The sequence below is a fragment of the Centroberyx affinis genome, unplaced genomic scaffold (assembly GCF_046629955.1).
Source record: "Centroberyx affinis isolate AG114_WGS23_722 - 3 ecotype Tasmania unplaced genomic scaffold, CSIRO-AGI_Caff_v1 ptg001770l_1, whole genome shotgun sequence".
Taxonomy (NCBI): domain Eukaryota; kingdom Metazoa; phylum Chordata; class Actinopteri; order Beryciformes; family Berycidae; genus Centroberyx; species Centroberyx affinis.
Window position 1 is genome coordinate 809 of NW_027280165.1, and position 144,179 is coordinate 144,987.

Here is a 144,179-nt window from a genome sequence, read left to right on the forward strand (position 1 = left end):
CGCACACACACACACACACACACACACACACACACACACACACACACACACATACATGTATAAGGAGTCGCATATATAGTATGTATGCAAGCATGCACATACAGTCACAGTCACACGCACACACACACACACACACACACACAGTACATGTACAACGAGGCACACCTACTATGCATCCAGGGGTGCGTGTATGTGCACACACATACACACACGCGCGCACACACACACACACACACCATGAAAGAGAACGGTTCGACAGGTGTAAAACATGCCCCAGTCAGTTACCCTCATCAGCCAATCAGGACAGTGAGTCGGTCAAGATAAACCGTTCCTCGCCAATCAGATGTTGAGGAGGTCCAGAATACACTGTGTTGGTTCCCCCTCACTGCGAGCGAGTGTGTGTTTGAGTGTGTTATCTTCCCTGGACTAACAGAGGCCCTCATTCATACTCAGGTCTTTATAACTGGCCAAAGAAAGACTAATTTGGGTGGAGGTTTTTGGCGGAGGGGGCTGTATGGGGGAGCTGTATTGTTTGCCTAATCCGCAGTGACTGGGAAGTTGTACGCTGTGCAAATAGTGCATATTTGAGCAGCTCTGCTCCAAAGTAAAGCCCCTTCTGGCCCAAACGTTGAGATAAGGATTGGGCTTGGCTTTATTCAGAGAAGTCCTGTCTTAACGGTCATTTCTCTGCCTCTCTCCTGCCCTTTTCGTTTCCATCAGAGCTGCACAACACATCAGTATATGTCAAATCATTCTGAATACATCGATATTTAGGATAATTTGATTTGATTTGATTTGCTGTTGCAGAGACAAATGTGGAAATCTTTGTACACCAATAATCTTTCGATTTACCTTGTCATGGCCTGTATCATGGCCTGACATTTTTCTTTTATTGGATGGCAGACGGTAGAGAGTGACAAGAAAGAAAACAGGAAAACAGGCTGCAGCAGGACGAGACCTGGAATGAACCTCACACAGTTGACAAAATGTCTGGTACAGCATGCATCTCAGCCCACTGAGCCATCACCACATGTTGGAAAGAAAGTTTTCTGCTGAGATTACGCGATGGATCCAGTTCTCCTCTTCTCTCCCCCTGCTTCCATCCCTCCTGTCCCACTACCTGAGCTTCATCTCTGAGAGGAATTTTCAGATAAAACCTCAGAAAACCACGCCTCTGATTAATCTATCGGCCCCAAAATGTCCCGTGTGGTTAGATGTGGAGCGCTTTGATTTATAGCTAAAATGCACTCAAACATGAATATGAAGGTCCTCTGTGTATTGAGTAGTCAGTCAGCCATTCAGTCAGCAAGATAGCTGTCTATCCATCCATCCATCCATCTTGCCAGCCAACCAGCACATCAATGGGTCAGTCAATCAGTTGGTCATCCAGACAGTTAGCTAGACAACCTGCAAATCAGTCAGCAATGAACCAACCAGTCACTCAGTCAGTCAGTCGAACTGGCCGAGACCCAGATCCACCAGCTTTGCCCAGGGCAGAAAGGGGCTGGGTGAGACATGACTGTGGTGTGGTAATGATGCCTTTTTCCTTTTTACTCTGGTGTTTTATGATGATATGCCAGGAGAGGCATTGGTTTAATCTCTGACAGTAAAAAGAACACACGGGTAAGAGAGGGTTCTGCACTACGTGTGTGTGAGTGAGTGTGACAGTTGGTGTGTTTGTGCGTGTGACAGTTAGTTGGCAAAGTCAGGCCTCAGCGAAATGTTTCACCTTGTTTGACGTGGAGCAGCCAGGCTTGTAACATGGCCCCAGGCTGCATGCGGAGTGTTTTGACGATGCGTCAGTGTAAATCTAAATGTTCTGACGCACTGCCTTCTCAACAACTTAAACTTTCTTTTAACATGGCCCAAGGCTGACTTTACAATCTTGCCCACTATTTGACTTTCAGATCAATCAATCTATAACATTACCATAGCTTCAGTTTCCAAACATAGCAGGCATTCTGGCTCGGAGCACTTAAGTCAAACAGAGTGCACCAAAAGGGTTTGATAAGGAGAATAGCATGTTATCAAAAAGCCGCTGTTTGTTCTATAGGGTTTTAAAGCTTAATAAATTCAGACAGCTGCAGCAGTTAGTGCCATTGTGGTACCTTTTGAGTTGTTGTGATAGATGCTCTGTATCAGAACTTTAAAGGCATGCTTTAAGGCCTGTGTAGTCCAGGCCTTTCCTAATCTCCTAGTCATCTGCATAGAACTGCGTAAAACTGCCGCTCACAATGGCAGCGCAGATCAACACCAACAAGGCTAACTTGTCCAACAAAGTGCTGCTTTATTTCAGCCACCCTTTAAAACACACAAGCTATAATCTATGGGGGGTTGTTTGGATTTGAGGTCTGAATCTCTCAAAAGCGGTGCTCCCCTTTTTTCCCTTTTTGCTGTATTGAGGAATTCCCTTATCTTGCCCCACCAGTGGCGTAGCACAAAAAAGAGCAGGCCGCTCCATTGTCAGCCCCTTAGAGTTCCAGTCTTGTTTGATAGTGTTTTCTGCGGGTCACTTGACACCCCTCTCCCTCCTCCTCCAGCACCCCCTCCTACCCCCTCATTGTTTGCCTGTTCTATTATTCCCTAACCAGATTCAGGGTGTTTCGGGGTGTTTGGAAGGGGGATGGGGGGGATATTGGGAGGTGGATGTAGGGAGGATAGGGAAGTTTGTCATCGGTTTGAAGCAGTGAAAGGCCTCAGTCTGCTAGCAGCCAGCCAGGGTGAAACGAAAAGCCATGGAACCATATGGAGCCTCCAGACAATCAAATTACTTTTTTTTCTTCTCTCTTCTTCCTCCCCCTTTCTTCTTCCTTTCTTCTTCTTTGAGAAATTATCACAGACCTTTGCATTTGCCACCCCAAGGCAGGGAGGGCATAAGGGGAAGACGTGACCGAATTCCGCCGCTCCTAATTAGTTAATGAAATAATGAGATCATCCCTTGTCCATCTTTCACCCCCTAAAGAATTCAGGGGGAAACCGCTTGCTCTAAAGGTGAGGACCCTTGGGGGGCCAAATATCCCAGAATGCCACAGGAAGGCTTGCCCTTTATAGATAATGGATGCGCAGCACAAAACAATGAGACAGAATGTCCAGCCATGTTCCGTAAGAGAAAATTAAAATTACAAATAGACATATGAATGAATTCTATATTGCAGTCTCCTGCTTTCCACTTCTTCTGTCACTGATCAGTCTGTTTTTTGAATTAACTGAAGCATTTAGCTGCGCTGACACAGTCAGCTGAAAAATGAACTGGTTTTTACAGGATTACACTGTATGCCTATTTGCAATAAAGGCTGTAGATCGAATTATAGCTGCATGTGAAGGATGACTGTTTTTGCACCTGTGGCAAACTAAATGTTTTCACCATCTCCTCTAGGAGTTGCTTCCATTTGCCATGGTAACAAGCGTCCCTAGTCATTTAAATGGCAAGGTGAGTGGAGAATAGCCAGGGGGTGTTTCAGGGGAGAGCGGGACATGCACGTGTTTTGGGGTAGAGCTCACGCCAGAGTCAATGCCTGGGTGGCCAATTAGCAAAAAGGAAAGAAAAGACCCTGTGCCATCAACCAATGACGGCTGGGGGACCCGAGAAGGGGGAAGTTTTGTTTTTTTTGTCTGTTTTCCTCTCCCTTTTCTCCCTCCCTCTGTCCCTCTTTTACTCTCTAACTCTGTCTGTCAACTTGGTGTCCACAGCAAAACCCTGTCGGAATACCCAATGAGGATTACTAGACTGGAAGCAGTGGGATTTCTGGAGTTGTGTGTGTGCGTGTGTACGTGTGTGGCTGTGTGCATTTGCGTATGTATGTGTGGCTGTGTGCATTTGTGTATATACGTGTGTGTGTGTGTCTCACTTGTTTGTGGAACAAAAATGTCCTAGTGTGTCCCTAGACAGACATTTGGCTGTGTCCCATTGGCCATAGAGCATTACAAACCCTCTCTTTGCCTCTTCACACTGGCCCACAGTGCTCCACTCCCCCTGGCTAATGACCCAGTGAGACACATTCATTCCTTCAAATAGACCTCACAGATCTGGGCTCATCCCTTATATTTCCTCTACATAAAACATTTGCACACCAAAAGATGATTATCAGGAAATCAAGGAAGCAAGAAAATCACATCCTTGGATTCTTGCACACTTCCTTCGATATCTAAATGGCTCATCAGTAGTTTTACGAACTCAGCCAAGTTCTAGCTGCAGAAAAGATTATGCTTGATGGCTTAGTTGAGCAACAAAAAATACCTATCCTCCATTTTCTTTGAGCTATATCCTGGGCTGGATTTTACTAAAGCACCATAGTGACGAGATTATTATTATTATTTTTTTTTATCTAGAAAGCTAATGGATAGTGTAGAGAGTTGGTGCTGTGGTCATTGTGGAAAATCGGGTGTAGACCAGCAGATTCCAATTGCTATTCAGCTCTACATGCAACTGTCTCTGGCCTTATGCCAAATTCTCTGACCGCTGGTGTAAGTGAGAGTAACAAGGTAGCGGTCCATGCACTGTTAGCCCTGTTCCTCCCAGGCCTGCTCATTAATGATTAGGGAGTAGAGGGAGCGGAGGAGAGACCTGTAGCAGCCTGTCTTCCCCTCTCCTTTGCTCTAGCCCTCATCTTCTCACTCTGCCCCTCCAGGTATACAACTGAGCTGATCCTCCCTGACGCCAAGCCAAGCCCTGAGCATATAACTACCCATTCCAGCAATACGGCCTATTTATACACACCAGAGTTATAGGGAGTGGAACGCTTCCAAGCACTGCAAAAATGAGTTTTGATCACAGAGGATTTGTTTTAATGTGGGATGTGATCACATTTGGCTTTTGATTAATTTTTTTGGGCTTTGATTTAATTTTTTTTTTTTTGGAGGAACCAGGAGTCTCTATGCATATACACTCACCGAGCACTGTACACCTGCTTATTCATGCAATTATCCATTTGGCCAATCATGTGGCAGCAGTGCAATGCATAAGATCGTGCAGATACAGATCAGCAGCTTCAGTTAATGTTCACATCAAACATCAGAATGGGGAAAAAATGTGATCTCTGTGACTTTGACCGTGCCATGGTTGTTGGTGCCAGACGGGCTGGTTTGAGTATTTCTGAAACTGCTGATCTCCTGGGATTTTCACACACAACAGTCTCTAGAGTTTACACAGAATGGTGCGAAAAAAAACCCAAAACATCCAGTGAGTGGCAGTTCTGCGGACGGAAACGCCTTGTTGATGAGAGAGGTCAGAGGAGAATGGCCAGACTGGTTCTAGCTGACAGAAAGGCGACAGTAACTCAGATAACCTCTTTACAACTGTGGTGAGCAGAAAAGCATCTCAGAATGCAACATGTCGAACCTTGAGGCGGATGGCACTTTGGTAGCTGGTTGACACTGAGCTGAAAGCTGATACCTACCCAATACTTTCCTAATAAAGTGCTCGGTGAGTGTATACGGCCCTTGTATTAGACAGTACTGAGAATGCTCTTTTAGAGTATATTTATTTCCCATGCCCCATTTATTTACATATGTCCTATAGGAGAGTGTGGTTTAATTGTGCAGCAGAAGTGAGGCCGACATTAGCTGTCTTGCAATAGTCAAGTAATTCTTGGCTAATGAAACTGTTGCAAATGCATAAAAAAATATACTTTTTTAGTTGAGTCATAATGCTTGTGCTTGCATGTGTGTGTAGGTGTGTGCATGCATGCATGTCTATGTGTGTTTGTGTTTTTTGCGCGAGCAGTCAGTCTTAATGACTCCAGGCCTCACTGTTGAAACTGAGAATAACTAATGAGTGCGTGCTGGTGGGTGTGCGTGCGTTTGTGTGCAAGCATGTACACATTGGTCCGTGTCTGCGTGTGTGTATGAGGAGCGCAGGCCTGGAGTGGGGTGCTGCTACTGCATTTGGGTCTTTGTGGCTCTCTGTGAAGCGGGGTCGACCTTGTGGGGCTCTCCTCCGGGGCCCAGACAAAGCCAGCGCAGGATTATCCACCCCAGGACAAAGTGTGTGATTACCATGAGAAAACAGCCAGCTCCAGCCCCATCGCCAAGGACTGCCAGGCCTGCTGGAGAGGTGGGCCGCCACTCATTAGCTGCAGGGAGATGCTGAATGCAGGCACACACTCACCGTCTTACACACATACACATGGACACACAATGACACACACACACACGCACGCATGCTCATACTGATACACATGTGCACGCGCTCACAGACGCAATTTGCAGCTCATGCGCACACTCAACATAACAGTCAGGTTTACAAAGAGCACATAATTATACGTAGTATACATAGTATACATAATTTATTTTCACCATGTCTGGGTGCAATAAGAAGAGCAATATTATCCATGAATTGCACTCTATGTGTGTGTGTGTGTATCTGTGAGTGAATTTTTGTCTGAACTTTGCACCACGTAGGCAGTGTTTCTTTGTTAAAATTTGTTCTGCATGATGTGGATTTTTGTTTTGAACAGAAGTATGGTGTGAGGCTGCAGCATGTGTGTGTGTGTGCTCCACAATGCACAGACAGAGATTGGTGTCCTATCCTGCTGCGACGACCCTAAAGAGAGCTGCAGGTCTATTGTAGAGCTTGTGTCTTAAGCCCCTGATCAGTGGATTTCCCACCTCTTCACTGGAGAGTCTCTCTCTCTACCCGGCCCGGCTGGATTAAAGGCATGAGTTGATACTCGTCTATCTCCTCATCCGTCCTTCTGTCTCCTTGGAGGAGGATGAGAAGAAGATGTCTTTTGTTGGAGGGAGGCAACCCACTCGAGTTCAACTTGGAGAGGGTCTGAGATGCAGGATAGGCGGGGAGGAGGAGGAGGGAGGATGGGAGACATGAGTGCAGATGAAAAGGGAACTCTTTACAAGACGCCTACCAGGAGGTATCTCAATCCACAGGCACAGGAGGACAGGCGGACATGCACATGCGCGCACACACACACGCGCGCGCGCGGAGATTATGAGTGTATTGTTTTAATTGGGTAGCAGCTCCCGGTCAACAGGGAGGTCAAGAGTTCGATGCCCTGCTGCTTTGACCCCTCACAGTTACAGCAGCTTTTTGTGTGAAGCCGCTCCTTTATATGTCTTTGTCTTTTACAACTTTGTGCTATTTTACGACCTCTTTGTTTCCTCTTTCTGGGGAGGGATAGTAGTAGTGGAGGGCAGGAGTGATGGAGCTGGTGGGGAAACGTATTGCCGCAGACATATGTGTCGCTCAATCTGATTTCTCTCTCTTGCTTTGTTTCTTGTCATCATCTTTTTTCCTCTATTGTCTTATCCGCTCCAGTCTCCTCTTCTCCTTTCTTCCACTCTCGTCTATCCCTCTTCCCTATTTTCATCCATCTCTTCTCCTTTCCTGTTCTCCCTCCCCTCTCCAGGGTGGGAGACAGGTCACAGCTGTAGGGGGACGGCACGTCTGTCACGTGTTGCTTTGTCTCGGCCTTCACCAAAACATACCGCCGCAAGTTCCCCCAGCAACTGGCTTTTCCCTTTAACCGCCGTACTGTAGTTTGGAGGAAATGGCAGCATTCCTCCTCCGGCCGGCATTCTCAGGTGACTCCACAAAAGGTCACTTTGACTTTTAATTTCTCTCCTCCGGGCATGATGCATGATTTGCTCTCTTATATGGGACGGTTGATGTTTATATTTGACTTCTGGAAGAGCTAAAATAAATTCAGATCTGATTGGACACCCAGCTATTTATCTACCTAGCAATGGCTGCCAAAAGGCTATTCGCTGAAGCAGGAGTTAGTGAGTGTCACAAGAGAGAAATGAATCCTGGTGTGTAGCTCTATAAATATTTGACTCTCCTTTCCCTAGCCCTCACCCTGAGAAGAAGCTCTGCCTATTCCTGCTCTCCTTACCGGAGGGAACTGGGTGGCAAGCCATCTGATTAATTGACTTAAAGAGAACATAGATCATGTTTTTTGGGAGACCTAGAAAAAGTTTGGGCCTATCCTCTGTATCCTACAGAACATCTTACTCAGCAGTAAATTTGAGCTTGTTATCAGTGAAACATTACGCCGCTAAAGCTTGCCTCCTTTTCCCCACATTCCTTTGCAGTCTCCTGTTTGAAGTGAGCCATGTATGGCTATATAAACCCATTTTCTCTCAGTACCCAATTCCTCTGGCTCTGTCTTTGTCTCTCCTTTCTGCTAATGGCTACTAGTTGAGTTTAACCTAAAAAAGAGACGCTAATATTAGAAAATAGGTTGTAAGAGTCATTGAAAGTGCAGACAGACAGTAAAGAAATTTGTCAGTATTTTACTCAAATTAGCATTTAGGCTTCTGGAGCGCTTCCACTTATGTTTTTATGTGTGTGTGTGTGTGTGTGTGTGTGTGTGTGTGTGTGTGTGTGTGTGTGCGCGTGCACTATGAGATCATCTGTGAGTATCACAGATGGCCTGGGGTCCCTAGGCTGACATGACTTCTCATTTATAACCATCAGGGCTGGATGCTGCACCCTCTCTCTCTCTCTCTCTCTCTCTCTCTCTCTCTCTCTCTCTCTCACACACACACACACACCCACACACACACACACACACACACACACACACACACACCATGGGCTAGTGCACTCTACCTAGCAACGCTCAGTGCTGAATGGCATTGCACTGGTCCACGGTCCAGCTCTATAGTCAGCGGAATCAATAGCTCGGCTGATGCTTGAGGATCTGGCTTGTCTCCACAAGGGGGACTAGTGCTTTCACTTTGCTGATCTGTCATGACAATCATCACAGCATTATATCATATTCTATTCATCTAAGCATTTAGATTTAGCTTGCAATTAAAAGCCACATTATTAAAATTCTGAAACTGATTGTATTCTAGAATCTTCTCCTTTTTCTTTTCTTTTGGCAGTTACTCCAACTCCAATTTTCAGATTTTCTTTTGGAAACAAAAGATTATTCAACAGTTACTACCCATTTTTGAATTCTTCCACTAAGGGAACTCAACAAGCTGTCACGACCCCCCCCCCCATTCGTCCACACAACAACCACTGCTCATTGAAGAAAAAGGATCAGCTCCTTCTGGTGTGTTCCCTCGGCCCGTTTAGCATAGGTCCCCACCCCGGGGCCTTTGGGCACGGCTCCATGCCCTGACACCGGAGTCTGGGGGAATGCACACCCTGCTGAATGCTTTCTAATGGGTTAGAATGGTCTTTAATGGGCTTGAAGATGCAAGGCTCCGTATGGCGCTGTTCACCTGGGAAAATCACAATCTGTGCACCCAAGGACCGGACACAGGCCTACACATACACACACACACACACACACACACACACACACACACACACACACACTCTTGCGCTTGCACACATACCCACACACCCACACACACACACGCTTGCGCTTGCACACACACAGAAAGAAACACACATTCAACCAGGCTTTTTGCAGTCTCAGCACTATTGTTCCTTTTGGTGAATAGAGCCTGGAACGTGGTCAGTCACGGTTCCATTAGGGTGTGCTCTGTGTTTGAGGAGTGATGTGTGTGTATGTGTGTGTGTGTGTGTGTATGCGTGTGTGTGTGTGCGTCTGTGTTTGTGTGTATTATTATGCCTGGTTTTGTACTCTTTCTCTTCCGTCCTGCAGTTATTGTCTATTCCTCCCTCTCCATCTAACCTCTGCAAAGAATAAATATTGCATTCAATTAATTATTAATATTATCAATGATAGAATAGATGGAATATAGAAGAAGTGCTGGCCCCCACCTCTCTTCATGCTGGCTAATGGGTATGGTTCTGCTTGGTCCTGATTAACAATAGCAGTGGCACATATAACCCCGTTCCCTCTCTCCACCCCTCCGTCCCCCTCTCATCCCACCAGTCCCCTATCTGCCTCACCAGTCTCTTGGGTCTCATAAAATAGCACACTGTGTTTGGTCAATCCAACATGTGCTTTGTTTTCCTGCACCAGGGTTTTCTCCTCATTATTAATTCCCCTCCTCTTCTCACCTTTTCTGCATTACTTTCCAGTAATGCGGAAAAGTGTTCCAGGCTTGTTTTTGTTTTTACTTTTCTGTGTTTCACTCTGTTCCTCTTTGTTTATGCAAATGGAAAAAGTAGAGATGTGGTTTATGTATTTTATTTAATCCGTTCCTCCCCTCCATTGCATCTTACATCTCTCTTTTTTACTCTCTTCATCTCCCTGTCTCTGTTTCTGTTTCTGTTTCTGTCTCTGTCCCATCTATCTCTCTCTCTCTCGCTCTCTCTCTCTCTCTCTCTCTCTCTCTCATATCACCTCCATTTGTGCCCATGCAGCTGCTGGAGACTGTAACAGGCATGACCAGCAGTGAGAGGTGCTCTATCAGCGGAGGGTGTGAACGTGACCAAGCGGGGACTTCCCTCTCTTCCTCGGCGGTACAAAGGCACGACGGCCTGCGACAGAACATCAACATCGACAGAAAGGCACCCGCTTTTGTTTGCACTTAATGGATGCTGCCTATTCACTATATTCACTTGCCTCCTCGATCTTAGCTCATCTCTTTATTTTTTGTCTCAAAATCTCTCCTTTTCATTCACTACAAAGACATTGCTATAAAAGGTTTTTCCCCTTTCTTTTATTGTGTAGATGCTATCAGAAAAAAAATCCTTTCTGATTCAGCAGCATTACAGTTGAGTTCACATATCACCATCGGACACAAAAGTCAAAGGTGCCTTTGATGTCAACCTGAGTAAATCTCCTACTTTATCCATCTTTTCCCTTATAGTTCCCTGCCCTGCAGATGTGCATTCAGCCGCACCTCGCCTTCTTTTCTTCTACCAAAATTTCTCTCTCTTACTCCCCTCTCCTCACCTGAGCTATAGCCTACTGTTCCACTTTACTGAACACCACTGGTCAGGTCAGTAGAGCACGATGAGCCGTGGTTTGTGGGGCCCTGAGCCAGGGGTCGGGGGGCCCCTACTGCCCCCCAGAGGGAGTGCCCGTGGACGCAAGGGGAGGGCCAGGGCGGCCCCTTTTGACAGCCCAACACACTAGGTCTGCTGGTGACCAGGGGGCCGCAGAAGGGGCCAAACTATACCGCTTTAGATAGCACCACACCCCAGTTCCATCCCCCAAGCCCCTGGCCCGTTGTTCCCTTGGAGGAGAGGGTGTGTTTGCGGGAGAGACCAGGCGAGGAGAGGCAGGGCACGGGACAAAAGACGGTCCTCAGGCCAGCACTGTTCTGCATGGTAGCGGCCGTATTCTTCTCCCCTTTTTTTTTTTTTGGCTTTTCTTTTCTTTGGGCTGGCTGCCTTTGTGGAGGCTGTGATGGAGGCCGGGGGGCTGATATGATGGATGGAACTGGGGGGCTTGGACGGGCTGGGGGGTGGAGTGTAGGGAGGTGGGTTGATGGGGGGGGCAGGGAGGACGGGGATGGAGCAGGCCCAGTGTCGTGCTCCCTGTCTGAGAGGAACGTGCGAGGCATGGGGTGGCCCTGGGTGGTGGGCGGACTGGGACTGGGGTGGGGGGGATATGGTTTATGTATGGTTTATGTGTGTGTGTGTGTGTGTGGTGTGTGCGTTTGTGTTTCAGTTTGAGAGAGTGTGGATGAGGGGGGGTGGGGGTGGGGGGGGGGCAAGCGTTGGGGGCAAGCGTTGGGGGCAAAGGAGTGTGTGAGGCATGGTGGGATTGGAGGAGGTGAGGGTATATGCGTATGGATGAGGAAGTGTGTGTGTGTGAGGAGGGATGTTGCTGAGGGTGGGGAATTGGTGGAAAAGAATCGCCTTTGAGCATCGTGGGGGATCCAGCTCCCCTGATGAATCTGCAAGAAAAATCCACCTCAAGCAGATCTGCTCTCAGCCTAATGAATATTGGCCACTATTGCAAGAATATTGTGAAAATGTTGAGAAGTTGATCTAAGATCTAAAAAACCGGCCATATATATATTTTTCAACAGCTAGCAGTTCTACACATTAAACAACACACTTCAATGTCGATGACACAATGTTCACAATATGTCAATTAGTATTATGAAAACTTTGCACACATACATAAATCTGAAAGATGATAACATAGTGAAGCTAGATATTATTAATGGGGAGAGAGGTGAGGCTAGTCAGTTGTAGTGCTGAATCTGTGTATGTGTGTGTGTGTGCACGTGTATGTGCGCGGGTGTGCGTGTGTGTGTGTGTGTGTGTGTGTATGTGCGTGCATATACAGTATATGCATGTGTGTGAATCCTGGGTGCTACTGTATGTGGGGCTCAGTCCTCTGGGGGTGAAAAGACAGATGAGGGTACAGAGTTGGGATGAGGCCACAATATTTCATCATAGACAGTATAGAACCAGGGCTGGATAAATTGTTTAAAATAATCATCATATTGCTTTCCTACTGCCACCGACATATGATACCACACACGCACTACATGATGCTGTCATCCATCCTGCAGCTTGTCCCATCCTGCAGCTTGTCCCTGCCCCCTCTCTTTGTTTCTCATGTTATCTGCATCCTCCTGTTTATTTCATCAAGTCAGAAGGGATAGGAATACTGCTATTCCCAAGAGATCGACCTCCTCCGCTGCCCTGCTTACTGCACCTTGCACTGTGGAATGCCCTCTCTGCAAATCAATGACTAGCTTCTTCTCGGCTTCTTCCTCTCTCCCACCATCCACCTTGCAATGTGGAATGTCCTAATCCGCAGGGATACACTAACAAGTGGCCATCACCCCAGGACCACCTTTTTACAGTTTCTCCCATCAAAATCAAACCTGAGGAACACTCATTCAACTTCCCCGCACCATTGAAATTCATCAGTATTTCTCATCATTCAACAGTGAATTCCAACTGAAATGTGTTTCACCTTTGCAGTGATCAGTCGTTACTACTATTTCACCTTGTAAAGAAATCATTTGTTTTCAAAGCTTGTTTGAAATGCTTCAAATTGTTGGTGAGGTCACTGGATGGGGCCTCCAGACAAAGAGTGAAAGTAGCAACCTCATACCACCCCTACTGTAGTCTATCAGACCAGCTGGAGGGCATTGTTGATGCACACAGATCACCTGCTGCATGACAGAGCCCCCCTACATCACACTTTCACTTTCCTCTCACTGAGACTGATAGCAAAACCTCTTCCCGGTGCGTCAAGGACAGGAAAAAAGACAAGAAAGAAATCAGACCAAACGCCAATCTTCCGCCCATCAGATACCCATCAGGACCTGGCAACCTGCTGGCATCCCACTGGAGGACTGAGATCAGTATCTGGCAACCCACTGGTTGTCCAGTAGCAGGCAGGCTGGTGGCTGTCACCCAGTGCCCAGAGAGAGACATCCTCTTAGGGCTGGGACAAAGGTGGCTGGTCCTGGGGGATTACCCATTAGCATGCTAGTCTGTGTGTTTAACACTGGCCTGAATGGAAGGGACAAGAGCCAGCGCCCCAGTCTATTCTTAAGCAGGGAAGTGTTACTGTTTCAGCTGCTAATGCTGGTCTGACTTATGCACGCATACATGCATATACATGAGAGGAATCTTAGTTTCTATCGGTATGCTGGCTGCTATAATGACATGTTTGTTTTTTTGATGTGAATTTGATGTGTGATGTTTTTCATAGGTTGCATTTTTGTCCGATCAGTGAGATTCAACGTAGTGTAAGTGGCATTGCGAAATTTAAGCTCATGGCTCATGAGTTAAGCCCTTCCTTCAGTTCATCAAAGCAGTGCGGTGGGCTGGCCTTTTGAAATTAAGGATTGGTCCTTTATCGGTTAGCAGACTGTGACATCCGCTGACTTGGGTTTTCCAGAACAAACTTGCCCGGTGTTTTTAGTCAGGACACAGACAGAATCAGCTGCATTAGTTTCCTTAGAATCTGGCCCGAATCTCAAAGACAAGACAAATGCATGTATCAGAGCCTGTCCCATATTGGGATTAATGTAAAAAACTATGAACAGGAGCAAGACATGGATGTTGAAACCAGGTGGTAGTTGAAATACTGGCTTGTTTACCGATTCTCTGAAACTAGTCAATCTCTGAAAATGCCTGAATTGTTGACTGCGATTTAGCTATCTGGGTGTTCTATCTACTGGGGTGATCCATAGTCTTTCTGTTTCTGTGTGTGTGTGTGTGTGTGTATGTGTGTGTGTGTGTGTGTGTGTGAGCCTAATGATGGGTGAACACGCCTGCATGGAAATGTGTATTCTTTGTTTATTTATTTGTGAATGTGTCTGATTGTCTGGTTTTTGCTTATTCTCAATGATTGTGTTTGTGTGTGTGTGTGTGTGTGTGTGTGTGTGTGTGTGTGTGTGTCCAGGATTGTGTGAAAATTTTGGGATTGCGTGCTGCTGCTGCTGTGTGTGATTGTGTGCTCAGACTTGCTGGCCGGTGGCTGATAATAACACAAGAGGCTGTGTGTTTGTGGATGTCTTAGGCGAGGAGATTCCCACCGTGCTCAGCGCGTCTGGGCTCTGTGTGTTTTTGGGGTTGCACGCGTGACTCCGCCAGCTGTTCTATTCTCCTGTTGGCCCCCTCAATCCTGCCCACCCCTCGCCCCTCGCGGACCCCTCCTTCTCTCGGAGGCCTGCTCTTCATCTGATAAGGGCCGCGCTGGCCAAGCCCTCAGCAGAGCTCCTCAGAGCCCCTCAGAGCTGCTCCATGCTAACAATACGCCCTCCTTCCCCTCCACACTCACACCATTTACATGTGAAAACACTGGGTCTTATCTCCAGTTCACTGGAGCTATGGCACAACAGCCAAGTCTGAGTGCATGTGTGTGTGTGTGTGCGTGTGTGTGAGTGCGAGTGGCCTTGTGAGAGAGCTGCATGAGTGACAGCAGAGGATAACAAGTGAATAGTGAGAGTGAATACTTATGTGGCTATATATAATGAGATAATGTTTTATATCCCTACTTGAGCTTTATTTCTCTACATTTTTCAGCGCAGTGATATTACAAGAGGCTGCGTGAGCAAATTAGATATAACCTCAAGAGTCCCATTCTGCACTAGTTGAAGGTATTAAGTCCCCCACTGTCAGTGGGACATTAGCCAGCTTCATCACACTTGTACTGTATCCAATAGCTAAGGGCGGCGGTAATGCAAAACAAATGACCCCCAAGAGAGTAAAACCTAGTCTCTTTGCTCTATCCTCTGCCACCTTGGAAAATCGCCACCGTGTCTGTGTTAAACAATGATCCACATCCACATCCACATCAGCGTTAACATCACCACTATTTTCACTACTACCATGACAGCTAACTCAGCTACCGCTATTATTACTTCTCTATCTCTTTATCATCATCATTTGCATCATCATGATCACTATGCCTACCACTCTCATCATCATGGCTTTGTGAGCGTCCATTAAATTAAGAGTTATGGGCTTAGTTTCATCTCCTTTGGGGCATAACTGAAGGTCAACATCCTCTGATCCCGGGCCACACTAGGTTCCTACATTTGTATTGTATGTATATTACATATGTGGTGTGTCTGAGCAATACAACACCTCTGTCCCCTTCTCAGAAATTCTCTCTTCCCTCTCACCTCACCAGCTGTCCATCGTGCATTGACGTTCTGATCAAAAAGATTAAGAGCCTCAAACAGTGAGAGACGGGACAGACAGAAAACGGAGGAGTGCCCGGTGATGCAAAGCGTGCAGGCTTTTAATTAAAGCCTGTGTAGTTAAGGGGCCGGGGCTAAGCAAACAGGGGCCTCCAGCATCCAGAGTTTAAGAAGAGGGGAAGGAGAGGGAGCGGTGAAAGAAAAGCTGGTAACATGGAGTGAAGAGAGGCGAAGGGAGTGAAAATGAGAGATGTGCGAGGAGAGGAAGATAAAAGACGAGTGTATGAGTAGAATTGGGATAAAGGGGCATAGAAAGTGCGGGACAGGTAGAGTGATGGGGGAGGGCAAGAGAGGGGATGGGTGTGCGCTGTCAGAGATGCTATCAAGTGTTATCTGATGTATCATAATGTGATGGGGATATTGGGGTGGAAGGGCAAGATGAGATGCAGGGTTTTGGGGGGACATTACAATGAAAATGGGGGGTGGGGGGGCTACGGGTGAGATAACACACACATATATTCATTCATTCACAAAACCAGTTGTGATATGAGATGCAGATAGTTGCCATGAATACAAGTTGCAGATTCAAGCCTGAATATGTTAACAATTCTAAATTTGAATTCTGAATAGAGCAGGCTTGAAGATACCAAAGGGGAAAAGTGACTATTTTGAGTGACACAGCATGTCAGTGAACATCTAATATTAAAGCAATAATAGCGGGATAGAAATTAAGATCCTCATTTTTGTTAACTGACCATTCCTGCTCTGAGCCTAGACCATTATGGGGATAGGGTGACATCTACTGGTGGAAATGTAGAACTACTGGAAGGCTCTGTCCCGCTGGCAAAGGGGTGAGAAATAAAAACAAGGAATTTGGGTGCATTATACTAGTGGCTAGTATAAGTTAACACCAGGAGATGTATGATATTGACACCTACAGTAGAGACAGACAGCAAATATATTCTCAAATGAGGTAAAATCTTTAACAAATAGGCGTGAAAATCCATTCAATTTACTGATAAAATGTAGTATTTGTAGATCTTCAGGAAGACAAACGCACATATTTGAATCAGATTTTTATATTACTTTCAATGTACAGAATACAGAGGATAAAAATAGATCGAAGTGGGCAAGGTCACAAACAGGTAAAAACCAAAAGACTCATAAAACAGCTGGCCTTATCAGAACCGATCAGAAATAAGAAATAGTATTTTAAACAGACCTTTAAACTGTCATCACAAACAGAAACTAAACCAAAAAAATGAACAACAGAACAGACAAGACTGGTATAAATTTTGTCCTGAGAATCCTTTTCCAGTTATAGAGCAATTAACATGAATTCTCTGCTTTATTCGATAAACGTTTGCACATTATAACATAGGCACAAACTGTTGAGACGCATAATTGTCATTGCTTTGGAAGGTAAGAGTATATCCTTGGGAAAAGGTTCTTTAATAATGATTATCTTTGGCGTGATTTTTTTTTTCTTTTCTTGTGCCTGCATTCTTACTGCTGGCACTAGTACAAACAAAGAGGTAAGATGCAAAGCACTACATTTCACTGTTACACATTCTTTTCTCAGTTTCAACTCTAAATATTCATAGTTTATGCTACTTTTAAATAAATTTCTTGACTTTCCCTATCCCCTATGTACAATATCGAATGAACCACTTTGAAATGAATGAAATGGTAAGGACAGAAAAACAACAGTACATCTCTAAACACAGATCCTTCAGATAGGGTTTCCATCCGTCATTGAATAATACTACTGTGGATGTATTTCCTGAATGAAACACAGAGGACAAACGCTTTATGAGAACATCTGGGCGTAATTATGTACATTAAATATCTCAAGATGGACTTGAGCAATCTGATCTAAGACAGGATTTTATGTGGTTGTGTGACTCTTGATCCCAGATCAGTGCTTTTCTTAGAGGCTTTATATATATGGGCCCAGAAATATATCACAAAGGCACTAACAGAGACAGAATGGGGCCTCCACAGAAATTATTTGTAATCCTTTTTCTCTTTACATGAAAACATTGTTGGTCTTATGAAAGATAGGCAATATAAACAAAGATAAGTTTGCCAAAAGAGGTGGTTCTTTCCTCACAGGAATGACTTCTAAAACTCACTGGATAAATATATGATCTTTAACAACAACACCATTATGCTCAGCATCATTCTATGAAATCAGTGGTCCTCTTCACATATTATAGGGGGTTTAACTGGAACTTCTATGAGTTTCTCAACATCCACTGACAAGGGACAAGGTGTTACAAGTAATATTGTGAAAAACACACAAGAACCTCTGCTGATCTTCTGGAAAAACCTTATTAAATCTGTCTAAGCAACTCAGGGAGAACACTTCTCTAACATTGGTTCAGTTTTAAGTACTACAAAAGACATTATTTAATGTTAATTCTCATGACTAACCACATAATTAATCTTTTTTTTGCATGAACACTGAAAATACAAATTCTGATTGATGAGTATCACTGATTGAGCTGCTCTAGTATATCACTGGTGTTTTAATGACACTGCATGTGTTTCTGTATAACTCTCAGAAGCATTATGAGACATCTTACTGTACATGCTTGTTAGCAGACTATGGGATTGCGACAGTTTTAGTTCATTTTAAATTATTTTTAAAAGTGTAGTGTACCAACTTCCGTAAGAACAAGGCACCAGCATGTTATTGCTACAATCCTCTAAATAGGTCAAATGTAGCAGTAATTTATTTTGAACAGCAATGATTTTGCATTTAGCTATTTCATCATTTTCAGACAGAGAAAATCTGTTAGAGCTAAATCTGTTATGATCCTAATCATGGAACATAATGTTCTAGATAAGTGAAATTTGAAATATCGTAAGAGATATTAAGAAATGCTGTACGTCTATGACTCAGCTCTCCAAGTGCTTCCGAAGTACGTTACACAAAGGAGAATAATGACTGCATTATTGGGTTTTCACAACACGCACAATGATCATTTAGGGCGCTGCAAAGTTGTTGGTGACACACTGATATGTTCAGTAATGGCAGTTTTAACTCAACATTCCTACTTCTTTGGACACAGCTTCTGGTCACTGTCCAGACTTTTTTAATGACTGTACACAGTATTTGTGCAGATGAAATGAACTGATGATGAATGACTGTGTGATGTGAACGTGATGGGTTCAGGTGTAGTGCAGCTACAGCACCAGCAGAGGGCGCCAGCATACAAGGGCAGTTTAGCAGGATGAGTTTGTCTCAGTCCAGTGCTTCAGTGAGCCAATAGTGTAGGCAGCGAGTTTCTTAATCTCTGTTGATTCCCCGCAGCAGGTCAGCGCTCTGGGCCTTCTCCAGGGAGAGCAGCCTCTCTGTGGCCTCCAGCGGCCCTGCAGGCTGGTCCTTCAGTCCAGAAGTCTCTAGGTCCTATCTACAAACAAGTCTACAAGAGAGTGACTACAGCTGGTCTGACTCTTCTCTGGAGCTCGGACTAGACCGGGCGCCTGAGGCCACAGTTCTGGGTGTGGGAGGTGCAGAGGCGTGTGTCGTAGGGTGGCTGGAAGGGTTAGGGTCATGCTGGGCCTCGTACCGCGGCAGCTCTCCCTCTGATGGAAGCTCCCCGTCTGGGAGGTACGGAGGAGGAGGGAGATCGAACCAGGGAGGCCGACTAGGGGACAAAAGAAAGTATGTATAATGTGTAACAAAGTATGAGGAATATGCTGGTCAGGGTCACAGGCTATTTCATAAGGCCTGTAAAAGAGATATGCTTTTTTTTACCCCAGGACCCCCAATCTAACAATATTTCAGGCCTGGAACCCCCATCTGAGAAAATGGTACAATTTCAGAAGTGATTTAACACAGCATGCGCATATTATTGCCAAGCGCTAGGGTAATAACAGCAGAGAAGGTGAAGTCAGAATACCATTCTCTACAAACAATATCTCATCAGGTCGTTTTAGCAAATGTTCTTTATGCTTCTTTATTTTTCTTCTTAAAAGCAATTCATGATCAGAATTTGTAAAAGCAAGACTGTATGAACTGAGGTATGAGGCCAGTTGAGCTAACAAGTAAATGAAATTAAAATTTGATTACCTTGTACTATAATTAGACATTAAATTAGATGATACTTTTCTACATTTTGCTGGAGAGCCAGCTTTTGCAGTCACTGTTCTGCTGTAGGTTTTAGCTTTAGGTTTAGCTTATAAATCTTTATACAGCTGTTGCAATCATCATCCTTTCCTTTCTTTCTTACCTGACATCCAGAACGGCCTGTGAGTATGATGGAGGTGAGTCCATGGAGAGCCCAGAGGGATACAGGGCCCTGGACAGCAGCTGCAGCCCCGGGGGAGTGGAGCTGTACTGGGCCGCCGTGGTGGGCGAGCTGGGGGAGAGGCCCGGGCCTCCAGGATGCACGTGGCCCCGGTCCAAGATCACCAGGCGGGACAGCAGCAGAGGCTGGTGGTGGTGGTGGTGGTGATGGGAGCCCCCTCTCACGCCTCGGGGCAGCAGAACGCTCCGCTTCCTCTGGTGATGGAGCACCAGGGCCAACAATGCCACCACCAGGACGAAGATGACAGCGCTGCCGATGACGGCGTAGGTGATGCTGGGGTAGTACCGCAGACGGTAGTCCAGCGTCACAAAGTCCTGCCCAGGAGCTTCTGTGGGGAGAGAGGGAGCAAAAGAGCAAGTTGAGGAGGGATGAAGGGATGAAGGATGTGGGAGGTTGGGGAAAAGGGAGGATGAGTAGTCAGGATGGAGACACAGAGGGGAATGGAGAGGGATGGAGAGGAGGAGGGAGGGAGCAATTTGAGGATGGATGAGACAATAACAGGTTGGGGAAAATGGGAGGATGAGCGGTAGGGACGGAAAGACAGGAGAATGGAGGAGAGAGTCAAGGAGATGGGCATGAATATCAAGTACTAAATTATTTTCAGGTTCATTTTGAAATGTATTCTGTGTGATTCAATAGAGGCAGCCTCTCTTGGAGATGAGAGTGGTAGATAATAAGCATAACAGCAGTCAGACTTTACCCAAGAGCTCTCTGAGACGAGCAGAACAAAAAGGAGCATCATGTAATGTGTACAGGCCACTGCTGAGCCCCAGATGCACAGTCGCTTTCAAAAGTATCCTGCCACTGCCTAAGAAGCCCAGCTCTTTACTGGGAAGAAAGACAGAGAAATAGAGAGATCGAGACAAAGAAAGAGACACAAAGAGAGAGAGACTAAATAGTTCTTTGCGGGGGGGCAAAACAGCTTAGAGCGGTTTTAGATAAAAAAGGATAGTTGAGATGCTTGCTGTCCCGTTGAAGATGAGAGAAGGTAGAGAAACACTAGGGGCCATCTCACCATCTCAGATTACCACGTTTGAGGGGGGGGGTGCTCAGGAGTCCAGGAAAGCTAATGTTCAGAATGAGAGCTGCGGCAGACAGCGAGGAATGCAGAACAACCGACCCGGTGCTCGAAATGAGTAGAGGGAGTCCTGTAATGCCAGGGAGCGCCGCATCTTATTATTCCAGATGGGATGAGGGAATAGCACTTAAGCATTTCCGCTGACTGATATTACAGTACAGTGCGAGAATTTCAATCAGCCGCTTCGGGGTGAGGCTCACATAAATGGTGTTTCGGCTGCTTACCGGCAGACAGTACTGTTGCACTAAGGCAGAGAGGGGGAGAACGGAAGGAATCCCATTTACCACAGAGCTGTAGCATGGTTCCAGTGAGGAAGTAAGACCAGGAGCAATATAAAGTATTTTACTGTCGCAGCTTCAGTTCAAATTACACTAATGCCTGAGGGTGCTGTATACATCAAAACTGTGTGCGCCTCATAAAAAGTTCAAAACATTCATTTGGATACCTTAGTGTTCTATCAGGGTGTTAATGCTCAGCTCGGTGTGTACTATTGCATACGCTATAGGGCAGTATTAATACTTAATATACCCTTGAAGAGAATCTCTGTCCACTAACAATCACGCAAACAGTTAGGAATATTATCCACAAAGCTTGCCAGAAAATAGTCATCATGAGATATCTTGAGGTTAAATCAATAGCCCCAAAATGCTTCCATCTGCAAGGATGAGATCCCCTGAAACCACAAAGCGAGGCGAGCAAGGCGAGTCTTTTTTGGAGCTGTTAGAAGTATTCCAGGCTTACACAGACTTACAGGCTCTTGGGGGATATTCTGTTTAGCTCAGGGTGGAGATTTCCCCCACATGTACATGCTGCAGCTACAGGGCCCCGGAGAATCGTACGAAACGTGCACAGCTTCGTATGAAGTCAACCAGTGTGACCCTGTCACAGTGAGCTATAGGTCAGATCCCCATAAGCACACCTATTAAAAAGCCTGTGAAAGGAAACTCCATCTTTGAGCTTACAGCTAGATTAAGTATGAATATATGTGTACTGGAATGCAAGTCCTGCTCTCATGGAGATCACAGCGTGGAAGGCGCAAGGGGTTCATGAGACCCTCAAAGCATGTGCTCAGTATTTGTGAGTGTATTTGTGTTGCAGATTGTACACACACACACACACAAATGGTAGACTAATCAGCGAGGGGGGTGGGAGGTGGAGGGGGATTTTGAGGTTGTTTCTCTCTCTTCCAGACGTCATGCTGCATGTTTCCTCTGTCTACCTGACCTTGAAGGCCAGGGGGAGTCTTCAGCAGTGATTTTAGTGAGTGTATGTGTGTGTGTGTACACGTGCACACACATACTGTTGAATTCCCAACAACAACCACCCTGGCATACAGCCTGTTTACGTACCAGTGGGTAGTCAGGGGCCCCATGCCTTAATTAAATCTAATCTAATTCAGATGCTCCACCCGTCCGCTGCCCCAACCAGGCACCAGCCAATAAAACAAGCCCCCTCGACCCCTCCCTTGTGATTTAAAATTGGCCGGTCCTTCACGCTACCAATTAATTATGAACTGGCCTCTCAGTAGAGAAAGGCCAAAACAAAGAGGAATTATTTCCATAATTACCTCAGTAAAAAAAACACAAATAAAGAGATCCCACCGCTGCCACCCTATCCTGCCTGTCAGGTTTCAGTGCGCTCTTCTGGGAGTGGGGAGAAACACACACAAAAGGAACTCATAATGCCGTAACATTAACAATGGGAGGCTGTTCGGTACATTAGCGATAGAGGCCTGAAAGGCTGTTTCAAATCACACAGGAGATGAAAAGAGAGGGGGGGTGAAAAAAAAAAGAGAAAGAGACTGAAGCTGGCTCCTTTTCTGTCAGAGGAGAGGTCCTGCTTGTCTATGCCCCCTGCTGTGTGTGTGATTGAGCTCTGCTTACTGTGTCTTAGCTCATTTTGTGCTGTTAGCCGTAGCTCTCACACAAAGGAAGGTGTTATCATCCCGCACAAGGATAGGTCTTATTCTCCTATCTGAGGAGGGTCCCGCAATGCTGCCGCCGGGCAATATTCCATGGGTATTTTTGATGCCAAGGGGGATAGTCGTATTCACACGCCAATACCTGTATAAATGCACACCTGCACACGCATACACACACACACACCCATGTCCCACATTAATAACCTCTCTTTGCAGCTCTCCTGATGATGCCTCTACACTCCCAGTGCTCATAAACCTTCCCCATCTGGAGGTTTGGGGGGCCAAGGTGCAGCCTTTCAGCTAGGCCACTTTAATTACATCAGAGTGCCTTCTCCCCACATCTCCCCATCCCCTGCTCTCCCCTCCCCTGTCCTCTCCTCCCCTCTCGTCTCTCCCTTTGCCCCCCATTTTCTCTCTTCCTCTCTTGAATCCCCCCCCCCTTCCCCCTTCACCTCCACCCAGTGCTTTGCAGACCTCTCATCTCCCTTCGTTCTGCTCTCCTCTCCTCTCCTCTACTCCGTAATTTAATACCACGGAGTTGACATGTACCTACCCTTCATGATATACAACAACTGCACTCAACCTAGATTATTCACTCAATAGAACGCTTATCAACGGCACTGAGCGCCACAGCGTTTCTTCTCTCTCCTCCTCCTCCTCTCCCTCGCTCTCTCCCTCTTCCCCGCTTCCCTGCCGTATTCCCTCCTTCACAGCTTTTCCTCTCCCCAATTTTCTCTCTCACTCTCTCTTTTTCTGCATTTGATTATCTCTTGCCTGCATCCATCTCATTACCTCTGTGTGAAAGGAGAGAATTATAGGGACAGAGAGAGGTCAAAGACGGAGCAACAGCGGACGAGGGAGAGAGATCAACCTAAAGAGGAGAGCGGGAGAGAGCAATGGAGGCAGATGTGGACAAGTCAAAAGGGGAGGAGAGATAAGCAAATAGTGTCTTTTGAAGTATCGCACACGTTTTTAAGGGTGCGCCAGCTCAACGCATGTCTCCTCTCCTCCAGTCTCAGACGTCTCAGAAATCTGAACTTCACACATGCCGCTCTGACTAGCCTCACATCTACAACAAGACAGGGAATCGACCGGACCCCCTGCTGCACACCAGAGCTACTACACACACTCTTTCCCCGGTTCCCTCTCTGTGCCGCTCTCCTCCACAGCTCCCTTTGAGCCTTACTTTCTAAATCTGGCTAACAATCCCTTTCAAATGCTTTGACAGGTTTTTTTTTCTTTCACTTTTGAGTGAAATTACAGGAACTAAAACAAGCACTGGGAGTGTGGGGGAAGTCATATTAGGTAAAAACTGCATTGCCTGGTTTGAACCCAAAGGAGACAAGCAGCAAATCTTAAAGTAGGATCTTTTTAGATCTTATGATGGGTGTAATTATGATTAAATAAGCCACCTGATTAGAGTAAATTAAGTCAGAATTGATTAAATCATACAATCTCACTGATTAAAACATACACATCTGTAAGTAAGTATACAAAATACGTGCAACTGTGTTACTAACCTGTTTGTTGATGCAACTGTGTGTGTGTGTCTGCATGTGTGCATGTAGATACTGCAGTAGCAAACATCTAGCCCAGCAAGCTAGACCTTCCATCCAACAGTCAAACAGTCTGGCTAGGACCAGGCTAACAAGCGCTACCCAATAAAGAGAAAACCAACATTTACATTACAGCTCAGTCCTTGAGCCAGAAGTGGGGATAGACAGCTTTCTCTGCAAAAATCTTCCTAGTTGAAATTAAATGAATAAATGAAAGCAGAGCTCCAGTGAGAAATGCTGCAACATAAGAGGATGAGACAGAATGCACACACACACACACACACACACACACACACACACACACACACACACACACACGAAAACTGTATGCAGTTACTGAAGCAAACCGAGTGCCAATTTAACTGCACAATAGCCTATTGAGCATGCAGTGGTTAAACTAGCTCTGAACTGCTCCTTTGTCTGTCTTTAATCAAACTATGCAGCAGACAGATCAACAGCAGACATGCCGTTTGGTTGCTGGGATACATGTTTCTTTTTTTTTTTTTTTTGCTGGAGCACATTCCTTTTTCCTGATTGGCTACCTGCCACTGAATATGCTAACTAACAACTCATGTCAGAATACACTCCTGCCAAGATGAATGAGCAAAATAAAATGAAAAGAAATCGGGCTAATAAAAGACTCCACATATCTTAATTGCCACACTTAAAACGTTTCTGAACAAAGGGAATGGAGATATTTCCCCCCTCCGGCTCATTCCTGAGGGAAAAGATATGGGCCGCACAGATGTGCTGTACTTTCCCTATGCACTGAAGACTCATTCCGCATTCAAAAAGTGCCGTCTATAAAAAGGATGGAGAGGCAAAGAGGGAAAAAAGTAATCATCCTGTGGCTCCAGCATTCCAGGGGTTGCTGCTACGTGTCGAGTGCGGCTGTCTTTAGCTGATAGGGGGTGGTCAGGACAGTGCTTCCCCTCATTGCAGAGCCACTTTGTCTGACGATAATTACAGGTGTGGTGCCGCTGGCTCATCTGGCAGCTCTGTTGCCACGGTTACGACCACAACAATGGGAGTGATGAAATGTGGCGCAGAATCAGTGACAGGCCCGGCCTGGTCATGGCTCTGCACATTAACTCCAGCATGAGTGAAGGGGCCGCGGGGAGAGAGGAGAGGAGAGGAGAGAGGAGAGGAGAGGAGAGGAGAGGAGAGGAGAGGAGAGGAGAGGAGAAGAGAAGAGAAGAGAAGAGAAGAGAAGAGAAGAGAAGAGAAGAGAAGAGAAGAGAAGAGAAGGAGAGCAGTGGAAAATGAGACCACTAGGGGGCAGACAGTTCACATGTTTATTTAGTTTCTCTCTCTCTCTCTCTCTCTCTCTCACACACACACACACACACACACACACACACACACACACACACACACACACACACACACACACTTAACAGTAACTACAATTCTGCCCCAGCATGGAGGCACACCCCCTTACCCCACCCGTTAGTATTGGGCACTCCTCCAGAGCACCAAACAGGAAAGGATGTGCATGGGAGCCCTAACATGGGATGGGGGGATTTGGGGGGTGGGTGGTTGGGGGGTGTGGGGATTGGGGGGCACATGCCATCTGGCTGACAGGCTTCAAACATGCTCGCAAACAGATGCACACACGTTAACATAAACACATACAGGGTGCAAGTCGGCCAGGCAGGTATTCATGTGCACGCAGGCTGTCATGCATACCTACAGTTCATCCCAAATAAAGTTCAAACACATCCATGCACACACACACACACACACACACACACACACACACACACACACACACACACACACACACACACACACACACACACACACACACACACACACACACACACACACACACAAACTGTATATTCAGACACTCAGACTCATGCAGGCGCACACAGTAAAAAGAGCAATACAAACAAAATCTGAGAAATCCTTTCATCCTGGTCCAGAGTGAGTTAACTAAACCCATGCCACATGGTGGAGAAATCTATAAAAGATGGGGGAAAAACTACAAACGACGACTTGGGGGTTGGTTAGTGTGCTCATGCCTTTACTCTCTCCAGACTCCACTACCAGCAGAGTGGAGAGTGAAGAGTGAAAAACAAACTCTTAAAAATGACTGTGGTGGCTACAGCTGTAGTAAACTAAATAGGATGGTAAAACTAAAACTATCCCTCTACTTTTTGCTGTCTTACTGTCTATCTGGATGTGCTCTCCAGATCAATCACACCCTTCCGTTTACTCCTGGTAATTATATTTCTACTTGTTCTCTGCAATCTGTCCGCATTGTGATTGGGTCTAATTTTTTGGCCACACTATGCAAAGCAAGTGAGTAGGTGGGAAGGTGGGAAGTCTATATATTGTTCACAAAAGAACATGGCAGGTGTAAGGTCACCAGAGGTGAAGATACTGCACAGCCTGTACTTACTTCTCCTTTCTCTAGCAGGAGGGAACCGAAACAAAACGTTGTTTTTGCGGCAGTTGTGTTTTGCAACTGCTGTGAATGCTACTACAATTTCTTGTTGACTTAAGTGATGAGAGTCGTCCTTTTTTGGTGCATTATCCTGGCAGGCGCTGATGACGTTTCTATCCCATGAGTGGACACTTTGTCACTAATGCAAACAAATTGTACAGACTGCATTGACACCTGCTGACTTCCGAGATGCTGAGATCCGATCATAATGTGAGTCAGACCGACTCCGGAGGTGGTCCAGCAGATCAGATCACATTCTGATTGGAAAGCGTGCCGTGTGCCTTGCATTAACATGCATTATTCCTTATCAAGATAAGATATCCAGATACATATTGAATTTTAATTCCAGGTGTAATTGGGGTCTCTGTCTCTCCTCCATCCCACCTTCCCTCTCCTCTCTATTGTGATCCAGAGGCATGGTGCTTGCTTTTGTGCTGTGTCCCACAAATTAAACATGTCCACTCGGGCAAAAGAATATTTGAACAAAATCTGTACAAGTAGCAATGTCCTGCCACTGATAACAAGAATCACTGGTACCACTTTCTTTAGATAGTCCAATGATGACACTCAACGATCAGGTGACAAAAAGTAAATGTTCAACAAAGTGTCTATTTGGTGCATCTCCACAGACTATGTAGCTCTGACCCTAAAATGAATATTTTTATTGGGTTTTCAAAATATTTCTGTAAACAGATGGGAGAATACTTCTGTATTTAGCAAGTACGATAGACTACTTTTCATACAATTATGAGTATCACTTTAAACTCAGCAGAATTTTTAGGGACACATTAATAAAGCCACTTAATGGGAAGTTGCGTATCAACATTGGACTATCCAAAACAAAGTGTGACCGAATCACTTTTAATCCCAGTACATGTGAGAGATATTTCATTAGGTGCTTGCATGACACGATATATATTTGTGGCAAATGAAATATTGGATTGTCCTGACCTGCATCCACAGCATAAGGAGTTTGAGCACCTACCTTCAGGCAGACATTTTAGGGGGTCTGCATTTAAAAGTAAGAGAGCTATCAACAGACTTAACTCTTATATGAAGTAGCTGTATTACAGAATGTGGCTGGCTGGTTATATTTGACCTCTTTGCAGAATCTGCATATTTTAGATTTCTTATACATTTTAACCTCCAACTCTCATGTGATCTTATATCTTATATTTTAGTGTTTAGTCCTCTGTTAATGCGTTGATATTGTTGGTTTTATTTAACCCTGGCTGCCAACAAAATTTCCCCTGGTGTGATATAAAGGATTGATTGATTGAATGCCGCTCCACTAAGCCATGTGAGGAACCAAAGCATGTTAACTGCTCTCCGACAGGACTGTTCCAGATCCCTTCGGCATCCCATTATTAATATTCATGTCCCATGCTGTCACCCTGTTCCTGTTGCTGTGCCCTGTCATGTACTCTATGTCTGTTCTCGTTAGGATGCTCAGAGAAAGAAGGAATTAATGAGGGGTGTGGAGAGAGATAGAGAGAGAGAGAGAGAGAGAGAAATGTGTGTGTCTGTGTGTACAGTATGTGCCTGTCTCTCTTTTTTTGTTCATGTATTTCTGCCTCTGTGTGTGTGTGTGTGCGCGCGCCTGGAAGAGCACAATAAAATCTGCCTGTGTGTGTGTGTGTGTGTGTGTGTGTGTGTGTGTGTCTGTCTGTCTGCATTCCTGTCTGTCTGTGTGTGTGTGTGTGTGTGTGTGTGTGTGTGTGTGTGTGTGTGTGTGTGTGTGTGTGTGTGGCAGAGTGGCGCTTTGGGGCACAGAGGTTTTCATGCTCCATCGGGCCTCTATTTGCCTGTCCTGTAATAACTTGTCCGCTCCATTGCTTGCCACTATCAGACCCCCCATAACACTCAGTCACGGCTTACTGTGGGGCAGCCAGAAGGAGGGGGGAGGTGGGGGGGTTGGTGGAGAGGGGGGTGTTAATGGATGACTTCAGCATCCAGAGAACATCTATAGAGGAGAGTGGAAGGATAGATGGGAAGGACAGAATGGTGAAGGGCAGGTGAGGGGAAGGTGAGAGACTGATAAAGGAGCGGCTATGTGAAAAGGTTTAAATACTGTTAAATAACTGAGGGGGGAGAGGGGGGTTACTACTACTACAACTACTATGATTATATTATTATTATTAGTAGCAGCAGCAGTAGTAGTGTCAGTATTACACTTAAAACACACTTTTTCTTAACACAAAACTTCTACTACTTCTACTACTACTACTAATGATTACATTATTATTATTATTAGTAGTAGTAGGCTAGTAGTCGAAGCAGTATTACAATTGTAAAGCACTTTTTCTTGACAAGGCTACTAAGTGAAGTGAAATAAAATGAATAATGCAATGTATAAAAAATAAAAAATCAACAGCTAAATAAAGGGAAAACATCCACTAACTGCAGCTGAGGAGGGAATACAGGAATGAAGAAGAGAGAAGACAGACAGAAGAGCACCCGCCGTAGCACTGGAGGAGAAGATTCAGATGTAAACCTGTAGTATAAAGGAGCGAATAAAGGATTTCAGAGGCTGGTGAAAAGATGGGTTATGTATATCACTGTGTGTGTGTGTGTGTATCACAGAGAGGCAGACTCAGCAGGAGTAGTTGCAACAAAGGCATGTCGCTCATCTTTCTATTCACAGACTGTGTTGGGTACTTCAGCGGAGGTGCTCTACTGGGAGTTTGAAAGACACCAGTTTCTCTTTTCGAATCCCTTTCAATGGAGCGGCAGTCTGATGCCGTTGGGAAGGATAGACTTTTTTTTTTTTTTTTTTTTTTTCCCCGGAAGAATAGGGAGGGGTGAGAGGTTGTGGAGAGCCGTTGATCGGCTTTGACTACAAGCCCGTCCCACCAAACCTGAGGGGTACGGTCGCCATGGAAACTGTTCTTTGGGGCCGAAAGGTGAGTGAGGAGGGGGTGGGTGGGCTGAAATGGTAGTCGAGTGGACACAAACAGACCCACAAACACACCCGCACACAGACACACACACACACAGATAACCCCCCCAAGGCCTGGGTCTGAGGGAGATTGAGTGATAAGAGTGGGGAGATTAAGAGTCCTATTCAGGTCTGTGTGCATGTGCAGGGACGGGATCCGCAGGCTTAGGCCGGCCTCCCCAGGAGGGACGGGAGGCTATTATAAACCGTAGCCTGCAGCTGGACTGACAAAACAGCAGGCGGGACGACATAGGAGTCACAGAGGAGACACAGACAGGACTAGAGCAGCTCGTCTGACGCCCAGCGACAGGCAGCTGATATGAGGTGGCTGACTGTCAGGGGGAAATCACTTTTAGTGACTTATAAAACTTACATACAATACAGACATAGCAGTACATGGGGGAGTGAACATTGAAGAATTGCTGTGATTGACATTCACAGAGAATTAAGGACGCTCATTTAGCTTAAATGTGAAAATGCAATATGTGAATAACTTGTAAAATGAGTGCATTTTTTATTCTTTATTGAAATATATTCCTGTCTTGACAATGACTTATCGCAACATCATAAAGCCTGCCATAATCTGATCAAATCAATGAGAACAAGATTATGTAAGCTCAGTTGTGAATTTAAATAGCCTGCTTGCTCATTTATCAGCTGTGTGTGTATGAGGGAGCGGAGTAAGGAGGGAGGGAGCGAGCAAAAGATTAATTTTTGAAAAGGGCTGTGGATGTATTAGTATCCTTACCCATAAAACATCTCAAATTTAGGTCAAACACCAACAGCTTTAACACAGAATTCTTGTCATTATCACTGGCATCTAGTATGAGGTGGATAGAGTAAGAGTCAGCTACAAGGTCAGCAGAAAAGTTGCTTGGCATCAGAGACAACCTCCACCAACTAATGCTTTAAAAGTAGACTGTGTTTGATGTACAGGAAGAAAAGGCTGAGCTAATGAGTTAATAACGCTGCCATGTGCTTGTTTGGAGATAAACAACATCATTATTGTACAGGCACACCGAGTAAGGGAGAGAGACTCTTTAAGGCCAGGTCCCATTACTGAGAGACTGGTAGTAGTGGGGTGTTTAGAACAGGACTGGTCCTCTAATGAGTGGGTAGTGCAGAGCAGAGAGGACTGAACAGACAGTACTGCCAACATCCTTCTTCCTCTCTGCTCTCATCTCTCACCGTTCTTCTCATTCACTCTTAGAATTTTTTTGCCTGCTCTCCGCTAATTTAAGTCTCACATTGTCAGCCAAAAAAACCTTTGTTTCATAATTTAATTCATAGAATATCTCTTCAAGGTATTCAGAAGTCTATGTGTCATCGAGGCCTTTAATTCAAAGGATTCCCTTAAAGTACCTGAAAAGTGTTCTCACTGTCCCAAACCAACAAATTCAAAGTGCTCAACTTGCTCCTGGTTATGAAAAGCATCCCTAAAACCGGTAGGATTTAAAGGAATAGTTCACCCCAAAATTAAAATTTTATTGTCTGATCACCCTCGTGTCAGTTGAAACACCGGTGAAGTTTGTGTGTCCACATAACACACAGAGAGTTGGCTAGTGCAGCTCCATGCCAGCCATCTCCAAAACAACTGAAGTGGCTGGGAACTGGTTCTTAAGACTTCCAAAAAGGGCAAAAAACTATCATAAAATTACTCCAACCTGCTTATGCAGAATAATCCAAGTGTTTTGTGGCCAAACTATTGCACTGTGTCCAAAAGTTAAATATTTACCTTATTATCTCTTTATTTGCCTCACTGACAATGATCTCCAAGGTGCCAACAGTCACTCTGCAGTGGCAAGCAGGTACTGCCCTCAAATGCCGTCTTTATTAATAATTCGCTTGAATGAATGCTTTCCCCCTTTCCTAAGGGGTTGTATCACAACATTCACATATTGTAGTGATCTGATGAGTGCATTGTTACTGTTACTTGTTAGAAGTTGAGTGTGTGAAGTTGCCATTTGTGCATGTCAGTTGTATCAATCACGTTACAGGTAGTTGAGCCCATCAGTCATTCTCGGGCTGCCAGTCACAGGTCCACCCTGTTTGTCCCAAGGTGCCCCGGTGGTTGGCAGACCTATATTTGGGTTTAGCCCGTTAAATGGGTTTGCTGTGGTGCAGCCTCATACAGCACATCCATACAGCAGCTGTGTTTGGTGCTGTGAGAAAACTAATCCATTTGTGAGCATTATGTAATGTCTACACATGGCTTTTTAGCTTGTGTAGAACGTTACAATACTTTGAACTGGGAAGTTCAGAGAAGCTCAAAACCAATTATCTTCATATTGTTCAAGGTTAATGAATATAACCACATTTCAGGATGCCTCAAGAGCAGAGCACTTAATGTTGCCTTCCCAAATACCTTACCGTGTATAATGAGGTTAAATTAGAACTAACTAAACAGAAACAGCAGAAACACAGAATACTAACGACAAATTGTTCCTAAAAGAATTAAAGTGCGATATATTCACAGAACTATAAGTAAATGCTACAAAAGCACAATAATCAACATGTTAAACTGTGACAAAAACGTGCAAGCATGAACAACATGCACACACACTCACACTCACAAACATCTACACACAAGAACCCGTGTGTGGCAATACATTCCTCCTGGTAACCTTATCTACTGAGAAATGGTGGCGACAGGAGACTGTTTTTTCTGTGTGTGTTTGAAGTTCAGGTTGAAGGCATTTGATTTAGAGCTCAGAGCAGAGATCATCTTAACACAGCCAAGGTTAATTAAAGTGTGTAGACGCCTCTTTTTAAATTACACTATAGAAAAGAGACACTTAAGATTGCATAAACACATACAAACACACCACACTCTTGAGCACATACACACACACACAGACACACACAAGGCCCTCCTGCAGTAGTCTGTGTATATACTGTATGTGTGTGTGTGTGTGTGTGTGTGTGTGTGTGTGAGTATGCAGAAGGACCAGTGAATGCTGGACGAGGCCAAAGGCCAGCATGGAGAGCCTGGTCAAGGCTTATCTGCAGCAGCTTCCCCCCCCAGACCCACTTTATCCTGGCAGGCCATGCTACGATAAGTCTGAGCTCAGAGCGGACTGGGATGCCGGGAAGTCAGTCCAGGATCTGGCTTCAAATGAAGAGGGCTAAACCCTGCAAGCACATACACACACACTCTCCACACACACACACAGTCTCCACACACAGACACATGGACACACACAGATCCACATACTAACTAAGAAGGCGGCAGAGAGCACAGATGTATTTTGCACACACGTGAACACACACACAGACACACAGACACACACACACTATCAATGCACACATACAATGCCAGCCCTCCCTTGGCTTCAGTTCTGCCCTATTCTTCTCCTGGTTAAGAAACAGAACAAGACCCCTGATGCCCGTTCCACAGCCTAATCCCCTCTCCTTCAACAATAGGGCCGGTCAGGCCAGCGGAGGCGTATGGGGCCTTTGTGTCTTTTATCAAAGTCAAACAACACAGCAGCACAGCCCATTGCTGAAGGTCTATGGCTCCCGCTCATATATCTCTGTTCAGCTGCACTGGAATCAATGGGTTCTGTCAGTCGGCTGCGGTCAGCTGCGTAGCTTGTATGTTTGCGTTTGCTCCGATTGCGTTCAGGTTGAGGAGGCATGGGCAGATCGGGGATCGGAGCCTATGCAGAGGCGTGTACCTGGAGGTCATAGATAAGGCTGGGCATCATGGGAGATAAGTGTTCTGAGTCATGACCTCTTACATACGGGGGAGAGACTCTGTGAGAAGAGGAGGTGATGCGCAGCACGCCGTCTGAGAGCACAGTGTAGCTGATGAAATTGAGGAAGGGTTAAAAAAAAAAAAAAATTGCTTCCTTCACAGCGGGAAGCCTGGTTCGCCACACAAAAAAACTATGCTAAGTATGTCACTGTCTCTGTGTGTGTGCTTTTGCAAATTCCCTAGCTGCCGCATCTCACTCTTTCCCTTTGTCTCTCTCCCACTTTCTCTATCTCTGTGCACATCCATTTGCATCTGCTTGCACATCAAGCGAGGCACACAGCTGGAAATAGCTGAGTGACGTCGTCCCGAAGACCGACAAGCCTCAACGCTGATGTTGGATAAATCGCAAAAGACGTGGTGAAAAATTCTTTTGCCACGCTGCAGCTCTTCTCCTGGCTATTTACAACCCCAAAGCTTCATTTTAAATAAATAAAACAAACTCTTGCCACTGAAGGGAAAGGCTTAACATAACACAGCCTAATAAGATCAATGTTTCTAAAATCAATTATGTATGTATGCATGCACGAGATCCCCGTGGCTTAGTGGCTGAATCGAAGCGGGGGGATCAGTGTGTCAAGAGTTTTTCTTCCTCTAACCTCTCTAACCTTCTTGTTATGTCTTTGTCTTGCTTACTTGCTCAATATCCATTCTTCATCACTCTCATTCTTTCTCTTACTCCCCCCCCCACAGCTTCATTTTTTGTCCATCTCTATCGACAGCACTCTTTCTTTCCTTTGATCGCTAAAAGCTCATTGAATGTTTGTTTTGCTTTCTTCCCCCCTGATGTCTTTGTTTTTCTGCTCATATCAAACAGTGTAGTTTCTCTGCCTGTTTATTCATCTGTCTGTCGATCTTCCACGCTCCCAGCTGGAGCTTCTTTTAATTGGTTAGAGAGCCACATTAATGGGTCCCACCCAATCAATAACATAGACAGCCCAGTATATATCAGCACACACTGCTGCATCATTTCCAACTAAATTGATTTCCTTACATCTCTCTCTGCACACACACACACACACACACACACACACACACACACACACACACACACAGCTTCATTGTTTCTCTGTAATTGAAGCCTTTGCATATCTGCACATTTATTGACAATCCCATCCCTCTGCAGCAGGCTCAGGCATGCATGTCTTCTGTAACACGAAACTCAATCCCTCGTCCACACGAACCCAGACGAGACAGACCACACACCATCAGGCTGTGGCACTCCGTACTAGTGACTCATTTTTGCCCATCTAATTAATAATGCAGCTTCCTGCTAAGCATCACTCATAGCCTGGGGGAATTGTATGATACCACACCAGTGAGAGTGGTAGTTTGGCATACTGTGGAGGGTTTGTGTGTTTATGCACCAGTTTCGTGGTTGTAGTCACAGACACAAAAAGCAGGAAAAAGTGGAAAAACAGCAAAGTCTCATTAGAAATAAATGGGAGTTATATGATGCGGGGAAAAAGCCATAAATAAAAAAACTGGAAAAAAACAGAAGAAAGAAAATCACATCCCTGAGGTTTGATGATAATTCTATGAATATCAACATAGAGTAGGATGAACACAGACTTTCTATAAGTTTTCCCAGTGGACCCAGAGCTGCTGTGAGAAACTAGGCTAGCATCTGTAAAACATCGCTGGAAAGCCATCCTCAAGGAATAAACCTGGGTGGTCAAAGCATCCACAGCTAGTGTGCATAGTCTATGAGCCAATCACCGATAGCTCAGAGCAAACAAAGCAAAGTCATTATCTGACACACAAGGAAGCGACTCACAATTAGTCCTTTTTCACATATGAAAGAGTCTTGCATTTTGAGGGGAAGGGGAATGGTATTATTCCTTTTATCATCAGAGTGCGAGCTTCTTTCCCTTTTTCATCTAAGTGCAAGTTTCTTGTGGGCTATGAGTCTGGTTTTGGAACCCACGCATCTGGATGACGGTTATGTAAGAATTTCTCACAGAGGGCAGAAATTTCACTCTATTTTGTTATTCACTCACAGATGTAGCCACTTACAAGTTTTTTTTGGTATATGCACTGCATGCAACAGTGCAGAAATGCACAACTGCAGCCCTATTGCTCTACTGACACCAAGAAACAAACAGGCAAACAAAGAAAGGGAGGAAGGCACATAATAGGCAAGAGAGAAATTTTCATATTGAGCTTAAACTACTCCACCATTTCCATTTGCAAATGTATTTCTACTGCATATTCAGCACTACCTCTAACACCCACCATTGACACCAAGGAAAATTCTGGTACATTTACTGTACTGGTGAATAGTTTTCTGATTATGATTCTAATGTTGAATGCGTTGGGATCTCACTGTCAGCTCTGCTCCACTTTTTCATGTTCGAAAAGCAAGTGGAAAAAGTAGTAATTCTAACCAATAAAATCAACACAACTAAGATGAATTAATTGAAAATGTGTAAGAAGAACCAGGAGCCTAGTCTACCTGACTAAGCACTACAGATGTAGGAATTGTAATAGGCTTGCTTGATAGGAATAGCTTGAGCTATTTGCTAGTCTAGTTAGCTGACTATATTCAAACTGAATGAAGTTGTCACAATGTGTGCTGTGAATTTGTGCCAAGATTGGCATCATATGCCGGCCAGTACTAGTTTGGAAAACAAGAAGAGCATGAATATTTTACAAGATTGCCAGCCAGTCTAACTTGTACAGTTTCAGGTCCTGTCTGTGTGGCTAATGGCATAGTGTTTACTGCATCAATTTATTATCTGTTTGAATCTGTTGCAATTTCTCTTACAATGCAGCATGTCATTGTGGTCAACAATAAACAATGTGAAAGTCTTAATTTGTGTAACAGTTTCTCAACTTTATTTCCATATTATCCATTAAAATGTAAAATAATTATGACATATCTATGCAAATTGCATGATTCAGAAGTACAAGCGTACACTGGTTATATTCTAAATTTGTCTCCAACAGTGTGTGTTGAAGAGCACTACAAGTCAAACTTGTGCAGAATTGTAGGAAATGTGATTAAAAAATGTCAAACTTTTCTGGGGAGGACCTCCAGACCCTCCGGCCAATTTGTGCCCCCACCGCTTCCCAGATCAAAGTTACACCCTTGTATCTAAGTATAATATCTGTCTCTTACCCGAGATGAAATGCTTGCTGCAAAGGCGAGAAGTTTTACTGGGAAACCACTGATCTCTCCTGATAGCTGCTAACCAACGTCTCTTTTTAGTAGTTGGAAAGAAGGAAAACAATGAAATTTCTCCTCTCCATTCTGACACAGTTGTTACGACTGCCAGCATGTGACAGGCACGATAGTGAAGTGACCAACCAGAAAGACAACAAGCACTAAACAGTTCATTTTGAAGATTTGGAAAGCTACCTGAAATGTGCTAAATGGTACGGAGACAGTGCAATATACTGACCAGGAGAGGTAACTGCCACAGGAAAAAATAGAATGGAAGTGAATAAGCATCCAAAATGAATGTAAGTCGATGAACATTGTCTCCAAAAAAGGTCCTTCTTATGGACACACCAGCGTATAGAAGCTCTCCATAGGGGCTAAAGTAAGAAGGAGGACAGATGCACAATGAGGGACTTCTACTGTATATTTTTGTCAAAGTCAAAAATCAACTTTTCTTTTAAAAGTGACAGTAATTAGGCCTCTTCCTGGGTTTTAGAGCAGTTTTTGAGCACTAAATATTTTTCTCTGTCTCTCTCACAGCACAGCTCTGTATACCCATTTGTCCTGCAGGCACACTTGTCCTTGCTTTCTGCACATCCTCCCCACAAAACAAAGCCGCTTAAGAGAAGGACCAAAGGTGAAACACACCAAGACAATCTGTTTCTATTGTTCCCTGTTCCTCTCAATCCCTCTTGCTTCCTCTCTGTGCCCATCCTCATGTTCCTTCGATCTCCAGCATATTTTTAACCTGCCTCTGGCATGTGGGTGTCCATATTACTGTTCTGTACAATGAGAACAACATAAAGAGAGAAAGAATGGGTGAGGGAGAGACAGAGAGGGAGAGAGAAAGAATAAAGAGGGTGTTAGAGGGGAAGGATAAAAATGCATAAAAAAAAAACACCACCACAGTAGCTGAGCAGCATTATCATTTCAAGCGTTGCATTTAAGCCTCACCCCTCTGAACAAAGGGACCACAGCACTGCCAGAGGAGACAAGAGCAGAGAACAGAAGTGAGAGGAGGAGAGGCGACGATGAGAGGAGACAAGACAGTGGGGGGCATGAGGAGGTGAGATGGGAAGTGAGAAGTGATGAGAAGAGGGTGGAGATTGGAGCGAAAAAAGCCAAAATAGAGAGAAGTCGATGTGAGGTAGATGTTACATGAGCGGAGAGAAAGTCAGGAATAAAGAGCGGAATAGCGGGAAAGAAAGAAACAATAGAGAAAGACTGCAGAGTCCAGTAATTACCACAAATGACAGCAGCGCTGCATGCAGCGACTAATCCAGGCCCCCTATTCAATTTCCCGAGCCTCAAGAATGACCCCCTCCAAAATCTCATATCCTGTCCTTTTTCTCTCCTCCCTTCCTCTCTTCCTCCCCCCTCCCTTCTCCATTTTGTTTCAGCCTCTCACTTTCTCCCTCTTTTCATGTACGCTTCTTTCTTTGTTTCATTCCCACCTCACCACTCTGGCTCCACTTCAATCCACTCATCCTGCTCTTCCATTCCCCATTCCCCTCTCTCTCCTTTTTTTTTTTTTTTTTTACCTGTCTCTCTGAGGTCTCTGTCTGCTTATTTCCATCTCTCTAGACATCGTCCTCCCTGCTTACATTCACATCTTTTCCTCCACTCAGTTGCTCTCCTTACCCTCCTCAGTGATTTTCCTCTCTCTGCCATCACCCCATGACCCCTTCCCCACCTACCGTTCCCACCTCCCCGTCTCCCTCCTCTCCTCTCCTCTCTCCTTCCCCTCGATTCCCCCGTCTCTCTCTTTCTCTCTCTCTCTACACAATGAATCCGGAGGGTTTTATCTTTTTTCTCAATGGCTTTGCCACTCTGCCTAATCCCTCGTCTCCATCAGCTTCCCTTTCTCTCTCTATCGCTCTCTCCCTCACGCTTTCCCTCCCTCTTCCGCTCCATCGTTTTCATCACACTCGCATTTCGCTCTTTTTCATCCCATATTCTATCTCCTTTCCCCCCCGTCCTCTCACATTTCTATCTCTCACACTCTCTGACATGCAATCCCTCTTTTCTCTCTCCGGGGCACTCTTTTCCCTTCGTTCCACTTAAGCCTTCCTTCTTTTTGCATTTCCCTGATGGATACACACACACATACACATTCATGCCCCCGGTACACACACACTTACACCTCCATGACACCACTGGCACCACACATCCACACATCTGCAGTCCATCACAGATATATAATTGCCATGGCTCTTTGTCTGTCTAGCAACACCTTCAGCTACACCATATGATGGGTGAATGCACACATAGTATTGGCAGAAAACACATTGTGGAAAATAACCTGGCCCATTACAGTGTGGGCTGACAGACACCTAACATCAGTCATGGATGTCTACTGTTTACTCTGAATAGCTTCACACCACTTTAGCCCACTGGCACATTATGCATATGCCCGGGTAATACTGCCTCCTAGTAATGATTAGTGCTGGATTCTTTACCGTGGGATATACATAAATGCACATCATGAAGAAATCATGCATGTAATGATATAGCAGCGTTCAGCACTGGGCCGAAATGGCTCCCCTGTGGGAAGGTGTGTTAAGCGATCCCGAATAGATTAAAATACAGCCACCCCAAATAGGTCTAAGCAACCTGGCAGCCAATCACAGTGGGTTGAAGTGTTTCATCAGCCAATAGAAAAGGTGTTCAGATTAATGCTTGAGGTATGTCCTTTGGTAAAATGCAATTCAATACCTGATACCAGAGTTGGTTATTCACGCGCGATGCATCCACTTTAACACTGTTCCTCCAGCCCCATACATGTGCATGTAACACTGTGAGTCCAACTCTGGTATTACACACCATGATTTACTCCAGCATATTATAGTTGTAATGTTACTAAGTGGCTCTGCTACTTATGGATGGGTGCATTAAACATGCCTGAAGAAATGATAATATAGTAAAAAAGAAAAAAAAATGTGTGAAGAAATTAAATTGAGTTCTGGGCACATAACCATCTCTGAAAGTATCTCCATTTCTTCAACATTCATCAAAGCTGTCCAAGAGAATGAATTCATATCCAGCTCACCTCTTAACTCTGGTTTCATAATTTTCATCATTTTTAACTCACTGTAATTTAAAACTGCGAAAACAGCATTTTTACTTCTCTTGGGCCATGAGCAGCCAACAGAGATAAAAAAAAAAAAAATGTCTATAATGCAAACTTATGGGAACATTAAACAGAGAAACCAAAAACTAAGTAAAGTAATTACATTTGTCTTATATCAAGTTAACTTTATTGCACAGAAAACTTATTAAGCATTATTCATTAATAATCTCTCAGCTTTTGCAAAGAAGTATTCAAAGCATCTGCCACCACTTTACAGTGATTGACAACTGAAGCTGGGATGATTAGTGTGTAGTCAACACCCAGTACTGGTGCAGCCTCAACACCCACTTGTCTTCATTTATTCAACAAAGATATGACCCTATGAGCCTCGCTGCAGTTTGCACAATGCAGGCACATCATTCCAAAAGAGCCTAGTGTATTGTGAAGAGTGGAGGTAAATGAGTGGAATGATTTAGATGCAGAGTGGTTGTAGTGGAAAGAGTAGGACAGAGAGGGAGAAGGAGAGAGAGAGAGAGAGAGAGAGAGAGAGAGAGAGAGAGAGAGAGAGAGAGAGACACTCCTAAGCCCTATTCAAGCACACACTTTACATAGTGATCTCACCTCCTCTCCGCCGCCAACCAACGGATGAGTGTGTACCAGGGGGCCAGGAAGGGGCACGTCTTTCAAGCCAAGTGTCGGTGAAGCAGAGAAATGTTGTGGCCGAGGCCAGACCCAACACACTCTAATGCAAATCTAATGCTCGTAAAAGCACAAAATCAGTAAGCTAATAACCTTGTTTTTTTATCCTATTTAGGGTTATACATTTTATAGTGTCAATTAAATAATTTAATGGTTCAAAATCAGACAGTAGAACATAATTCAGTGTTTTTAGCTGGAGCACTGCCATCATGGACCAAGCCAACTCAACCATGACGGACGCTCGTGTTATATTAGCTCTTAATGGCAGACCTAGCTGCAGTTTCTTGGGACTCGCCGAGCCAAAAAGCTATCAAGTGGCAAGAACAAGCTTAAGAGGAATGGCTGCAAATAAATAGAAGTAGTGATGGAAACAGCTACAAATAAAAGAAGCTGCATCTATCCATCTATCTATGCATATATCAGTGGTGTCTACACACACACAAATGCACACCCGCCCTCTCTCCAAGTACAACTCTAACCAATGGGAACAGTGGAGCTTTTGTCCTGAGTGAAATTCCTGTTCAAGTCTGTGGGTGCAGGTCGTCACTTGACCACCATCACCATGGTGACTGAATGAGGATGGTTATAGGAGGGAAAGGTTGTTAATTTCCGGGAGCTTGGAGAGCGAAGGCTGACTGGTCCTGATTCAAGGACAGGGGTGATTCATGCAGACTCGGGCCCCGGCCGGGACCCCCCCTGTGGGCATAGGCAATGAGGCAGTGAGGACCGACATTCAGCCTTGGTGAGGAGTAGAGGGCGAGAGACGAGAGGACGACAAAAGAGGGATGAAACACATGGGAAGAAATAGATTCACTCCCAGATAAAACACAGACAACAAACACCCTACAGAAGTAGAATGCAAACATGCAAATTTGAATAATCTATTCACATCACATGATTACCATAAACAGCAAAGATGCATTCAAATGCTAAATGCTGTTTCTGGACTTGGAATAAAAAAAAAAAAGTACTTACTGTATAGGACAATACTTGAACCTATGATTTTACATCAAGGACACAGAAAGCTGTGCCGCCTCCACACTGCACTGCTGCCAACAGCGACAGTGTGCAGCATCTTGCCAACTGCTTGGCCCTCCTCTGCGGCAGACCGGCCCGCTGAAGGCCCTGCAACACCGGCTTGTGAGCATGCCTTGGGCTAACAAAAGCAAAAAACTGAAACTTTTCCTGAGTTCAAATCCATGGGCGGTGACATGTGCAACCTCCCCTATTTGCGCCTGTCAAGTGTGCGTTGGCTCTGATAAACTGGCGCTATTACATTCAACTCCCACATCTCAGTCTACTGCCATTATATTCCCCTCCACCATTTCACGCTCCCTCCCACACCTTTCTCTCTCTGCCAGCTCTCTGAGTGCTAATGATGAGGGGCATGAACAGACCAACACCTCAGCCTTGCACGCACCTCCACCACGAAAAATGCACATGGATTAACTTGTCATTTTAATCTATAGCACCTATATTATTCGGCCCCAAAGCCTGGCAGGAATCAATGGGGGAGGACGTGGCTGTTTGAAAAGCTATTAGCAAGCTAAAAGGATACCAATGGTGAATACAGGCTGAGGGACTTTTAATCACTCTGACATTCTTTGTTCCGTCTATATATCAGGCTGACACTATATACTAATGTCTAGTTTACTGGGGACGCTAATGGTGAGGTAGGAATTACTGCTAGATGTCAACGCACCGTCACTGTATATACAGACCTGGCTGAATTACTGCTGTTTATTAGCCCTTTAAATGGCAAGGCTGTGAAGACAGGTTGTTGAATACATAGTGCTTATGCAAAACAGCAGATGCTGTGCCAGTGGATCTATCCAGTAGTTCTTACACAGCCTTAGGAGGATGTAACAAATAGAAAGCTGCAGATTACTCTCTGTGGGAGGGGAGCATCCCTGGAGTTTAAAATGAGGGATTTGACTTCTCAGAGAGAAAATGCTCCACACACAAACCAGAGGGTTAAACCTGCTCATTGTAATGCGTCATGCTGAATGCATCATAGAAATGCACATTATCATGGAGGCAAGGTGGACAGAAAAAAAAAAAAAAGCTAATGTCTATTTTTGTGTTTTTAGTTGGAAAGGCATTGCTAGAATATGCCTAATTCCCTTGACAAGAACCTGAAAGCAAGTTATTCTTGTTAAGAGGCTTATCAAAATGAAAAGAAATTGGCAAGTTTCCATGATTACACATTGTAATGTTCTCCGAAAAAGTTTGGGTGCCACTTGCCTGGCAGATCTTGGCCCATGCTTAGCGGGCGACCTCATCTCTACCAATCAGAGCCGCGGCTCATGCCTGCTGCCAATGTGTTGACAGTATAGTCATGTAGCAGCCTAATGTAAATTGTCAGCCCGCTGCCCAACCTCTCGCTCTGTGGTTCTCTCTGCTCTAATTGGCTGACTGACAGTTCTCCAAGGACCTGTAGGCCAATGACTACACTGATGGGGTCACCGGCAGAGCCGTAATGTGACAAAAAATGTGTTGTGACAGTTCTGTTTCCTGGACCACACAGGATGTAGTCTGCATGAGTGGTGTTTACATGGCTGTGAGGCTGCCTGTCCCTATAGGAGGCCACACATCTCAAAATGTATATACAGTACATAGTGAGGCAGGGGGGTAAACAAAGCCTGACCCTTGGGTACCACTCCTTTCTTCTAAGACTGATATGATACCCTTGAACACAAAGTGTGGTTATAAATAATTTTGTTTACAATGCATTGTAATTTAAATCTCATGTAAATGACTTCATCCAGCAAACAGTGTAAATATATTCAAAGATGTGACCTGAATATCGAAATTTCCGGGCAGATTGGAGCTGCGGAATTTAAGCAACACTTTGCTTCAAAGTGAAAACACTACTGGAAGTTGTAATGTTTTCAAAGTGTTTGTGAAGTGCACGCTGCGCACGCCTCACTGTTTTAAAGATTTATTTACCTTTTATTTGTCCAATTATCTCACTGGGATTAAAATAAATGGAGGGAAAGGGAGACGTTGCCGGGAGAGCGTAAATCTTCCTCGTGATACAGCAAGCTGCATCATGAAATTAAATGCAGGTTGTCGAATGCAGGGCTTTATTGTGACAATTTCAGCTTTTTTTTTTTTTTTACAAGTTTTTGCTACAGGTACCTTGGGGAATTTTAAAGTATTTTTGTGTCTGTCTGTGTCCTCAGAGAGAACTCAAATGCAAATGTTTACAGATGCACATGCACATGCACACACACGCACACACACACATCATACACACCAGCACACGCATTTTCCAAATCAAAAGCCTTTGATGCTTGTGATCATACAAAGCATGCCTTATCTTTAAAAATACACAAAGCCAGTTGAGAGCTATCGAAGCCCTAAAACTATCCTCTGGCCCTCTGTTATACCTCCACATCACTTACGCTCACTCCCTCTCTCTCTCTCTCTTTCTCTCTCTCTCTTTCTCTCTCTCAGAACAACTTCAGTGGAGAAAAGGCCAAGAGGGAGCTTCTTTGAGATCGAAGAGATGTGAGAATTAATCGCAGTCTCTAGCGGACTCTCCCACAGTCACCGCGCCGTCTACACTCTTTTTTTCTCACAGTGTTAATTAATGGGTAATGAGAGACGTTGATGTGTACATTTAAAATCAATTACTTATCTTAAATGATTCTAAGGGGATTCTTAACCACTTTAAAAAAAAAAGTGTCCACTGCTGCGCTCATCACTTTAGCGCTGTGTCCTCAAACTACTCATGTCCACGACCTTGAGAAAGTTTCTTCCGGAGGTGGTGGAGTTATGTTTTGCAATTAAATATTCAGAACAATCACTGGTAGATGTAGTGTGTGTGTGTGCATCTGTGTGTGTGTGTGTATGTGTGCTTCCTTGGATATGCAGAGCAGCTCTCTTGTTCTCAGCGAGGGTTCCCCCAGCATCTGGCCAAGTCGTGTGCGCCCCGAGGCTGTGTTTCAACAACAATTCCTATGTAGAGGGGGCAAACAGGCACTGTGCGTCCCCCGCCATAAGCAGACTGGCAGACTGGGGAGAGGAAAGAGAGGCTGAGCTTTGCTAAACTAGCTTTCATGTCATTTCTGTTTCCAGAGTTACACTGCGCGGCCTCGGGGCCCGACTCGAGATGGATGCGGCTCTCATCGTCTCTGGCTTATCTCTACCCCTCACTCCGTTCAATCCAAATCCCCGCCTCTCTGCCAAATCACCTGTCTCTCTCTGCTTACTCCCGTCTTCTCGCCCATTGCTATTCATTGCTCCTCGCGACTCCCTTTCTAGTTCACTATATTATGCTTATATGTTGCACTTTCCCCTGCTTTATCTGTCTTATCCTTTCCAGGCCCCCTATCCCACTCCCTCTATCTCACTGTGCAATGATTGCACCAGTGCATTTATGGATGATTGTGCATTGTTACATTGCAGTGTTTGCCACTTTGCCACCTCTCTGCTCATCCAAAAATCCATTACCCATCAAATGAAACGATAAACCGTAAAAGCAGGTCTGTCTAGCTCTGGCTGTATCTAACCGCGCCAAATTGTTTAAAATCACACTGAGGGGAAATAAAACAATGGAAGGATATAAAGCCAAGAGCAGGGTACTGTAGATCTAATTGTCTGACACCTCTAGGGCAGGATAACCAAACACTATTCTACAAATGCTGTGATGATCTCTCCACTGATAGGCTGTGTGCTGATCTCTCACTGGGCTACTGAAATAGGAGGAAGCAAATCTGGAGAGAAATAATGGGTAAGGAGGAAGAGGAGCTGAGTAGAGGAAGAGAGGAACCAGAAGCAGGGAGAGGAGGAGAGAGTGAGGGAGGAGAGGCTGTGCTCAGGTGGCTTAGAGCGGATATTGTATGCCTTATCTGTCACCTGCAGGTCTGTGCTTATTATAGAGAGAGGCAAAGTCAGAGCGGAAATGTAAGGTGAGTGTGCGTGTATGTGTGTGTGTACGCGCGCGTGTGTGGGTGTGTGTTCGTATAGGAAAGAGACGCAGAGACTCAATCCCCAGCGATGCCTTCGCTCCCTCCGAAGCACAGGTGATAATAAAAAAAGAAAACCCTGAGCTTCTCTTCCTTGATCTGTTCTGAAGGCCACCACAACACTGAGCTCGCAACTTCTCAACACTTGTACTTTATACAGCACCGCATTGGGCTTTAGCTGCAAAATAAGCACTAATAGGCACTGTGATGGCATTTGTGCTCCATGCATACATGTAGCTAGAAATACCTCCAAACTACTGTGAAACCAGAGCTAGCATTTAGCCACTAGGGACACAACAACACATCCAAACAGACTCAGGTAAGATGTAGAATTATGTGTAAACATGTGGCCACAAGTTAGCCATACTAGGCTACATTGGCTAGACTGTATCTACTTGCCGTGTTAGCTCTTTGCTATATCAGCATCTTGTACTGTTGGCCCAGATTTACTAAAACCTTTAGGGGGTACAAAAACCTTTGCAATGTTCAAAGCCAGCACTGAGACTTGTGATAGTTGCAAGACAATTTGCTTGACCAATCAGGAGTTATGTTGAGGTTTTTGCAACCATGAAAGGCTTTAGTAAATCAGGGCCTTGGTGTATAATGGCCACCTGCTGTTCACTAATGCAGCCTGGTTGACTGCAGTTGGTCCACTAGTGGAGCCTTTGTTGAGAACTGTCTGTTAGTCTTGTACTTCAAAGTGGCTGGATATAATACTATAATGTTGCTAGCAACATCTATAAAAAACATTTTTCAAGGGGAAGAAAGGGCGGTTTATCTTTTCACTGAGGGACACATACAGTATATTTGAAATTAAACAGTGAATTTCTAACTGGTTCCAAGGTTCATGAAAGTCAGTCAACATAAAAATGAACATGCAAACTAAAAAGTAAGAAATGGTACAGCTTCTGTACACTCTCATGGTGTGGCAACAATGGTTCGTTCTGTCTAAACACGAGAAGAGGATGGTGTGAAAATTCACAGCTAAGGTGTGAAGACTCGTAGTCGAGCTTACATTGTCACCATAATAGAACGTTTATTTCCTGTTATTAATTAGATACTTCTCCATTGCTGCACAATGTGTTGATAGCATACAGGTATAGAGGAGCAGGGGCACAACAGCCTATTTATTAGGGTGCTTGTGGAATCCAATTCAGCGGCATAAACAAATCTTTTCAGACTTTATTTCAAGGATGATAGTAGGTGGTACAATGCAAAGTTTAAGCAAGATCATTGTGCACTTCTCCAACAATGTCCCATTTTTTTATATATTTTACATATAATATTTTCTTCATTTTAAATTCATCATATATCACAATATTATGCTACTCTCATGCCACTGTTTAATCTGTCGATGGCTTTTATCCTCTTACAGCATAGCCTGCAGAGTAACTTTCTTGAATGATGTCTTTAGAAATATCACTTGATGTGATGACATATTGAGTGACAGACACTTCCAACCCCTCTGTCATCATATTATCCATTTCAATAACAACGCAAAATATCTACGAGCTTCCATCATTTCTGAAATATGTCGACAGACTCAACAGTTATGGCCTGCTTCAACTCATCGAAACCCATCGCTCATCAACATGGTTACCAATGTCAGTTTCATCATGAGATGGTTTACGTTTGTGGTGTTTTTGGATAAACTCTGTGGCCATCAATCATCTTTCAAACCTGCTCTCTGTGAGACAGTAAAGACATAAAATGTTCGGAGACACAATCAGCATAATGGATGTCTCTACAGATGTTTCTGCTGACTGTGTTGCTATGTTCACACGTGTTAAAGCTTTTTTGTTTCTATGGCGTTTTGTTGACTGTCAACGTTTTTTCCCCAATTACTATCTTACTCCAAGGTAAGCATCTACATGACCATTTGAAAGGGACAGTTAATTATTATATCTCTTAACCAAGCCACTGTTACGTGGCTGAGCACCAAATATTTTGCCTTGAAAGCAAAACAGTGTCCAACTCAACAAGAACAGTTTAAGCTCTAGAAAATGAAATATGTTACATCCAGCACATATGTAACATATGTGCTGGACACAGTATGTTGGTACATCCTCTGCATATGAGTCAGTAGATATCTCTGTTCTCTGGACACGTTTTTTTCTGTACGTATAATACCTCCTTCCACAATATGCTCTGTTTATAATAGTGATAATGAAAACAGACGCAGATGCATAGATTGTCACTTTTTTTTCTGTACATATTGTACCTCCATCTGAGGTACAGTTTTTGAAGAGCAGTAGTAATTCACATGCCCAAATCTGCACATTCTGTATGCATGTTCTCTACATCTGTAAAGAGAATTTGGGAGCTGTATAGTTCTTACAATGCCAGTCTATACGCCTAGACACTTTCTATTTATATATATGGCCCTTTGTAGACTCATTCATGTTTTTGCACATCATGTATATATTCTGTAATCTTCATATATTGTCTTCTTCATATTGTCATATTACTCTCATTGTTATATATTGCATATATGGGTATATATGGGTATATTTGGATGGGTATTATTTCATACTCCAGATATTTCACCCTCTTTCTTTTTCTTTGAGGTCTGTTGCTACTACTGCTGCCATTTTGCATACCCTTTTAATGCTGTAATCCATACTTTTTTCACACTCTCATCCACACATTCCTACTTTACATGTTCTAGTGTGGAATTGTCAATTGAGTAAATTTACATTTGACCTACTCTTTTTCTTTGCTATATCCTTTTGCTATTTACTGCTACAGTCCAATTCAAACGGTCCAACATCCCCACAGGGATCATTAAAGTTTCATCTTACCATCGTATCCTATCGCCCGTTGGGTTTTTTTTTCTGTTCTGGGATACGGGCCCTGGTGAAATGAGTCACTTATTTCAGTGGGGAAAGGCTAGTCTGATGGCTCACAGGGATCAGCAATGTCCCTGATCTCATCCACTTCACTGTCCTTAGTGGCTAAATCATCCTCAGCTCATGCCCCTGCTCCTCGCCAGTCATCTGCCCCTGTGTCTAACGTCAACCTGCGTAGCTGAGAAGGACCCCACATAATATACAGTATTTTCATACAGGCTTGCTTGTAGCTATGATTGGTATGACAGATTGGTTTAAATTTTGTGGTAAATTTCAAAATATGATTCTTTTGGTATGTGATATTTGGTATTTTGCACCCCGATGTGTCACATACACTGCCTTCCCCAGCTTGGGTCACTGTGGAGGACTGAAGTGTCTCACTCCTGACTCACTGACCTGAAATGCCTCTTGACAACCACAGTGTTTTGGTGATAGCGCCGTAGGAAAAACCTGTCCTATGTGCAGTTGCCTGTTTTTCTACATCCATGACCATCTTATGTGTGTGTGACTTAGTGGCGTACCTGCTGTGGTCAGGCAGTGCTCCTCGTCACTGTTGTCCTGGCAGTTGTCCTGGCCGTTACACAGGAAGCTGCGGTCCACACAGCGGCCATTTCGACACTTGAAGCGAGCCTCTGAGCACACCAACGGATTACCTGCTGAGGTGCAGTCAGAGCAGAGGTCAGAGGTCACAGGTTAGAGGTAATGGGGTTTGCAGTGAGAGGTTTACAGGTCAATGTTACCTGGGAAACAAGAGCACCTGTGCGAGTGACTTTCCCCAAAGATCTGGACAAGACATTTTGCTTTAAGCGCAGACACCAACCTCAGTGCATAAGCGAATGTTTAGGAAGCGAATAAAACTAACATTCTATAGTGGCAGTTGTGGCACAATTTGTTAGAAGTTTGTTTTGTATAATTTTTTGGTCCCATCCCAACTGTAACACTTTGATACGATCCAATTTAAGAGAAAAACATGGGTATTACATTTTCAGAGGAATTTTCAAAGACGCAATGAAAAATTAAATACAGTACATCACTGTGCGAGTTAGCAGAGCATTTGATTTGGGGATTCTGATAAAAATCAAACTGAACCTCAACAGAGGGAAAAACATCAAAAAATCCTGCCGAACACTACCATTTCTCTTTTTAGCACACGTTTTGGTTCGCCTTTGTTCTAGCTTCTGCAAAATGAGGCAGAATTATCTTGTGAGAAGATCCAGACAATTACACAGCGGTGACGCAGTGTGTGCTGGGAGCACAGAGCAAAGCTCCATTTAAATGCCGAGATTAGATTTGTGAGCATGGGGCCCTGCAGGCTAGGAACACCGCCTCTGACGATGGAAAGTGATTGGCTTGTTGCAAGTTGCCCCACTGCAATACAAAGACCAGGACGGGGGCGGGGGCGGAGGTCATGTGAGGACAATCAAAATCCTTGATAATACACACACCTGGATCCCAGTGTCCCACGTATTCTTCTGTTCAGTAAAAAACAGGCTATAACTCTGTTGTGTAGACGTTTCAAGCAAAAAAAAGCATAGCTAGACCCCACCCGTCTGCTGTAGGACCATTTGCGGCAATACTGATCGTTACAATTAGGGGACAGTATCTCACGGAATACAGTATGACTTCTGGATGAGTCAGATAGTTATTATGGGATTTGGTTGCCGTGGGAGACTCACTGCAGTTCTCCTCGTCACTCCCGTCAGGACAGTCGCTGAAGCCATTACAGCGGAAGCGTCCGATGATGCAGTGGATGCCATTAGCGCAGGCGAAGAATGTGGGAGCACACTTCGACTTGACCTTAGCTGCAGAGACAAGAGAGAGAGAGATGGAGGGAGGGGAAAGCGGAGAAAAAGAGCACAACAATGGATTAGTCTATGGGCGATGGGGAGATGATGCAGCAATTTTCAGTGTGCTTTATGATAGAATGAGCCTTGGCTGTGACAGGGGAGGGAGGGATCTATCAGTGCGGCCAGCTAACTAAAGCTCTAAAAGTCTGAGTTCGCTAAAAGTTTCTTTTTCTATTGAAGGTAACTGTACAACAGACACAACCATAAGCCTTAATATTAGCCTCAGTGAATCATTCAACTATTAACACCTATGTTAATAACGGATGAAACTCCTCTGTACAAGGTTCAAACAGTCAAACAGCTCCTGCGCTAAAGTCCAGTGAATTCATCAGTTAATTTTGTTCTGTAACGATTATCTTCACTTTCTCCTAAGTATGACAAGCTAAGGACGAGAACCCAAATAGGAAGTGGGAAGAAAACAAGTTAATGACAAAGACAAAGAGAGCAAGCGGCGTGGAAGAGTGGTTGTATGGATCCTGCCATCGATCAGCCTAAGCAGGCCACAGGACTTATCTCCCGGGACAGGCCTGGGACTGACTGACGAGCCTGCACAACATCAATGCCCAGCGTCCTCCGTTTAGCACTAACCCCTAGTTTTAACTCAAACACATTGATCTTCCCCGGCTGAGGGAGAAAAACAAGATAGCAGGTAGATGCAAGCAAAGACATCCGAGAAGAAAGGCCCTCGTTTAGCTGGTTCCCTGCGAACTTGGAATGTCGAAGCCTGATTGCAACGAGGAAAGAAACACAAGAGAATTTGCAGTGGGGCCAATGCTATTTGCAGGTTGTGAAACATTGGTGTGAAATATGCTGTCGTCTCTCAGACCTCTCTGTTTCTCTACTTTAGCTTTGGTTCAACTGCTCATGGATTATTCGCTTGGGGTGCTTTGCATTATAATACAAAAGCTTAAACTTGTGTGGCATTGGCATTGTGCGAGAGCTGCCCCTCTGTCTAAATAGTGCTTATTGCAAGGAAAAGCTACCAATTACAGCTTAGGCATCGTTATGATACCAGTTAAATACACTAGGAGTTAACACCAGTGTGGGCATAGCATTGTAAACATTTTAAACCCAGTGTAACAACCAAAGGACGTAACAACCCACACACCCACACACAGGGAGGGGTTAGAGTGAGTGGGCACGCTAGACATCTCACAGCCAACCACCAAACAATCTTTCTGTGTTTTCCCCATACTGAATACAAAAGGGTGGAATTGGCCTGCCCATAGGTTGGCATTGTGCCGTCTCAAATGCCAGGGGCACGCATTTTTCCCCCTACAATATATTGTGGTGGGCTGATTTATGAGCTCTTTCAAGCTGCGGCGATTATGTGTAGCGAGGGGGGAGGGGAAGGCATAACAGCCGCCGAGGGTTTGAAGCGCCCGTCTCCAGGATGAAATGTAATCCGCTGAACGCAGGAGGAGCTGGACCAGCCAGTCTGTGTGCGTACAGCCCGGGAAGCCTTTGTTTACCTGGACAGCAGAAGCTCTAACCGCCCCAAAGCCCATTTTGCATCACATTCATTAGATTCCATGGAGAGAAAGAGACATAGCTTTGAGCTGTAGCAACACATCAAGGAAAAAGATACAAACGCACGCCGCTGCGGAGGACTAAATTGAAATTCGCCTAACCACAACAACAGCAAGGTTTTCCAAAGTTTTTTCCCTTATTTATTTTACATTTCTTGCCCACTCGCTTCTTTTCCCTTGCACTTGTTGGGGGAAATAATGAAAACATGTTCCGGTCTTTTGGACACATATTGGGTTTCTTCTAGTGAAATACAATAATGCAAGTTTCTCGCTCTCTGGTTGGATGTGGCTCTCGACTGAGCTTTTTATTTGCTTAGCAGGTTTGGCCAGAATGGGCCGTTAACTCTGATATCTCTCATTGCTTCCTCATCTGAATCCTCATTACAACCACTATACTGCTGACAGGACTCATCTGACCCCATGTTGGCGCTTCAGCAATAAGTTCAAAAGTCTCATGAATGGAGGGACGAACACTGGCTGCAAGGATGGCGCTAATGTGCTTAGCTGCGTTTGGGGTTGCGTCGCCCTTCACAGCCCGAGCTTAGCAGTGTTTTCAGAACATGAAAACCAATCAAAATTAATTAGGAGCGAGCCAGTTTAGGGTGGAAAAGATGGGGAGCGAGAGACTTTAAAAACATAAACTTAGACCCCAGTTATTAAATTTCCCTTGTTAATCCTTCCGTGAAGGTGTCCTCTTTTTCTCCCACCTCCGGCACTTTTCCCATCCAAATTTAAGTACTGTTGTTGGTCCAAGTAATGTTGATTCATTTCCACTCCTCTGCCTTACACTTCAACCCCCCCCCCCACCCCCACCCCCAAACTTCATCCTCCTGTCACGCTCTCTGTCTCTCCGTTTGAACCTCTTTAGTTCCACGCCAAATTTTCTTTCTCCTCTCTAAGCCTAAATAGAAGTTGTTTACAAAAAGCAGGCAGGGTGTTGAATGGCTTCCAAACTTAGTTCCAGTGTTCAGCTGAGCAGCGCAAATGAAAACGAATGAGGTAGCAGGCAAGCTGATTCCTTGAGGTAAGACTATCACCGGCAGAAAAACATGGCTGGATCACACTGAAACACACTGTGGGAAGACACACACATGCACACACACACACACACACACACACACACACACACACACACACACACACGCACACACACACTTATTCTATCTCTAATACAACTACAGGCACACAAACAGGAACCCAAGCACACACACTATAGTTTTCAACCCCCCCTAAAAACCATTCTTACTTGCAAATATGATATATATATATATATAATATATATAATAAATAAATAAATAAATATATAACAATAATAATAATAATAATAATATAATAACAATAATAATAATAATAAATGTAATATAATCATATAATATAATAATTTTTTTGGTTCAATTAAATCTCTTTTTTTTCCTTCTGATATTTCAAGCATTTAAAATCAAGGCCAAGGACTGTGGCACCTTGGAATTTCTCGGGTTTGGATTAAACCCTTTGATTGCATAACATGGAGTTGAAATAGCACACTATTGTTTGCCTCTTGTTCCCTGTCTTTAACTCCCCAGTGGCTTCACCGTTCGTGACAGGCTGAATCCAACAGCGCAACTCCTGTTGCAAATATAATGCCTTGCTTTTCCCCCCATATCCACCTCTATGCCCTTCTCCTCACTTCTCCCCTTTTCTCCCTCTACCCAATTCCCCAGAGGAGAGAATAACTTGTTCAGCACAGGTAGGCTGAGTCGTGACGGGCATGCATGAGCGAGACAGTGAGGAGAGACACATGCAGGAGAAGGACTAGAGAGAGGAAGAGAGTAACAAGAAAGAAAACAGGGGAGAGAGAAAGAGAGAGCGAGAGCAGGAGAGAGGAGAGCGCAGACAGTTGAGGACTTGAAAGGATTCTCTGACCTTGCTGAGCATTTCTGAAGGAAGGAAATCAATAGGTAATGGAGTCAGGGTGAAAGCAAGAAGGGCAGAGGTAGTCGTGGGCCAGTCTGGAAGAGGGCCGGGGGATCAAACTAATCAATCTGGACATTTCACCGTCCGAGCCCGGTCCGCTACCAGTACAATACAATAACCTTCTGCGTGCGGGAAGAGGCACGGCCACATTACAGAGCTGCCTTCATTTCTGTGGCCAAACATTAATGGACCACTGGCATTCTGCAAGGCCAGCAACCTTCACTCTAGAAAAGAGGGAGGAAGTGTGGTTCATAATGGGATCCACCAGGCAGGCACATGTGCAAAATATCAATTATGGAAACATCTTCTCCAACAATCTGGCTGCACCATGACTGCTTTTGTCGACAACTTCCGAGAGAGAGACAGAGAGAGAGAGAGAGAGAGAGAGAGAGGGAAGCGGGGACATATGCTGAAAAAGCAGCGAGCGATAGATCTTTCAGATAATAACCCTGCTGCAATATTCATCACAGAACGTAACGTGCCTCTTAAATTGCCTTGTTTGAACTGGCTGCACCCAACGCTGCGTTGTAAAATGACAAGATAGCATTTCGTATTCCTTTGTAGATTTCAGAGCAATCACTTTGCCTAATTTGCGACCATCGATGGGAAGAGCCGTGGCATTCAATCATAGAGAACAGAGAAAACTAGAAAGAGGGAGAGGAAAAGAGATTGAGAAAGATAGGGGAAGAGACAAAATCAGAGACACAGAGAGAGACTGTGTGTGTAAGACCCTGATCAATATTTCATCCCTGTTTCTTGGTATTAATTACACCAGCTCATTGATCAGTCAGCCATTAAGCATCTGGGATGTACCAGACTCTCAGTCCCATTAAACCTTCTTTCGGTTTTCCTCGGCTGGTCTTCTCCACTGCTAATGCTCCATGGTTTCTCCAATTCCTCTTCTCTTCTCTTCTCTCTCTCCTCTCCTCTCCTCTCCTCTCCTCAGCTGCCCTTCCGTAAATAGCTTTCCTCTGAGCTGGGCTGAAACAACAGACTTAAACCAAGACACGCTCCTTTCTAAGCCCCCGAAACTCCCACAATCCCACCTGTTTTTTCTTCCGTGACACAGCGTCCTCCTAAATGTAAACCCCCCACCTCCACCCCACCCCACCCCCACACACACACGCACCAACACACACACACACACACACACACACACACACACAAACAGACAGACACAAACACGCTCTCACAGCAAAGCACACCCACGCAGAGTAAAGTAGAGCAGAACAGAGCAGGGCAGGAGAGAACAGAAGAAGAAAAAAAAAAAAGAAAACATATCTGTCAGCAGTATATGCCTCTTTCTGTTTGTGTCAGTGCATTGGTCACTGTTCTTATCACATACACACACACTCCTAATCTCAGCCACCCCTCTCTGCCCCCATGGTGGGTGTGGTGAAGGAGCGTGGGTGTTTGAGTCTCGATATCTAAATCATAACCAATCTGTCCCAGGAGTTCGCTAGCAATTTCCACCCTGCTGTGTAGGAGAACTTTGTTGTTGATATGCAATTTGCAACTCTTTTGAACTCAGCACCTCATGGGTATATTGGGGAGGTCAGCACACAAAAAAAAAGCAGCATTGAACTTGCTCCAGGCTTTTGCTATGTTATGATTGCAGTAAGCAATAACAATAATATTACAGTAATCCAATCAACTGCATTTATTTCGTCCCTACATGTTGTGGGGAGCTAACAGAATCAATAAACAGTATATTAGGGTAATGAAAACTCCAATGAATATGTACCTCATTGTGATTATATAACAGGAGGCATCTAAACAAAGTGACACACAAATATCAGCCCCCCCGGGTGAGCCTGCAAGCCCCACCCCTCTGTCTGTCCTTCCTGTGTCCTTCTCTCCTTGAATATGGAGGGAGGGAGGGAGAGAGAGAGAGAGAGAGAGAGGGGGGGGGGGGGGGGGTGAGGGGGGGGGGGGGGGTCACAGGGGAGAACAGTGAAGGCTTGAGCAGATCATGGCCAAACACTAATTTTCAATTCTAGCTGCTGGTTGCGGCCTGTGTGCTGTGGGGCTCAGGTAGGGAGTGCAGAAACATCAAGATTAAAAGTGCAACGTGTGGCATTTTAACATCAATAAATCATGATCACATAACGTTTGAGGCATTAGTATGAATACCGTAATTAAATGAGACCTTCGGCGAGAAGATTGGCAGCCTGTAATGGACTCTACACTGCACTGCACTGTTACGCTGTGTGGCACCGGGTCACATTTCACACGAAACCTGCTGGATTCTTTTACAAAGGAACACTTTACACAAAGGAATATTGCTTGACCACACAAAACGGGAGCTGTTTTACTTTGCAAATAATATAGGACTTTATTCCAGTTCCACTATTGTAACTGGATTGTTTCAACTTCACGTTAGTTTACCTGGTCGGAATGTGTGATCAAGGGCTGTTATTTATGGGAAATGTGGTCTTAAGTTTGAGAAACACAAAATGCTACATGTCGTTCCTTAAATCAGTCAATCTGAGGGGGGGGGGGGGGGGGGGGAGAGAGAGAGAGAGAGGGAGGAGAAGAAGGAAGAGGACAGAGGATTACAATCTCAGTCCATATAGAAATCAAAGGGATATTAAAGACATCACTCAAGTCAATTAATGTTTTTATATTAGATATTGAGGAAGGAAGGGGGAGCAGCAACAATAGAGTTTTCTTCATAGACAATTAAAATGTTGAAAGTTGACAATGTGCTATATGTGAAATCGTCAAACATGCGTACAGCTTCATTTTGAGTGAGGCTGATCTGCTCTGATCTTCTCTGTTCTGTTAGAGCCACTGGCCCTGCTGTCGGACCTCATATTCTAAGATCGAGTAAAAGTTGAACTTACACACAAGTTTACAAGCCTAGGATTCTGAATACATGGATTTGTCTGTACGGAGAGGCCATGACCTTAGCCTCCAGGGCAGCTAGTTCAGTCCTTTCTTTGAAATGTTACTTCTCTTTCTTCTCTCTCTCTCTCTCTCTCTCACTCCCAACCACATTTCTGTCCCCCTTCTGTGATTCCCCTCCTTTTCTTTTCCACAACATGTCGGCTCACCCTCCCCCGGCCTTTCTGTGCATCTCTCCTCTCCTCATGCCCTGCTCAGACAAGGGCAAAGAGGCTAATCCTGGCTCTGAGGCCCAGTAAGCTCAGTCAGCTCTCCTCCTCCTCCTCTCCTCTGTCTGTATCCGTTTCTTCTAACACTCTCCCAGGCCGTCGTCATGGACACCAGGGAGCAGGGTGGTGACTTTTGACCTCTTCGTGTGAGGAATTAGTCAGCAGCCTGTCTCTGAATCATTCCTTGAAGACCCCTCGGGCATGAGAGCATAAAACACACACATACAAGCGCACACACAAACTTGCACAGAGCAGATACTGTATATAACTTACTACAGATATGTTTTCATCTGAGATCCACTTGAATTCATGCGGAGCAAAGCAGAGGTTACACTCCATAAAAAGTTGAACTCGATAAAAACAATCTGTAGGGGGTCCTGGCCTAATGCGGCAGGACAGTAATACAATAAGCTACATCTTAAATGCAATAAGACTCGGCCTGTAGATATTACCTCGCTCCTCTCTGCCCAGACTGCTATTTAAGAGCCAGCAAAAGTATTTACATGACTCAAGTTGACCCTTGTGCTAGAGGGGAGGCAGAAAACAAACAAACGGAGAGGAGCAGCGGGGCTCGGGAGGCAGGGAGAAGCCTGTCTTTTCTAGGTGAATAAACACTCCCTGACCGTTGGAGAGACATACCCTGGCCCATCGGGCGGAACGGCCTGGGACGCAGCTACAATAAATACATAAATAAATAAATAAAACACAGAGGGAAGCAAATGCAGACCAGGTTTGCGTGACTCTCCCTTCTGAACTTCTTCACCCGCTCTTGCCATTGGAGTGGAATATGGCTAGGTCAACGAGAGCAGGGAGAGGGGTTTGTTTCTGAGGCAGAAGAACCGTTAGTAAAAGAAAGAAAAGTCCACCAGTATCTCATTGTAGGTTCATGAGTGGGTGGGTTTGTGTGACCACATGTGTTTGTGTTTTGGTGTATGAGTCTGCCAGCAAAAGAACATGGATCTTTTTGGGTGTACAAATGAGTAGTTTTTAAGTCCAAATTGGCTTGTTCTCAGTCCATTTCCCCTTTGGCTACACGTTTCCAAAAACAAAATTCTCATTAATGAGACACTAGGGAGATGTCACTGAATATGACCTTTACCTCAGGCTCTGCATGAGTACTCCTTGGATCAGAGACACCCACATCAGCACAATCTGCTGGCTAAATAGCCTGGCCTTAAAGGAGGAGATGCACTCTCTAACTACAGCTGTCTTCTGGGGGAAATGTACACGGCAAAAATAGCCACTGGTCCTGGAGCAAAAGATGTGCCAGATAAACTGATGTGTTCACACATACATATACATTTACACACACACACATGCACGCACACACACACACACACACACACACACACACACTCTTCTTTATGCCTAACAGAGGCAGAGACAGAAACAGGGGCGTTGGCTAAAGTGTAAAAGCAATAACAATTTAGCCTCATCTCTAGCCACTTAAAAATGGACAAAATTATGGAAAAGTGGTCCAAAATGGTGGACCAGCGGTTCGTAATGGTCCACCCCAATGGACGGACAGAAAAATAGGTTGCTGGCAATCAACCTCTGGACAGATGCCACCGGCTCATATTACAGATGGGAGGAAATTTAATATCCTGTGGTGGTCAACACCGGTCTGCCTCCATGGTAATGATCGTGACTGCAAAAGATGGTGAGCATACAGCACCAGATACCATGTGTCAATCCCCACTTAGTTATATAAAGGTAAAGAAAGGCAATATTTCACGACTATGAAGTGATTAGACTGTGTGCTGAAGAGATTACATTCAAACGCTATTTATGTGGCTCAATGACACCGGGGGACTACATCTGAGTCAACACTTTCAGTCTGTCAATTTAGCAAATCTACCATCCTACTCAGCTAAAGAAACTGTATGACTACAAAGTGGAACAAGTTTTGAGTGGGGGGTTAATTATGATTCTACTTGCAGAGAATCCAGCGTTGCAGCCTTAAAGTTTGCAGACATCGTGTTCTCCTAAGATAATAGACATCCAGACAGAGCTGTTGCTCTAGCCACCGTAATGAGCCTCCCTCCCTGCTTTCCCTTGCCTTCCTTACACTCCCTCCGTCTGTCTGTCCGTCCCTGCAGAGGCCCTAATAGAGCAGGGAGTTTGTCTGGGGATTTTATGAAGCGGTCGCTGGAGATATCGAGTGACACCTAGCCATCTATTTGAGGATAATAAGGCCCACTTATGCCACAGCGGAGAATGTAGACGACAACAAACATAGATAGTCCTATGACAACCACAGAGGCGGGCTGAGTGTGATGCTTTATGATAACCTGCCTTTATCTTTAGCAGTATAGCATACTGTGTCAGCAACAGAGCAAAAAAAAAATCCACTTTATAGCTGAATCTAGTTGAGGTGTACCTGATTGAGCTTGCAAGAAATGGAAGCATCAGTTGCATGAAGGATAAATTAGGCATACCTTATGTGTATTTTCTGCTGCTTTCCAGTAATGCAAAATGCATCTGAATACGATTTTTTCCATGTCTGACAGGTGATCACAGTGTAGGGCTGTTGAAGTGATTAAGGGGCAGAGAACCTATCAAGAAAACATGCCTCCATCTAACTAGTTTACTAAGGGAATAGATTTTCTGTAGCTAAGGGGGATTTCAGTATTAAAAGTCCAAAGGCAGAGTGAAGAAAATAGGGTGGGGTAGTTTTTAAAAAAGTTGGAAAAAAACTAAATTGAAATGACCAAAGCGGTACAAACTAAGAAGTCTGACAACTGAAAAGTTTGGCTATAGGGCTGTGTATGTGTGTGTGTGTGTGTGTGTGTGTGTGTGCTTGTGCGAGTTCTGGTGTGGGACCATGGGACATGGTCTCCTGTTTGCAAACTTTGTCAAGAGTGTCTGCTGACTCCCTGAGCTGCCAACAAGAAAGAGCAGTGAGAAAACCGACTGCTGGGGCAGAAGGAGGAAGAGGAGTAGAAGGAGGAAGAGGAGGTGAAGTGACAAGCCATATGTGATTCATGCTGGAGGCATGCAAAAGTCTCCGGAACAGTGGGTGGGGCGGGGTGAGGGGGGTTGGGTAGTGGGGGCACGGAGAGAAGTGGCGAGTTTGAGGAAGGGGCAGAGAACTTGGCAGGGAACAAGGCAGAGAGCCTCTCCCAACACCAGCAGGAGGAGTGATATGTTTTTTAATTGAAAACAAGCCTCTGTAAAGCAAATACAAGCCAAAAGCCAAAATTCATCAGATAAGATAGAGGGAAGACACAGAGAGAGGTGAAAAGGGGAAAGAGAGAGAGAGAGAGAGAGAGAGAGAGAGAGAGAGAGAGAGAGAGAGAGAGAGAGAGAGAGAGAGAGAGAGAGAGAGAGAGAGAGAGAGAGAGAGAGAGAGAGAGAGAGATGAATATGCCAAAAGGGGGGCGGGGTTCCATTCAGTATGGCAAGGCCTCAAAGTCAATCTTCATCAGCATTCCCATCTTTATGTGGAGTTCAGACTGAGAGGGAGGGGGAGGGGAGGAGGAGCAGGAGACCAAAAAGATCAAAGCCAACTAACAGTGAGGATCAAAACTGAAATATTACTGTAGCCTTACAGTAGAATTATGCATGCGCTACTATTCCTGCACACAGAAGTAATCGGCCTTTGCTTTGATGGTATTAAGTTTTGCCCTGGTGCTAAACTGGGGCCGAGGGTCTGGCAGAGAGGAGGGGGGGTGCGGGCTGTGGGGGAGAGGGGAGCGAGGATTGGGAAGGGCGGCTCATTTCGGTTGGCAGAGATTTTAGTTTAAATAGCCCTCATGGCTCTATGGATAGGAAAGGGCGGAGAACTAGAACTTCACTGTTGGATAGGAAGAGAGGTTTCAGGAGTTGAGAAGACATGACGTGACTCTAAATAGGCTAGCTGGCTTAGTTGCCTAAAGGCAGAGCTAAGGGCTAGAAAAGGGTTTGATAATGGAGTCTAAACTGGACTTACGACAGCCTTTCTCGTCGCTCTTGTCAAAGCAGTCGGGCAATCCGTCACACTGCCACCCGCCTGGGACACACTTCCCATCTCCACACATGAAGTTTCCCGGGATGTTACACTCTGTGGTGAAGTTATTCCCCGGGAGCAGCTGGCTCTCTGATTGGTAAACAGATTGACAGATTGACAGAGGGAGAGAGAGAGAGGGGGAGAGAGAGACAGAGAGAGAGAGAGGGGGAGAGAGAGACAGAGAGAGAGAGAGAGAGGAGAAGAAGAAAGACAACACACAATTACAATCTCAGTCAATATATAAAAACCATACAGGCAGAGGGATATTGCATTCAAGCGATAGTCATCGCCACAGTCAAAATGGAAGGCCATTATTATCTCCACGTTCTAAAGATAGAAAATATTAAAGGTAGTGGCTATACTTAAAAAGCCATATCAATCTAGGGGCAAATAAACAGAGAACAACCTCATGAATACAAATGCAGAGGGGGTCACTCAGTGATAACAGTACTGTGGTGGGCAATATCAAAACAGGGCTGATAAGGATACAAACACCAAAGAACACACACATACACATACTTATGCCATGGACACATAGACGCACACATACACACACACAGGGCAGAAATAAACACCTTCAGTGGAATGCAAGCGCCCTGAACTAGTTCAGGGCATTTCTAGTTGATGCAGTGTAGCCGTGGCATAATGGGCTGGAATGTTAGACTTGGCCTTTTGGCTGAGGTTTGACACTATGCGGCGAGCAGCTTAGCTCATAAACAAAGCTATAGGGCTGTAATGAGGAGTCTTGGACGGACCGCAGAACGCTTTCATGCTGCTCTGCTGAGACTGGACTCAGCTGGTGGGGCAGTTCACTCCATTTGAGAGCAGCATTACGAGCTGCACCTGCTGCCAAGAGGTCTGGACCTTTATGCCCTAAGTGATGATGTGGACGGGTTTGAGTCCCACTATAGCCGTCCTCCACTTAAATCACTAGAATTGTGAAGGACAACAATGCGAGAGGGAGTAGTGGAACTTTTAAGGTGCTACATGTAGCATTTTTAACATCGATAAATCATTGTGAATTTAATTGTGATATCTTGGTAAAGTTACCGGAAATAAATAAGACCATGGCTGGAAAATTATTAGCCTCTGTCTCGACACCAGCAGTATTATTAATGGTAGTGTTTCTCAAAACAAAACAAAAAAAATTCCCATAAACGCTGTGTCTTGTCGCAAAGAGGTGGTTTGCTACCTGTCCCCTCCGGTGTAGCTCCGCATGTGTTTGTGGCCTTTCTGAAGAGGATAAATGTGATTTTTTTCCCGGGGCATTTCACTTGTTCCCCATCTACCATTATCAGAAACTGTGAAAGCTTTAGCTCTGTTTGTGCTGGAACAGCGGCTCTTTTTCTGTTCTGTGCCATAAAGCAATCTCCCTTAGTGCCGTATAGTAGTTCAGCAGATTTCCATCACCCTAATGCCTCAAACGTAATGTGGATTTATTGATGTTAATGTTATTTTCATTGGCAAATGGGATGTTGTGTGGAGATTAGAGGGCCCCATTGTATTGCTGTTTAAAGTGAACACACTGATCTTGTTGGTCCAACAGGAGACCCGATATTTCAAAACACATCAGATTAATTAACTCATTTGGTGGTGCAGAAGAAATGAGTTTGTTTCCTCTCTTGCATCATTACATAGAAGGTGCAATCAACACTCAATAAGGCAATTTTCATCATGAGGGCCGGCATTGTACTCAACGCACACAATCAGAAGGCTTTGACCTTTGAACATTTCTGAATTCATAAGCAGAGCTCATGGGTCCTGCCCATTTACTTGACATTCACTTAGATCTAGCCAATCCCCAGACTCCATCTCAGTAACTGACATACTTAAAAATCATCTGCTCTTACATCATCCTTCTCCTGCTGCCCTTTCACCGCGGCATGTTCTGGAAACCATCTAGATCCTCTTGTAAATGAGAAAGTACGGCCCTTCCGATCCTCTGCGGGGATGATGCAAACCCCTCTTTTGTCTCTTGCAATAAAGAATGCAGGGAGTGAGGGATAAAGAGAAAAGACCCTGGTAATTTAAGAGTACTGGGTAGCATTCCAATTATCATTTCTCCCATTGGTGGGAGGACTCGCCTAAAGCAACTGTGGGGATATGTTGATGAATACAGACATGCATATACTGCACACACTCACTATACTACAGAACACTCAATAGCCAACAGCCGAATCTATAGTCGCAGATGCACAGGCACTCAAATACACAGGCTCACAAAACACACATAAATGTGGACCGCTCACAAAGACAACAAAATGAAAAGAAAAGAAAAAATCTCCGGAAACATATCTATTCAGACTAAGTGTAGTGTAGGAGAGAGCCATGTAAAAAGACTTCAAAGAGCTGGGCTGAGCTTGAGAGGCACTAGGTTAATTGAGGAGTTGCTTTGAAAGCATGAGAAAGAGAGAGAGAGAGAGAGAGAAAGAGAGAGAGAGAGAGAGAGAGAGAGAGAGAGAGAGAGAGAGCGAGAGAGAGAGAAAGAGAAAGAGAGAGAGAAAAGGACTATATATGTGTCGTGTTTGTGTATGTGTGTTTGTGTTTGAGAGAAAGAGAGAGGGCGAGAGAGAAAGCGAGACAGAGAGAAGGTTGAAAGACAGCTTACATCTCATCCCATGGGCCTGTAACATTGCCAACAGCAAACCTCAGCAGCAGTTCTCACATTCAGGCTCTGTGTATATGTGTGGGTGTGAATCTGAGTCCCTTCTTTTTTTTGGCAAGCTCAACACACCTCGTTCCTGTGCCCTTGCCATCCCATCGATACAGTATTGAGAGAGAATGCTTACAGTGCTTTTACAACCAACAGGCCCACCTCATTACCACAGCTCTGTCACTGCGGCTACACAGCTCATTACAGACCCTTTTATTAGCATGTTAACAGAATAATATCTCACTGCAGTTCTCTCTGGTTACTCTGACGCTCCCAAGGTGACCTGAAGAAAACTCTAACAGACTTGGCAATGTATCTGTCCGTGCACACAGTGACTCACTCGCTCATCCCCTATGCTTTTACTATTATGTCGCGGATAGCTCAAGGCCTTATCCGTTTATGCGCAGCTGCACACTGCTGCGTACCCCTGTGGTGACACAGTGTGTTAGCCATCGTGGGTGTGTGTGTGTGTATGTGAATTGGTGAAGATAAGGCAGGGATGACGGTGGACGCCTGTGTATCTCGCCGGGGGGAGTGGAGGCCAATTACTCAGGGTAAATATTGACTACACTATCCTTGCCTCCGCACACCCATCCTCTGCCTCCCAGCCTCCACCATCCCTGTGTCCACTAAGGCCCTATTTAGAAAGTTAAATCATACAGCACAGAATCTATCGATTCAGGATACTTTTTGTAATTAGCACTTCCATTTTCTGTTTGTGCTACTTCTGACAACTTTTGCTGGTTCACCCTGGGTGAAATTCTCCCCTCTCCATCTTCCATCTGTGCTACTGATGCTGGTATATATTGAATTCACCTCGCTTAGTTAAATTATAATTTGAAATAAAAATGAACTCAGAGCATATACCTAAGTCTGATTTCCCAGCGGTTTTGAATAATATTGAAATTAAATTTGGCATTATTTTGCAATATTTTCTAAGGGCAAAGTCATCCCCAATTCAACCCTTCCTTCTCTCATTTTGAACCATGAGTAATATGCAATATGTTGGAATTGCAGGTGGGGTGGAGCTTGTCTTCACAGGTTCAGTGAAAGTATCACGCTATTTCTATGGAGCCTCAGCGCAAGTGTTGGACAGAACACATGGGTGCTACTGGACCCCTAACCTCTCCCATATTTACACCAATGCTAACCTAACATGTTAAACCAATGTTAAACCTCTAAATCAAAATCAGCCCATGTGCAAAACAACCATGAATTATCATGTTGGGGGTCATTAGTGGAATCATTCTATGAGGATTTTTTTTCTATGACATTTTTCTTTTCAAAAGGTGATCACTGTAATTTTTGCATGATATTCCACAGGAATTGGAATAATTCAAACTCTCCTAAAGGCTTGATAATAACTGAATATGTCTGACCACATGTTGACCCACTGGAAACAAACAAATCAATGCACAAATGGCAACCTCATGCATAATGATGCTATAAAATGTGAGTGGGCCTAAAGACATCAGTGCACCCTGAGCATGAATATGCAACGATAGGCAACCTATAGTTCAGCCACCCACATCTGTCTTCCAGTTCTTGTGAATATTTTCATACTAAATGTGAGCATGCTGCCCCTACAGTGGACAGCTCATTTGCTCGTCATATTACTCTCAGCAAAACCTATTGAAAAATCAATAAACCTCACAGCATGTAGATGTTAAATCCCCTGCCACACCCCTCTAGGTAAGCCTGGACCTCGGGTTGCATAATTGGAAGCACCGCAGCAACTGTTGCTACGATACTCAACAGGGAGACAGAAGAAAGCACGGCGGTGTAGTGGGAAGACGAGAACCAAAATGGTGCTATGGGTGGTCAAGGCGTATAGAGAGAACAAGAAAAGACCAAGCTACAGCTCTCTGAGGAAAAAGGGAAAGAGGAAAAAGGGAGAGGCAGATGAATGAAGTGGAAGAGATGGGAGAGAAGGCAGGGCCAGGATATGACTGAGGGGCTACATGGAGCAAGTATGGACAGAGAAGGTAGAGGGGCAATAAAAAAGAAATAGAGAGATATGGCAGTAACATCATTTTCTGCCCTTAGATTCCCAGTAACAGCAGCCCTAAGCAAGTTCTATTCCCTGCGCTCTGAGCATGAAAGGTCAGTGATATAAATCTATATCTGAGATGACTATTGGCTCTGCTGTTACTGCTTTGACCCCATCATCTTGAGGAGGCTTAGAAATCTGACCTGCATTGATTAGCCCTGGGTGAAAGGTTGAGCCATGGATTGAAATGGCAACAGAAAATTGATTGGGCTGTCTTCCAATGCTTTGTAACCTACGGGAGAAGTGAAAGTAGCGGTGAGACTATATGGGAGAAGCATCACAATAAAATGTGTAGAAGGGAGTGGTTGAGCTCTCCATCGAAGGGGAATGTTTTTGTACTGACAAATAATTTTCTGTTCTCATCAACAATCCCTCTTTGTCCTCAATAATACCCCACGCTGTGTAAATCTGTCTCCATTGATTTATGTGAAATTCTGTTTGAAAGCAAAGTTACATTTCAGCCTGCTAATTCCGACAGAAACACGGACGGCGAGGTCTGGTGGTGTTGGAGAAAATGGAAAATAAGGGAGGAGTGGATCAATATGGCCCAGCTCTGAATAAAACCCAGCCTTTTTCATGTCCAGGGATAGAAACTTATTTCCCAATTACACACCGCTCTTAATGGGCAGCCTGCATCAGGAGGTTCTGAGGCGCAGCGGGCGGCTGAGGTAATTTGGCCGTCTCTTTCATTGTGTGTGTGTGTGAGAGAGAGAGAGCTTCCCAGAGAGGGGAAAAGATTCTCATTCCTGTTCCTCAGACTCATTGAAGCGTCCAGTATAAATAAGCACAAGTGTAAAGGCCTTCATCAATTAAAGACACCCTACAAACAGACACACAGAAGCAGGGCAGCAGCAGCATAAAGCAAGCGAGTCCTTAATGGGGAGAAATACAGAGAGAGCAGTCATGCATGGAGACTGACAGCAAACCCCCCGAATGCTATAATACTGGATCTGATTCCCTATGTGGAAAAACTTTAGAAGTCTTAGCCCAGGGGCTGGACAGGGAATTCAAAGGTATTGCTCATTTATGACGTGCCTTTTGGCCTGTGCCCCTTTCAACCATTTTATTTTGTGTGTTGGGTTGTGTGTGCTTATGTGTGTCTATGTGTGTGTTTGTTCTTTAGGACTGAGGCATAAATAGACAACTTCATATTCGATGGATAGTGGAGGGGAAAATAAAGAGTGGAGAATGAGCAGATGAAAAAAGCATGAAACTAGGGGAAGTAAATCAATAACTTGTGATACTGTTTTAGTTTATGAAGGAAGTGGGTATGCTTTAACAACAAACGTCCTAAAGCTGAATTCCTCCAGCATAGATTTTACACTTCTCACATTGTCTTACACATTCTGGATAATCAATTAGTACAGAAAAACAATGGTAGGAAAAAAAGAGCATGCACATTTAGGACAATAGTCACCAGCGGGCAAAGTGATAGGTATGATATAAATGTCTGTGTGTTTGAGGGTTTCCTCTGTTGCAGGTGGCTTCTGGCCCCACCTCACAACAATACTTCCCTCCCCATTCGATATTTCTCAAGAATAATTAATTGTACAGTCATCTGGCCTCATCTACTCTGGGTCCACACATTAATAAACAGAACCAACGTGACATATTTAATACGTTGACTTTCTACATTTTACTGAGATACATAAAAAGCTCAAATAAATTTCTATCAATAGCCAGAGTATGACTGCTCACCGCATCGTTCTTATTAGTTCTTTATCACGTAGTTTTAGTTGAAATGATTGTGTAGTGGAATCAAGAATAAAGTCAATGATCATTTTTATACGCCCTGACTTTTAGATAATTGCTTGGATAAATAATAATTGCTTTTATCATGTATGCACAATATTTTTGGACTCACATTCGCTTGTTTAATGCCATGTTGCGGATGTTTACTTTGCCGTGTGACTGTGATATTTGATATGTAGGCCGTGTCTGTTACTGTAGCTTTTTAATGCGCAGCACACTCCAAAAATAACATTTCCCCACAAGGGAAAAATAGTCAGTAAAGTTCAGGAGGAACAGAAAGATCCGGCAAGCGATCACGGGAAGATGGCAGCGGACTGAAAGGAGGAGGACGCGTGTGAGGACGGAGGAGATGGAGAGGCAGGAGATGTTGATGTGAATCAGTCTTCCTCTGACAGCCTCGACTGCTCCCGGAGCGGAGGAGCGCGGATGTGAGAGGCCGGGGCAGGAAACATCCTCCCTGCTGCACATTCTCCTGACATCCACATCACAGCAGATTCCCCGCACTCAACTTACCCCCTCCTTAATAATCCCTGCACTCTTTTCTCCCTCTGCAAGTAACGTCTAATTGAAATTTTGGGATATCAGCTTTGACAACTTGGATGACTCTATAGTTCCTTGCTTTTTCAAAAAAACAAAAAAAGACAGAAACCTTCTTCATGCAATCACACCCCTAACACATCTGCTTGCGATCAATCTGTTACCTGCAATATACAAACTTCAACTATATCTCACTTCCCCATCTCAGCTGTTCTTTGCAAATCCCTCATTGCCCTTCTCTCCCCCAAGGTTTTATATTGCTTTTATAAGGATGGGCACAGCTCCAGCCCACAACTAGGCACTAACTCTCCTCAATGTGCTGTGTCAGTGCCAAATATAAAGACTTTTCTAGTATTGACTAACACCTTTTTTTGCACAGTCTCTACCATAGTTGTCTCAAGTCTTAAAAAATCCTTTTTAACGGCCATCATTCCCTACATGTTTTAAGTGAATTTAATGGATTAAATTAATTACAGATCATATGGATTCACATGGTCAGTGTATTTCAGTGGTCTTAAAGGACTACACTGACTTTTTTGGGAGTTTGGCCCATTGGCTACCTTATCCAATATATGACAAGAGGATTGGTACCAAAATCATCTCTGTGTCTCTGGTAGATCTGTCTGGTGCGCATGCTAATGGTTTAGCATACAGTATGTTAAGTAATCGGTGGTGATTAGCATTATCTTAAAAGTGAGACAATGAGAACTTCGTAGCAGCTCTAAGGCTGGATGGTTAGTTAATTTTAATGACACGTGTCTAAACCTGCCAGGCTAATTTAGGGGACTGGTGAAATAGACATAAAATTCGACAAAGATTGGACACTTTCAATGGATCTTGCTTGCTGCTAGACTTAGAGAATCACTTGTTTTGTTTACACAGGAAGAGAGCGAAGTTAGTCAGACAGGTAATATTTTTGCACTGTTGATTCGTAATGGACTTCACTAATGATGAAGACTGAGATTTTGTTTCAATCTACAGGGCATAGAATACAAAAACAGCACCGACTTTGGATTACTAAAAGGTTTGTCTTCATACTTTGGATAATGCTAATCGCTATATGATTACTGTATGCTAAAGCAAGGACAGAGCTATCTACCAGAGACAAAGAGATGTTTTCGGTACCAAACCAAAGGTTATATCCTTATATAGGCCAAACTCCCAAAAGCTTGGTGTAGTCCTTTAACACATTTTCTATGTTCTACTATCTTAAAGCATATCATGCTCAATCTCAGTCTAAACTATTGTCTCTCTGCTATATAATCAACCGAATACACTATGCCACCCTCGCGAGTCAGTAGACGGAGAAGAAGAATGAACTCAGGAAAAGAACAAAAAGCTACACAAAGATGTAGACTGGCCAGATCACACCTCAAGGCAGTAAGTTAGAGTAAACTAAAAGGAAGAAACAGAACACAAGACTCTTCTTCTGACGTGCAAAACAAACTCCCATGCAGCATCTTGCTATAGTTCATATTTTATTGTGATCAAAATTTCATCTTTAGCGGTGGCGAGGTAGGAGAGGAGAGCAGACATACTGTATACGCTCAGATGTTGCATATGAATGAGATCGAAAGGCTGGCATGATTTATTTTTGGATGAATAAAATCAGCCGTAACACAGATAAATGTGACTTACATGTCAACTGAAGAGATTCGGTTTGTGTGGTTTGGCAAAACATTAATGTATTACCCCAAAAGAAAAAAAAAATATTACTGTAGTTCTATTGCAATTACCCAAAAAAATAGCATTCATTGTTTAGGTGTTTGTACTTCTTTAATTCTTTCCTGAAAACTTTCCAGCGTGTCGCCAAAATTATTTGGCGACACACTGGAGCAGAAGGTAATCACTCTCAATCAACTCTCCAGGAGTGCCCCATTTATACAGATACTATTTTAACTTTTCTGCATCGGATTCATTGTCTTGGACACACATCAAACACTTTATTGTTTTGAATCAACGTGCCTGAATAAAATGAAGTTTTCAACCCCACTATAGCTTACAGCATTATCAGGGGCATTGAGGGATAACAATGTGATTTCAGAGAGCATTACTCAGAAAACAAACAGCTTCTCTCTGCTTCATACACCCTCCTAAGTAATCCTAACACACACACACACACACACACACACCCACACAGTTAAGCGGGCTGCACCACATGGGTTTTGCCTCACAAAAGCTTGTTTGCTGACAGTACAGCATGGGCGTCGTCTGGAGCTTGCAATGTTTTCCTTGCTTTCTGTCATTTGTGCATAGAAATGCATACAAATCATATACAATTAGAATATAAACTTTATACAGTGATAGTGCAGCCGTTACTTTCCACTTGCAGCTTTAGCTGGCATGGCTTTTTTTTCCAGAAGCTATGCAATCAATGCCCACTTCTTTCCATCCTTGGTGAGACAGTGACTTCTTGAACTCCCAGCATTAAGTGCTTTCCGACAGTGGCAAGGTTTAGAGGAAAAAGCCTTGAAAAAGATATAAATAAAGTATAAAGTGTCCGTTAACAGTGAGTTTATTTCTGGTTTCAGTATAAAATCGAAGCTTTTTCTGCCAGGATCTGGCCGCCCAGAGACTAGCAGGCAGTTAGAAGGGAGGGGCGCTGACAAACCCTCTTAAAAGCTTTAGCCTTGTTTAGGAGGCTGCATTATTGATAGTGCATCTGTGGCCCGACATAGCACAAGAGGGAGTGGGAGTGAGAGATAGAGAGAGAGAGAGAGAGAGAGAGAGAGAGAGAGAGAGAGAGAGAGAGAGAGAGAGAGAGAGAGAGAGAGAGAGAGAGAGAGAGAATACCAGCTTGTATTCTCTATCTGACCCTGATAGAAGAGACAAGGTAATGGCAGAAAGAGAATTCAGGACTCTACACAAAGACCACAACGCAGAAATACAAAGATACAAAGACAATACTGCAAAGTCATGTTAAAAATGGCAAAGATAATTTAAGCACAATTGAATTGTCTTACAGTACAGAGTAACTTGAACTCGAGCTTGAGATAATAACATTAAGAGCGGATGGAAGAATGATTTGCAATGTGTAATAACTCCATCTATCTTTTTAGGTTTAATGTTTATTGAGCTTCTGTTGAATTACACTAGATACCTCACTGATAACAGATAACAGTTGTGCTTAGACTGGTAGAGTTTTACACACACACACACACACACACACACAAACAAACAGGGATAGGTCGCAGCTTGAATATGAGTAAAGTGAGTCTGTGAGTGGAAGGTTTTTGGTTCAAGTACCCAAACTGGCTGTGAAAATGTGTGTGTGGGAAGTGGATGAGTGTGTTTCTCCCCGGCGAGTGGAGCTGTGGAGAGGAGGTGTGTAGTGGCCAACAGTACAATGTGTTTGTAAGTAACTCTCCCCGACTCCTGCAACTGATTCCCCTAAGCCATTTGTGTTCAACAAGACCGTGTTCTTAGGCATCTTGCCTGGATAAATAAGCATTAACACAGACACACAGATGCACATGTTGCACACAAACCCACACAGCTCTTTATCAACATAAGCGCAACACTGATTGTTTCATTAGCCCCTGCCTTACTATTATGCATTCGTTTAGCAGCTTCCCCTTTATTAAATAGGCCTTGCAAAGGCTGCCTTTGGATCTTGCCGAACAATGACTGGCCAAATTAGCCCGGCTTGGGTAAACAAGCCCCCATTAATCACACACTGCTCTTCCATTAATCTGGGATCATAGATCACACTGGGCCTATAATCCCACCGCATCAGTTTATTTTGGCTGTTTATGAGCACATCTGTGATTAAATTAAAGTGGAGATCAGAACATAAGATGCATAACATTTCAAACTCAATAATGTGGGCATACAATCTGGCACTGTAATATTAAGGCGGAAAAAGTACATCCCCACACGTCGGCGGTGACTAGTACTTTCAGAAAAGCTGTTTTGTTGCAGTTTTCTCTTAAACACTTGGCTTGGTTTTCGGTGAAGCAATTGTCCGTCTAATCCTCTGAGAGATGACAGTGGCATTTTCAACAGCATCCCAGCCTATTAACATCACCTTGGGATTACCTTCACAGAAAGGAGGAGTTGATAGAGGTGGTGGGGGGCGAGAGGTGCAGGATGAGGAGAACGACAACTAAAATGAGATTTACACGTTAGCACTGGGAGCAATAGACTCACAACTCAAATTCAGACCGAAAAGTACACATTCCTTGACACACAGAGATGCAAAAAATAGACTAACATACAGAAGCACGGTATGACCACAGACACAAACACACACGATGCCAGCCAGACAAATGACCTCTTTATGGGTTCGTATTCCTCATCAGTCCAAGAAGGAAGCCTCTGCTGTCAAACACATCTATCCCATTAATTCTGATTCCCCACCTTGGCCCGTCACCGACACAAAACTAAATGTCAACACTTCCCTGCATCTCCTTCATCACCGGGTCGTCTGCCCCAGAACGCACCGGTAAACAGCACGCAACCCTTCAACCACCGCACCGCCATGAGACCCCTTAGTGAGCGCCTTGGCATTTCGGAAGTGCCAGCCACAAAGTGAGAAATGATGAACGTGGCGCCGCAGTGGGAAGCTGCCAGTGACCTTATACGACACCTGTGTCCATGTATGAATAAGCAAAAATTATAGATTAATCCCTGCTGCAAATAAAGGAATGACATTCTCAAAAAACACAATGTCTTTAGTTGCACACAATGTGCTGAAGCTTTCTAATGCAGGTAAGCTTTCTGGCTGCTAAATGAGACGTTATAATGCCACGGACACATCCTACCACCATGTGGGTTGAAAGTAAATTTACCTTCATAAAAACAATGCTTAAGCGATGGAAACTGAACTATTACTTCTCCTTAGCACACGCAGGCTCATTATGCACCGTGGAGAAGATGTACTGTAGCAGAGTATGATGAGAGGAGTGAGGAGGAGGAGGAAGAGAAATTGCACTCTTTTACTTAAAAAGTGCCTGGGGAGAGAGAGAGAGAAAATGAGGGAAGTGGAGAGCAGACAACAAAAAAAAAAAGGCTCCAGCTCTCTTTGTCTGTCTTCTTGTCTGTGTATTAGTGGGTAATGAGCTCCTAATTGTGCAGCCGGGGCATGGAGTCATTGCAGGGGTTCAAAAGCAGCGGGAATGAACTATATCTGCCAAAAACACCAGGACAAAGACAGAGATAGAGAAAGAGAAAGAGAGAGCACAAGGTGAGCGGAAGAAGGACTAAAGCGAGGTGAGATAGAGACACTACACTGAGGAGAGAAGGGGTAAAGGGGGAATGGAGGGGGCATTACAATGGAAATGAGTATTTCGACAGCATGCAGATGAGGGAAAGAGTGCTGGTGCTCCTTGTCTGTTCTCTCTGTCTCTTTCCCTACGTCTCTCTCCTCTCTCTATCTCGCTGCATAATATAATATCTACTCAACCGAATGGTAATGAGTCAAAATGGTAATAAGTCAAATGGAGGACCTTAGTTTAAAAGGTAGACTATGTTTGAATTGTTCTTAACATAGCAGCTGATGTTGTAACTAAAGGTCATTCCAATAAGATTCCAGTCTATGTTCTGTCTGTAAAAGGCCAACTAAGACAAAGAAGCGACCTGACAGGCAGGGACATGAACCGTAATGAGAAAGGTCATGAGAATACTAGGTGACCAATTTTTTCTCACCAGTAATTACAGTCAGGGCATTGGGTTCGCAAAATGGGAATATCTCACTTTCTGCCTCTCTGTCTGTCTCTCCCTCTCACTTTCTGTTCAGCTCTCCCGTCAGACAGGTGTGGGTGTTAATTGGATGTGTGGGAGGTGTTACTGTAATTTGGTTGCACTTTGTGTGTGTTTGCTTGTGTGTATGTGCACTAGCCCTAGCATCTGTGCTCATATTTGTGTGCAGTGGAACACATCTCGACATGATCAGAGGGTTGACGGCTCCCCTTGTGTCTCCTCGTTGCCACTTAATTCCTCTCTGCTGGTGAGCCTGCTTCATCTGGCTTCACCTCCCCTCTGAGAGATCAGCTACATTACCCAGGCCCTTAATACTGTTACAGTCACACACACACGCACACTTACACACACACACGCGGGCAGAGACAGAGTCGGAGACCTTTATGTTGTCATGGTAATGGCTAAAAAGGAATCTCCCACTGCATTGAGACAAAGCATCATACTCTCACAGGGCTCGCGTTATGAAAGACCACTCAGCCCATCTGCTTCTCTCCTCATCCACTCACCGCATTACCAAAACATGTCAAGGCTCCTGCCTCTCCACCTCATACCATATTGAGCCCTTGTACATAATACAGAATACTGTGATAATACAGTGTGCGGCTCAGTGTGGTGATACAGCTTATGATTCTATGCAGACTCACGTCCGCAGCTGGGAGCCCTGCAACCCCCACGCCCCATAACCCCCTGCACCCCCCCCCCGCCCCCTCCACCAATCTCACCATTTATCCTTATATCCCTCCATTTTAGCCATTGTGTCTGACGGCCTGTCACATTTAGATGCGGGAAAAAGCAAGGACCAGCGCTTTAGCGGTGCGTTGGCCGGGTGAGTGAACATGCATCAGTCTGCGCCAGCGAGCAGCGCCATCCACCTCATTTCTCTTCACTAGCCCAACACCAGTTACCATCTGTGGTAATGGAACGGGGGGGTGGGAGGGGGGGGGGGGGGGGGTGTACTGGCTGAGGGTGGGGATGGGGGGTGCCCGGTCTGACAGAGACACACTACTCAAAGTGCTCGGCACAGCACCGGTAAAGACACCAGACCAAATGAAAACAAATGGGCCGTTGTGAAAACAGCTCTCACATTGGGCCCCAGGTTTTAGAACATTAGTTTTGCTTTGTTTTTCCTCTCACCGGGTTTATTTGTTTTCATGTGAGTTTGTAGCTGGTTAATTGGGTTTGGTTCAGGACGATCTCTCTGCCGCTGATCTGAGCTAACCTGCGAGTACCAAAGTCAGAAGGGATGGAGCAGTGCCACATGGCCTTGTGGGTTTTGTTTTGCGTGTGCGATGTGTGTGTAATATGTGTGAGTGTAAGTCTGTATGCGTGTAAATGAGTTTAGTTGAATTTTTTGTATGTGTATGCATGTGTCAATGTGCGTACGTATGTTTGTGTGTGCAAGTATGTGTGTCCTGATGTGGATATGTGTGTACATGTGTTTATGAGGGTGTGTATATGTGTGTGCACACATTTGTGTGCGTACATGTATTTATGAGTGCGTGTGTGTGAGTGCAATGAAGAATGTGTGACTGGCTGCAGAGGTCAGTCAAGGAGGAATCTATCATAATCCATCATAATCAGCTGCTGTGCCACTCCTTCAGGACAGATGAGCTCCTGACCCATGGCGGACACGGAGGAGATGAAAATCACATGAGGGTGAAATGTGATGTTTACCGGCTTGACTAGTTTCTGTAAGAGACTTTCAGACCTATCTGGGGCTGCCTAGACAATGCCACCGTGTCAAATGGCATCTGCAATGGTACGTGTTCATCCAGCAAGCACATGACCCGATCTTTAAAGTAAGTGTGCACGTGCACTCGTTTTCCAGCAAAAGTGTCTAAATGTCACTTCAGTTTGGGATATTTAGCTGGGTCAGTAAGATCGACCTCAGGTGCGATCCGAAGACGTGACACACTGTTGGACTTACGAACATGCCATTTTCTGCGAGTTATGACTGAGCAAATAAGCATATGTGTGTTACTTTTGCATTGCATTACTTCATTTACGTACTGAAGCCTGCCACTTCAATCTCTTTGACAATTTTATTTTAGAATGATCAAGTCTGATGGCTCATCATCAGCCACGAGAATTAAGCTAAATAGCATCACTTAATATTTAATTACTCCAAACAAGCAATTTTCTTTAAAATAGTTTGTTGTGATTTGGAAGATTATGACTATGGTAAGTGTATTCCTGGTAGGTATGAGAAGGCACAGTACTTGGCACAGTATTTGGCAGCGCTCAGCTTCATAAACAGCAAAGACAATCCATTAACCTCTTTACAAATAACCTGTGCTCTTCCATTTATTTGATTGGAACACTACATGGCACAGGTAGATTAATTCAACCATCTGGTCAATAAAGGCCAAAATCCTCTTTCTATGAATCCATAAAATATTCCTACCCACAGAAAATATAGCCTATGGGTAAAGCAATCCGAATAATACATACCACTCCTGATCACCGGTACAATGTGCTGTCAAGACAATAAAAGTCTTTGAATGTTACACAAGTCCCTGGAGTGCCCTAACCCTTGCAGTACATTAATACAAAGCTCCGACCACGTCTTCGGAAATCCCACCAATCCTTCATTAAGTATCTGGAGTCATTAGGCGGAGGACGGCCAGGCTGACACATCGTCCTGGGCATAAGAAATGAGTCAAATCTTGGGCCTGCAGCTTCTCATTAGAGCAGGCTGCACAGAGACGAACTCAATTACCATCTCTGACACACTAGGCCCCTACAAAACTAATAGTTCTGCCCCAGTAATGGCCAAAGCCAGGCCTGAACTTCCTGCCCTCTCTCCCTCTCCACAGCCAACCCACCTCCACTTCCACTTGCCCTCCCGTACCTCTGCTCTGCTCTCCCTGATTCTAAATACCAAAGGCTAAAAAGCGGCTCCTGCTCCTCAAGAAAATCATTTAACTAGTGAAAATAATTCATTTTGTGGCCTAGTGCTGGAGACTGATGCCAAGCCATGGTTGACAGGGAAGCAGCATTAAGGCAATTAACATGAGCTTTGCATTTGATTTGGGTTGGCGAGGCTGCCTCTGTAAACAGCAGGCAGGATCGGGTGATTAGTTCCTGTGAAGATGAGCGCCTCGCCTCCCCTGGTCCCTGTCCAAGAGAGGATTACCTTTTACACATATTACGCATACACACTGCACCTTACACAAACACACACACACAGACTCGCTCACACGGACGGTCTCCACTGGAGCAAAACGAGAACAAAAGAGGGGGACCAAAGAGATGGGGAGAAGGCAGAAAGTGTTACATGTTTGAGGCAAAGGGACACCTCAAGGGGTTTAGCCATATTTGTGACTCCACAGGGGTGCAGCGATGTCGCCTGCTCCACACATTTACTTCTAGCCTCTGGATCAATTCACCTCTCCTCCCTCAAACAGACAGGGAAATTATCCCTGGCTGCCTTGACACTTTTTCATCATCCATTACACACACACACACACAAAAAGACCAATTCTTTGAATTCAGCTCCATTTAATGAGCAGGTTTTCTGGTATGTAATAATGGAAAATTCAATATCAATATTATGGGGTCTTAAGTCAAAGCTTTGAAATTAATTGTGACAAATAGGCAATTATTTCTAGTCAGCCGAATTGAGATTGATCTTATTTGTTCATTTATGCACTTGCCTAGAGGAATAACATCAAGTGCATAATAGCTTTTGCGTCCCTAGATTGGAATTTCACCCGGGAGGTTGCTAAATCAAATGTGTGTCCGTTCGAGTGAGCACGTAATAATAGGTGAAGAGAATTCCACTGGCACCATCAGCTAAATGTCAATGTGATGTGAAAAGATGGGGCGATCACATCTCTCCCTGTCTCTTCTCCCCCATAGGGAAGGGTAGATACGAGAGCACCTGATGTTTCAGCTGGCATCTTCGCTCGCTTAGCCATGCCTGGCCAGTCACACTCACACAGAATTAGGCATTGAAATTAGGGACATAATGGCATGCAAACATCCCCATGGCATGAATAATGCAATATTCATATTCTAACCAGGAAAAGAAGCGGTCAGATCACTATCAATAAGACACTTCTGCTATATCGTAGGAAAGGGAGAGGAAACTCAGTGCAGTTTAACTGAAGCAAGTCTGCAAATCATTGAAATTTCACACTCTAGGGCACCTCAATTATAACCGAGTTTCAGTTCAGCAAATGGCTTGTTTCATGAGGTAACACTTCTCAGGTGAGAGTCTCGGACTTTACCCCTGACCTATTAAACAATCTTAAATCACTGTGGTGTGTTATAGACGGATGACGGAGTTCCACTAAAGGTCTCTATGACCCTGGAGCTCAATCTATTCCCACAGATAAATTGCATTAGCAAGAAGGCGGTGGCTCTAAAATGGGTTCCTGCACAATTCAGACAATCTGCATATTTATCAAACATGAGTCATGACACAGAATGCTCACATAAGCACACTTGGCAGTCAAAGAAATAAATAAATACGGCAAATGTTTGTGTGATTGCAATCAAGAATCTGTGTCTAGTCAAAATAACCACTTTACTTATGATTAGATGTTTGGAAAATTGAATATAATTAGAGCATCCAAAGCCGGTGGATGGAGCTGAGCTACTCATTGGAATGATGAAGCTGCCAGAGACGTATGAAAACGAACAATTATGTATGTAGCCAAAAGTATGTCCACAGCAAGTTTTGTCCAAGTTTAGTGCAGTAAAATCACCAGAGCAGACATTTAGCAGCCTTACCAACACAGTCAATAAGGCATGATATGGTAACAAGGCAAACCAGCTAAAAAGAGTAGTTCAATACACTGAATATACAAAATATTAGGATATCTCAGTCCCTTCTGCACAATCCACATCTAAAAAGAGTAAGTGTCCCTAATAATTTGTACATTCAATGTGTTTTGGGTAGCCTACTTGAATTGGATTATCTCCAGTGCTTGATTTTTCATGAAAGTCATTTTCAAGGCCACAGATATCTCAGTATCTGGAGGGAACAAAATGAAGCACACGTGAAGAAGTCCAAACATATGAAACCACACTCAGACCGCGTATATTTTTTGCCCAGGCCTGCAAACAAACAGAGTCTCCACTGCCCTGATGTTCCCTCTGTTTCTCTCTGGGTTTTTGTTGACCTTTAAGGTGGAGCGTTTGTTTGGATTGACAGAGGGATGCTGAAACTGCAGTCCAAAATAGCCCGTCAGTGTCCACACTGGCTGCCACTGTGGCTGTGTGACACGGCAAAGCAAATGACTCCTGATCACAGGGGACAGCAGGGGAGCCAGCTGTCTGGCAGCCAGGGCCCTGTACCCTCTCTGACGGCGGACAAAGCAGCACAGGGGAAACATACAGCAGGTCATTCTCCTCACACAGAGGGAAACGGACCAATTATGAAGATAGAAGTGGGAAAAACAAGGTGACAGGGTAGGGCAAAGCTGAGCAAATGGGCTATGTAGGGACTCGAGAAGTTTGTATGTCTGTATTTAAGTTGCACTGCCTCTCCAGTCATGACCTAGCTTAAAAGGGAGTGGGGTGTGTGGAGGTGCCCTGAATTTTCTGTTACTTTTACAAAGGGCTAAATGGGTTACAGGAGACCGCCTCATGCAGGGAAAGTTTGCAATGCTCCCCTTTCAGTCTAGCCAATTGCAAACTTCATCTGAAAAGATGGTGATAGGTAAATCTGCTGTCTTCACCATGTTGTTCTGCTGCTCCTACGGCTTGGTTCACAACTATGTGTGCAGTGTGTATGTGCGTGTGTGTGTGTGTGTGTGTGTGTGTTGCAAAAACCAAGAGTATACAGTATTCTTTAAACGTGTTGAAACAACAAAAAAACAAGATTCACTGCTTCGACCTCACTTTACAGCTAAGCCCCTCACCTCACATCTCAAGTTACCGTTTCGAGTCTGGCACAGTTGAGTTCATTGTAGTGTAGCTAACTAACTGTGCACAAGGTTAACTCCATTGGGAATAAAGATACAGTAGGCCTACACAGTGTACTGGTTAAAAGCACTGATAACAATCTGTATGCACTGGAAGGCAAGAGTGGCATACATAAACCTATATAAAACCTTCAATGCAAGTGCAAAATGCAGTGGTTAGCATTTTAAAAACAACTCTTCAATAAGCAAACGCATTCATCCAAGACTGGGGTTTGATCTTGGCAACCGAAGAAGTGGTCGATCGATATAAGGCAACAATCAGCGATTAACAATGCCTTGGCTTCACTGCATGGCAAATTATTTAAGATCAATCTGAAATCAATATGTAATGAGCTGTCTTCTAACTTTTTACAGTACATTTACTCCTCTCCGTTTCTGTATCTCCCTTTCGATCCACATATCCCTGGGTCCATGAAACATTCAGCAGCATGACTTATAGATCAGAGATGCTCAGAGAAGATGACAGAAAACCTATGTCCCAGGTAGAGAGAGAGAGAAATATAACAATGATTTAGACCCAGTGGACAGAGATCCTGCTGCAAAACAATACACAAATAGGCATTGTTGGCTTAATGCTGTGAAACGAATGTAATGCGTAGTCAGTCTTCACCAATGAAAGATGAGATGGAAACCACACAAAATGTGCTTAGTTAAAGCTGCACCGCGACCAAGGTCTGAAACGTGACTCCGGTCATGTGGCTTTGTTTAACAACTCTGGGAACTAGAGCCGCCTTGCTCACACACACTGGCCCTTCCTAATCCTTGGCCGTCTCACAATGTGAGTACAATTGGAAGCATATCAACCATATTAGCCAGGGCAAAAATACATCTCTTTCTCTCCAAAAGACACGCAAAGATAGGCACAGACACACAGTAGTTCACTGGGCCAACTGGCCTGTCCCTTGAAGGCTGCGGTACAGAAATACACAGCACAATATAAACAGGAGACAATGTGATTCTGCCTCCCGATTTCATGTGAGAAACGACCCCGGCAGTCTGTCTGTGGTTATGAATGAAAATATCCTACCACCTGTCCTGTGTGCGGCTGGGTAGCACACAGCAGGTAATGGAACGCATTAATCTTGATTGAGGAGATATTGGAGCATGGCTATGTCAGCTTGCTAACCAAGCCACTGTGGGGGCAACAGTATGTAGGCTATGGTATGGCTGCTTTACATACAAGACAATGCAGAGGTTGGTGAAATAAAGTAACTCAGATATTAGTAGCTTTCAGGGTTGTTTTTTTGCAGATTGTATGTTGTGTCGGACAAACAGAACCCTGACTCGCTTCACTAGGTGAGCATAGCTGCTGCATATAAAGCATCAGGGTTTCATCTGAAATTTATCAGTGTAGCAAGACATAGGCTTAGAGCTCTGTGACCTTGCTTGAACCATGAATGGTAGAAAATAGTAACGAGAGGCTATTAATGCAAGTGTTAAAAGTAAACATCAGTGTTTTGCTAACACTTATTCAGCAGCTGCCCCCCAGCTGCCAGTTCTAAACTTTTGCCATCTGATATCAATGTTCATAGCTAGGGAAGAAAATCAGAAATATTTGATATGTCTGCCAATAAAAAAATTTATTTGATTATAATGTTAAAGATAGACATCGCCCTACAGGTATCTGTAAAAGAGCTACATTACTGAGCTCTTTTACAGTGTATTTGACCACACACACTCTCAAGACCCAAATAGATTTTGAAATGTATTAGACCTCTATAAAGGTCTGGTGTACATGCACTTAAAGTATTTACACATATATTGTGCCTAAACATCAAGTTTTGATCTAATATTGGTGCATGGAATATATGGAATATTCACCAATACCAATATACCTGTACAAGGACAATATTGGCCGGTGATATTGATGCACTGACATAACTGTCAGGCCCTTGTATCAATAAAATCTATGGAGACCATTTGGAAAAAAACAGATTTACTACTGAAAACTTTTCCTGTTTCACTATGCATTCAATATCTCACTAGCCGTGTGTGTTTATAAGGTCTGGACTCTAGATCATATGGCATCATGGTGACCTTGGTCAGACTATAATACAAGCCTGAAAGCACCATTTGTTTATTCAAAGCTGTACCCACGCTGACAGCTTGTAAGCAACAAGATACAAAAGAAGCCGCAGTAATGTTATCGGAGAAATCTAGTGGCATCAATCATGTGTACACCCTGGCTCCATTATAGGAGGTCCTGTAGTGGAAACCAAACCAAACCAGGGTGGGCTGCTGAGGCCTTGGGTTTGACAGCCATCACCAAACCTCTGTTTTACCTCCCACAGGCACAAAACATAATGATATTCACACTTGTACTTTGCAGTTTCAGTTTGAGAACTAGGCCCAAGTGGAAGGAATTCCACAATGTCTGCCAACTAGATACCAAGTTCTCAATGTGAAATTTGACATAAATTTCAGATGTCTTGCATTTGGTTAGACAGAGTAAAATGCGTTTTGAGGCGCGTGTTGAGTGTTGAGCTAGCTTAGCTCTGTGTTAGCTATGTGATGCACCTGCAACCCCTTATTTTCCACATTAAGATGCACATGAATACATGTGACTCAAGGCTCTGACTCAAAGTGTGAAATGAAAACTGATATCTCTAAATGCTTTGATTGTTCCAGATAAAGACAGTGTTGTAACATTGTAGTTTCAAGGCTTTTTTCTGATGGAATCATAGCAAGCATTTCTAGCTTGATTACATAACATGTAGCCTAATATACAGTAGCCTATATGCGCATGCACAGGAGGCATTTGTTAAAGGTAATTACTATCACCAGGGATGTAGTGGAGGGTCAACCCAGCTAAACTCACCTTTTTATTTGCAGAAGAGAGTTTACTCATGTTTCATAGGCTGACAATGGTTGAGATAAATTCCTAGTATACTGCATGGTAATATCAAACTAACGTAAGTTATAGGACGAGGTCTTTTAAGGGGAAAACCCATAAATCAGTGCTTTTCTGAATTGATTTTTGTTGATATTGATAATATTCTATTCCATCACCACATGGCCATCTTGGCAGGAAAATAACAGGTGATTGTAATAAATTAACAGGTGATTACAATCAAATGACAGCCACAGCCAATGAGCTGTGTGGTAGCCTAATTAAAGCACCACATTGGTAGAAAATGCATGTGACATCATGGGAATACTATTAATTGGTGGTTTGTTTTTTTTCCACTTATGATTGTCATCAGCTGGAGGTCAAGGTTTACATCACTGATTATCACACACCTGTTTCACATTAATGCAAATTTCACTGTAAGCCACCACTAAAATGACGGGTAAAAGAGGCAGTAGGCTATATCAGCCCGCTGTAATAACAAGTGGATAGGTGTCACAGATTGGAATAGCGGCTCAATACTACAGTGAAGGCTAATGGCTATGGTAGCCTATGTGCCAACAGGCTGTCCTGAGTGAGTGTACACCGGGGCAGAGCTCCTCCAGCATGTGGCCCCTGCACCGGGCCCCAGCTGCCATGGCGGGGCATTGGGACAGATTGACTTGTCAACGCTGTCCTGTCAACAACCCTCTGGTCATAACCTATCCTGGCGGGGACTAACCGCCGTCTCAGTAAAACACCGTCTCGTAGTGCACGCCTGCGATGTGGAGGGTGTTATCTGTGTTATTGCCCAAAAAATGTACCAGCTGAAAATGTATTCTCGCTCAGAAGTGAAGGCTATACCCGGTGCAATGCATTCGACATGCACGAAAAACTCCGACAAAACCGGAGGCCGGCTGCCGCTGCTTTGAATTTGCAGACAAAAAAAAAACCCATTCCCGATTCGATGAAAATGGACGTCGGTCGGATAACTTTTCTTTTTTGTTTCACACACATTGCCCGAGTAAAGTTGGGAGAGCATGCACGTCGACAACAACATTTGAACAGCTAGGGCACAGAAACAGCGAACACTTCAAAAGATTTTACATTGTTTCCCCCCCTAAAGCGTGTCCGCGCCGTGGCAACAGCATTAGTTTCCGTGGTTTTTTTTTTTTTTTAAACTTACCGACCGTGCTTGAGCCTGACCCCGAACCAAGCAATAGGTACCAGATCCACATCATACGGTCTCTTTTTTCCCCACGGCCTGCCCTTTATGTCCTGCCCCGCCACGGGGCCAAAAACTGGGGGCAGAGAAGAAAAACTTATCCGATACACTCCTACTTATCCTACTTTTCACGTTAGTAAAGACAGTCTTTTTTTTTTTTTTTTTTCTTCCGGCGAAATTAGGAAGGCATTTGGTTTGGGAGAGGTGGGTTCTCGTTGGGACAGCAGTATGGAGTCCGGTCAAGGGGAGGGGGAAGGACAGGCTGGAGCTGGAAGGGGCTTTGGGGTGGTGGCAGCCAGGCAGGCAGGGGAGTCGGTCGGACGTGGGATCGGGTGTTGGTGCTGAGAGAGGCGGAGTCGGGGATTGAGCTGCCGGAGAGAGTAGGCTAGAGGTCGGCCAGGACAGCGGTTCTCAAACTGCGGTCCAGGGACCTCCAGGGGGTCCCCTACCCACCCCAAGCAGAATGAGCGTAAGTTTAATTTCACCGTTACTTCAGTCACTAGAAGTTATAGTACCAGGAGGGTGGAGAGTGGCCATAGGTTTCACTCTCTCCGCTGTGATCGGTTCTATCTGCCTTCAGGATAGTTCTGAGATATTGAGCTTCAAAGTTTTCAGCATCCATTGAGTTAAATGGAGATGGGTCCTTTTGTTTTAGAAATTATAGACTCAAAAATCATTATTTTCAAAAAATAACACCACACATATGTCAGCAAGCACTCATAGAATAGGTTCATGAGGCTAACTCAGTTTAGACAAAAAGGTCAGATAGAACCTTATAATACCAAGGTCCCTATTTGGAGGAAAAAAAAAGCTTATTGATCTGGGGGGTCCTTGATATAAAAAAGGTTTGAGAACCCCTGCAGGCCATGTTCAGATTCATTTCCCTAGACTAGAGCCACCATACCAAAGTTTGCATGTCTTGTTTATTGCAAAACAGGGAACTGAAACAATCCTAAGCTGAAGAGGAAATAGTGGAATGTGAAAGATAGGTCTAATGAGGCAACAGAAAAAGAACTACAGTAATCCTATTATATTTTATAAGGATACTATACAATAGGCTACATAAAAACTGTAAGTCCTTGTATGACTATTGTAAGGATATTATAGTGATACCATAAGAGATAATAGCCTATTATAAAACCCAGTTATATGAGTACAGTAAGGTCACTATAAATTAAATATTGAACAACACAGACACACTATAAGTCTGTATAGGAATATGATAGGAATTAATAAAGATGCTTCATTGGGGAAAAGATTTTGAAACCCTCTGTAAAAAGAGATATAAAGGCAACAGATGGCACATGGGAAAACGTTTTGGCGCAATCTTTTAACAGATGGTTTGCCTTGATCAAAGTTAAAACAGGTAAATACTTTTAGAAAATCAAAACATGAAATAATTTTATTGTGTGTTGACAGAGAGAGAGGGACACTCCTTCATTCCCATTGTATCTGTTGTTTCTTAGTAACTCTCCTAGACTAGTGAGGAATTGAACATACAACAACCCAGATACACACACACACACACACACACAAAAGAGAGAAAGGAAAAGTGTGTTGGAAAAATGTTGATCTTTTAACTTGATGCTTTGGCAATATTGTTCTTTTCTCTCATGCCAATAAAGCACTTCAAATTGAATTGAATTGGGGGAGAGAGAGACGGAGGCAGAGAGAGAGAGAGAGAGAGAGAGAGGAGAAGCAAGGATTGCAGGGTTCACCTATCAGACTTCACCTCTTTATCGTAGAACCACAGCTGTGTGCAGACAGACAACCTCGCTTCAAACAAACCCCTCTTTCTGATAGCATGCTAACCTGGAGCCATATGATCAGGATGACTCCCAATATCAAACTCCTCCAGCTCACTCTAAATCCGTCCACACTGTGCCTTATCGAGCCGAAGCCTGATGCAGACTTTACCTCAGAGGGAGGGGTCTTAGCGTGTCAGCTGGATCTGTTCAAACTTCGTCTATGATCCCAGTGTGATAGCTTCTGTATGGGGATGTTGTCCTCATATTCCCACACTACTGCCTAGGCCCTAAGGTATTTCATTCTGTTATGCTGGGTTTTGCCACTCCAGATGACAACATACCATAGAAAAGTCAATATTAGTCAATATAAACACTCTAGAAAAGTCCACAGATTGTAAATATGGACAGTGTAACAACCTCCACAGTTAACAAAAGGAGACACTAGTCTCCCCAACAGACATCCTCAGTACAACCAACAACATTAATAAAACTAAATGCCCGTTGAGGAGGAAGCAGATTTGTCAGTCAACGCTAAATGGATTTTATTCTGCTTCCCTAGAGTTATCATTAATGTTAATGCTGAGCTGCCTCACAAATTATGTAGCCTGATCCATGAACCAGAACAGTATAATCTGTTTTTGGGGGCTCTGCACTGGGGACCGTGAGCAAAAAGTAGAAATGGGCTACATTACTGATTGACACACAGTGTTTCAGTAATGCCCATCAATTAGTTTAGGCTATCTATAAACAGCCCAGACATAATTAGCCGCCGGCCAACAAATGGACTCATTAGGGGACATTAAACTCTAATATGAAGGTTGTTATTGACTTAATCGCAGGAGAAACCCAATTAGTGGACAAATTTGGAAAATTACGCTGAGGTAGAGAGACGATCTGATTGGTGAAGAGGAGGGAGCGTCGCAACCTGGGATGACTTTGCCTGTGGGTGAGTGGTGGCATTGATAGAGAGAAAGAGGGAGAGAGACAGAAAGGCAGAGACAGAGAGAGATGTAGCAAGAGGCAAGGGAATGTATAACGGGAGCGAGAAAGAGAGAGTTTGCATGCGCGTGTATGTGTGTGTGCGCGCATGCGTGCGTGGGTGTGGAGAGACAAAACAAGACTTACAGAGCGGTATAGGGAGGGGAATAAGTGAGGAAGCCAGAGGCGAGAAGAGTAAGAGGCAGTGGATGAGGAAAGAGGAAGAGAAAGTGAGAGATGAAGAAGGAGAAAAAGAAGGTGTGAGAACAAAGAGGCGAGATATTGTAATGGAAAGATCTAGGAAATGAGAGGAGAGAAAGCCTCTGAACAAAAAACTTTCTCAAGCTTTAAGTTATTACATTAAGGTATTACCAAGTATTACATATTGCAAGCTTTAAGGTATTACCTAATGTCTATATCACCTTGCCAACTGGAGTGGTTGTGTCTGACGCCACTGAGAGCTTTGTTAATATATTACTGTATCCATCAAGTGTGTACTACAGGGGGGAGAAAGCAATAATAAGTCATGCGGCCTTCAGGATGACATGTCCTTGTCATGTTGGACTGCAGTCTGGTAGCTGTGAAATGCCAAGGCCCCTAAAGCACTGGCACAGACAGTTCCACTCTCTAGTGTTAGTCTCTCGGCACTCATCGTACATTTAATAACCAACGTACTGATGTGAAGGACATCTTTGTTTGTGTGTGTTATGTGAGTGTGTGTGTGTGGGAGAGACAGAGAGCAATATATATATAGAGAGAGAGGAGATGGGACACATCAAGGCACAACCCCTTTAACGATTTCAGCAAGTGTGCCTGCTGGTGCCATTATAAAGTTGACTTTAGTGGGAAAATATCGAGAGCAACGCCCGCCCCTCTCCGACCAACAGCGCACACACGCGTAGGCTTACGTGACCAATTATGCAGACACACACACACACACACACACACACACAGGCTATACATAAAGAAATATGCCCACACTCATGCTAGCCCCAAGTCTCCTTCATGCTCCTCCAAATGCATTAATTGATTAATCAATCAATTATGTGATCAATGCGTCATTCCTCTCTCTGACATTAGTTAGCAAAGCTGACGTCTTGCCAGCCGGGACTGCAGAGATACCAGATAGGCATCAACAATTAAATCCCAGGGAGATGGAAAGGGTAGCTTGAGTGTGTGTGTGCATCTGTCAATCTGTGAGTCCCAGGCTGAGAATCAAATGAGGAGCAGTTATTGATTTGGGATTCCAGGAGCAGGTGCCAATAACAGAGTGAGAAATGCCTGAAGCATTAACAATTACATTCTTAATCAATCTAGACAAAATGATGTACAGATTGGAATGGGTTACATGGCCAATAGAAAGTAGAGGGATTGATATGACAACATTAGCATTAGTATAACACTTATTTCTAGTGGAAAATATATAGAAAATAAATAGTTGTAAACACTGACTATCAAAGATTGAGATAAATCCCTAACCCATATCAGTAAACGTGAATGCTGGTGGCTTGCACTGCTGACTCTGTTAATGCCTAGTGCTCATTAAGGCCCACTCAGCAAAATTCAGAATCCATACTGGACTCCCAACACCCAAATTAATTACAACATAATGAGAGTAATAACAAGGTATCAATTAAATGTAATGATTCCCATACACACTACCTACGCGTAACAATGCTGAAGTAAAATACACTAGGAAAATAGGGATTACATGGTCATTTAGCTGGAAACCAACCAGCAGTTGGTTCTGATAGACAAAGATCAAAACGGGCTCACACATAATACACACATAACTGGGATTACTCTATGTGGTTACACTGCTCTCAAGGCCGCAATAGCGCCATATCACACCTGGTCTCCAAATAGGCAGTGGAGTTTAAAAACAATAGCCACAAACGAGGTCAAGTCCAGCTGAGCAATGGACAACTGTTTCACACTTATTCAAAATGATTAGACATCCAGTTAACTGTGAGCAATCGCCAAGCCTTCATTCCTCAGATTTTATCCTCCGCTCTAGCCATAAACTAACTTGTTGTCACACCAAATAATGAAACCACCGTCAAATGAGTAAATGATTGCTGATTACATTCTGTTGCATAAACATAAAAATGAAAAGAGCATCTTGACCTGAACTTGACACCTGCCCCAGTACCAGAGCTGCTTCCTCATCCTAGGAGACAATCATGCCCATGCATCCACTCAGCAGAAACCAACCTGCCCTTGACACATCCTCTCGTTTTTATTGCTGGAGTCCTGCCTCTTTCCCCTCCTTCTATCCACCCCTTCCATTCCATCCCTCCACCTCACCACCCCTCCCTCCTTTGCCCCTTCATCCACCTTGCAGAGGTGTTGCTGGTGTCATCACTCATCAAGGTTGTTCACATTTGAGCCATTAACTCTGGTTATCAAAGGCAAGATTTAAATTAGTTGGGGATTACACAGAAAGTAAAGAACCGAATCCATTCAATTTGGCTCCACATTATGCACAAGTCGAGGCTTACGTGACCAATTTCATAGACAAATTCTGAAAAAGATACTGTAGGCTGTGAGTGAGAGAAGGAAAACAGAAGGACTGATGAGAGCATCAAGGCCAGAAAGTCACGTGATGGAGCAAGGCCAGGATGAGAAGAGGCACCAGCACTGCCAGCTTGGCCTGTTTTATGGCAATCATCTTGGCTTGGCCCGTGCTCACACCCGCAGGCTGCTTTAGTTTAGCGGACCACCGACTGTCGCAGGTGTTTTTTATGGGCCAAAGTAGGCCACTCAATCCCTGCCTCCCTGCCATGCCCTGGCCCTGTTCTGCATTTTTCATAGGCCCGCTCACAGCTCCAGGCTAAATTTGTCTAAGATAAAAAGACCCAGATCTGTGGGAGGGTAACATTGAGAATAACCTTGAGAATATTACAGCAGCACTGGAAGTCTAAGAGATGCTGGAATGAACCAATATGCAGAGTGCCAAGCGAGTGACGTGTTTGAGCTATTGAAGTGTGAATTAGAATAGAAGGAGGAGCGGAGGAGCAGTTGAGAATTAAAGTTTGAGCAAACAAGGGAGAAAGAATTGGTTTATGCTTAAGATTCAACAGTCAAGTGGATCAAGTGTGTGAAAAGGTTGTTTGGAGGAAAGGGAGCATGAAATAAATAAACTAAGCAGAAAGCTGGGGGTCAAGAGATTTGGATTGAAAGCAATTGTGTTAGTCTGGCTGCTGCTAGAGGGCATTAAGCCATAGTAAGAGAGTCGGAAGTCGGGTTTGAAGGGGTTAAGAGTCAGCACAGTGAGGGGTTAACAGTCAGGCGGTAGCAGCAAGGTCTCCCAGGCCCTGGGATAATAAGCGCCATCGCCACAGGGTTGGAACTCACGCCTGGCTGTCCTGGACTCTGATTGGAGCAGAGAGGAGAGGGGAGGGAAAGGAAAACAAGGGGGGAGAGCGAGACGGAGAGGGAGGCAAGGGGGCTTGTTGGGAACTAGGCCTTTGATCACCAAGTGAAAAATTACCAGCTCAATACCCACTGCTGCTGGGCCCCAGTCCCTGCAAAGCACCATGGGAAACGGTTCAGGGTGGCTTGGGGTACAATGTTCATATTCTAATTTGAACCCCTTGCTCTTGCCATCTCTGATTTACTCATTGGCACGCACACAGACACAAATACACACACACACACATATGCAGACACACATACACAAACACAAACAAATAAATTGCTTTGTTCTGCTGCCTTGCCTTGGGCAACCTCTCATTAGAGTCAACAGTGAGGCACTATGTGGCTGTGACACACAGTAACATGGGGTGATGCCAGTCTACATTCACACACACATGTGCGCACACACACACACACACGTACTTCTATATTATGCCAGTCAACACTGACAAACTGTGACTGAATAAGAAGGAGGTCTTCAGAAGCATCCAAACAATAGCTGTGAAAAAGTGGAACATAGTTGAAATATAGGACATTGTTTGAAGTGTAAGGATAACATGTTTTGGAGTCTCACCATGTCTGTGACTGACCGACATGCAGAGAGCTATTCAAAGTCTAAACAATAACAAAATGTTCTGAAGCAACGTGATCCACCTATAAACGAGCCTCCTGATGGAAAAAAGGACACATTGTGACCGTAAACAAAGCACCAAAATATTCCACGATGACATGAGAATTTATGCGCAGTAATAGAATGTTGTATGCAGTATTTAGTCGCATATCACGCTTCCCTCCTGAGCCTGCCTGCAGCATGCCCCGCCAGGCTGATGCAGAGGAGTGTTGGGGTGGGGTTTTCCCGCCTGCTGGCAGGGGGAGCAAATGTGAGCGTGAAATGAGCATAGCTTTGATCGTCTCTAATCCTCAAAGGAGAGGGCCACCTCAGCATGCTGGGAGGGGAAGGCCAAATGGGGGATTTAGGGAGGAGGGAGAGTGTTGGCGTGTGTGTGTGTGTGTGTGTGTGTATGAGCGTGCACGTGGACGTGAGTGCACGGGGGTGTGGGAGAGGGTGGGGGTGCTGATACAAAAGCTTACAAATGCTCAAGCACTACACACATGCGTAAATGGTTGTTTATCTGCTTGTAGAAGGTGGAGAATGATCCGTCCTCCATAATATTTCATGGGGCGAAAAAACTGCCTTCTACTGCCAAAGTAGCCTTTAGGACCCAGCACTTCCTATAAATGTCAATTGGGAGCTGAGAGGGTTGGCCTCTCTCTTTGTTTCCCTGTGGATAATTTAATTGAGAAAGTCTCATTAAATACCATTGCTGGTGGCGGCCGGGCACGGACACATGCTGAGCCTGACCTTTCATCATAAGAACAATTAACACGACTGGGCGCTCGTTTAATCAGACGGGCATTTTATTATCATTATCTTTATGGCGACTCATATATCATGGTTAAAGTCAAACCCCATTCACCTCACCGTGATTGCCAGTGCAATGAGGTGGGCAAAGGGGTAAATGAGCATTCTGATTGGCCGAGGTAGTGAGAGGCTTCAAACATAATCTCCGAGCCACCACGGAAGAAAGAAAACTAGATGCTAAATATGGACGAGAGAAGCGTGTGTTACTACATCCACTCATTATTCCACTCACTCATAGACAAAGCTTTCATGGGGAAAGGATTCTGAATACAGCGGGACCATGATTCAAGTGCGGCGTGAATAAACAGATTCTGGTTCTCAGAAATGGGCTGTTTCTCGCTCTCCGCTGAGTTCTCTGTGAGCAGGCCAAATGAGCGTGTTTGCATGCATATCGTTGCCATCTTCTTGTCTGCTGTTTGCCCCCGTTAACGGAGACAGAGTGGCCGCTTTTGAAGTGATTAGATACATTGTTAGAGTTTGACCTTTACAGGTGGTGTCTGCTGTTAGAAAGTTCTTGAGGGATATAGGGATATGTGGCTCTGTGTATGTGTGTGTGTGTGTGTGTGTGAGAGAGAGAGAGAGAGACAGACTTGTTTGTGCAACTATGTATATGAATGCATATGAGTACTTGCGTAGGTGTGTGTGTTTGGTATTCTGCCCACAGGTAGAGATCCCAAGGCCAGGCTGAAGCAGTGTGAGTTGCCTTGGGACAGCTCCAGCTCTCACTTCGCAGTCTTCCCGTATACTGTGAGACCCTGCAGGCCACTCAGACGGGCCGGCTAAAATTGGAACACATTCATCTCAATCCCCAGACTGCCAACGCTAATGGGTGTTAGCCTGTTTTGGAGAGACAATGAAACCGGAGAAAGACAGGATTCCAGGTTCCTGCGGCGTATATGTGGACTTGTGTAAAAAAAGTACAACCCCCTGTTTCATTGTAGCCCTGACATGTCAGTTTACTGCAAGCATTTTGCACACTGGAGAGACCAGCCATCACCATAAAGCTAGATCAGAGTCTATGTCTGTCATATCTACACATTTTATGCCCTTCATGCAGAGGTTGGGGGACTTGAGTCACATGACTTGGACTTGTACTTTGATGACTTGAAAAGGTTTATTGAGTCTTGACAAATAATCTTGTTTATGTGTAAATGACTTAGATTGAAAGTGATGAGATTTGTTCCAGCAGACGACTGAATTTAAATTCTGCTTTCTGAATTTTTATGAAATGATTGAATTTATTGAAGTTGAATCTGATTATAGAAATCAAACTCATGATTCTCTTACCAAGTTTTGATCCTATTAAAATTATACTGCATTGAAAATTCCTAGATATTTAGTTTTCTTTAAGATATTAAGTTGATACTGGACTCTTGTGAGACTTGTGCCTCAAGACTTGAGACTGACTTGGGACTCGAGCAAAGTTCATGATATGGCTCTGGTTCCATTTACTCCACTGCAGATAGAAGATGCATCAATATTGCTAAAGACAGACTGAAAACAGACTCCTGAACTATGGAAAAAATGTTGGAAAATCCGATTCCGCGTCTTCTGGGGTGTGCTAACACCTGTGTTCAAATGATTTTAGACACTATTTATTATGTTTCTCTCTCCCTCTGACACAGTTTGCAGAAAAAATATTTTGAGACCACACCTGTATTCTCTCCCAAATCACAAACATAACAGCCTGAAATATCTACTCTGCCAATTTGCTGCTCCAGTTTAGGAGAAATCTATCAAACAAGGCCTGGCTCCCTAGATAAAAAAAAAAAAAAATCACCATCTCTCCTCCATTTCTTTTTATTTCTGCTCTTGTAACTGACACATTTTACATTTATTGCTGATAAACAGACGTCTATTGGCAAACTGTCTGCCTATGTGAGCTATAGTGTTTCCTTCCAGACATGCTGTATTAGTTTGTAGCATTCCAGTCTATTAGCACTGTTACCATGAGCAACGCACAGCGAGTGTTGGGGTGTTGGTGATGCTGCAGGGGAGGGTGGTTCAGAATAGGGGTCATTAGCACATTTCCCATAGCTGCAGGTGTCAGGGCCCGATGTGTAGGAGCACATCTACACAGCACCAAAGAGGTGACAGACACATCAGCTGGTCTAGGAGAAAAGGAGAAATGTCCTCTTTCAACAGCGAAAGAAGGAAAATGAAAGGTGTCAGAACATGTGGCTGCGAGAGAAAAGAGGCTGAACACTCGCAAACATTAAATTCTTCTTAAATTCAGTCCTACACACGGCTCCTGGTTGAGAGGGTTTTCGTTATCCCCATAATCTCCTTTCAAAGCCTTTGAGAGGGGAAAAACTTTGCTGAGTGCAGATTCCGAAAAGATTATTAAGAGGACATCACAAGAGTACATGTTTAGTAAATGTCTTATCATTGTCGAATCCAATTAGATTCCGATTTTTAAGCCGCTCGTCATCTTGATTAAGCAGTCGCCATGGGGAGACTGCCAGGGAAACGTTTTGTGTAGGCAGGAGGCACACGGATAGACAATAATACAACATGACAGACAGGAACAAAAGGGGTAATATCAAGATGACTGTCAAAACAGCTCATACTTACATGAACATTCCTATATTAGCATTGTCTATCATTTTTTTCTACTTCCTCTTGCTCCTAAACCTTAAATCAATGTTGAATCAATAACCTCTCAAAACACAAAATTGGGTAATTTCAAATGAGTTCTATTGATTTCAATATACAGGAGTGGGCCTTTGTGTTAGAAGGGTCATTCTGACTTATGGTCTTTAACATAATGGTCTTCAGTCAGAGCTCATACCTCTGAATCTCTTGCATCTTAAAGTTTTTTTTAGCAAAGAATGAGGACACTGGAGTGAAAAACATTTTTTGTGACCTCTATGGAGGGGTAATAATATACAAGATGGTGTATAGGTAGCAAGAGTGGCATTCAAACCACTGTGATTCATTTTTAATCAATCAACCCACTGACTTGAGGTGCCTATTTTTTTCTTATTTCCAGTCCTCATTCAGTGTGGTGTTTCTACCCAGCCACTGCTGTCTCGGTCTCCTAAGAATGCAGATCCATCCTCTGTGTGGATACTTCAAATTTACTCTACACATTGATACCAAGCTGCAAAGTGAGATGGAACTACTGTTCTCTTATTGTGCAACAACAGGATGTAAAACCGCCACTCTTGCACATGGTTCTAGAAATTATGCAAATTGATGGTAACTGACCACCAGTATAAGAAGTATGAGAAGACATTAGGCTAATAATGTTCCCATGCCTCCCATTTGCCAACTACTGTAGAACTTGGCATAGAGCATCTATATTGTATGTGTGCCTCCTATGAAGAGGGAACAGTACAAGTTTGATCTTAAAATGTATCCCTGATAAAAGCGTTAATGCTGTCCCTGTCATCAAACAAGGAAGCATCTATCTAATCTCGTAGCCTTGGGGCAGACCTGGAGGCCAGACGGCCGCAGCCTTCCTCTCCCCAGGCCTGGCCAGAGCAATTACTACTGCTGCCTCGCACACAGACCTGTGTCACCACCACAATTAACAAGCTCCGGAGGCGCCCGGGCAACCAGAAAGGGACAGACCGTGTACACAGCATGAGTGATGAGAGGAAAGAGGGAGGAAGGGAGGGAGAGATGGAGGGAAAACAAGCACAGAAGGGTGGAACAAGCCAGGTTGCCAGGTTTTAGTGAACACTCAGCGTAGGCGGGTGGCAAAAATTGTGACAGTTTTCAGTGAAAAGAAAAATAAGAGGAGCACATTTGAGGCTTTTAATGCAGGCGTACGTTTCTTGGTCGACACAAACATGACTTCATGTTTGTGTCGACCAAGACATTTAATATCCCTCTTTGATATTACAATGTGGACATTATTGTTTTGCAAGATATACATGTACCTTTGGGCAGAGAATGTGGAGAGCCCGCCTACAAATACCATCTTTTCGCCTCTCACTTTCCTATATTCTACATCCTTCCTTGTTGTGAAGATGATTCATCACGGCTGTGACAGAGAGAGAGAGTATAATGTGATACAGCTCCCAGATGGAACACCAGTAGGTGTTATCTGTACGCAGAATGTTCATTTTATTCAGAGACACGTTCCACTATCAACTGGAGGAAACCAACCATCCCAATTCATTTCCACTGCATCCACCCCATCATCATCCCCATCTCCATTACTTTGCACGTGACCGGTTTCATGTAGCGTCATTGTGAGCTCCATCCTGAGCTCTAATTCCCATCTCAAGCCCCAGTATGAGCCATGGACCCATACTTTGCCCTTCTTATCACGACACCCCCCACCAGTCCTCTTCACTTCCCACTCTACAGTTCCGTCACCTATCCAGATAGGACGTTCAGACGGGAAAAGATTGCAGGGAGGGCAGAGCCGGAGGCCCTGTAGTGTCTGGACTGACTCGGGGACTTAAGAGTGATAGAGGCTGTCTGAGAGAGAGATGGATTCTCTGGCCGTCTCATGTCCACCCGGTCATTGTTCATGAGGTGGAGCTGCCAGACAGCTGTCTGTACCTGTCACCCCTGACAGATGCCTGCTGTCAGTCAGTCTGGGACGGCCCACAGCCTGCACCACCTTCGTGCTGGCTGGATCACATATGAGCCAAAAATCGACGACTGTTCATCAACTCTGAAGTTGCAGAGCTCAAGCGGGGAGGAGATTGATTCATCCTCTTTTAGCATTTCCTTTTATAGAGTTGCCTTAACCCTGTCTTGTATTAAACATAAAAGAAGCTGGAAGTGTTACAGCAGGTTATTAAAAAAAAAACATCAACAAAAAACAAACATTTCTACATAAAGGATTGTCACCTTTTATTTGATGTGTGGGTCCTATGTCATCCTCACTGGTAGGAAATAAAGCTCAGGCTTTTTGACATCTCATTCCATTACCGAGTTATTTGGTAACCAATATTTGCTGCTTTATCATCATAGATGAGCACTTACACACAATCATCTATGGTTTCAGTAAGTGATTGAACCCAAAGCAAATTCCAGAAAATGTGAAATCTAGGGTAGCATCCTTTGACTGATGCCAATTTCCTTGTGCGTGTGTATGTGTGGGTGTGTGAAGAGGCCAAGGGGAAAGATGAATAGGAAAGTGCATTTACTGTGAGACAAGCAATACATTCTGTTGAACGGTACAGGAGCATGCAATCTGGGCAAGGGTGGAGGTGGGGTCTCTTCAAATAAACTGCCATCTTTCACAGGCTAATGCACACACGCACACACAGACACACATACTGAAAAGCACGCACATAGACACGCAGATTCAGCACACACACACACACACACACACATCTAAAAGCAATGTGTGGTCTATTCTCACAGAGAAATTCCCATTTCTCCTCCCTCTCTTGCATGCTAATAAACAGAATCATTAAGGCATGTCGTAGTGAGAAGGGGGGCGGTGGAGCTGCTCCATTACTGTGAAACCACAGACTCCAACTGTCTTTTAAATGATGGCAGAGAAAAATAGGCTCTATTAAATACGGCAATCAAAGCCGCATCACCACTAGCAACCATGTCACGTAACCAATTCAATCTCACAACCCATGAAGCAATTAATTCCTGTCAATACAAATACACAAATTGTCTCTTTTGCCCATCAGGAAGGGGAGGTCTTACGGCGGTTTATTTGCGTGTGTGTGTGTGTGTGTGTCTTTGTGCGTGTGTGTGAACATGCTCAGCGAAGTGAGCGGAACCTGGGAGAGCAGGTGTAATTGGTTGTGGAAAAAAGGGAACCTTGTGGTCTCCCTGGCTAAATGAGATCAGACAATCTTCTCCTCTCCATTTCCTCCCCAGACAACAAGCACATTGTACCCCCTCAGGTTTGTTATTATTTCTTTGATCATGTTGGACTCAACGATAGAGGCAACGCAGATGACAGGATAATGATTATTTGCTGAAAGCACCCTCCCTTTGATAGCATGTGAGACCCCATCTTGCTCTGCCTTCGCACAGTTGGCTTAAATCAATTTAGCCACAGACACACACACATGAAAAAAAAGACACACACAGTCTAAAAGGGTTTGAGTGCTCTGGTCCTTGGACAATGTGCAGTGGCTCAACGAGTGCCGGGGATCAATGCCTCATACAGTAAGTCATTAAGCCCCATTATTTCTACAAAGGGGAAAATGCAAACCCACATGTGTTACCACCCTGATAGCCATGACCACCGGCTAAATGAGTTTCTCTAAGTCAATATCTCAATGCGAAGGGATAAGGACTGCTGAGGAAGCATCCGTGGCTCGATGGAGCGTCTCAGCTCAGGTTGAAAGCAGGTGTGAAGCCAACGTGTGCTGCATGATGCGATTCTTAGAAGGCAAGAGGAGGAAAGGGAAATAACCCAAATGAGTGGGGGTGAGACTTGGTGTTTTCGCAGCCATGAGTTGATGAAAGTGGGTTCTGGCTTGTTGTGGGTCTGTAGGCAAGAAGCAGTCGGTATTTAAATGCATCTATCGTGAAGTACGCAGAGCTTTCTCCCATTCCCAGTGCTATCTGGATGGGAATGTGCTATGAATTTTGAAAACTGGAAATCCTTTATCCCCTCTCTTCTCCACTTCATCTCTCTTCCTCCGGTCTCTCTCCTTTGTCACGTGTGAGCGGCGTTTTCCGATAACGCTGTCCAGGATGATTGATGGTCTTCACCCGCTCGTTTTGTTTTGAAAGACACAAATCATGTAGAAATTGTTCTTAAAGTGGAAATATGAATGTCATGTTCAACATACAATCTAAGAAATAGGCTCCTGTTTATTTATAGATTTAAGACAAAAATAGACAAAAAATAAGAGGGAACATCTGACAGTTGTTTTTGTTGTTACACAAGAATAGAGACTGAGCTGTTTGTTGGAATTATTTCAATAAGCTGTTGACACACCAACATTTCCCCTGGGTGGGTATACAACTCTCAGTGCAACTCGGTGCAGTGCTACAGTGCTGAAGTCATGCTGTTGTCAAACATGTCCCACATATTATAGATGACTCCACTTTCAATTTAGAATTTAAGGCAACAGAATAAATCACATTAAAAACTATTGTTGATACACACCTGCAGCAGTGCGTCATGACTGAAAGCTATGATCGAGTAGGCCAAGGTAGAAAGTGCATACATTTATCTGGACTGTACTCTGTCTCACACTGCGGATTGGCCGGGAGTAATGAGCCTTTACATTACATAGAATGCTGATATTGCGGGAGTGCCATTTTGCACAGTCAAATTACAGTTCGATTTTCACCTTACATGGACTCAGCAACATTCACCAATCAATGGGTGTCAAAATGTCCTCTGATGATGGATCTGACAAACACGCGCACACGCAAGCAGGCATGCACTGCATACATCGACAGGCATAAAGAACAGGCGGGGAGGGGCAGAGAGTGAAGATGTACTGTACAAGGAAGAGAAAGGAGAAGAGAGGGAGAGAACAAGGCACCGGGAGGATGATGGAAAACACAAGAGACACGATTACAGAACAGACTCTTACGTTTCCCTTTTTCACAATCGCAGTAAAACACCCAGAACACTTTTGTAATGTATATTCTCTCGGTGACGTAAGGCATCGTGGCATCTGACAAATGTTCTCTTTCTGTGTGTGTGTGTGTGTGTGTGTGTGTGTGTGTGTGTGTGTCCAGAATGTTTGCCAAAATGACAGGACCAAAAAATGATATTGCGAATAAATGAACAGTGAAGCACACCATGTCACAGAATTTTCCATTTCTGACATCTGTTGGGCTTAACAGATGCTCTGCTCGGCTGCCTTACCCAGACTCCTCTCTGAGTCAGCCAGGCTCACCAGTCAGCCAAGGATCTGACTGGCTGTGGAAATTGAGCCTGATGGTAATTGATTGCACAGAACTCGCGTGCTTCAATTAAAGAAAGTTAGTAGCTAGTGAGGAATTAAAAAAGTTGGAGAGCAGAAAAGACGTGGCCATCCATATTTGTCACAGCAGCCTTCTTCAAGGTCAGCTCGCTGCCGGCAGACATCAGCAGGGGGAGGGTGGGGGGGGGGGGGCGGGGGCGGGGGGTGGCGAGGAGGGCGAGGGGGAGGCGGCAGATGGAGATCTCCGGCCTTGCCGCTCAAGAGGGCTGGAGAGCTGGGTGGAGCGGACACTGAAGGACAGGTGGGTGCGGTCTGACACTGGACCGCCAGTATCAGGGGGCGTGGCCCATCGACGGCCCGGGCTCGTCCCCGTAGTCCCGCGGGTCCATGGGGTCTCGCCTCGGCTCCGGCAGCCTGGAAGAAACGCAGCAGAAACACAGAAAGATCAGATCTGTCTGTCCTCCAACCCTTGTCTTTCCCTGTCTTTCTTGCACACACACACACACACACAGCCACACAAACGCACACCCCACCCACCCACGCACCCTCATCCATGCATGCACATTATGTAAATATAATAAACCTTTGAGAAATGTAATCAGCTTCAATCAAGGTACGCCTTAAGTAGAAATCATCCATTCTGTTGGTTTTATATTAGTGGCTCTGGAGTGACAGAGACAAAGCGATTGCTAAATCGCAGGGACCTGTAGCAATCTGAGCCAGGCTGATAGATTCCATTTCACTGGGGACAGTCTGCACTAATCATAGCCTCTAATTGGACAACTTTGTGAGGGTGACAGAGCACTGCTCCTCCCTGGGAGACTGGAGGCTGTAACAGACAGCAGCTCTCTCTATTATGATTTTTCACTCAGATCTACCACATCCATTTCAAAAGACTACATGTCAGCGTGTTCTTCTCTTCACAGACATACTGCACTGGGCTGTGTTTTTGCAATTCAATGTGCTTTAGAGCAATGTCATTTAATTTCAGCATTAAAATATATTTGAATACAATAGGTTCCTACAATCTTGGACAGTAGGTTTGTATTACTGAATGCTCACTGCCATCTCCAATAGCAAGAATCAGGAAAGAAGAGATTGTCCCCCAAATGGTTACTCAAAACAGTTAACAAAAGGAATGAAAAATTTCCAGGCTAGTTCCTAGTTTACGTTACCATGATAGTTTCTGCTGATAGACATGCTACTCTGTTAGTGTTAGCTATGATAACTAACCTAGCATCAGCCTATTAAAACGAAAAATAAAAACGCCTAGACCCAGGCATTTTGCTGCCCTTCACCTTTCAGAGGATTTGTTTATTTTTCTGCCCATGAACTTTTTCAGAAAAGGCTGAATAAATTTGCATCAGACTTGATATGAAAGGTTTGTGTGTGTGCAAATGGCAGCAGTTTTTTTGAGGGATTTCGGGCTTTAATAAAGGCGTATCGGCCTCAATGTTAAAGCTTCTCTCCAGCACTTGCTTCCCCCTCAACCTCTTTCTTCCTGTTCATGGCGTATGCAGCGCAGTCTTTGGGAGAAAAGCTTCACATCCGTTAACAGGCCGCAACATCTTTCTGAGCGATGCTCCTTGAGTATTCCTCTCTGACACACTTCTGATGGCACAAACAAAGAGCTGCTTCCTCTCCCATCATGCACCTCCAGGAGGAGCACATCATCACAGCACAAACTCAAAACAGGACATTTCATCAAAGAGCTGCCACAAACGTGCACACGCATGAGTGCACACTAGTGCATGTGTGTACATATACATGTGCACATACACACACACACACACACACACACACACACACACACCTTGGCACCTAGTGCCAGCTTATTAACTGCCAAAAGAAGTGATTATGTTGGCATAGTGCGTATATACATTGTACACACACACACACACACACACACACACATACATATATCCAGGGTTAGATGCTGTATAGTTACAGCATCTCACTTTAGCATGTAATGATTTAGAGATTAATAATTCAAAAGTATTGTTCCCATTCAAAATCTTGGCCAAGTTAGCATGTGCGCTTTCATCTACCATACCAATTTTGCTCAGTATTCAAATCGTCTACAGCATTAGACAGGCTGCTCGCTCTTGTTCTCGGCACAGCAGAAAGTCTCTGTTGAGCTAAGCACGCGCTCTCACACAGCTCCCTCCTGTCTGAGATGGTGTTTGGGGTAAAACGTTGACTTATTTGTGTAAGGCAATTTCATCTTGCATCTCCAGTCAACCAAAACAGTCACCCTGCTCTTCACAAAAAATGTAATTACAAATATATTCATATGGCACAAAGTGAGGCCTCCACTATGGAGGCAAATGAACTATTTATATTCAGACAGTCCTTGCTAAGCCTTAGGACACATGGATGTAATAACTTATTTATTCCACCCGCAGGAAAAAGGCCATTACTTGAGAGAGAGAGAGAGAGAGAGAGAGAGAGAGAGAGAGAGAGAGAGAGAGAGAGAGAGAGAGAGAGAGAGAGAGAGAGAGAGAATGGGGGGTACGGTGTGTGTGTGTGTGTGTGTGTGTGTGTGTGTGTGTGTGTGTGTGTGTGTGTGTGTGTGTGTGGTGGTGGGTGGGGTAAGGGAGGGAGAGTAAGTGACAGAGAAAAGACAGAGTGGAGCTTCACCACGCAACAAAATGTCAGTGGGTGGGTGATATATTCCCTACAAGTTAAAACCCTTCCTTTGTTCTCCCTCTTTTTATGTTCATCTCCTCTAGCCGAAGGAAAAGATCACTTTACCGTGTGTGTGTGTGTGTGTGTGCGTGTGCATGTGTGTGTGTGTGTGTGTGTGTGTGTGTGTGTGTGTGTGTGTGTGTGTGGGGGGGGGGTAGTGTCTTCCTGATGACTTTCCGGGTTCTTTCCATCCATGACTTATTTATAAGCTTTAATGCAGTCGATGTATTATTGATCAGGACCAATCATTGCCTCCTCCCCTTGGTGTGACCGTGGCCTGTGGACAGGGGCAAGCTGGGCTGAGAGAGCTCACTGTCTGGGGATCAGTGAAACATATAGCTGGGTGATGGATGGACAACAGCCTTGGTGTGTGGCAGTTTGGGACTTAAGTGTGTGTATGTGAGAGACAGAGAGAGGGAGAACGATAAGAGTTCAGATAGGATTGATTGAGTAAAACAAAGCTAATCTTACTAATGTCTCCTCTCTGAGTAAAAAAAGAAAAGTTTCTCCAATAGCCCTAAAACGAACCTATCACTCATGGAAGAAAATCACTTGCTCCCCATGAAGAACCAGAGGGAAGCAAGCATGATGTTGCCTTGATTCTGACTTTTGTCTCTCTTGTTCTCTCTCTCCATCTCATTCTGTTCCCTTTTTTTGGCCTCAGCCCCATGGAGCGCTCTCAGAGATGGAGGAAGGAGGGGTCCTTGCCCTGATTAAGTTTGAATTCCCTGCTCTTGGCAGAGAAGCCGCAGGACTCCTAAGTCATCATCCGGAAACTCTCCCATCATGCTGTGGCTGCCACTGCAGCCTCGCCAGCTTGATCCAGCCTCATTGCCGTATGAATAATCATACTGCGGTAGCTTGGACATGCTGAATGAGTTTGGTGGGTGCGTGTGTGTGTGTGTGTGTGTGAAAAAATGGAGAGAAGGAAAAGAGAGGAAGAGGTGAAGAGCCATCGGGGGGGTACAGGATAGGGGAGTGAGGTTCTTCTTGATTAAGCAAAGAGGTTGAATGAGAACTCTGTGTACATAGCAGTGGTGGCAATCATCCGCAGGGGAAAATAAGTATTGTAATTTGCATTTCCAAACAGTGGTGATGCCATCTAGGCGTACTCCATCACATAAGATGGCAGGGCCCATTTCTCAAGCCCTGGGGGCCTATGAGGTTTGGCCTAATGAGAGAGGATCCTTAATGGTTATTGATAGAGCCCACGAGGACAGACTCTTACCCTTGCACTCCAGTGAAGCACTGCACTCTGCCTCTACTTAATGAAGTAAAACTTGTCGCTTCTCCGGGATGATTTAACACTACAAACAGCTTCGCGACAAGATATGACTGAGTGTGATAAAGAAGAAAGATGTAAAATAAGGCAGTGAAGAAGGGAAAGAGGGAAGGAGGAAGAGAATATGAGGATGGAGAATGAGAGAGAGAGGAAAAGAGAGTAAGGGATTAGGAGATGATGATCCACTGTTAAAAAAAAATAGAGGAACGTACTGTAGGGTATTATGAGTAATTTGCCATTTTTGAGCTAATGCTCTACTGGATCTAATTGGCCATTGTCCTGCAAGGTTTTACATCCTCCTCCCTGCTATCTGTCTGCCAACTCCCGCTCTTCTCTCAATGGATTTATTCTCTTTCCTTTCATCTGACAGCCTCTCTAGAAATGTGTAATTTAGAAATAGCCCCTGCACACACCTTTCATTAAGAGCTCTCCCCCTGTGATCTGCCAACACTTTGCACTGCGATGGTCCTGCCAACTAGAATTTGAGATGTGGATGTGTCGTAATGAGAGGAGATGTGGAGAGCGAGAATGAGGAGGGCAAGGGAGTGACACAGAGAGGGGAGGGAAAGACAGATCCTCTCACAGCTTGAGGGAGAGAAATGCATAAAGAAAGCAGAAACAGGAGGAGAGCTGGAGAAGTCGGCCGGAAGTGACGTCATCCTCATTAAAGACTGCTGCTGACGCTCAGACACAGCGATGCACAAGAGCGGGAGAGGCACCGTGTAAATGTGGGAGCCGTGAGATTGTAATCAATTTTTCAGGAGTGTCTATCACAAACTCCATTGTCACAGCTTTAATAAGAGTGTGTTCAGACGGGACGCTGTTTTCTCCCACTGTGAGCGTTGCTAGGAACAGAGAGCAAGAGCTCAAAGGGTGCAGGGAGAGTTACATCATTCTTGCTGCTCCGCAACCCAAACTTTGACAACAACTTGCAATCTATCTAATTAGCTTCAGCTAGCTAACCTGAAGTGACAAAGGGGATAACGGTGATGAAAATAAAAACTGACAAGAGAAAGTTAGCAACTGGCAACACATTGCATTTCGTTTTGCTGAATATTGTCATTATATGAATTGTGATACATGCCAACAGCTTTTTTCTTGTTCAGTGAATGACAAAATTAAAATTGGCAAAAAAATTAGATGATTGGATTTGCTCAGTTTGAATACAATTAATTTTTTTTTTTCAGATGATAGGTGGGCTCAGGATCCTACACAGGAGCAGAATACATTGACAAAAAGGCTGTCTGGAACCTTTACCCCTTCTGCAAAAATTTCAGCCACTTGTGACACACACACACACACACACACACACACACACACACACACACACACACACACACACACACACACACACACACACACACTCTAAAGCACAGACACGTAGGGATGAGTGATGTTAGTAATAAGCCTTGAAACAAACAGTGCTGTTAAAACAACCGCAGCATTGCCATTCCTCCAAGTGATGGGAGATTGACTAATCCACGCTGCTGTTGCTTGACAAAATTCCTTGGGCATTTTTAGCAATAAATCCTTCGGTAAAATTACCTTACAGCCCCAATCTGTATTTGCAACGCGGTACCCTCTGTTGAGCTACTGCTGCCACACTATTGGCTTTGTATACATTGTGATTTATTGGGCTTAAGAGATTTTTGTAAATAAAGAACACAATGCAGCATATCTATTTGGGGAAAAAAAATCATTCATCATCAAATCAGCCTAAAAAAAAGAGTTACCTGCTTTTATTAAAAAATTGTATTTATGTTATCAATTATTTAGTAAAAGAAGTAGTCACTTTTTTCAAATATCTCATTTTGGGATGAAAGTCTTCAAATACACCCAAATCTACCCATTTAGACCAACATTTAGATGAAATGAATTGCTGATTGTATCTTAAAGCTTGGAGATCAGTGCAGGAGAGTGAAACAAAGCTGCCTGCCCCGTTACACTCCAAGTCAATAAAGGGAGAGGCCAGCATCATATGATACACATCTGACTACGTAATTGCTGTAAACAGTGATAGTCATCCTCTCTCAATCAGGAAATGGTGACTTGTGGCATATTCTAACTATTCACTGGGATCACCTGACCCTGGGAAACAATGCTAGACCTTGTGGTGTTTCCATGCTGTGTGAAAGACTTGAATTACTTCATGGAGGAAGTTAAAAGCAGCCAACAGACCAACAGGCAATGCATCATGGTACTGGGGACAGAGAGCCAGGGGCTGTTTAATATGACCTTTTCTGTGCACTGCATCTTATTTATTAGAGCAAAATGGCACAGGCAAGGATAAATCCATCTCATCATCCACCAGATGTACCGCATCAAGAGGCCCCCTTTCAAACTCATGTTCATGAATGCCATTATCTTAAAATGTACATCGGGAAGTGCAGTGCATTCCACTCACCCAAGAATTGCGTGCAGTCAACTCACTACATGTTGCATATATTATCCTGAGGATGCCTCCTCCTCCTGCATGCGGGCTGTGAACCGTCAGGCGGAAAGGTCAGTGATGCAGAATAAAATAGTGTGCTGATGCTCAGCCAATCAGAATAATCATACAGGCTTGTCTGTGCTGCAGCAGGTGTGAAGAGTTGGATGAATACCGTTATCCCTCCGTGAACTAATTTCTTGCTCACTCCGACACCGGTACCTGCCGTTAATCATTCAGAGGAATTAATGCAGACTTATTCAGATAAGAGCATTAACCACCGTAAAGAGTCAATCTTACATTGGCTCATTTAGTGATTTTACAATCGCTGTGGCCACAGGGGCAATTGAGGAATGAATTGAGGAGAGTTGCAGCAATCCCGTGCATGTAGGCCACAAAAATAAAACTGCTCATTAATTAAGAGTGTGAAATTAAAACTGAGCTAAACATGAAGACAGAAAGCATCCCTGTTGTTTCTCGCTTCGGGGATCGCTGTACACGGACTAACATCAAGTAGGGGGAAAAATACACCATAAGACGTCCTTAAAAGCCCCTCTTGACTGAGATGTAATCGGACGATCAACAATTACCCTGCATATAGCACACCCCTGAGTAAGCATATAGGACTACTAGCCTGTCTTTCAATTTTCATTTGAGTCATTATATTCTTGGCCAGCAATTAAATGGCAATGAATGACTAAGAAGATCCCATGGAGTAGAGGAAAGAGGAGATAATGGAATCACCTTAATACTTCCCCACTGTATAACAAAGGAAGAGGAGAGCAGAGAGAAGACAGACAAGTTGGATATAGTCTATTAACATGGGGTTTCAACATCAGAGGACAATTGTTTCATTCTCTGGCATTATTCCTTTGCCATACTTACAAACACCACTGCTTTCCCTTTGTAAAGCTAAGTAGGGAACATAAAGATTAAGATCCATGAAGCAACCGAATGGGCGTTCATAAAATAAGATAAAGGACACACCGATGCTCTACTGCCCGCTCTGTTTATGATGCGATATAAGGTCCAGTCCCCCACGCAAATTAAGGGCTATGAATCCGGGGTTTCGTTGTGAGAGAAACAGGACCTGTGTCTGAGTGGTGCTGCTCACAACTTCACAGATGCTGACTTGAGTTTCAGGTCACAGTCCCGGGCCAGGACAGATGGAATATGGCTCGGTCTCTAAACAGCTTCGACAAGCTACTGCACCGAGGCTGGCGAGGGGTCGCCAAATGGTCAGCACTGTGAGAATGGTAAACTTTAGCATATGGTGAAAAGGGCCTAAAAAAACATTGTATAAGTGAATACGTTAAGTTTCAAGATTGTGTAAAGTCATTATAGCTGTAAATTGGGCAACAAAGCCTAGACTACCAGTCAACAGTTTGGACACACCTGATTGAATGCACTATGTTTTTCATTATTAAAGCCATTTTGATCTAAAGGCTTGTGCTTAAATGATTGAAATGTGTTCCTAATTTGTTTCTTAGACAAATATAAGGTTAATATAAGTTGATGCCGATGTATGAAGCCTTTGCCTTTCCATCAAGGCAAAGGGCGGCTACTTTAAAGAATGTAAAATATAAGATGGTTTTGATTTGTTTAACACTGCATTTGGTCACTGCATGATTCCATTTGTGTTATTTCATAGTTTTGATGTCTTTACTATTATTCTAAAATGTGAAAAATAGTAAAAATAAAGACAAATGCGTGTGTCCAAACTTTTGACTGGTAGTGTACAACCAGTCAGTTGTACACTACCAGTAAAGCCAGGTGCTGGGACCCATTGTGTGGTTTAGTGTGATAGCCTACTTGTCAATCAGAGCAAAACTTCTATTACCCAGTTTTTTGTTTAAAAACATTCAAACTTTAAAAGCATATTATTTCTTTGGCTTAAATTGAAATTTCTGTAGTATCTAATACTCCTTTGAAGTTTGAAACTCAAGCCCAGACAAGTGAGGGAGGGAGGGAGGGAGGGAGGGAGAGAAAACACTTTGGAGAGAGATAAACTTATCTAGCCTTCGGAAAGCTCACATCAATAGCTTGCAGGTAATAAATAGTGAGAGCCTACGCTGTCCCCATACTCCTTCTTACTTAAACCATCTCACATTCTGCCTTCTCTGTCCCCCCTCTATTTTGACTCCAACGTCTCTGCAATTTATCTTCTTCTTTGTCCAATCTCCTATTTCTGCTATTCCTCACCTCCTCTGTTTCTTCTTCCCATCCCTCCCCCGCTCACCCATGCCCCTAATGCCTTCCCCCTATCCGTCCCTCCCTCTCTGCCCCTTGTCGTCACCATAGGAGCCATCAATCCATGCTTGCTGAAGGGAATCCCTCCTGGTCTGATCTGCATAGCTAGTCATGTGATGCCTTGGGCTGGCTCTGTCCCAGGGCCAGACAGCCATTATGAAGACTGACTGGTCACAGCAGTGCCCACACACTTGGCAGGCTGGCAGAGCGGCCCCCTTTCTGCCTCTCTCCCGCCTCCCCCTCCTCTAACTGCAGAATACCGGCGCCACCTCCATCAGTGAACTGCCCAGGTGCCCAGACGCGCCGTCCTGGAATCTGGAATATACTTTGGAGACACTTTACAATTCAGAGTCTGTTTACGCCTTACTGGAGCGACGATATTACGGATATTACTCTTCCTCCGTCTCCACCCTCTCTGCTCGATCAGAGACGGAGGGACATATGGCCACAGAAGTGGAGGAGGAGGAGAGAAAAAGAGAAAAAAGTGTGTGTGTATGTGTGAGAGAGAGAGAGAGAGAGCAACAGAGAACAGCCTGGCTATTAGGCAAAGCCTTCTGTTATCTGAACACTCCCCCCTCCCTTGCATCCAAGTCCTGTCATCCAAGCCCTCAGTCTGAAGGACACCCAGACAGACAGCCCAGAAAACCTGGGCTCCAGACTGTCACAACTCTCATCTCGCCTGATAAAAGTCTCATACGCCTCATCCCTCAGCCCTCTCCCTTTCCTCTCCAGAATGTTAAATACACAGAGGAATAATGGCAGATTTCCCCCACAAAGTAATACCGCAAAGACTAACTCCCTCTGTAACAAACAAAAAAAGATGAAACTGACAGTTATGATCTCCACAATAAAACCGGCCCCCCTGAATTTTAAGCGATAATGCTAATGTATAACCATCGGACTTTACAGACAGCTCTGCATAAACTGAGACTCGTTCTGACTTCATTAGTGTGAACTGGAATTTGTTGTTATGTTCCTGCAGCAGGAGCATAAGATGCAGCATTGCAACACAGTGAAATACAGTCACAGGGCTTGACAGCTCCCCAGTGCTGGCTGACTAATAAACTTTTATGTGTACTAATGTATCCTGTAAAACATCAGTCATAAAAGCATTCCATCTCCTGGAGGTGATATGCCCCTATAGGATATTTCATCATCAGAAGACAGGAAGCAATTTCATTGTTTTAGAAAACCGAGAGGCCTGTCCATCCTCGGCAATTGGATACAAAACAATCTTTTTCCGTACTCACAGGTGAATACAAAACAAAACTTCTACTTAACACATGCTAATATGTCTCTCCATTTGTGGACAAAGTTAACAGAAATCAATATTTAATACAGTTAAAGCAATTTTGATTAATGATCAATGACCATCAACTGTAAGGTCCTACACCCTCCAGGAAAACCTAAATATGCAAATATGATACCGATTGGAAAAAAATAAAGTCATTATTCATCCATATCCTTCCCTTGACAGAACGTCGGATTAGTGAAGGTGATTTTGCGCATGTTAAATCTCCCATTAGAATCCTGGGGTAGTTAAGTCCCACCTCCCCATTCCTCCCTATAGCCAGTACCATAAATCGACATGGTGACAGGGCTCGTCGTGCGACTGCTGAATTAAACATGCCAACGACAACCTTTGCACACACTCCCTCCCTCGCCCTCTGGCTGGGGGGATAACTGAGTGGAGGGACAGAGGGAGGGACTGGGGGAGGGAGAGTGTCCCGACATCCACCCCTCCGAGCTGTCAACTGCGTGCCGAGACGTGTCTGGATGCATGTGTGGAGCAGTGTGGGAAGATCTGGAGGTGGAAGGGAGATGTTTGCGAGTGATGTGTGTGTTTGTATGCGTAGTAAAGCCGTGGTTCTCAATCCTGGTCCTTGGTATGTATGGTATGGTATAGTATATGGTATATGATGTAGTGTATGATGTAGTATGCCTGTGGTGTAGTATTTGATGACATGTATGATGGTATGTTAAGTCCTTTGCTATATAAATTAACATGACTAGACTAGACTTGACTGGTAGGATAGAAAACCAGCAGTAATCCAAGTTATGAGCAATACAGCAAAGGTGGGCTGTCTGACCACTGTGTATAAATGTGTGTAGGTGTGCGTGGGTGGTGTTACAATAAAGGGAAGCAATAAAGCAAGGTATCAGGTCTCAATTATATACATGAATCTAATCTAAATTGTCAGCTTTTACTACTCTAAATAATACCCAATCAGCAACAGGATATGTTCTAACTCAAATAACATCCTATCCAAGCTCAACTTTAGCCTGGAAATACAATATGCCAAGGTGCTACTAACATAAGAATATACTAAATTGTGGCTTATTCACTTATTTAGGCACGTAGGTAAGGTAAGGGTAGCACGTAGGTAAGCTACTACTTATAAGCATATTGCACTCCAGCAACAACATTTATCTGACATGAATTCATACATCAATCAGTTAAACTTAAAATGAGCATGAATGAGATATCCAAACATGGGTAGTTGATAAGATATATTGGTACAAGGAAATAAGCGTATTTTGCTCATTAATGCAGCGGAAAATACAAGGGTTAGGCTTACAGCCATCTTTCTATCTTTCAACTTTGCTGATTTGTGTATAACGGTCTCTCTACTGTAATTAACATCTCCGCACAGTTCGGAGATTTAGCGACATGAGCAGAGCATAATCAGCATTCTGATTGGTCTAATCGCTCACTGGGCAAATTGAGTTTCATAAGCCTGCTGTACAGTATGTGTAGGTGTGATTATGTGATGATGCTGTGGCTCCCCTGTCTCTGTGTTGACAGTTCATACCGAGGGCCAGAGGTTTGATAAGGCACTGATTCATCACCCCGCGGTTCAGCCTGCCACTATCATCCTCCTACATCTCCACAGAGCTGAAATCAGACCTGTAATTCTACCCCAAGGCTACCATGCTGTGGTGTGTGTGTGCGTGTGTGTGTGTCTGTATATGTGTGGTTAAAGGGGACATAGTGCATGAGAGAGTGTGAGGGGGACAGACGGATACTGTGTCTGTCTATGTGTGTATCTGTCTTCCTGTCTGTATGGAGAGACAGTCTTCTTCTTTCCCCTAATTACCATAGCTACAGTATGTGTGTGTGTGTGTGTGTGTGTGTGTGTGTGTGTCTGTGTGTGCATGCGTTTTGTCCTTTTGTGTGGTTTTAGAATGAATAATGAATGTTTATACACAGTGTGACATCTTTTGAGCTCTTTTACCTGTGTGCATGTGTGGGTGCATTGCATGCGCGAGAGGGTGCAAGGCATAGTTTTCTCCATAGATCCCCTGTGACAATCTGCCTTGTAAATAGACCAATGAATGAGAGGGAGAGAGAAAGAGAGAGAGGGAGAGCGAGAGAGAGAGAATATGCAAAGAATTTCCAGATAACCTATTTCTCTTGTTTGTAAATGGGTGTAATTCCTAGACAAGATACAAGACAGGATAGGAGGGAGCTCTAATTGCTTAGTCCAGTTCCTGTATGTCAAGTCAGCCTTACCCAAACCAAATAATATGTTATTCTCAAATGCAAACAAAACTCTTACACAAAGCAGAAAGACTTGCAGATTGCCTACAACGTGTCTCCAATCTGTCAGACTGATTAGCAACTGCCTGATTAGCAGTTGTCAGCAATGGGTCAACAGAGGTGATTTAAGTTGACAATACCCAATAAATCAATACCTCTGACTGTTTAAATAAGGATATTATTGTCTTAAATAAAAATCTCCCAATACAGGGATGAATCTACTGAAAATGTGGCTTTTTTTTATCACAATGGGTAAGTTTTATAAAAATCAAAATAACAAGAGAGGCTGTGCTTTACAGTGATTTTCATCTGAGAGGCGGTAGGCACGATGTGCGACTTACTGGTAAAACATAGTCTATAACAGAATTGGAAGTAGAAGGTTCAGTCATCATCTCATCACCACGGCAACAGAGACACATCCCTCCAGATGTGCAGTGGCATGTGATGGAGTCAGAAAACAGACAATATCACCTAACATCTTCAGCCTTGATGCAGCTGTCTGTGTAGCTCCTTCCACAGCGTACTTTCTCAATCCCTTTCTTCTCAGTTCTTTTTGCCTTGTCACCTTCTTTTTCATATAATTGCATGCACACGCACACCGCCCCCCCCCCCCCCCCAGAGGTATCCACTTCCAGAAGGAAAAAGTGTGCTGTAATTAACACATTTGGATTTATTTATTTCTATTCCTCCTCTTAAAAGAACAGACTAACCACAGAGGCTGCTGTGACAATGAGATTATTAAATGAGATGGGACAGCTAGAGAAAACTGGGTGGCTAATTTAATGAGCAGGTGCAGAGAGCAAAAATTAATAAGACAGGCTGGAAAAAGGAGGTGTACGGCACATAAACTCAGTTCTGTATTCATAAATAGTGAAGTAGATAATAACACATCAACACGTTTTATGGCATGACATAAACATGACATGTTCGGTCTAAATTTACTGTCTGGGAGACAGTAAAAGAAGGGAAGAAGTGAAGGAAAAGAAAACTGGTATGGTTTCTCAGTCTACAGGACGTAGGATGTTCAACACTGAGCTACATATTAGATAATACAAGGTTATCAGGAAGGGTATTTCTTGAAGCAGATATAACAAAATATGGACCGCTGGAAAAGATAACAAAATGTTCATACCAGGAAGCTCGGTGAAGTTTGCTATTGGAGAATAACCTATTGTTGCCGTCTTGTGCACTGGAGCCCTCTGAAATATTATTTGCCACGCTCTCTTTCATTTTTCATGCCTTTCCCTTCTGCATTACCAACCTGCCCAGAAAGCTTACTGTATTTCCCCCCGTTTTTTCTCCTTCCTCTTCAGCAGTCACTTCACATCTTCCTTGGTGTAGTGAAAATACATCTCTACAGGCTACACCTCACCCTCATCTCCCCCCAGCCTCGCACCACTATACCTGCGCTCCATTTTATTCTATTTCCCAAATTCGCCACTAAAAACACCATGCCTTTGTCATTTTCTTTTTTTAGTACCATTTTGTCCCTTGCACATCTTCATTACTCGGCGGCTTGGAATGATCGTAACATACAAATGTTCCATTTTCACTTGCAGGACGTCCCCCTGGATAAGAGCATTATCCTGATATATGAAATGTAAATTGCAAAGGTTCTCAACCCATTAGTCTGTGTTAAATCTAGCCTTCTTTAATACTTAAAGGGGAAGTTCAACGAATATGAATATTTAAAGCCGAGTCTTGTGGTGCTCCTTGTTAAATTGTTAAATCCCTCTCTCATACCCGCTTTTCAATGTCAGCAGAACAAAACTGACAATCACTCCTTTCTCAAGGTATAAAGTGACTACGCTGACATGCTGATCTCTGAAAAAAGTCACTTCAACACACACACACACACACACTACAAATAGCAGTACAAACACACCTATGCACACAAAACAGAGCGAGAAAGAGAGAAAGGGTGTTTGAGAGTCAAAAACAGAGAATGTGTGTTTGTGTGTAAGAGAGAGAGTGTGTGTGTGAGAGAGAGAGAGAGAGAGAGAAAGAGATGTATTTTACACACATGGATTAACAATCCATTATTCATAGGTACTATTGGCTCAGAGCATCAACACAAACACAGCAGTAACCTGATTCTGCTGCACTGTAATATTCTCAGATGCATCACAGACACTTAACGCCTCCTCTTTGCTCTCTGGGATCATGGACAGCTACACATCACACGAGGCACAGCGCTCATATCTATCTACACAGCAGATCAATACAAGACGCACTCTCAAAGCTCTGGTCAAAGCTCTCGACACAGTGTCCCCAGCCCTCACAGGCCCATGAAATCACCGAACAACAAAAAAATCCAGTAGCTTAACTCAAAATCAAACTTATCAGGTGGCAACCTCCTTTGCAGTCAAATCCAATAGGTGAGGAAGAGGTTTCTGTTTGAAAATACATTCATACCTGTCATGTCCGTTTCATATTTTGACAAGCAGTACAAAGTCATGATTCATACTCCCCATTTTAAAGGTCTATTCATTTAGACAGCTTCCATTTCCCAAACTTGCTCTTTGAACCATCATATTTCATTGGGAGGTTCAGATGCTTTTAAAGTAGCTCCCATATACAAAAGTAAAATAAATGGATAGCGCTAAGGCAGCCCCAACTCAAAATTGCGATGCTTATCGGAGGGTTTTTTGTAGGTAAATTACCTTATTTGTATTCAGGTAAACCATGAGAGGGAACAATAACTGCCATTAGTCATCACAACAGACAAACGTAACAGAAACACAAACACACACACACGGATTCACAGCTTCTGCACACACCAGTCTCCCCGTGCTTCCAAAAACCTGCTGTTTGATGTGAGTGCCCACTGCGCTCATGCAACACACATGCCCGAATGCGCACATGGGCACACACATAAGCACACACACATGCAAGCACACACATACACACATGCGCGTGTGCACACAGGCTGCACTCACAGAGACAGCGGTGTTCATATTTTTATAAAGTGTGCCTCTGAGAAAAAACGTGTGACGTCTTAAACCAGAAGAACATTGCGTATGTGGTATGAATTATGCATGCTTATAGTCTCTTATCATCTAAATGCATGTCTCTCTATTTGTCTGTTTGTGAGTGTGTGCTTTGCATTCATTTGGGACCTGAGATCCACCCCTGTGGAATGGAAATGGCTGAGAGAGTAAGAGAAAGGAAGACAGAGGAAAAGAGAGAGGGGTGAGAGAGAGAGAGAGAGAGACAGAGAGAGAGAGAGAGAGAGAGAGAGAGAGAGAGAGAGAGAGAGAGAGAGATGGGTTAGAGGTATAATGAGGGGGATATAGAACATGGTCACAGAAAGCAGTCTTATACACATGCATACATAGAGACACACAGGCAGATACAGATGTTTCCATCTGAAACATCATAAATTATTGAATGAGGGCATGTTGAGGCACGCATGTGCACATGCTCAACCACACACACACACACACACACACACACACACACACACACACACACACACAGAAGAGAAACGGCATGGTTGGGAAGCGAGAGGCCCTGTAGTGGCTCCCTTTGCACCAGGGAATGTAAATATTTCATTAGAGGAAACCCAGCTCCCTCTCTCCATCCCTTCATCTCCAGGCTCTGCCCCGTGTCCTCTAGCCAGGTCCCCCTCGCACCCCCCTCCCCCCCATCCCTGCCTCACTCAGCCCATCTACTTGACCCAGTGAAGGGCAAGCAGCTCAGACACAGATAGAGTGCCGCTACACCAGCGTCAAGAAGTCATTTCTTCAAATTACCATGTGGTGTTAAGTGCCAGCCACCAGAGGGGCACCAGAGTGCACGATTTCCACTAACATGAGGATGTATGGCTGTGAACCCAGCTGTGTGCGAGGCTGTGTGCATGTGTTTGTGTGTCTGTGTTGGTTCATACGATGATACAGCTGAGTGGTTCCAGCAGAAAAATGAAAGTTTATAAGCCTTGACAAAATGAGTAAAAGATTTATTAAATTACATTAAGTTGTGCATGTTATTATATTTTTAACCAAGTAGTACATCATTAGTTATAATTTCACATCTGATTCATCTAAAGAAAACTATTGCTAGCACATCATTTGAACATCATTACATACTGTTTATTGTTATTTAACTCATCTCAGTCTGTTGAGTCTTTCATGTTTCATGTTTTTAAAGCGCCTCTCTAATCAATGTGTTGAATGTCATGCTAGATTACCTCAAGTTCAATGCCTGATAAAGCAGAGAACGTGCTGTGGGGATCAGCGTCAGAGTCTTCAGATCCACAATACGATGTGAAGAAAGTGGAAAGCACATTCCCACTGAGCAAAAGACATGATTTCAACGTCGCCTAGACGGCTATGGGCCATTTAGACGTGTTTTAAACGTCTAATCAACGTAAGATTGTTCAGTGGGTTTACTTATATGTATAAATTTACGTATGCATGCTAGAGAGAGAGAAAACATGTAAATGAGAGAAAGGAATAGACAGGAAGGAGAGGGAGAAAGAACCTGCCTGCTTTCCAGCTGTGTGTGTGTGTTTGTGTGTTCGGGGCCATGCATGATAAAGCGAGGGAGGCAGGGGACCGGGGCCCCTGAGATACGGCAGAGACGTGAGTGATTGGAGCAATGAATGGAGGGACCCGGTATCGTAATTAGAAGTGCCACGCTCCCCAGCGGGCCTTATCATATTAGTGTGATTACATTGCGTGATTTATATGCTCGGGAGGCCTCCGTCGCTCTCGCTAAGCAGACTTTCTACACGGCACGAGGCTTTCACTCTTGTTGATTCAGATGGTTTATCTGCTTTTGGACCCGCTGATCAAAAAGTGGTATTGACTGACAGAGCGGTGAGCCAACGCACTGCTCCGGCTGAAGTTACTGCGGTTTTTGGTGGTGGCATTTTGTTATGGAGAGAAGATGATGTCATTGACGACTAATGCTTACTTTCATGCTGACTTCACTTGCATCAGGGCTATTTTAGCCTATTTTTATTTCCCTCATTTGTTATTTATGCAGTGTGCTGTTTTTGAACCATTCCCCTTATACCCTTGTATCATTTTCTCTTTCTTCTTTTGGGGTGCGATGTTTTTAAACAGTAAGCCCCTTGGGGTTTCTCTGTCTAACTCACAGTTTGCATTTCTTCTCTTCTCTGTTTTTTACCATTTGTATGTGCAGCTAAACTAAACCTAATACAGATAAACAGGCAGATTTTCAAAAGAATTTAAAGCAGGATGTGGGTGTAAATAGGCCCATTACAATCCACATGTGCTGCACAGCTTTCGACGTCTCACTCCTGTGTCACGCATTCATCCAGTTGTTGGGCCAGCATTAGATGAAGTCAGTACTTCCAATACTTTCCTTTGGAAGGGAAACCCTCTTATAGGACTGTAAAGTGTGTTTTATTTAGGTCTAATAAAAAATGCATCTAACTGTTCATGAAATTATTACACAATCATCCATTGTGAAAAGATGATGTATGAATTGCCTCGTATAAATATACTGTCTTGATTTCCCACTACAATACACAGAACTACATCTAAGTTGTATCAAGTAGGCTATTACAATCTGCTCGCATTTCTTTGAAAATCTGCCTAAATGGACCAAAAAGAAAAAAGCCATGTAACAACCTGACTGCTGGAAAACGACCAACTAAACTGACAGGCGTTGGTGTATTTTTCAGCATATTAGTTTTGCTTTTGGCAGAGTCTCCTCTTAAAGGCCTCTCCCGTCTTGTTTTCTGTTCTCTATACGGTCGGGACGACAGGATATGGCAGACACGCAAAGAGCAACAGGGAGAAAGGGAAGGCTCATATCAGAAGGCAAAGCAAACAGGGAGCTCTAATCCTGACAAGACCTCACTCAAAGATCACGGTGCTTCAAAAAATGTTGCATTTGGACTGGCTGCATCATAAGGACTAACAAAATCACTGGATAGACCAAAACTCACAAGCTAAACCCTTGGTCTTAGAAGCCAAAAAACAAAACAAACAAAAAAACTCCTGCATGTCTAACAAAAATAAGTTTCCCGACAGAAACGCAAATTCAAATCCAATGGCTGGAATTCCTTGGTGTACATCTCTTTTTCTCTCATTGACTGTCTCAGTGTTTTTGCGTCTCTCTTTTTCTCTCACACACACATACATTCCCTCAAGAGAGCATCATAAAACTGCCTTTGTGAAAGCTTTGCTGCAGCTTTCATGCCCTTTCTCCTCGCCCTTCCTGTGTGTGTGTGTGTGTGTGTGTGTAGACAGTAGGAGACGCTCTCCTCTATTGATCAGTGACTATGGTGACTCCTGATGTGCCATAGCCCTGTCTGTGATCATTGAGGGGTCAGACCATCGGGGCTCAGGGAGCAAGATGTGAAACCAAATCAATGTGCGTGTCAGTGGTTCAAGTGGTGCGAGAAAGGTAAAAGAATGTGTGTGTGTGTGTGTGTGTGTGTGCACGTGTGTGTGGGTGTACATGTGCGTGTGTGTGCATGGAGGGTATGAGAGAGAAAGCAACTGTAGTTATGAATTAAATTTGATTCATTAAATTTAATAACTGTTCATAATTAATTTAATAATAGACATTGAATTTCATAATACTCCATAAAATACTATGCACTCACACGCAGGCACATTTGCACACACACACACACACACACACAGCACAGGCTAAATATGACCAGGTTTACGAAGAGACTGCAACAGCTAGATCAGATCCAGATAATAAATATGGTTCTGATTTGGCTATCTGGATTGTTCACCCAAACACACACACACACACACACAGGGTGAAGTAGGGGGGAGGGGGGGGGGGTTCAAGGAATGAAAGTGAAATTTGCGATGCATCACATTAAAGCCAGAAGGAAGATTTATATTCAGAGGATGGATCTTGGCAGCCATGGCATACCTGTGTGAAGAGGCTCGGGGAGCGAAGGGGGGGTTTCTATTGATGAACTGACGTGGAGCAGAGACGGGTGTGGGTGCAGGATTGTGGTCCTGTGGGGATGCTGTCTCTATGGCAGCGATATGGGGCTCAGACAGAGGATTAGTGTTTCTGCTCCATAATCAATTTGCTGTCTGGATCCCATTGCACATCACCCTAAACATCCATTCCTTGCCTGATCCTACAAAATCTCTCCCTCTTTCTCCTTCTTCTTCTCCCTCTCCATCCGTTTCACTTGGGGGTTCATCTCTCCACCTCCCGTTCACCTCTCTCTTTGTTTCACTTTCAAGCCTTCCACTGCCCAGCATACATCATATATCCAAACATGAAGCTATCCCGAATATCCCCCTTGTTTCTTTCTACCCAAGTCACATGACCTTTACTAACCCCTTCGCAAACTGTTCCTCCTGCCAGTGTTCCATCATGACAGCGTGACATTTCCAACCAGACGATTTTCAACGCCCTTCTCCCAGCTAGAGTAGATTCTGCACCCGCTGCATTTTAGGGCAAAATGGAGGACTTTGGAAATAATTATAGGGTTTTGTGTGTGTGTGTGTGTGTGTGTGTGTGTGTGTGTGTGTGTGTGTGTGTGTTGTGTGTGTGTGTGTGTGTGTACTGTGTAGGGGTGTAGAGGTTAACCTTGACCAAGGGCAGACTATTAGCTCCATCCCACCCTGGGGTACAAGCTCACTGCCATCTGCTCCAGAGCGTAGGAGTCATAATACTGGCTGGCCAATCACTGACATATTGCATTTTGGCACAGTGCTCCAGCATTGGCCATGACTTTCTTTGCTGATAAAAGGAAGGGACAATATTTACACTCCAAAGAGGAAATATATTTTCCCACAAGCAACCGGCACCACAATATCAATGCTATAATTGAATATGAAGGTTCTATTTGTCTTTGTTTGATTTTTGGAAGCACAGGTAGATTGTTAGAGCGAAAAAAAAAAAAAAAAAAAAAAAAAAGAAGAAGAGAGCATCCTGTCCATCTAAAGGGCCTTTACTTCAAAGCGTGTTTTGTGGCAGATAGGAATATTTCCTAATTCAACCTTCATTTTAATAACAAAGTCTCACAGAGAATGAGAATGAGTCTCTGAAGACAGATGGGCTGGCATTTGCTGAGATCAGACAGTCAGATAGGGGCACAGGCGTCTGTTTGGGTTTGTGTATGCGGGTTCGTGTTTGTGTGTTTGCGTCTGCGGAGCGGGAGGAGTACTTTGAGATGAAAGCCCAGCGAGGCAGGCAGCGGGGAGACAGAGACGGTAGGTGGTGCTAGCAATGTTCCTGTTCTGGGCGAGGGAGGTGGAGAGGTTTCCGTGTCAGCAGATCAATAACGGTGACACGGGGCGAGGACTATCCATTTCGTCTGACACTTTTTGTCTGACACTCAGGCAGATAGAGATACAGCAGAAGGATACAGGCAGAGAGCGACGCAAACAAACTGTAATCGCGGCTGACAAATAATAAGGCTGTGTCTGTCCAGCCTGTCGGTTTCTCTCACTCCCTCTTTTGCGCCCACCTGCGTGCGCACACAATCAATTTCTGGATAGTATAAATGTAAATCCGATACTCTGTTGTATCTGGGGGGCGAGACTTGACCCCGGTAATGACACAACAGCTCGACTAAACACAAATACACGCATACACACGCACACACACACACACACACACACGCACACACACACACACACACACACACGCACACACACGCACACACACACACACACACACACACAGCATCAGCCTGCCAGCCTCTGTCTGTCAGCCCTCTTATTGGAGCAGGCAGATTGTCACCTCTTCTGATTCCAGCGGGCACACACAGATGAGAGCTACTAATTGCCTTGCTGGGCCACCGACGTGACTCGCATGTGACAGGATAGGATTGGAGGCATGGGAAGGTTGATGTGCATAGGTGTAGTGAGTCTGTGAGTGAGTGAGTGACTGAACAGGGAGTGTATAGGAGGGAGAAAGAGGTGGACGGTGTGTGTGTGTGTTATTATGAGAGTTGAATACTCGTCAGTCTCGTGGCGGCTGATGGTAGAAGGACCTCGCTGGGGAGGTTTTGAAGGGTCCTTAGTCCCTGCTCAGCAGCTGCTATAAAAAGGTGAACATGAATCATGTTGGCAGTCTTACCTTGGCCTGGCCTCAATGTCGTGCTGAAAACAATGAGGGAGAGAGAGAGAGAGAGAGAGAGAGAGAGAGAGAGAGAGAGAGAGAGAGAGAGAGAGAGAGAGAGAGAGAGAGAGAGAGAGAGAGAGAGAGAGAGAGAGAGAGAGAGAGAGAGAGAGAGAGAGAGAGAGAGAGAGAGAGAGAGAGAATAAAAAAAAAAGTTAAAATTTTAGCACAGGTGTTGTAGATAACACAAGAAAAGTAAACAAGATAATTTACAACAACTTGGTCCACAGCTGGTGTGGCTCTAAATCTGACCAATTAATTTTCACTTTCATCACCCAGTTGTGCTGATGTTTATTCATGACCAACAGCTCTTAAAGGAGCAGTTAGGAACAAAGCACTACCTGAGGTGAAAACATGATTCCCTTACTGGCTTTTGTGGTTTATTTCAATTCAGTTGAAAATATCATTGTCAAAACAATTGCTTTAGCACATGATCTGTGGACTGGCATTATGTGACAGCTATCCAAGTTTTAAATGCTAATGGTTTCTTTACACTGTAAACATCAGAGCAACACTGATCCATATTTTAAATTGGGTCTGCATCTGAAAGCTGAAAAGACATTATTTTACAAGTTTTACACTTTGTATATGTATATACTCATATACTCATATACTCAGTACTTGGCATGCCAAACACAATTCTTCTGTGCATACAGCACACTTTAAATTGCTGTCATGCACTACAGCCCAACTACTTGTTATACCACTGCTCGTCTCAATTGGTCTATTTTCAAAGAGGACCTTGAGCTATGGATCTGGGCAAATATTTGATCAAATATGGTTCCAAATATTTAAACTCATTGAGATTTTTTCTTGGTTTACTTTGTCAAACACGTTAATAGACTCAAAAGTCAACTTGTGAAATGTCAGAAAATGGTGAAAAATGTCGATCAGTGTTTCCCAAAGCCCAAGATGACGTCCTCAAATGTCTTGTTTTGTCCACAACCCAAAGATATTCAGTTTACTGTCATAGAGGAGTAAAGAAACCAGAAAATATTCACATTTACGAAGCTGGAAACAGAGAATTTTGATTTATTTTTCTTAAAAAATTACTCAACCCGATTAATCGATTATCAAAATAGTTGCCGATTAATTTAATAGTTGACAACTAATCGATTAATCGATTAATCGTTGCAGCTCTATCAGGGTCCAAAACTGACATCTGGAGAACAGACTCTTGATTGGCTGCCTGTTCCGCTGGCTCTACACAAAGTAGCATCTTAACTTCTGCAAACCTGTCCTCCTGTTTCTACACTGCTTGGGTGGTTAACTAGCCTGGCATTAATTGAAGCCTAACAGTATTCCCATGTGGTGAAACATGGCAGGTGTGAGGCCACCAAAAAGAAAAAATTAAGACAAAAAATCTCTCTCGTTTCACACAGTGCCTGATTATGTACATAAAATAGCATTGAAAACAGAGAGGGTGACACATTTCTATGAAAAATGCATGCAAATTATTTTGGCCAGTATTATTCTTGGCAGGTAGTCCAGATACATTTTATTAGCTTACCAGCCCTTAGCAGGTGAGCCAAAAAGTTTATTTCAGACACTGACACTGCATTTTAAGTTCATGAGCAATCAGTCTGCAACAGTCTGAGACATTAGCAGTCTCCACCCGCATCCAGCACTAGCAACATTTCTTGACACATTACACAGAAATATATAACTGAGTTTGCATTGCCCTGGTTAAGCATAATGTGTTATAAACATGGCTTCTTGGGTACTTACTATCATCATTACTCATAAAAAGTCAGACATCGCTGCCAGCTGCACATGAACTCATATGGAGCTCTCTCTCATGCTACAAAATGAAAATGTCCCACAGAAAATGCTTTAAGAATTCAAAATATAATAAATTAGTTTGTTCAGTTCCAATTAGTCAAATGGGGAATGAAGATGACTGTACTACTGTCTAGGAGCCTCATGAGAGCCTGGCTATATCTATTTACCAGGTCCTTTTAAGTTAATGATTCTATGTGTACAAGTGTTGAATTAATAATGCATATTTCTGTGATATTTCCTGAGATGGCACAACATAATGCTAGTAAAATGTGATGTTATCACACTCCCAATTGTCTGCTCTGTGTTTTCATTTGGTCCAATTAAGGAGTTTTTTTAGTGCCATTATCTGTGAATGAAATATGTTGATAGAAAGAAGCTCACAGGAGCTGTAGAGCTTAGTTCTGATTGCAGCTATCACAGCTAACTGTTCAATAATATATTTAGAGAAAAATCATACCCTGAAAGCAGAATAGTACTTAATTTAACAATGTGTGTCTTATTCATCTGGCCTAGGACAGTTCAATCAATATGTGCAAACATTAAAATGTCTCCGACAGCTAAAAGAACCCAGACTCATCTGTCATCAACAGATCCAACCTGAAACTGTTCCATTCATAATTAAATTGAAATAAAACATTGACTGATCTGTACTTGAACTTTTAAAATCACATGAGGTTTATTTCATAATTGATAACTGCGCTATTCGCTCTTACTACAAATCAGTAATAGGATAAAGACTGAGCCTTGTTTCCGTTGAAACTCTAATAGCTTGCACAAATAACTGTGGAAGTGATGCTGTTTCTTAAAACGTGGGTGGGTATTTCTATGGAAACATCCACTAGTTGTTTGCATGCAGCAGTGCTGGAGAGTGATGGGCGGGAGAGAATGGAGGGATCTTCTGTTAAGAAAACTGATTTAATTGTCATTCCCAGAGATCTCCTATAATGATGCCTCTAGCTACTTGGATTGTTTTAATTTCCACACCTCTGAACTAGAAAATGTGAAACCTTTCAACATGGGAAGCTCATATCTTTATGGCTGAAAAACAGTGGAGAAGCACTCTGTCGACACTACTTTGAGAATGGTGAAGATAAGCACTGTGTGTGATGTCTTCAAAAAGATTGTGAGCTTTAATAATGAGCTTCAGCCCGTTTAAAGGACGGGTCATTAGGCAAAGGATGTGTTGTTTCAGATCAGTCTCCACACTGCTCACTGTGACCCGGGTCAGGACCGGGTCAGACCACGGTCACTGGTGCGGCCCTCTAATGCCTGGCTAATGAGGGATGCTGGCTATATTTTCCAGCCAGGGGTCCTAACAGCTTACACATTAATGAGCCCACCGCCTCCGCTTTTCCAAACACACTCGCACACAAACGCACAAAAGCAACCTCACAGAAACTTTTGTGTCATACATGTGAAAATGCACATGCACACATCCACCCACACACCCACACACACACACACACACACAAATTTGGGTCAAAAGAATGGGTATGTGAGCACTGGAGCATGTGAGTGGGTCTTATGCATGAATGTTTATCTATACGGGCTTGGAGGCTTAATGATTTGTGTTACCTGGGTATCTTTTCTGTAGCATGGGTGTAAACTGTGTGTACTCATCAACAGTTAAAATTTTTGGTTTAAGACATACAAACAAGATTGTATATTTTTCCTCATCATGATATCGAGGTTGCTATACCTGCATCATGTGCATGTCTGTTCTGTGCATACTTGTGCATCCCTGTCTTTTCCTGTGGTCAGTCTCTTCTCTGTGCTCTCTGTGTATCTGTATGGGTGTTTTCAATGACTTTCTGCACTGTGCGTTCCCGTGTGCCAGTCAGGCAGAAAGATAATTTCCTGCTGGATGACAGATCTGTGTTTATTAATCACAGTCATCAGTGGATAGACGAGTAAACACAGTGTGTGGCTGTACAGCTGTTTACCTACTGGCACTTTTTATTGATTTAATGACAGATTTGCAGATTACAGGACAAAATATGGAGGCCGAGCAATTCAGTAATAAATGGACTTTTGGACGTGTGTGTGTGTGTGTGTGTGTGTGTGTGTGAGTACACCTGTGTCTTAATGTGTGCACTAGCAAAAGCAAGAGAGATTATGAACAGAACCGATGGTAATTTGTTTGTCTGACCTTAAGCAAGCAGACTCACCTCAGTTATGTGGTGGGTTCTGTGGAGAGTGGTTTAAAAGATGGATAACAATCAGGAAGAAAATATTTCATACCATGGGTCTGCTCCATCCCATAGTCGTATTGTCACATGGCTGTGGTCAGTGGGCTCTTGATATGCATACAAAGCAGTGTTCACTTTCCTGACTTGGCTCTGAAGCTGGTAGCTTTTCTATCTTGTAAATAGCAGGAATCAAGGCACTACTTCCAAACATGCTGGAGGCAATAACTGAAGCTCACAGGTGATTAGATTGTGATTTACAGGAAGAAAAAAACAATAGTTAATAGGGGTCAACATGTTATGTATTATTAATTAATTAATTTTCACTCTAGCAAAGCTGAGGACGTTGGTTTTGTTATCTCTGTTTTCCAGTGTCAAATCTACTCATATTTTGGTCTCAATCGTGGCATTTAAATCCCAAGCTCTACTTTGCCCCCTTCCCACTGTAACCAATGTGACTATGGATCCCACAGAAGCTAATGTTGCTAGTTGATTGTCCATGAAACTGTGGAGGTGAACATGCTAAAAAATGTTGTATCAAGGCCAAAAAAATGCATGAGTTGGTATTCTAAAGATAGATTTAAAGTCACCCTGAATCTTTTTCTCCCCCTCACTCCCATACATGCAACTACCAGACCCATTCACAACAAAATCTATACATTCATGCACCTACACATACAACTGGCTTGCACTGTGTGCACACACATACACATACACATGCCTGGATAACAGATTTTCTCTATACCTCCCCAAAATGCACACACACACACTCCTCCCATGACCATACATCTCCAAGTAACAGTGTCCATTACTTATTCCAGCAATAACTAACACAAGAGAGCAAACAGGGTAACCATCGGCATTCAATTAGGGCCTTAATGAACTTGGCCCACCATGGATTCATTTCTCAGCCAGAAAAGCAATCTGCACATCAGCCACAAGCATTACTGCAGCCTCCCTGGCCCTGCACAGCATCACAGGGGAACACTCAACCCTCCCTGCCTGCCTGTGGTGACTACAGTACAGCAGGTGACAAATGGACCAGTGGGATATTTTAATTTGGGGGCCTATAAGCAATAAAAGCCTCCTCTTAAATGTTTAAATGAGAAGTGAGTGAGAGAATGAAGTGTTGCAGAGTCTGGACACAGGTGTAAGTAACATGCTTGCTCTTTTGGCTCTGTGTGCGTGTGTGCAAATGCATACTATATCTACACACATGCTCCAGTGTGAGTGAGTGGTATGCGAGCATGGGAACCTAACCTTGGTGCAGGGACCGGTATGTAAAAGAGAAGGGGCAGTGTACCCAGCTGGTGTGTGTATGTACAGCTGGCAAATAGCCAGAGGACAAACATAGTTATACTTGTGCCTCATCAGCCAACACTGCCAGATTTATTTGCATCTCACTACCTGCACCATAGTTACACAGCTGACTCCATGAAAGGAAAATTACATTTCTCAACGTGAATCTAATGTATGCCCTGATAACTCAAGCCAGCCTCTCCTCTCAGCTGGAATGTAAATGTGCATGGTGGCTCTTGTTTACATATTCCTTTTGCTGTTTGCAGCACAGTCGCATAGTGATTAGGGAGACTATCCTTTAACTAGAAGGCCTGCTGGGCTCAAGCCCCCCTTACAGCAAGTAGCCACCCTGCTGAAGTGTCCTTGAGCAAGACACTGAATAAGAAGGAAGACTAATTTCTCCTTCAAGGGACTATAGCAGCCAGTAATGTAATAACTGCCAGAAAATGTAATAACTTGTCAAAATGTAATAAGATGTCCCTCTGAGCTGAAAATGTAATTTAAACCGTTAATGCAGTAAATTTCCAAATAATGTAATAAAATCTCCCTTGTACAGTACTGAGTGCCAGTTTCATGTTGTGCAAAAAACAAATGGGTTGGATATAAGTTGACACACTGATGTGTTAGATCCTGGTGGTTGTTTGAGAGTTGTGTTTTAGTGTTTGCATCAGATAAACTGTTTGTATAGGTGATGATCAGATCACTGTTGGATAACAGGTGAGAGAAAAAAAAAAATCCAAAATCCAAAATTAAATTCCATTATTAGTCAATATTATTAGATTACAGGTAAAAAAAATAAAAATAAATAAGAAGCCCAGTAATAACTGCCAGATAGTTTAATAAGTTACTACATTATTGGGGGGGGGGTCATATTGGTGAGGAGATTTTATTACATTATCCGCCAATTTTGTATAATCGCCGGTTTTATTACATTTTCAACTCACTTAGAGGAACATTTTATTACATTTTGACAAGTTATTACATTATCCAGCAGTTATTACATTATTGGTTGCTACAGGGATCAACAGAGTATTACCAGAAAGTGAGGTTCCACCACATATGTAGACAGGTTGTGCTGCTGACAATCCTAAATGATTTTAGTTGTCAATTAATAGCTCATGATGTTAAACATGCGTACTGTGGAGGGGAGTTCTTCTCACCTGCTGTCTGGGGGCGGGTCCTGGCGCTGCGATGAGGACCTCTGCTGCCACCGCAGGCCCCGCCGCCTCGGCCTGGTCCAGCAGGCACAGCTGGTGTGTGATGCTGGCCATCTCCTCCTGCAGCCGCTCAGTGTGGACGGTGATCTCTGCAATCTTCTCAGCGGCGGAGGCTGTCAGGAAGGCCTCTTTAAGATCCACCAGGTGGAGGGTCCTCTTCTCCTCTAGACGCACCAATCTGTGGAGCTCGTCAAACTGGCTGTTCACGTAGGCCTCCAGCTCCTCTGTGGACATCTAGGCCATGTAGATGAGGAGGCGAGAGAGAGTGAGCGAGCGAGAGAGAGAGAGAGAGAGAGAGAGAGAGAGCGAGAGAGAGAGAGAGAGAGAGAGTGAAGTGGGTGAATTTTAGAGAAGCATGTCCACAAGTGACCAAGATGGAAAGATGTATTAAGCTGTCATTCCAAATGAACTTGAATGAGCTACTTTAGTGTGGGCATGAATCATTGAGATATAATCGTATAACACAGAAGCAGGGACAGACATGGAGCCCATAAATGAGGAAGTAAAAATAGAGATGAAAGGACAGTAAAAAGAGCGGAGGAGATATGAAGTGAACATCCAGAAGTGAAAGAGACAGACAGGAAGAATGGAGACAAGATAGAAATGCGCATAGGATGACCAAAGTATAGGGGCCATGGCTAAAAGTAATTTCTGTCTTTGTGTATTTGAATGTCATTTTTATAAGGCCGTTGGTCTCTGTCATGCTGAAGCTAATTGATAGCATGAAGCAGTTCTGGAGGCAATCTCCATGCGTCCCATCTGTAGATAGAGACCTCAGAGGCTCCTTCTATCACAGCAAGCCATCTGTTTGGCTTTCAAGGCAATTGAACTGCTCACTGAGATTCCTTTTTAATCCATTTCCCTGTTCCCCAACGAGGCTCTCTTTAGCTACGACTCATTACTATAAAACACCTCAATGAGCAGACAGCCCCCTACAATCCTTCCCACTGAGATGGCTCCACCTTGAACCCAGATGCTGTCACGAGGTAGAGCACCCCACGGTCCCTTATCATGATCTCCGCTCCAGAATATGTTCTCATCGCTTCAATTTAGCTCAGCTGCTCAGTCTTGCCTCTTCCCTTAAGCTGAACTTCACTCTCTTCCTTTCCGTCTATTTCTTCTTGTTGCCCCTCAGCTTCCCCCTCTCCAGTGAAGCAAGGAATCATCAGTCTGCACCGAGGTTGGCAGAGCCGGGACCCTCAGGGGCCGAAGTCTTATCATGTATTTGGCATTTCTGCACAAGCAATCAGATTCTCCAAATTGCCCATTAAACCAACCGAGAGAAGTAACATTTTTAATTTACTTTCTTTGTATAAGCAAAGAAAAACATGCCCATCACTCATTTGGAATAAGAGAGAGAGACGGAAAGTTAGTTAACAATTAATTGGAAAGCAAAGAGTCATCGTGTCCCAATTTTCCCTCTTCGCTCCACCAAAATCAATGGCCTGAATACCTATCTGCCAGATGAGGAACCATAGGCCATAACTACTTTGAATTAGCAAGCTATTCCATTTCCTGTCCATATACACTCCAGTGAATTTTATCTGCAAACTTTGAAGTTCAGAGAGGACACAAGTATTTTCAAAAACTGGTCTATGGAGGTTTTTGCACTTAAACACACAGAGCACTAGGAGGGAGTGCTACAATAAATCCTAGTAAATTGAAGGTGGCCTGATTAAATCTTCCAGAGGCTTATCATTAGGAATGTGAGCACTCAAAAATACATTTAGAGATGACAAGGCAGTTATTACTTCATGTTACGCTGGGACTGGAATTTAATGCTTAAGTTGTTGTTCGTGTTTTGACGTGTTTGATACCTTGCTGTGGGCTTGCTCTGATTTAGGTGTCATGAACACTGGAACACTAGCAACAACCTCAATATCTAGATCCAATTCCACTGTAAATCTAAATAATCACTGCTTGATCTTTCAAAATATTAATTTCTAAGGGCTTTGACTCCTGGCTTCTGCTAGGAGATTTCATTCATCGACAATCGGTATGTTCAAAAATGCTGGCAAAACATAAGTGTTGTAATATAACAGTATCATACCAAAATACCATAACACCTACACTTTGTGAATATAGATTTGTTTGCCAAACAAAACTCTGCGGATCAACATTTTACATTATATTCATGAACTTGTGAGCTAACAGTTGCAGTAGTTAGTAAACTGGTTCCAAATTCCAAACTAGCTTTAGCATTCACTCATGATAATGAATACTGATGAAAACCTTGATTGTAGTCATTTCCTTTAGCTACCTAGTCAGTCTACAACCAAAGTATTCAGTGCATATAAAAATATGACCAAATACCATAAACCAACCATACATTTCAAATTGAGAAATAAGTCATTTCATAATTAAAATAAAATAATATACTGATCCCTTGTATGTAACATCCATTTTAAAACCATCAATAATCTATGAAAAACAAAAGCTATGTCACACAATGTGCGTGCTTTTTTTTTTTCATTTTGGGTCACATTTCCCAACACAAAACAGTTTCAGGAAATGGAATAGCTAGCCTATAGAGAGCAGTTCCCATCATTCATAGTCTATTGTTGCCCAAGAGCAATGCCTTGACAGGAATTGGGGAGCGAGCACTGCAACATAAAGCCTTCCTCTGTCTTTAGTATCTTATCTGTCATCAATCTGGCAGCCTGACACATTCTCTCACCACCTCTCCCATTCTCCAGGACCTCTGCAGAGCCCCCTGCCCTCTCACTCAGTCCCCATGGCCTCAGTGGCAGATGGGGGCCATGATCCCGGATCAGCGCTCCTGTGTTTGTGGAGCAGGAGCCCTCTGCCCTTGGACCCTTTACTCAGCGCCAGAGTTTCTCTGAGCATCTGCCCTGCTAGCGAGGAGGGAGGCATCCATGCGTGCTAATCTTCATTTACATGGCTGCAAGCTGAGGCCTCCAATTGGGGCCCCGGGAGAAACAGAGGCACAGTGCTTACAAGGGCAGGGAGTTGGAGAAGGCAGAGAGAGAGGGGGGCAAAGATAGGACATTCGGCTAGCAGATTAGGAATGCTGACTTCTTCTTAAAATGCACTTTGTATTATTTCTCTTATCTGAAACAGTAATGACAGCGGTGCAAGCAATTGAATGACTGAAATGCCATAAAATGTCAGTTAGACTGCACAATCTAAATTGCAGTTGGCACGCCTGTCTAAATGTTCATTTTAATAAGGACATGACAACTTGAGTTACACAGTACCTCTACTTCATTATCTTTTGCATTTGAGAGGTATGGGTAGAGAGATGTAAGGAGGGTAGGTTGAAATTCTGACTGAGCAAAAAGAGTGAATTAAAGCATTGCTACAGAAAGAAGAGAAAGCTGTGATCTGTGGTTTACTAAAAATAGCAAACTCCTGAAGACATTCCACTAACTTTTCACATGACTGCGATGTTGCAAGACATTCAAATGGAATTAACTTCACACACGTGTTAACTTCACACGCGTGACTGGCTACGCAAAAGGTTGTGCATTTCATTAGTGTTGACGAAAAAAAGCGTAACGAGAACCAAAACCCTTGGGACTGAAAATAGATCAGTGTGAGAAAAACAGCAAAAAGCAGCATGGCACATTACATTAACAAGCGATCAGGACACACTAAAAAGGAAAACAGACAAAACAGCTCCCGACAAATATCTGAGTGACCCGAGCTTTTAAATTTAACTTTCCTTAAATGTTCTCATCACCTGAAACAGAGCCTGGACTGCTGCTCAGTCAGTGGTAGTGGCTCTGTTTTGTGTGATGTTTTTTTAAAAAGGCCTAAAAAGCATTAATAGAACATTAGGAGTAAATGGATTTGAACTGTCTGTCCTTGCCCTTGGCTATAGTGGCCCTGTTCCAAATGAACACTACTCTCTCTCTCTCTCTTTTATCTCTTCCAGAAATTAGATTCTCCAATTTAGCCTCTTACACAACACAGCAATAGCCTACATATTATAATGCATGTTATTTTTAAAACAAAAAAACAACAACACAGTAATATACAGTGAGAGGTGAGAGAAGTCAAAAAAGGGAGAGGAAGCATGACAGAGAAGGTCTTTGGTTTTGTAATGAGAGTTTCAATGCCCTGTGCATTTTACCTGCTTGTGACTGAAGAAATGTCAGCCAAGTAACTTTCTGGGGAGTGATACATAGGGTAATTCAATTAAAATGGTGTGACAGGAGAAGGGAAAGGGAATGAAAGATTGAAAGAGCAACGGGAGAGGAGAGGAAGAAAAAAAAAGAAGAGGAAGAGGAAGAGGGGGAGGAAGAAGAAAGGGACGAGGTGGAGAAGGACGAGGAAGAACAGGATGAATAAGCCTAACAGCAGCAGCCAAGTCTTTTCATGCCTTCCCTGTCTGTTCCTTAGCCTGGGCTCGCTAAGACAGCTTTAATGCGTATGCTGCTCTTGTCGACTTTATGAGGCAGAGAAAACGGATGGAGCCGGTGCATGCGTGCATATATTTTGGCGTTGTCTGTGCGACTGGGTTGATGTTACCGTCCTCTCCGGATATCGGACTCGTCTCTCTGTAGCTGCAGTGAGCAGCACCGTAGGCTGTGCGGCGACACTATGCACAGCAGAAAGTGAGTAAATAAAACATGAGTGTGAGGCAAATATGCTGACTACCTGCTGTCCTGGTCTGAAGCCACAACATGCATCACACACTGTTTCCAGCTCTCTGACTATCAAGCCTGGGCAAAATTGGCTGAATGATAGGCAGCTATCTGAGACCCCTCATGCTACACTATACCCCTCTGGTGCCCCATTAATATGTATGGAGCCTCATCACTGTTTTTATGTATTATATTCCATTTCCCTGTGGAGAACGGAGATATGAGCTCAGGGAGATTAAAATCCCCATACCTGAGGCAAAGTACATAATTAAACAGGCTAGATTTAATAAGTAAACACCAGCTAGGGGTTAAACCTTTTCATCCAACTCACCACACACACACACACACACACACCTCTTCCTTCCAAAACTCCTTTAGGACTAAGCTACAATTTCAACTCCTCAAACTTCTCTGTCACTCTCTCTCTCTCTCTCCCTCTCTCTCTCTCTCACACACACACTCTTTCCTTGCCAGAAGCAGTCACTCTGATGGTTACCAGTCATGCATAATAAGAATCGCTGACATTTGAGAGTGCAGAGAGGACACACTGACAAATCCACATAATGGTCTCTAACACACTGCCCGGTGAGTGAAGAGGAAAGTGGTTTTCGCTGAACACACTACACCTCTCCAGTGGAATGGCAAGGGACAAAATGTCCAAGAAGTCCTTGGGGCAGCATTGATATTTCAGTATGATAATGGACATGAGCCGCGGTGGGGCGCTGGCTGCCAATAAAGGTATTACCTCTCACAGGCCATTCAAATTAACCTTCTGCATTATGCCACTGTGCCACAGGTCACATCTCTGTAGGTTTTGAGCAATGCTCCCACGTCCCAGTGCTCTTAGGTAGGCACAGACACAGTTATATAACCAGAGAGGAAGGCAGAGCGGGGCTGCAGGGGTGGCTGAGAGAGCAGGTGCAGCTGCTGTAGATGGTAAATAGATGAGACCTAGCTGCTTATCCCTGACCCTGCTACTCACTGTTACATTCTCACACAACACACATCACAGTCTGTGGTCAGGTTTTATTTTCAGTGGCAGAACATGCCCCCACTAAGCCATTTGTAATGGACTTATAGCCAGTGTTTTCAAGGTCGACCTGTCATGAAAACTCAGCTTGAACATTTTTCGGTGTGTTCGAATTCAAGAGCAAGATGATTTTGCGGGAGATGCACTGAGCCCCAGGCAGTAACCTGAAGGTTAGAGAAATAAGCTTGTGACCCAAAGGTCACAAGGTAAAATCCCTTGACTGGGACAATCTGGGAGCAGGAAAAGAATGTGTGCCACTTTCCTTTCCTTCAGTTACTACCACTAAATGTGCTCTTGCACAAGGCACAACTGCTCCAGCGCAACTACTCAGTTGCCATCAGTGCAAGACTGTGATCGTACTCGGCAACCTCCCTGGTATACGTGCGCACTCGCATGTGTGTGTAATACACCTAATCCACCCTCCAAGTCCTTCATTGCGATGAATACAAGCAAATTTTGTCAACTTACCTAGTTAAATAAGGTTTAAAAAAGAAAGTAACTAGAAGGAAATCATGATTCTTTAGTATTCCTTTCTACTTTATACATTCTGATGCTTAAATCACAGAGTCACTTTGAAAATGCAACCTCTGACTCTGTGCAGAAGTGCTGAGTCAAAAGAGTGACACCAACTGAAGCCTGGAATGAAATGACTCAGTAATCACACAATGATGCCATCACTCTAAGCTTCAAGTGGAATTATATCTTTGCAGAAACCCAGTAGGCAAGCTCCGTGAATGGGGCAGAATGAATGAATATGGATTGAAATAATTGGCTCTCATGTTTACTACCCAATGCCTTTATGACATAATCTCTTTCTAATCCCTCTTTATCTCATTCCAGACTGCTGTGTCTCCACCGCTGCAGTGTCTATACTACTGCAGTGCTTATTGCTCTACCCACTGAATTAGAAATGAGTACTGGCTTATTTTTTCTGTTCTGTTATGGCTCTCTATAGCTTGAAACTAGGTTCAATTCTTTTTGCTGCAATGACTCTCTGTTTTAAAAACTCTCAGTTTGAATTATTTTAGTGCTATGAAACCATGGCAGCAAACCTGAAAGTAGTATTCACTTCTGTATTTATTGAAGTTAGACTCCTTTTGCAGCTGTTACTCTGTACTAGTGCCTCCATACCCATAAAACTTCTTAAAGACACACTGAAATGGACGTTTTTGCCCTTTTAGCTCAGTCTAACTATCATACCATACACCTACTTGAGAATTTATGAGTTAACATGAGATAGCCTAAACATAATCAATGCAGAATATGTAGGATAAACAAAAAACATAAACTAGGCAACATTACACATTAAACATAAAATTAAGTTATACTACTTTAGCAATTTGTATGATTACTGCCACCTGATTGTATGAGCAACATTAACCTTAACTTTAGCAAGTTCCTAAATGGATCAAGTTCACAAAGATGGCAGCCTCCTCTCTTTACATAATTGGCTCTCCCCACCTTCACAACTAAACCCTAGGTTTGCTGTACTTGTTCCTCTTTGTCTCAACTGGCGAGAGTGAATATTGACATTTGGAGACTTCTACAAGCTTTATGCGGCCATTTTTGGGATGCTTTAAGAAAATGTTCCATTCGCTTTGGGCCTCAGTGTTCTGTGTTCAGGAGGCTGGACTCACCTCAGGATTGGTCCACTTGGTCTTGATCTTCTCAGCCATCTGCTGTGTGCAGCCCAGCAGGTCATAGCCCTCCCTGCTCTACGAGTGGAGCAGACAAACAAATAAGAGACACAATACTATGCCACCATATCAAAACATAGTACGTGGTACAGAGAGCTCCCTTGTCTATGACACATACGTGAGAAAAGGATGTTTTATTTGTGTACGAATAAGGAATCACTGAATCTTACATGATATATGATATGATATGATATGATATGATACCCAGTTTTAAGACCACCATACTAGACTACCTAGTTAACTTACCTTTTACTTACTAGTTTATATACAAAGTATGACATGTTCAATGCAATGAACAGCAAACAGAGCATTGTAAAGATCACGTTTGCAGCAGGGAGTCATAACACTACTCTAGGATATATAGGATCCTTTCGCATGGATACATTCAAACACAAAGCCTGATTCCAGTGTCCACAAGCAGGCTAAATGCTAGAGTAGGCCTAGTGTAAATAATGTGGCCTAGGGTGGTATGGTTTGACCCCCTTTTTCTCTTGTCGATCTATATGTAGCCATGATGCAAGAGTAGGTCAGTGAAGTGTCCTGATCTATTTTTTCAGATGTATAGCCACAGGGCTTGGACCAAGCCTTGCAGAGGACGACGCACTGGTTCTATAAATTATAGTCATCGTGCCATGTGGGTCATTATTACTGTAGCTAAATCCATCGCTTACAGTTTACAAATACAATTTTCAGATGCTGAACTAGCTAACATTTTCTGATCCAGTTTACTTTTATGTTCACAAACAGGCTTTTTGGTTTCCCAGTCTCTTCAAACAGGCTGCTGTTGATGAAGTCAAACATGGATACAGAAGCGACAGTGCAGACTGACTAGACCCTTGACTGTTCAAAATATTAATCCAAAACTAAAACCTGAATGCTGATCTTATCTCACCCCTGCTAATTGGCGCTCTGTGCAATGACACAGCCCTAATGTGTTCACCGGTGTGCTGATAATATCCGACTCTAAATGCGACAATAATCATGACAAAGTTCCATGCTCTGCTGAGCCGAGCCCATGGTGATGATGGTGTTATTCTCCTGTCCCGAGCAACATTAGCCCAGCTTACTGTACCAACTGCAATGCTGCACTGAGTGGCTGGTGACTCATTGGACCCACATTAAAAACGCCTGAAGCAAAAAGCCATCTGGGGAATGGAGAAACGGTGAAGCCATAATTGGCACAAAGCCAAACGGACATTGGAATATGTTCATCATCATGTTTGATTCCCGCTTCATGGAAATTATTCAAGTAGCCAGATAATTAAGTGTATTTTTTAATGACGTCATTTGGGTGATCATGACATATTGTTATGTTTTAAACATTACACAGAACTCTCAGAGCCCTGGTGAGTTGACTTAAAGATTACCGGGCCTACAGCTATTGGCAAACTGCTAAATACTGCATTACAAATGCAAACCAGATAGGCGTGTTCTGAATACATTATGCTACACATTATAGTGCTGTAGGTGCGGTGGAGCATGCTATAATGATTATGTACAGTAGAGGGCATACAGTGAATCATACAGTACCACTCATCTCTATATAAACCTGTCATCTCCTCAGAGTGCAACTCACCTTCTGCCACAGATAGGCTTCGTGCAGAGTGATGATCTCATGATCACGGTGACTGCCCTGCACGGCACACAGCACACAGATGATCTTCTCGTCTAGTTTACAGTAGAGGGAGCCTTCCTGTCCGTGCTCCTTGCAGCGCAGCCTCTCCACCGTCACAGTGTCCCTCTTCCCAGGCTCCGCAGCAGCCTCTGCAGCCTCTGCGCCCTCGGCCCCGGCACCCGGTTCAGCCTCCAGCGGCAGACCGTTCTGCGCTTCCCCTTCTACTCTCTCCTCGGTGTCGCCCTCCTCGTCTGCCTCGACCCTCGCCGCTCCGAGAGCTATGTTTCCCTCATCTAAATCCTTCACACCCATTCCCCTCTCCGCTCCGGCCCCGAGCCCGGCCTCAGCTCCGGCCTCGGCCCCAGAGTGTCTGTCCACTTGTGTCGCCTCATGGTTATAAGGTGTTAGTGGGTGATGTGTACTGCTGGCGTGTCTGTCGGCGTGGGCGGGGCAGAAGGCAAAGCTGCAGGTGTGGCACACTTGTGTCGCTGGCTGGGCCTCGTCCGGCTCACAGGCATCACATGACCCGTCCATCTGCGGCAGCTCCTCCTGTTTCTGCCCCATCGTTCCTTCCCAGGGTTCCCCCTGGTTGCTCATGGTAGCTGATAATAATTCTCGGGATCAGAGCAGTAAAGCCCTATAGGAGACACATAGAGCGGAGGACAGGTTATAAATAGATGTGACCTTGGGCACGTCATTTTCACAGCTGCACAGGAGAAGGTTTATATGGTGACTGCTATCATAGATGCCAAGATCCTCTGGACTTATCCCACTGGACTACAGCTTTGAAATTCCTGCAATAGATGATATATAGATGGAGTCAAAGGAAAACAACATTCAGTGCAATGCTCCATCATACTATCCAATAACGCATCATTCTTTGCACCTCCTGCCACAAGGGCAATAAACAGGAAGAGCCCATGCAGTCGCTGGACTGTCTTTGTGTGCAAACATACACACTTTGTTTACTGACTCACAAGCACAAAGTGCTGAGTGTGTATGCCTACCCCCAGCATGATCAGACACACACGCTTTCGTTTTCCCTTTAGCTCCGCCTCCCCGTGTCCGCTGACAGGCCTTGACCTTTTAACTTGTTCGTTTTAGCCTTTTTTCTCCTCTCCCTCCTTTCAGTCCACTCTGTGGGAGTGAAGCTGAAGAATGGAGAGCTAGAGAGAGACCTCGCTGCAAGCCTGGCTCACCGAACACACACACAGCAATCTCTGTTTCTTTTCTCTCTCTCTCGCTCTTTCTCCTTGGAGCCTTCCTCTCCTGAGCTCTGTTTGTGTATTCTTTCCCTCTGCTGACACAAACAACCGGCAGAAAAAAAAGTGCTTTAATGCAGAGAAAACTCCCCCTTCCCTTCTTTCACCGGCCCTTCTCTGCTATCTCTCCTTCTCTGACTCACACACACACTCACACTGCTCTCTCACACAAAGACACACACACACAGACACAAACAGACATTCACTCTTACCCTGTGGGGCTTACCAGTGTGCAACTCACTCCAGTATGTGGTTGCTGGTTTGTATACGACTCAGTCTCTCCTTTTCTCTCCCTCTATATTCTCTCTGTCTCTGCGGGCTGCTTGTGAGATAATGCAGACAGTCAGTTTAGCTGTTAGCTTGCAGGCTAGCTAGCACTTCCTTAGCACAGCCGGCTGCTTTCTGTTCCTCTGATCTACTTTAACTTAACAGCAGAAGACGAGCTCCAGCTACGATCCGACAGCATTCACTTCCTTGTTTTCATCAGCTGCCCGTTTTTTTTTTCCTACTTCCTGCTTCTCTCTCCAGTGAGAGCGGGAGAGACACGCGGAGGTTGGAGAGAGAAAAGTCGTTTGATAACAACAAATACGCACATACAGGAGCTGAAACCCCGGACGTAAGGGAAAGTGAAAGTGTTCGCACCATTGCAAGTGATGTTAATAAACCCACTTCCCGCGCTTATAACACTAAACTTCATTATAACACGATACAGTTGTTCCCGCTGACACATCTTTCTGTTTCTGTTGTCAGACAACTGCGCAACCATAACAATAACATGTGACTTGGTTCAGGTCAGGAAACGCGTGCTAGTCAGGACAGGGACATTACTGCAAAGAATATCAGTATACAACAGAACATAATGCAAAGACTATACAAATTATCGGAATTAGCCGATAAACGACAAAACAATAACAAGTCCACTTGCACGCAATAACCTGTATCAAATCAAATCATGCATTTCATACAACAAGTGAAGCATGACGTGCTTCATATATAATACAAGAACAAAATGCAAGTGGGAAAAGTTACAAGAAAGAAGAAAATGCAATATATATAAAGGTAATAAAGAAAAATAAATAACAACAGTAATAATTAAAATAATAATTAAAAGAAAACTCCCTCCTTGTCGCCTTTGTGTAGCTAGTTTTGAATATGCTAGTGTTTATATGCGATTTTTCTGCACTGCACATACACACAACTCTGTAAAAATTGCATGGGGAAATAAGAAACTGAGATGAAACTTAACTGGTCCCTGTGGGGGAATTGACCAGTAAGCAAAAGCAATATGCTTACATCACAAAATGCAACCAGCTAGTTAGCCAGTGAGCATTTAAAGTGGTTTAAGACAGTGGGTTTTAATGGTCATTATTTATTTCTCTAAAATAACAACAAAATATGTGACAGAGGACGGTAAGAGAAAGACAGTATTAAAGATGTATGTATTGTCAGAATACAGGAAAAGTTTTAACAGCTTTAGTTGGAAAAGGCAGAAAATGTGAATTTTAACGCAGAAATTAATGAGTCTCATCTGCTTTCCTCTCCATTTCTATCCATTAGCCACTGCTGACAGACAATGGAGCAGGATTAGAGAGCCGGAGAAAGGGAGAGACAAGCAAAAACAAACTGCTCTCTGTGGAGAGACCTAAAGAGGCTATTGAGCCTGGCTTCACATAAGCAGTATTTGGCAAGTGATTGTCGACTGTCTCTGTGACTCTATGGCACACCATAAATAACTGAAAGAGTCTAAGCTGAAATAACACGCCAAATAGGCCTCTTTTACATGCACCGGATATGGGTGATGAAGCTGTTTTTGCCAACGTTTTTGAGATGTTTGAGGAAACAACTGTAAAAGCGTCGGAAAAAAGGAGCGCTCATATGCTCTCATAAAAACACTGCCACCAGAAAAGATCCATGGCTAGACTATAAACAGCAAGGACAGAGCAATGAAAACAAGTTTCACAGACAGAATAAAACTTGCCTTTGCATTAAGGCTTGCTTAAGCCAGACAGATTTTACACTTGAAATTGAAAATGTGTTTGCAGAGGAGCATCGTTAACAGATGTACACCTAGATTCTGAGAGTTTAGAGTTGCACTCGGTGTTGAGAGCATAAACTGAGGGCCAGAAACATCACAGCAGTATCACATTTGATCGCATATCTTAAACTATTGAGCCACATTCCTTTGAAATAGATGGAGTGTCGGGTCAGTTGGAGGTGAGATGTCACCTGAGACTAAAACTGATTTATTCTGAAATCCCTCCTTCTCCAATCTAACCTCGCCGCAGCAAACCCTGATAAAGAGTAAAAAATATTCTTCAGTTTTCATCATCTTGTATGCTGCACACAATTTGAGAACAATTATAAGGATCGTTGACTTGCAATTAATTACAATAAGCACTCAATAGAAATATAATATGTGGGAACTTAGCAAGCCTTTCTATCCAAGGGTGGTATTACAGAAACAATATGTTACATGTACTGGGAAGAAAATGTGATTACCTAAAATATAGAGTATTTCTGAGGCTGTGTTTATACAGAAACAGAAAAGCCAGTCCATGGGAGCTGGCAACACAAAGAATATGCAGCTCTTAGAAATACCAGCCAATAGTGAAGGGGGAAGTTTTGGCAGACAAGCAGGGCAGACAGAAAACACTTACCTAATGCCTCAGCTTTAACATTGTTTTACTGGCATGAGGTCAGTCGCCAGTCTAGGGCAGAGACAAATGTCTTTCAGTGCAACAACACCAATCTGTCTCAGGAGAACTACACCGCTGCTTGGGGTGAGCTAGCAAGTCCCCCCTCTCTGTGTTATCTTGTCTTATTTCACCCTGTCTCCCAGCTCCTCTTTTGCCCTCTGGATCATTCTCTGGATGCTCCTTTCCACAACTCCCTGCACCTGTCATAGCATCGCTGTGAATCGTAAAGCAGAATCAATATGCTGCTTTGTGAGGCTGTCTGTGGACTGGTGCTGCTGTGCTTGCTCTGTAGCGTTTGCTTGGTGTGTCTCGGTGTGTGTGTGTGTGTGTGTGTGTGTGTGTGTGTGTGTATGTGTGTGTGTGTGTAGAGCAGGGGAGGAGAAGGACAGCTGTCAGGGCTGATCAGCTGAGCAGAGCGGTACAGGTGAGGGAGGAAGAAACAAGAAGAATGGGTGCTGGGAGAGGAAGAACAAAGAGAAGGAGAGGAGTATTTCCCAGAATCTCATCATCTGAGGGTAAGATCAAGATCTCACAATATTCGTGTGTATATATATATACACCCACAGCACATTCAGGGCTTCAACCTCAAAAGCAAAGCTACAATACACACTTGCACTCCTCTCATATACCCAGCAAAATATAATTTTTTGGTATTGTTTTTGGTGGCATCTGTATTGAATTGATCAACATACAGAGAAGTAAACATAAAATCTAACAGTAAAATTCATTCATTAATTCATTTATTCATTCATTTTCCCAACCTGCATATTCCTATCCAGGGTCACAGGGGGCTGGAGCCTATCCCAGCATGCATTGGGCAGAAGGCAGGGAAACACCCTGGACAGGCTGTACAGTATTTCCAGGTTTCATAAAGGACTGCTTTTTGGTATTATACAGTCTATATTCAACAATGACAGCCAAATGTGCTGTGTTGACATGGTAAAAATACAACATGTCAGGCAACCGCAGTGGAAAACAGAACAGGTGTTTTAGTAGTTTACATTTGTCAGTGATCTAAATCCGTCTATTTGGCTGTTATTTTGCTGAGCGCTGAGCAGAGTACAAAAGTGTTCCTATTTCTGCATTTCCCCCCCGCGTCTAACCTAGCCCCATAGTGTTTATGTCTTAGAACCAAAGTAATCCGTTTTTACATGGTAACTGCAGCTTCTATTTCATATTCAATCAAATGGACTGTGTATCATAAATAGGTCCAGAATGCATAATCACTAGTATCACAAACAACACCAACTCATTATTGTTGTCTACTGCCAAAGGGATATCTGGGCTAATCTCTCTCTCTCTCTCTCTCTCTCTCTCTCTCTCTCTCTTCCAGCAGGACAGAAAACAGAAAAACGTTATGAAAACCAACTACCCGGGTTAGCGAGAGTGGAGGGAGACTGAGGAGAGTTCCACTTCACATAATGGTGGTGGTGTGGTGAATTTGTGGTTGGATTTGAAGATTTTCAAGTGTGTGTGTGTCTCTTTTGTGTGTGTGTGTTTTCATATTCCTATCTATGTTCCTATCCTTGTGAGAACGAGAGATTTAGACCTTTAGAGTGAGGATATTTTTGCAAAGTGAGGTCATTTTGGCTGGTCCTTGCATCTCCAAGGAGCCAGTTTAAGGTATGATTTGGGTCTAGGAGTAAGACTAGAATTAGGATTAGGTTTAGGTTAGGGTTTAGGACATAGGGAGTGAATGCAACCAATAGAATGTCCTTATAAGGATAGAAGTACAAAGGTGTGTGTATGCGGCGTGTATACATGCATTATCAAATTCTGACATTATGAGCAATATAGCTCCCCATAGATGATGGAAACACATCACTCATAATCTTCTATTATACCTCTCTAAGGCTATTATATGAGTCAGAGAAACTCTTTACGGCCTTCTCCTCTACTCCCTAGAAACACAGAATCGATATCCAGCCGCAGGGTAGCAGCTTTCCATCAATAAGTCATTGAATCAATCATCCCATGAGCGTTCTGCCTCATGTCTGTTTTCATAAACCCAAGGTCTACCCTGGATTAGATTGTTGGAAGCAGATAGAACAGAATAGACAGTCAGAGTAAATCAGTGGGAGAAAGTTTACCAGAACTATTAACTAGAACGTTTTACTAGAACTATTGAATCATGACTCTTAAATGTATAAATATTGTATATGAATCATCTTAAATTGACTCATTATGACAACTTTTTTTCCTTAATGTCCTCAAATTTTATTATAGGTAACTCCAGCAATTCTTTATTCCGTTATCAAAATCATCAATTGACTACATAACATATGAAAAGACCAAGCAGACACATTCTTTTCTAGAATTTTCTTTCTTTCACACAAAATACTCTTCTTTTTTTCACACTTGTCCTCACATATGACCTGAGGAACAATCTGTCTCTCAAGATATTTTCCAGGTGACAAAGGATGGAAAATCTTGGCTATAGTAGGCTTTCCTTAGACATTCAAACATGATCTGAGTGGCCAAACACACAAAAGTGGACACATTGATAAATGTACCAATAGATTCACCATCATCGCCTCGGCCTATGCTCCCTCATCGTCCCACTCCCTTGCCCTGTTTGATCCAAACACGGCTCTTATCAGCCTCCTACACGCTCCGTCCCCACGGTAACCGTCTTACACCGCTAGTCTGAGGGCAGCGGTGTGCAACCGGCAGTTTCCTGTGGGATTCACGGCCCGCTTTTGCTCACGGCTGCAGAACTAGTGTGTCAGGGGATGACAGCAACAAAGTTATTCAGAATCAAACATCCAACTCAGCTAATATGATGACTTTGGATTCTCACCCCACAATGTGCTTGTCTTTGACTTTTGTGATCAGTGTCTGAAAGGAATTAGGCTTTTAGACAAACTGGAATCTGTTAATGTTTCTCACATCAGTAGTCCTTTCCATCCAGTGTTTATACATGGATAAGATTTTCAGGCAATATTGATAGACACATTTGATTCCATATCCCCAACCAAGCTGATTGAATTGTTGCCCATCCTCATTGTTTCAAGTTTAAGTTCAAAGATTCACATGTATCTTTGTGTATTCTTTGTATCTTTTTTGAGGTGCAGATGTCTGTTTTTGATTTTTTTTTTAGTTCATAGATATACAGTGGAAAGCCAGGCAGCGATGTAGCAATGGTTGATAGGGGGAGAGAGCCAGGAGCGGACCAGCCAACAAGGCACACTTGCACCTGATTAACCTCTCCCTTTATATCTGTGTTTGAAAGACACTGGGAGAGAAGCCCATGGACTGGAGGCAGGAACACACACTTCCTGCATCTGCATGCCTGGAAAGGCGATCTGCGAATAGACTGTTGTTCTTATCCCTGGAAGGAGATGTCCTTTAACCTATAAAGACTGTTGGACTTATGCCAAAAATGAAGATTTTTGGTACTAGTACCAGTGGTGGGGATTTTATGTTGTTGTGTTTCACCTTGGTTTATCCCACATTGACTGAACTTGTCACATTTATAGAGTTTTTTTATTCTCTATTTCAAAAAAATGCTAAACCTCTGCCCTGATCCTGTCAAGATCAGTTGAATATAGATTGTATGCATTGTTGTTTCTGTCTCCTCTGCAAGAACAATAGAGTGAGTCAAACACAATGGGAGATTTGTCTGAGGCTGTCACGTCTTGACATAACTCGTAACACTGGAGGTGCCTATTTTCCTGCTGTATCTGCGCTTCATCTATGGCAAACAAGTCTGTGCCTGCTACTAAGCTTTGCTCTGTCACACAGCAGAGAACCAGCCACTCAAATCTTTAGATCAAGAGCATCCACAACTTTGAAACTGAGGGCAAGTTTGTGCAAAGTATTAAGATGTGAGATGTAAACTGATGCTCTCATTAGATGTAGTTTGTATGTACACTACCAGTCAAAAGTTTGGACACACCACATTTTTCTTTGCTTTTACTATTTTCCACATTTTAGAATAATAGTAAAGACATCAAAACTATGAAATAACACAAATGGAATTATGCAGTGACCAAAAAAGTGTTAAACAAATCAAAACCATCTTATATTTTAGATTATTTAGAAGTAGTCGCCCTTTGCCTTGATGGAAAGGCAAAGGCTTTGGGAAGAAATTCATACATAGGCATCAACTTCACTATTTATATTTGTCTAAGAAACAGATTGCAAGCATTTAAGCATAAGCCTTTAGATCAAAATGGCTTTAAGATAATGAAAAACATAGTACATTCAATCAGGTGTGTCTAACTTTTAACTGGTAGTGTAAGTATACGCACACATTCATATACACCACTGAGCCTAACAGTTTCTCAGGGTGCATATTAGGAGACAGACTCAAAGCAGTCACGCATGCTTGGCCACAGCTGGACCGCTATCAGCTCTGACATCATCACTGAGGACACAGAGCAGATCATTGGCTCTTTGTAACAATGACATTCAGTGTTTCCCTCTGTGGCCCCTCTCCGCAGGCCCCTAAACGTGGGCGCTGGGTCACAATGCTCCTCTGTGCCGCCTGACGTATGGCATCCTGGCACCGCCGCGGCCCTGGGAGGCTCCCAGGATGAACACCCGTGCCAAAAGCCTTCAGACCCGGGCCCTACCGAATTTCCCGGCTGGCGTCCTCTGAGGGTCATGCTTGATTGTCTGAGACTCAGCTTACAAAAATGCTGAAAGAGAACGAGCTCTAAGGTGTGTGTGTGTGTGTGTGTGTGGGTAGTGAGATAGGGAAAAGAAAGAGATACCACTGAAATAGTTAAAAAAAAAAACGCTGAAATATGCCAACTGGGCTATAAATACTGTAAATGGCTGCCAAAC

The 144,179-nt window shown here is 43.9% G+C and overlaps 2 protein-coding genes across 5 annotated transcripts in view; both read right to left on the reverse strand.

Annotated features, from left to right (window-relative positions):
- Positions 1-16,564: 16,564 nt before the first annotated feature.
- ldlrad3 (low density lipoprotein receptor class A domain containing 3) lies at positions 16,565-83,522 on the reverse strand. The gene is made up of 6 exons (XM_071529151.1): positions 83,297-83,522; positions 60,602-60,748; positions 49,902-50,027; positions 48,747-48,881; positions 19,695-20,100; positions 16,565-19,109 (listed from the first exon to the last, which is right to left on the reverse strand). The coding sequence occupies exons 1-6, from the start codon at positions 83,349-83,351 to the stop codon at positions 18,899-18,901; spliced, it is 1,080 nt and encodes a 359-aa protein (XP_071385252.1). The 5' UTR covers positions 83,352-83,522; the 3' UTR covers positions 16,565-18,898.
- Positions 83,523-97,651: 14,129 nt separating this feature from the next.
- Positions 97,652-144,179, reverse strand: part of trim44 (tripartite motif containing 44) — a 56,875-nt gene continuing 10,347 nt past the window's right edge. Inside the window, exons 1-6 of one of the 4 annotated variants that reach the window (XM_071529149.1) lie at positions 136,919-137,300; positions 135,392-136,067; positions 133,756-133,833; positions 126,422-126,712; positions 119,953-119,975; positions 98,940-99,138 (exon numbers count right to left, since the gene is read on the reverse strand). In XM_071529149.1, the coding sequence (XP_071385250.1) occupies positions 99,057-99,138; positions 119,953-119,975; positions 126,422-126,712; positions 133,756-133,833; positions 135,392-136,027 (1,110 nt within the window). In that variant the 5' untranslated portion in view covers positions 136,028-136,067; positions 136,919-137,300 and the 3' untranslated portion in view covers positions 98,940-99,056. Of the gene's footprint in view, positions 99,139-119,952; positions 119,976-126,421; positions 126,713-133,755; positions 133,834-135,391; positions 136,068-136,904; positions 137,301-144,179 lie in introns of those variants that run through there. The other 3 variants (XM_071529146.1, XM_071529147.1, XM_071529148.1) reach the window with 3 other exon arrangements.

What these genes read in the sequence shown, in the direction of transcription:
- ldlrad3 (XM_071529151.1), bottom strand. Translation starts at nt 83,351, where the DNA reads ATGATGTGGATCTGGTACCTATTGCTTGGTTCGGGGTCAGGCTCAAGC. An exon ending in GAGTGACGAGGAGAACTGCA is followed by an intron (nt 48,882 to 49,901) that starts GTGAGTCTCCCA and finishes ACTGCACCTCAG; the next exon opens with CAGGTAATCCGTTGGTGTGC. An exon ending in GCACTGCCTGACCACAGCAG is followed by an intron (nt 20,101 to 48,746) that starts GTACGCCACTAA and finishes CTCTCCCCACAG; the next exon opens with AAGCTCCTGGGCAGGACTTT.